Source organism: Anabrus simplex, chromosome 14 (assembly GCF_040414725.1).
Source record: "Anabrus simplex isolate iqAnaSimp1 chromosome 14, ASM4041472v1, whole genome shotgun sequence".
Classification (NCBI taxonomy): domain Eukaryota; kingdom Metazoa; phylum Arthropoda; class Insecta; order Orthoptera; family Tettigoniidae; genus Anabrus; species Anabrus simplex.
In genome coordinates this window covers 78,376,192-78,491,836 of record NC_090278.1, presented here as the reverse complement: position 1 = coordinate 78,491,836, position 115,645 = coordinate 78,376,192, and the positions used below count along the sequence as shown (strand labels likewise).

Genomic DNA, 115,645 nt, shown 5'->3' with positions numbered 1-115,645 from the left:
AGATGTTGAATATTATATACATGAAAGAGTTTAGAAAATCATATTTAAGAAATCACATAAATATGTTTTTTTACTGGATTCTGAGAAAACAGTGACACTCCTTAAGAAGAAACTTACCTTGTTGTCATCCTCTCCCTGGCTTCATTTTCAGTTATAAATTATTCAGTTTGCCCTTTGCTGACTTACCTGTTTGTATGCAGGAAATATACAACAGCAGTTCCTGCAAAATGCTGATAAACTTGTTAATACTTTGGGGGGAGATCTTATCCCTTCCTAGTAACAGACCTGAATTCTATCAATTTCTCAGACAAAAATATAAAGTGTATTTTTGGGACAAGTTGTATAGCCTTGTTTCAGCATATTAACAGCTTGCAATATCTTTATAACAGAGGTGAACCATTATATTGAAGCCAGTAGAAATCTAGATTAAGAAATTTATAGGTGCCTAACTTAGCTAAACATAGATGATAAAAGTCAGGATATGAGAAAAATAAAGAGCGTGTGTGAGAAATTCAGACATGAACCGCACGGTTAGAAAACACGATGGCCTTTCTACTACAGTGTTGAGAGATGCAGTGAAAATGGCATGTAATATTCACCTGTGAGAGCTGTACCGGGAAGGTCCCTTGATGGCAAGCACCGCAGAAGATGAAGTGATACTGAAACTTTAACTCACATCTTGAGTTCTTGTGCCTTCAGTGAAGCTCTTGGAAACACCATACATCACATCAGGCTTCCCATCATGCAATTGCTCCATGGGAAAGAATTTTAGGTGCATGAGAAGTCCATGCTGGAGCAAATGGCAGCACGAGAAGGATAGACATGATCGCCACTTACCCAATATGTTTTCTTCAACTTCATTCCTATTTTCATGAATATTCTCTAGTTTCTCTGTTTTACAGTTAAAATGTGTCCACCGCATATGAACAGGTCAACTTACCATGACAAATATTCACACCAGCTTTACAATGGGAATATTCCACAACAATATCGCCAACTTTTATCAAGTCTGAACAGAGAACGTATTTAAAGGTAGGCTCTTGAAATTGGATTTTTCAATAAATTTTTTATCAGCCATGTTTTCATCAATCAAACATTTTTTATTGAATTTTTGACTATTTGTGTAATTTTTAAGAGGTCTTTTCAGTTATTTAAACTAGCTGAAAATGGCCCTGAATTTGTTGAAACCTGTTCCGAAAATGTATATATGACTAAATTCAACATTAAATTTTAGTTTCTAGTTTAAGTTGTATTGGAAAGTTCGACCTGTAAATTAAAATTCACTTATGATTTAAAATTGGAGAATTGTTATTCAGTAACAGAGCTGGCCCTGTGGTGTACGGGTAGCGTACCTGCCTCACATTTGGTTGCCCCAGGTTCGATTCCTGGACAGGTCAGCGATATTTACCTTGATCTGAGGGCTGATTCGAAGTCCACTCAGCCTATGTGATTACAGTTGAGGATCTGTCTGACAGTGAAATTGTGGCCCTGGTCTAGACAGCCAAAAGGATTCGTAGTACCGATCACACACCACCTCGTTATCTACAGGTCTTCAGGCTGTTGCACCATGGGGTTGGTTAGGGAAGTCCCTACGGAACCATCATAAAATGTATTGTCTGCAATTCAAGGGGGAAAAGTATGTGTATTAGACTCGACAGTAAGTTGTAAAAGAAACTACCAACCAGTAGGCAGAAAAAAGTAATTCCACCTACCTGCCGTATTACATGCATAAATACAAGCTGGACAACATAGAAGGCAATAGCGCTGATATCTTAAGCATCGGTATCAAGGAGTTCATCAACTAGGGGCTTAAAGTGCTCAGAGTTTCTCTTTTGATTCTCAGGTGTCACTTGTGTTCATCAGACTGAGATCATGGACTTGAAATTTATTTCCTTTTTAATGAATTTGTTTTAGTGTAATCTTTGTGTGAAGCAGCCTTCAAGTGGAGGAAGATTTTGAAAATAAAATTGGATATTGCTCAGCCTGTGGGCTTGGCCAATTATTATTATCCTTTGTAGCATCAAATTAGAATTACTAAGTGAATACCGAGATATTCGAACCATTGGTTTCAGTTTAGGAGGGAAATACGTAAACAGAGATGTTTATGTTTGTCCCAACACATTCCTCTTCATATTCACACTACACACCATACTACCAGCCACCACAGAAGCACATATTAGTACTATTGAACCAGCTAAGTTTAGGTTGAAGGAAGAATCCCACCTTCCAATATTCATATGTTTTTACTGCTAGTCTATGTAGTTTTAAAACATATTCCAGATTAAAATCTAGTTACATTATTTTAAAAAGTACACGTTTTGTTCCTAATGTGGAATATCTTCAGCTAAAAAAGGGGGTACAAAAATTGGCAAAAATGAAATAAAAACACTTATTATAATAATAGTGATGATGATAATGATGAGATAAAATGTTCCTTCATGTTGAACCAATACACTCAACAGAGATGTTTGTGTTTGTCCCCTCGTTTATCTCAAACTTGAATGCTGACTTGTTGAGTGTTTTGGCTCAACATAAAGGAACATTTTATCTCATTATTATCACCATCATCTTTATAAGTGTAAACCCCAGATATTGAATTTATATATAATATTTACATTATATTTCTCTGAATTATATCAAAAGTTATCCATGCACACATATAATCTCCTTCAACTTATCTGCAATATTTTGTGTGCTCTTAGAGCACAACATTCAAGACAAGTTGACACTTTTTGTTGTCTATTATAAAGTGGGCAATCACAGGCAGATATGGGTCTTGTCTGATGTCCATGTATCTGTTGTTAACACAGCATAGTGCTGTAGGGAACAGCAAATTTCATTGCATCCATTTAAATAAGGAAGAACCGTTCACACTTTACTACAAGTGCTCGCTCAATGAAGATCTGGAGTTTGGTACTTACAGAATGAACAAACAAAATGTTGGGCACCTAACAACCAGTGTATTAACTTTAACCCTTTTGAATTAAATGCCTCCAGAAATCAGCACTGTTAAGTACTATGATTTACAGCATCTTCTACAATTTTTGCTGCCTATTCACCATGAATTTTATCACACTCTCGAGCATGGTCTACAAATATGAAATGAAAACACTTATTATAATAATAGTGCTGCAGTGGCGTCTTCTTCGACAACTGTGGAAGACAATGATGGTGATGTTATGGAATACTTCTGTGATTCAGATTAATAATCATTCATACATAACATTTAAAGTATCATACTTATCATTGACACTTAACATTTTTTAAATAATAAATTTTATAATTTTGTGCCAATAAAAACATATGTAACAAGTTGTTTTGTTTAATCCTTAACCTTAGCCCAAACCTAAAGTTCTTCAAAGGGAAAAGGGGTGCAAGTGACTGAGTTGGAAGTAAATGTGTCCAAGTGATTGCAGGCTTGCACGAAAAACTTGTGGTAAGGGTAATAACAATTATTGCTTAGACTTCATATAAAGATGCATGACACTATATAGATAAAATTTATATTAATAATGTTTTGTTTAATGTCCACAAGAATTTACAATGGGATCCAAATATTGCAGATCCTTTTTTCAAAAGTATATTTTTGGTAGTTATACCCCTTTGCTTTTAACCCGCTCATTTGACTGTCATCTACCAGTGGAATTACATCGCCCACACAGTGTAAATTTTACCTGTTTTCTTCTCTCATCCCTCTCGAAAAGCTGCAGGACATCCGGTTTCCTTTTTGACATCATTCACAGAAAGATCATGTGATATTTCACTCCATTTGTTATGAGATACCTTGACTCAAGTCCCTAACTACTTTGCAAGCTCCACCAAAAACCACCTTGACAAATGAAGTAGACAAATGCAAATTCTTTGTGTGACACTATAGGAGCCTCCAATCACATTTGAGTACAAAAGTCCCGTACTAGTTGCAATAAATTTGCACTGAATGGAATGGTGGTAGAGCACGCAGACGTACGGTCCCTCACAGAGGATGGTTTCCCATTTTCACACCAGGTAAATGCTGGGGCTGTACCTTAATTAAGGCCACGTCCACTTCCTTCCCACTCCTAGGCCTTTCGTATCCCATCGTCGCCATAAGACCTATCTGTGTCAGAGTGACATAAAAAAAATAGTAATAGCGAGGACATGCTCGCTGTGAATGTTTTAAATATACTGTATCATTAAATCGCATTCCTCATTTCACATGACCCATTTTCTTCCTTCACCTTTGTGCTTGTATACCATTTCCTGTTAAGTTCACAGTAAAAGCATTCTGATAAATAAGCAGTGTTATTGGATGAGAAACTTCATTCATCGTAGTTCTTTCATGGCGGGTAGTGCGAATGAGACGGGCAAGCTTACGGTATATAAGTCATCATAGCTATGCATGTTTGAAAACAGAAGTTTCCCATAGTACAATTCAAAATATAGGATTATTTTATTATTTATTTATCAGTGGCAGAACTATACAATATGTTGAAGGGGCTTTCCGAAAAGATCAAAGCTCCACCTCGCACCAAATATGCATAAATCCCACAATAAACATAAGATTCACATTTACATACTTTCATATTTATAAACAGGGTGTTCAGAATCAATGTGAACTAGGTATATGAGCATTGGAGGATTGGTCGTACTGATAAATAATGATTTGAAAAACGAATTTGATATCTTGCGCCATTTTCATTTTACCAGGTGCTGAATTTAGCCAATCAGATTGCTTTGCAGGCAAATTCAAATTGGCTTTATGCAGTAGTGTTGCTAAATCTGCAGGTGGGCTTGGACCGGCTTGAGGGTCTTGAGGAATTAGCATCAAACACAAACATACTATGGGTTTCAGCTGATGACACCGTAGTGTAGTGTGAAAGTGCCATTCTGTCAGCTCAGAGGTTCGTGCTCAAACCCGTCCCATGGCGAAGTTTAGTTTCTTCGATTGACGGTCTTAGGCCACGTGCAGATTAAACAACACTGCCACACAAGCCTATTTGAATTTTCCTGCAAAGCTAACTTACGCTGCTAATAGAATGACAACAGCACGATATATCAATTTTTTTTCTAATAATTATTGTGTGTTAGTATGACCAACCCACTAATGCTAATATTGTTTCCAACCAATCTGTATTTTCCGCTGATAATTTCTAGTATGGATATGGCACACTATCAATATCACACTCACATGAACTCGTATGTTCCTAAAGCATAATTTTAAAAAGTAGCTGTAGGCCTACTTATATCGTCGCCGTAAGACCTATGTATTGGAGCGATGCAAAGCAAAATAGCAAAAGAAAAAGAACCTACTTATACTAATTTTGCCCCTAGAGAATGTACTGTGGTGTAACGTATAAAGGCGTGCGTGTGCACTGGACTATGAGTGAGGAAGAAAGCTTTTGGATTCTACTGCTCAGTACATCATTGCAGTCAGAGGGTTGAACTGTAAAGCGAGTGTTGTCCCGCTACCACCGTTTTACTGCTGGAACTACTCCGAAATTCATTCAACTCAGTCGGTAGTGCAACCGGAGGATTGCTGTAATCGCATTCTCCGATTCAGTCAACAGGAGGGCAGTTCCTGATAGAAGCAGAAAACTATTGATAATAATTGCCATTGATATTGTCCAATATAATGAGGTTTGGTATCGATAGCAATCAATAATTTTTACAAATTGGCAAAAATGTAGTTATGCCAGAAAATAGAATATTTGAGTAGCATGTTTCCAAAAAGTACTAAATTACTCTGGAAGATTTTTCAGTATTAAGGAAAATCTCTGTGTAAGTAATAACATCATCATAATTTTTTGGTGACATTTTATCCATGTAGGTTACGATTTAAATTTTGTGAAGGTGCATTTCACTTTAATGTATATCGTATACAAAATACACTATTAGCTGTTTTAAATACTGCTTCAGATGGATTTATTACATTTTGACCTTTATAATGAAGTACCTTTTGGCATAAACTGAAATGGATATATTATTTTTGAAAGGAATTTATTCACAATAGTTAACAAAGTTGATTGGGTGTCCCATGTATTTTCATCTGAACATCATCTTCATTATCACATATACATAGTATGTCGCTGAGCCTATTTAATAAGTCTTATCAGTTTATAGCCAACGGCTGTAGCATGTTGAAACACCAGATCCCGTGAGATCTCTGAAGGTAAGCAACATTGGGTGTGGTCAAGATTTGAATGGGTTGCCACGCGCTGTTTGTGGGGGTTAAGGGAATGGAGGAGCGGAAAGGAAAGGAACTGGCCACCCTACCGTATGTAAATTCTGGCTCAGGCACACCTCTGCGGAGGTTCGGACCTGCCTTTGGGCAGAATATACCCTTACCTTAAAAAGCAACAGACATTTAGAAGGGATCTTCGTCAACATAGTCAATGTTCTCCTCTTCCTCACAATCGGTCCCTCCTTTACATGTAACACTTAATCAGCCCTTGTAGAAGGCATCCACCTGCGAATAAATACCCTTTTTTCCTAAAAGGTTTCTAACATTATTAATCTTGGCATCAGATATATGGTTCCTCTTCTTTACTTGCCTCAGTTGTAGAACAATGTTCTTAACCTTCCTGTATTTAGTTTTTAGAATGCTGTGCTGGATTCCTGTGTTACCTGCATAGAACTGTTGAACAGTAACAAAATTGCATTCTTAATGATTGAAACTGATTACTTTGGCATCAGAAATACTAAAACCCTTGTCATTTTTCAGGAAGGTTTTGAAGACTCCTTCCATGTTTACACAATCACTTTTCTTTGTGAGCGAAGTGTACCTACAGGTGATAAAATTTCAACATACTCTTTTGGATGAAGTACTTGATTTTTCTTCCTTAGTTGCCTTTCTACTAAACTGAAGGCTCTGTCAGCTGGCAAGTATGAGTGTCCTCTCACAGGAAATATCCACTTGAAATCTATACTGGCTTTTGCACAGAATTTAATGAACATAAACAACATTCCATAGTTCTTGTTCTGTCCAGTGCAACTGTCACGGAATATGCATAAGGAACTCAAAAGTTTTGCTAAGAGGTGCTTCAAAACGTTCTACCAATACACGCTACAACTTTATATTTTATCAACTTCATTATGTTGCACATTTTTTATATACTGTATTATTTTTTCATTGTGTGTTTATTTTCATAACATTCTTTTAACTTTAATTATGTAGCTTTTAATATGTTCACTGAAGATGGCTCTAAAATGAGCTCAAACATGTCTGATTGAATTATTCCAGCTAAGGCGGATATACATTGTATTGAATAGGAGGACATAATAAATATTTTTTCCTTTGTAAATTGAGGAAATGCCACATGCAAGAAATAATCTCATTTGATCCTCGACCGGGCGAGTTGGCCATGTAGCTATGAGCTTGCATCTGGGAGATAGTGAGTTTGAATCCCACTGTCGGCAGCCCTGAAGATGAATTTCCATGGTTTCCCATTTTCACACCAGGCAAATGCTGGGGCTGTACCTTAAGTAAGGCCACAGCTGCCTCCTTCCCACTCCTAGCCCTTTCCTACCCCATCGTTGCCATAAGACGTGTCGGTGCGACATAAAGCCACCAGCAAAAAAATTAATTCATCCTCGCCCATATTCTGACTCCAACCAGTGGTAGAAATGTATGTTTTCCTTATTCAGTACTCCATTCGCATCATGTATCACAACAGCAAATATGTAATATCACATTTGACGAGAATAGTAAGCTTCTCCAATTTCAATTTCAGGAAGTGGTTGGATTTGCATTAAGTCGAATACAGTGGTTACACTCCCAGCTGGCCAAAGGTTCAGCTTCTTAAAGAAAACACTACTCTTTCTTCTGTAAACTAAATATTTCACACACCGAGCTCGATAGCTGCAGTCGCTTAATTGCGGCCAGTATCCAGTATTGGGGAGATCGTAGGTTCGAACCCCACTATCGGCAGCCCTGAAAATGGTTTTCCGTGGTTTCCCATTTTCACACCAGGCAAATGCTGGGGCTGTACCTTAATTAAGGCCACGGCCTATTTCCTTCCCACTCCTAGCCCTATCCTGTCCCATCGTCGCCATAAGACCTATCTGAGTCGGTGCGACGTAAAGCAACTAGCAAAAAAGAAAATATATATTTCACAGTACATTATCTTTTCTCCTCCTGGCTATTTGCTAGTTTCTTCCAGTTTTTAACTTTACACATGCACTACAAATATCAATCCCTTTTAGAACCAAATCCTAGATTGAACTGATGAGTAAAAACATGCCAGTACAGTACATACCATATTTACATTCACTGTCATAATATTTTTCTTTGTAAAGTTCTCACATTTTTTAATGCATAGGTGGGAAGGCAAATAGAACCTTCTAGGAGCATTGTTTCTACCATAATGTTTCTCTTTACATTTAAACTGTTTTATATGTTCTACAATTCTGCTTTTTCTTTTAATTTGGGTCTGGCTCAGCCTAAATTCTCCCCTTTTTTCCATACTTCTTCATCTGGTTTAGACGTCTGCTGAGCTGGTAGTTCAGTCTTCCTGCAATTTATGGAAAGTATGCTCATAAAGGAAGTTTTACATACCTGAATAGGACCACATATTACCTGAACAAAGAATGTTGTGCTGTATGTTTTAATTCTCTGAGCTGTATCATTATTTACCCATTGTCTCTGGACGTTATTGACAGAAACATGTTGCTGAATAAATTTAGTTTGATCTGGAGCAGTAGTCAGTTTCCAGCACTCCTCATGAAAGGTGTGCATTTCATCCTGAGTCATTGTACCTGCTTTACAAAAGTAATTGTCTAAGTGATGACATGCTATACTACAGCCTTTATTTTTGACTTTCCACTTTGTCTTCTTACAAATATTCTTTTTCCACTGAGCATGATCCCTCCCATCTTTCTTCTAGAATGTCCTGATGGTGTCTCACTGCAGAAGTCCCAGTTATCATCACTAAATTCACTCTGTCCACCAGATATAATTTTAACAGTACTACCTAGACTTCTGAAACTTAATAGCATGTATATCGGTAAAATCTACTTGTTTACATAAAATGAAGACGAAATCATTAAAAAATACGAACCACTGACAATGCTGCAACTGCACTATTACCAACAATAATGAACAAAACAAGTTAAGGATAACAGTATCTACAGTGCTGCCAAATGAATGTATAGGGTCTGAATTTTCCCTCATCCAGAACTCTGTCTGATCCTGTACAGCTATGTATTTATTAAAAATACCTGAAATGTTTAACGTACCCACAAAGACGCACACGAGATGCTGTCAGCTGGTACAATTATTTATTCATATCTATTTACAAGTAAACATGCACATAACCTTAATCACAGTATCTCAAACAAAACACTTCACTCCGAGAACATCAACAAAGCCACCATTTTGACAAGAGCCAATCACTGCACATGGAGATTACAACCTTGAAACACAGTTGGAACAGATCACTACCAACTTCAATATGCAAACTGCAACTACTGCATGTCAACCCGAGATATATATATTCTTGCTACACCATGACTACTGAACAATAACATGCTAATTAATAACTTGTTGTAACCAGTAAACTCTCTTCCAATAACTCTCTGTCACCATCAAGATTGTCTCCTTATATATGACCTGGCCAGGCTTCCAGAAAGATACATTACAAAAAAACTACCTTCATTAAAATTCTAGAGCGCCTAATACGTAGATTATAATGTACAGATTATTCTCCAATGTTCTCGTCACCTATTATCATTTTGGAAGTTACAGTGTGTTTCACAATTATGGATTGCAAATTATGTATACAGGTAAGAATGGACTATATATACATTCTTGCATTAATTGAACATATAAAAATGTCTATGCACAACACATGTTTCATGACATAACCTCACACACAATACGATCATATTGTAATAATAATACAAATACTAACTGGATGTAACAAGTCATAGCCATACATACAAGTAATAATAATAATAATAATAATAATAATAATAATAATAATAATAATAATAATAATAATAATAATTGGAGCTTGATATTTGCATTAGTTACCCATGGGTGAGAGAATATTGTTTTCAAGTTACCGTATATCTGTTTACGACACTTGTGTCAATATCCCCCCTATAACTTGAAACAATTTCCACACTCTGTCACACTCTCTTGGTCCTCAATATTTAACCACACACAGACTACCTCACTCACAGCCTTCCCGTTGGCACTGTCGAAGTCCACAGTTCGCAGCCCAGCGGTTCCATCGGGGACCACCACCTTCCCAGGGTGGGTCTGCTAGGTCTGGTTGACGGTGTCTTCTTTCCTGGTGATGGTTATCCACAGGTCTTTGTGTGGCATTCGAAGCTCCGCTGGCTTTCCCCTTGTTTGTACCTTAGTGTTCTGTCAGGTGACACCCTCGTTTGTTGGTTGCCGGTTCGGACCCCATTGGTTCTCCGTTTCCTAGAGGGGTCCCCGCTGGCTGTATCATTGCCATCGCCCCCTCCAACTCCTGGGACATTGTCTGAGCCTCCACATAGTTCTGCTCCATGCTGAACATCCTCCGTGGACAGTTCACGGTGCCGTAAAGCTTACTGCGGCTGTTGAGCGCCTCTCTCTTGGTGTCATACAGGTACAGCCCATTCACCATCACGTCGTCTGGTTGCTCGGTCTCGGCGTCAAATACCCACGGCTATCCATTGGTGCGCTGAGTCCTCTCCTGCAGCTGGACTTGGTAGTCGGCTCTTGGTTGGTGGGCACTGCCGTGCCAGCCGAATTCTCCCACAACTTCCTCGTAGGTCGAGCATGGCTGCGAGCAGCGTTCCACTTCCATCTCCTGCCCATGAAGTCCAGTGATCAGGAATTGGCTTCCACTTCTGATGTCAATCCGGTCTTGAGCTGGGCCTCGAATTTCCCCTTGAGTTTTCCAAACTGGGCCTCGATGTTCCCCTCGAGTTTTCCAAACTGGGCCTCAATGTTCTCCTCGAGCTTTCCAACCTGGGCCTCAATGTTTTTAGCCTGGGTCTGAATGAAGGAAATTAACTGTTTAAATATCACCATGGTCCTCTGGTTGTTCTTAATTTTTGAGTCCAATTGATTCTAAGAGTCCTATCACACGGTCGTCAGTTAATGTATCCATAAAGGTGCACATGAGATGCTGTCAGTTGATACAATTATTTATTCATATCTATTTTGCATAACCTTAATCACAGTATCTCAAACAAAACACTTCACTTCAAGAATATCAACAAAGCCGCCATTTTGACAAAAGCCAATCGCTGAACATGAAGATTACAACCTTGAAACACAGTTGAAACAGATCACTACCAACTTCAATATGGAGACTGCAACTACTGCATGTCAACCCCAGATATATATATTCTTGCTACACTGTAACTCTACTGAACAATAACTCACTAACCAATAACTCGTCATAACCAATAAATCTCTTCCAATAACTCTCTGTCACCATCAAGATTGTCTCCTTATATATGTCCTGGTCAGGATTTCAGAAAGATACATTACAAAAAAATTACCTTTGTGAAAATTCTAGAGTAGGTACCTAATACATAGATTATAATGTACAGAATATTCTCCATCATTCTCGTCACCTATTACTATTCTGGAAGTTACAGTGTATTTCACAATTATGGATTACAAATTATATATACAGGTAAGAATGAATTAAATGCAGGTTCTTACATTAATTGAACTGATAGTCTATGTACAGCACATGTTTCATGCCATAACCTCACACTCAGTATGATATCATAGAAATAATACAAATACTAACTGGGTGTAAGACTTCATAGCCATACATACAAATAATAATAATAATAATAATAATAATAATAATAATAATAATAATAATAATAATAATAATAATAATAATAATAATAATAATTCAAGCTCAATATTTGAATTAGTTACCCATGGCTGAGAGCATATTGTTTTCAAGTTATATCTGTTCACCACACTTGCGTCTAGTAAATACCCGTGAACAGCTGATATAGTCCTTTCTGACATAAAACCCAGGCAACATATTGAATTCAAATGGGATAAAGTACTTTTTGTCATAAAACTGGATACAGTATTCTTTGGAACAATTGATTACTTGGATATAGTACATAATGGAACAAAATTAAATTTTACACTATTAATTTCAGTGGGATATAGAACTTTCTGGTCCAAACCAACATCAAAATCTGAATCAGTTAACTGCTTATTACATGAGGACAAAACTACAACAATAATGTTGTAAAGTGGATATAGTACCTTTTTGGAAACAAGCTTCTCATTCATTAAACACAGTCCAAAAAAAAAAAAAAAGTAGAAAGTACAACTGTTACATGCCATGTTATTAGTGAAAGGCATATTGAAATAACTCGCAGAGAAAGAGATCCAAAAAGATACAGCCTCTTAATTAGTATTTCAAACAATATTTCAAGTCATAAGCGATACATTTCATTGTGGTCCATACTGACGAAAGATCAAAAACAAAGAGAGGGAAAGGAATGTCCACCTACTGAATACCAGTTAAATAAGGTCTAATTACTGTATTTTTATAAAATATTGGGACTAGTTTCGATCCTGTTATTTGGGTCATCTTTGGCCTTAATCACAAGATGGTAAAAAAATTGTTACATGCAATGCAATCACCAATACTACACTCAAATTGGCAGTCTTAAACTTGTATATATAATATGCTTATGAGCACATGAGAGTCGTAGTTGAGCTGTACCTGTTTACATATACATCTGGAGTTAAATGGGGTAACTTATCCTCATTGGGGTAAAGTCTTAGAGTAAAACAGTACATTAGAATGAAAATACAATCCCAATTAAAAAAGAACATTAAAATAACATTAAAAGGTTCTTCCAGTATTACGTAGGAATTACAATGTCTTTTGATACGTTGATAAGACTTTAGTGTTGATATTAGGTGTTTGGCTGGAGCCGCGGTGTAGCGATAGCATGCCAGCCTCTTACCTGGAGGACCTAGGTTCAATTCCTGGCCAGGTCAGAGATTTTTACCTGGATCTGAGGGCTGCTTTGAGGTCCACTCAGCCTATGTAATTACAATCGAGGAGCTATCTGACAGTGAGATGGTAGCCCTGTTCTAGAAAGCCAAGAATAATTGCTGAGAGGATTCATCGTGCTGACCATATGACACCTCATAATTTGCAGGCCTTCGGGCTGAGCAACGGTCGCTTGGAAGGCCATCACCCTTCAGGGCTGTTGCGCCATGTGGCTTGGTCATTCTTATTAGGCGTTTGACTAATAAGTTGTGGATGTATTGTTCCACAAATTATGTTTAGTAGATAAGGCATACTGCTAGCAATTTACTGTGTTATTCAAAGGGGACATTCACAGTCTGAATGAGTAAGTGGCCTTCCCCATTTAACTCCAGATAGATATCTAAAATACTACAATATAATTACAAATGACTTGTGGTCATAAGCATAGTATATATATAAATAAATCTAAGACATGCCAATTTCAGTGCATTATTAGTGATTGTATTGCATGTAACATGATGTTTTTTTCCATCTTGTGATTAAGGCTGAAGATAATCCAAATAACAGGGTCAAAACTGGTCCCAGCATTTAATAAAGATAATTAGACTTCTCTAGCACGCAAGCTGTGAGAGAGTATCTCATTTGGAGCTCTTAATATTGTCCGCTAATGCTTGGAGCGCTGTGCCAGCATACAGCGAGTCACCTGGTGACAAACGAGCCTACCACTACAGCTCCAACTGTAAAATATTCTTAACCGGGCGAGTTGGCCATACGGTTAGAGGCATGTGGCTGTGAGTTTGCATCCGGGAGATAGTGGGTTCGAATCCCACTGTCGGCAGCCCTGAAGATGGTTTTCTGTGGTTTCCCATTTTCACACCAGGCAAATGCTGGGGCTGTACCTTAATTAAGGCCACGGCTGCTTCCTTCCAACTCCTAGGCCTTTCCTATCCCATCATCTCCATAATACCTGTGTGTGTCGGTGCGACGTAAAGCCACTAGAAAAAAATTCTTAAATTCAAACCCTCATTATTATAGAAGTCTTCCTTGTGGACAGTCGAAATTTTCTTCTGAAGACGTGGAGCTAAGTTCTCTGTGAAACGTGAAGAGTTTCCTTGACACAACATAAGCCCAAAATCCCACGTCATGTCTACAAGTACAGACAATGAAACTATCAATGTTAATATAATTAGACTTTATTTAACTGGTATTGAACCTTCTTTTCCCCATCTTTGTTAGTAAAGTTGTAAAAGAAAGTGGTATTTTACTGTTGGGTAGCTACCATTTGCTCTTGATGTCCACATATCATTATGTAATAATACTCAAAAAATCATCATCAGCTAACTTGTTCTTTAGTGAAGATCTTTTTACCAAGAATATTTGTTTACGTATCTTTCTTCTTTCTTAATGTGTTTTCCGTCCAGGGTTGGTTTCTCCCACGGACTCAGTGAGGGATCCCACCTCCCAGTGTCCTGGAGCATGAGGATTTATGTCAGGGATACAACTGTTGAGAAGGACCAGTCCCTTGCTCAGGCAGCCTCACCTGCTATGCTGAACAGGGGCCTTGTGCAGGAATGGAAATAATGGAAGAGACAGACAAGGAAAAGGGAAGGAAGCAACCGTGGCCTTAAGTTAGGTACCATCCTGGCATTTGAGTGGAGGTGTAGTGGGAAAACCATGGAAAACCACTTCGAGGATGGCTGAGGTGGGAATTGAATCCTCCCTTCTACTCAGTTGTTCTCCCGAGGATAAGTGGAGATCCAATCCTTGTACAAAAATTTCAGATATCGTGGCAAAGCCCAGAATCGAACCCGGGCCTCCGGGGATTAAAGTATCTTTACTAGGTAATTTATGCTTTGGTTCTAGTAGACTCACAAACCTCTGAAATTTTTCATTCGCAACAATTCCAAATGGCTAAAAATCAGATGCAGTCATACATATTAACGCTTTATCAATCAATCAATACTGATCTGCATTTAGGGCAGTCACCCAGGTGGCAGATTCCCTATCTGTTTTAATCTTCAAAACTGTTAATTCACTCTCTTTTAACATACTTTGGTGCATTATCGTTGTTTTAGATGTTATTGTATAATGTTTTACGTAATCATTTTTCAGCATTTTGACCTATAATTTATAAGATTAGAATGTCTCTATTTGTATTATTTTTAAGATTGATATAGGCTGATGATGCCCGTAAGGAAGGTGAAACATGTACCTTTGACTTTTATGTATTATGTATAAAAAAAATTTGACCATATGAAATAGTGGATCATATTGTATTGTATTGAACAGGTGGACTTATAATATTGTAATAATATTTGAGACATACATACCACATAGTCGAGCAGCTCTTCTTTTTTCTCTCAATTCTTCCCAACCCAAACATTGCAACATTTCTGTAACGCTACTCTTTTGTCAGAAATCACCCAGAACAAATCGAGCTGCTTTTCTTTGGATTTTTTCCAGTTCCAGTTCTTGAATCAGGTAATCCTGGTGAGGGTCCCATACACTGGAACCATACTCTAGTTGGGGTCTTACCAGAGACTTATATGCCCTCTCCTTTACATCCTTACTACAACCCCTAAACACCCTCATAACCATGTGCAGAGATCTGTACCCTTTATTTACAATCCCATTTATGTGATTACCCCAATGAAGATCTTTCCTTATACTAACACCTAGATACTTACAATGATCCCCAAAAGGAACTTTCACCCCATCAACGCAGTAATTAAAACTGAGAGGACTTTTCCTATTTGTGAAACTCACAACCTGACTTTTAACCCCGTTTATCATCATACCATTGCCTGCTGTCCATCTCACAACATTTTCAAGGTCACGCTGCAGTTGCTCACAATCTTGTAACTTATTTATCACTCTAACATCATCCGCAAAAAGCCTTACCTCCGATTCCACTCCTTTACTCATATCATTTATATATATAAGAAAACATAAAGGTCCAATAATACTGCCTTGAGGAATTCCCCTCTTAATTATTACAGGGTCAGATAAAGCTTCACCTACCCTAATTCTCTGAGATCTATTTCCTAGAAATATATCAACCCATTCAGTCACTCTTTTGTCTAGTCCAATTGCACTCATTTTTGCCAGTAGTCTCCCATGATCCACCCTATCAAATGCTTTAGACAGGTCAATCGCGATACAGTCCATTTGACCTCCAGAATCCAAGATATCTGCTATATCTTGCTGGAATCCTACAAGTTGAGCTTCAGTGGAATAACCTTTCCTAAAACCGAATTGTCTTCTATCGAACCAGTTATTAATTTCGCAAACATGTCTACTGTAATATAATCAGAAAGAATGCCTTCCCAAAGCTTACATACAATGCATGTCAAACTTACTGGTCTGTAATTTTCAGCTTTATGTCTATCACCCTTTCCTTTATACACAGGGGCTACTATAGCAACTCTCCATTCATCTGGTATAGCTCCTCCGACCAAACAATAATCAAATAAGTACTTCAGATATGGTACTATATCCCAACCCATTGTCTTTAGTATATCCCCAGAAATCTGATCAATTCCAGCCGCTTTTCGAGTTTTCAACTTTTGTATCTTATTGTAAATGTCATTGTTATCATATGTAAATTTTATTACTTCTTTGGCCTTAGTCTCCTCCTCTATCTCGACATTTTCCTTGTAACCAACAATCTTTACATACTGCTGACTGAATACTTCTGCCTTTTGAAGATCCTCACATACACACTCCCCTTGTTCATTAATTATTCCTGGAATGTCCTTCTTGGAACCTGTTTCTGCCTTAAAATACCTATACATACCCTTCCATCTTTCACTAAAATTCGTATGACTGCCAATTATGCTTGCCATCATGTTATCCTTAGCTGCCTTCTTTGCTAAGATTCAATCTAGCTCATATTTCATTTTATTGGAATCTGCGTAATATTGTTGCGGACTAAAATACTTTTTAAGAGGAGAAGGTCACATTGAGTATTTAATATCTAATTGTGAGCTCTTTGATATGGTTCATTAGGTTAGAGGTACTGCAACAGGTTTTATATTGTTTTCCACATTCAACAATAGTTAACTTTTATCATCACTACGCCTAAAACACTTCCAAACGTTAGATACTGTATCTTCCTTTTGAGCATAATGTGAAATCCATGCTTTTAACGGGTATATTATTAATAAAACAGTAAGTAAATTTGTATCTTCGCCCTGAGGTAGTGTATCCCTTTTCAGCCCCCTCCCCAACCCAATTGAGGTTGTACCATTTTGACCACCTACCAGCACTCCTTTCATTCTTAAATTTGTGGCAATATCGCGAATCGAACCCGGGTCCACGAGGACGGTAGCTAATAGTGTTAACCGTTACGCTACAAAACAGTGAAACAGCTGTACAGTTCCTGTTAATGTGAAAAATAAACCAGTGGGGGGGGGGGGGGAAGAAATCCGTCGTTGTCTGTCCCCTCTGCCCATAATGGGTAATTGGCTGTTCATGTAAAATTATAGCAATTACACTATAGACGTGTATTTGATTATAGTATTATAGTGTTAGCACTATCGATACTTTTCCGCCTGTACTTCGTACTCTTTTGGTCACAACCTGTCGTCAATCTGTTATTGTTATGCCTGACAATAATTAACATTAACCGAAACGACCACGCAGAGATACTGCGAGTTGTGACTTTGTTAAAAGGAGTCGATGTGCAGTATTACGCTGTGTCAAGAAATACGCTGTGTTATTCTCTCCGTACGAACTCTTAGTGCCGTTGGGATTTCGATTTCTGTCTGTTCATAATAGTCTAGATTACAGACGTATCAAAAGGTATGTAACAGTACGAAGATTATGAATTAGTATTGATATTCCAGCAACCTTAACATGCCGTGTATAGAACAACTCAACATGTAGGAGATTACTGCAAGTTCTTTACGTTCAAAACTAGGATAATACGTTCGCTTTCGAGCTGGACGTTTTACTACCATTGATCATATGTTAATTTCGAGAACTTTCTTGTCATACGAGGAAGGAAAGCCGCTCAGTTCAACTTTTCACCTGTGTTCGTAAGTCATTTAAACCATGAATTTGTAACATTGGTGGAAATATGTCAAACGGTGTACTTCTTATAATTTAGTAAGAGGCTTTCTTTTCTTCACGTTGCGTAATGTCGAATAAATTGTCGTTGCATGTCCATGTCACGAGGAGTGGTGTTAAGCTCCAGGAATTACTGTAGTACTACTAGTAGTAGTAGTAGTAGTAGTAGTAGTAGTTAAGTAGCGAAAATCTTTGTACTATTATTGCCAGAGAAGTTACAAAATCCCTTTCTGTTCGGACTCGTAACGAAAACAAATACTGGCACTAATTAATATTAAGACTATGTAACACTGAATGTCTAGAAAAATAAATTCAATCTTAAAAACTACAATATCATCGAAGTGCAAAAACATCGAACAGGATTATGTTAGAACTATGTTAGGCAGTGATGTGAGGTTTAAGCGGCGGCTTTGAACTGGATTCCCATTTCATTATAAGGACTATTTTAAAGTATTAATGAATAATGCTTTTACGTGTGCATAAGTGGGCAATATACGGTATATTCTCACAAATGTTTTATATAACACCTATGTACGAAGGGCGTTCTGTATTGATTTACACTTTACTTTTTCTACCCAAATGAAATACATTACACATCAGTTGTTACGTCCACCTTCTCAACATAATCTCCTGGTAGGCCCCTAACTGTATGCACGTTTGCCATCAATGTGTCAGTCTCTCCAGACCTTCCTGAAACCCTACTTTCAGAGATCTGCATACCCATAGCTTGACACCTGTATCCAGCTCTGCAAAATCCACAAAACGGCGACCACGCAGAGGTTTCTTCACGTTCCCAAACAGGTGATAATTCCTGTCTGACATTTCTTGATCATGGCATTGCAAAAGTTATCTGCACACGTCCACACACCTCTGATTTTCGTCTGCAGACACAGTCTAGGCACCCACATGGATGATACTTTCCCCAACTGTAAGTGACCATGCATGATTCGCTGCAGGGTGTTTCAACTAATTCTCGTGGCTGCCTCCATTTCCGTAACTGTGATGCATTTGTTTCCTTGGATGGCCTGTTCGACCCAGGCAATGTTGGCTGGTGTTGACACTGTCACATTCCTTCCAGAACTGGTTCCCTTGTCCACGGATGTGCGCCCTGTTTTCCAACCTTCTACCCAGTTGTGAACTGTTTTCTGTGACGGCGCATGTTCTCCACAGACTGCCACAAGGGCCGACGATTTTCTGCAATGGTCATGCCTTCCTTCCTTAGGAACCAAGTCGTATAGCTCTGCTTTCCATGTTGTCTGCTCATACACTGACAGTGTTGTTATGAAATGGCTATGACAAGTGCACTTGTTTGCCCCTGTACGTGTGCTGCTACCAAACGGTGGAACAAGACACTAGTTAAACGTTACCACCTTCAAAAATGAAATGTGAAGCATATTCAGATGTGCAAAAAATAAAGTGTAAAACAATATAGTACGCCCCTCGTACACATGTACATAGGCCTAATCGTTTTGACAGTAGACCCACTATAACAACTCTTAAGATTGGGCTACTGGTATAAGTTCCCAGCAAGACATTTCAATATGACATTGAAGGATTATTCAGACGACAACAAAAGTAGATTGTATGCAACAATCAACACACCTGTTTTCTTCATATCATAATTAGCTATATGTAGCTGCTTGTATGTATCGGTAACACATTTGCTTTTTTTTTTTTTTTTTTTTACGTTGCATTGAGACAGATAGGTCTTATGCTGATTACCTAACAAAATTCATTAAAACTCGGCCATATACACCCAAAAGACATTTGGATACTCTGTCATCTAGTATGACTAGAGTGAAATAGAACATCAAAATTGACAAGTAGCCCAGCCAGATGGCATCAGATTAAATGTCTCCATACAGTAGGTGGTAAGGTAAGGGTGTATTCTGCCCGATGGCAGGTCCGAACCTCCGCAGAGGTTTGCCTGAACCCGAGTTTACGTACAGTAGGGTGGCATAGTAGGTGAGGCCATACAATAATAATAGTTATTATTATTATTACCATACCATTACTATTATTATTGGCTGTATATTAGCAAATTTTCACAAGCACTTATCACAAGATTCATGCTGAACATAGGAAGGCATTTAAAACTTGTGGACTAGAGACAATCCCAGTGGAAAAATTAAAAAGTACATTTGGCACCCCCACTCCTAGTTCCTCATTTCCCAGCCATGTTTTATAATATAAGCAATGTACTTTACAGATGTTGATATTTTCGAATCCATTACCTAAGATATGCAAAGCTTTGTTCATTTTCCTGTACTTTTGATGAAGCCAAGTTCGTTACAACTTACATTCCTGAACAGTCATTTTCAACAAGCTGGGCTTAGTAGCGCAGGTTACAGAGCACGGTCCTACTGATCTCCAGTTGGCGGGTTTGATCTTGGCTCAGGTTGCTCGATTATGTCAGCCTCATGTCAGTAGATTTCACGGAACTCCTGCGGGATAAAATTCTGATACCTTGGTACCTTCAAAAGCGGTATAAGCAGTGAGTGGGCAGTAGAACCAATATTATTATTTTCAGCAATGCAAATAGTAAAACCAAATGTTAATCATGAATGGCAAACACTTTTCTGATCAGTTACGACTGGCAGTACGAGAAATAATCCTGGTTTTGAAACACTGTCAGAAAGAAGGTCTGAAAACTAGTTTAGGCTTATGGTTTTCCTTATTTCCTGGCAGAGAACATGTTCTCGTTTTTACTAAAATTATACTCTTGTAGCCCTGGACTGAATAAAATTAATTTACCGTACTTGCCTTTCTTAAGCCATCGAGTCAGATTGTTGCTTCACATCCCCTTTGAATTTCATACCCACTAGATAGGTGTTACGCAGGTAGCACTAATTTGGTACTGTACTGGGAAATGATCAGAGATCTGGGCATGAGAATCTTCACTCAGGGGTGGACGGCCCTTATGGAGCAAGTACAGAGAGGCTTATGCAGAGCAAAATAATAGTTGGGCTTAAAACTTAATTTATTCATTACCATGAATTTATGGGCAATGTTTCCTATTATTCCTGCTCCTTTTGAAGAAATATTTGTTTCGTTGGTAAATTATTTAAACATTAAAGCAAGTTATTTTATGAAATTTTTGCAATGTTTCAATAAATAAAGTCATATTGATGTTTGCCTGAATTAATAACATGGTATCCGCAAAAGATTGTCTTTATCTTGATGTTTTGAATTTTTTTTAAAGTCGCCGTAAATAAATTGAAATGAGTGTCCTTCGCTTGAAGATCAATATGCATTGGTCATTAATAAAAAAACATTTTTCTTGTTTTGATTCCTGGCAAACCTAGCATGCCTTGTGGCGTAGTGTGACCCGTTAATACTGAAATATCCTTGGTCATTCTGTCAGAGACTTGGCAATTGATCGATTAAAACATGTTCTAATTCACTTTCACGAATTTTGAAGACTAGTCAAGTATTGCAAGCATTTTGACAAGTAAACTTGTGATGTTGTGAATATGACAAAATTTTAATCATGTTCAGCATCTTAAGAACAAACATTAATGGCTCCTCGAACAAGTGCAATTGTATTTTGAATAAGTAATATCTTCCTTCCTAACTTCTTGTCTTGATGATGAATACTTGTACTCCTTGTATTAACTGTGCTTTCTCTTTCTAGATTGCTGAAAATTATGGAGGAAACAATCTTTGTGAAATGTGAACCAGAGTGGCCAGCAGATACAGAGGAGGCCAACAGCTATGTAAGTGAAATTTTAATTTGTCTGTTGTGGTATAATGAGTTCAGTAACCCTTCTGAACTGCACATACAAAATTTTCTCTTGTGTAATTTACAACAGGATCAAAAACACTGTGTAACTATAATATGAATGGATGAAAACCATAACGGTATAAGTGACATTTTTTAAAAAATGAGTTAAGTGCAGGATGTAACTCCGGGAGGATGTATCCTTTCACCAGCAAAGAGATACAAGTGATAGCAGTAATATTCTGCGCTCTAGTGATGGGTGGTATAACTACAAATAGCATGCTTTATATGAAAGTTGAAGATATTTGAATGCCTTTTTCTCTGAATGACCAAAATGCTACTTATACCGTTATGGTTTTCATCCATTCATATGGAGAATACCATGTTCATTGTCTTTATCATTACTGAATAAAATTTCACCAACTGAATTTGCAACAAAATATCCAGTGTTTTCTCCCCTGTTATGGGCTGCTGAGTGGAGAGGCTGATGCTCTGCTAATATAGAACAATGGCTCTATTAATTAGACCCTCCCCTATGGGTAGGGACAGTAGCGTGCATCCACAGTATCCTCTGCCTGTCTTAAGAGGTAATTTGAAAGTAACCATAGAGGATCTCAATATGAGACCACTGGGTGAGTTTGGCCATTCGGTTAGGGCCGTGCAGCTGTGATCTTGTATCCAGGAGATAGTGGGTTCGAACCCGACTGTCGGCAGCCCTGAAGATGGTTTTCTGTTATTTTCCCATTTTTACACCAATCAAATGCTGGGGCTGTACCTTAATTATGGCCATGGCTGCTTCCTTCCCATTCCTAGGCGTTTCCTATCCCATCATCACCATAAGACCCATCTGTGTCGGTGTGATGTAAAGCAACTAGCAAAAATAAATACCATGAGACCGTGATTTGACAACGTTGCCGGTAGGTGAGTCTGATATTCCTTCTACTTACTCATGCCACTCTCCTTGCTTTCATTTTGTGTCCAACCTCCCTTGGTCAACTTTTTTCTCTTCTTTGTATGCAATAAATTTCATTGCTAGGCCCATATTGAAGGATATGACTTACTTTTACAAATTTTAATTTATTCTTCCATCTAAGCAATACATAGTTTATATCCTCAGATAGTACCAGTTTCGGCTGTTCATTGCAGCCATCCTCAGCTATTTACCATGAATTATTAGGGAACAGTATCATTAAAATCATGCCTTTGCTGGCAGGACCTAGTGTTACAGTGCACTATGTCTTCTGGTATGGGCTAAAGCAATTTTGTTACTTTCATTGACCTGTCTCTGTCTTATCCTTGGCTTTGACAATATGAAAGTGACTGAGGTATGAGCGATGCTAGTAATGCCATTCCTTCTGCAGCCAGTCCCTGCTATCAATGGTGTGAAAATGTTGCTTATAGGGTCGGTTGGTGCATAGATTTCAGTGGGCTCGACAGACTGATATGTAATAGCAACTTCTGGCTCGGTGAGGAAAGCAACGGGAAACTACCTCACTCCTCATTTCCCTAGTACGCCTCTTCAGTGATGCCTAGGCCATCTATGACAGCTGATGGCAGAGCAGTTGAGGATCCAACCAGCCTTAGGGCTGAAGACTGAACATACATACATCATTAAAATCAAATAGGGTTAAATCCCATAAGTTAAAATTATAAAATACAATACACATACATACCGTATACACATTTAAAAAGTTCAAACTTTTAACACTTAGAGTAATGGTCCTGACGATTTGTGTTCCAAAATGAGACTATAGTTGGTTACGGAATTCATGTAACTTGATATTTAAAGATAATTCAGTGTAACTGCATTCTCTTCTGACCCCAACTGTATTAGATTTACCTAGGAAATCTATTAATGTCATACCCTTCGTTGCCCTTCACTTTCTCTGCCGCCACCTTCATTCTTTGAAGGATTAGATCTCTTCCTTTTCTTCTTTTTCTGCTGCTTGTCACACACCTGTGCGCTTGCAGATTTCACTGCGTTGCACATGGAGATTTGGTCCTATTTTACAGCTGCATGCTCTTCCTGACTCCAACCCTATGTGGAGGAATTTAATCACTATAGCGTGTTTCTGTGGTTGTTGGTAGGGTGGTGTGTTGAAAAGAAGAATGTTGAGAAATACTTAAAATACACAGTCCCCAAGCCAGAAGAATTAATCAGACGCAGTCGAAATTTCGGACCTGGCCGGGTATTGAACCCGGGTCCCTCTGAATGGAAGACCTCCATGTTGACCATTCAGGCAAAGAATCTCTTCCTTTTTCCTTTTGATTAGTGTAAAGAGATGATGGTCCCCCACTTGTGCTTTGTTCTAAAACAACGATCATCACTGCCACCTGAAATAGTGGCCAACATACACATAAACTGAAAATGACCAAAGTTGTGACTGATTGGTGCCCTTTTAACAAATCACAATTCATGCAGTATATACTTGCTACATTTCTTGTCCTAGTAGAGCATTCTGTTCCCCCCCAACCTAGTTTGATGTAAACTAAGTTTTGTGGAGTAGACCAACTACTCTATGGCTGTGAACTCACTTTTGTGTATCAAAGCAACACACTCCTATGACAATACATACATAATAGATAGCTCTCTAAGGGCTAGGCATAATTACTCGCCATTTTGGTTCTTAGGCTACCTGCACTCCATTGGTAAAACAGGTGTCAGTCCAAACCTGACAAATCCATGTTTTGTACTGTTCTCTACACCAGCAAGCAAGTGCAAAGCTAGCATAATCTTCTCTTTTTAACTCCAATTTATCAAGTGTATGGCTTTTACACAGACAGCAGTTTAACAATAACAAAGTTGATAATTTACCTTTTTATATCTAACCTACATTTTCCCTGGATTTATACTATTACCAGCAAGATATTTACCATTATTATTTATACATAGGTGAGTGTGTCGCTGACTATCCACCACATTGCCATTGAATGAAATAAGGGCAGTCTGGTATTTTGCTGTTTAATGTGACAACACCTCATTTGGAGGGTCTGGAAGCATGGAAAGTTGGCATTACAAAGTTAGCCTGTTAATCACAGGCTTATCCTGCCATATATATCCGATATTCCAATATTGCTACAAAATTCAAGGCCTAAGATAAATGTCAGAATGATAAATTTAGTGCGATGTTGCAATCTCTCCTCATGGGGGCCTCGTACTATGAATGCTGTATTATGCAGACTTAGTACACTTTGGAATTCTGTAACAAATGAATGCATCACTTGATATGATAAATTATTCTTTTCTTTCCAAGTATAACACGTATGTGTGACATTGTGGCGAATACAAGTATAATTTGTGAATAACTGGGCGAGTTGGCTGTGCTGTTAATAATAATTATTTATAATAATCATATATGATAATAATATATATACAGTAGAACCCCGCTTAACCGAACTTCGCTTAACCAAAACTTGGCTTAACCAAAATGCTCTGGCAAAATTGTATTTTAATATTTTGTTTTTACCCTCTCGTTCTTAGCCGTCGATATTAGTAATTCTCTTGCTATACGTGCTGAGAGCTACTAGGCAAACCCTATTTTTTTATTATGACTTATGCCAGAATGCATGTGTAGCATAAAACAAAACAGTTTCTTGCCCTCTAGTTCATTCCATGATGCATTTCTTCTTGAACAAGCAGGAATTATTATTACTGTGTTATTATTATTATTATTATTATTATTATTATTATTATTATTATTATTATTACTGTATTATTCATCATCAATATTATGCAGACGACTCCAACTTCGACAATAGCAGTTCTGTGTTGCAGCAGATGATGGATTTAATGCACTGGAGGTGAGATTGATTTCGAATTTTTATTAAAATACAGTACCATACACTTTAATTACACTACTGTAATAACATAACTGTATACAGTATTCAGTACAGAAGTAACAAAAAATGTTTCATTATTTCAGATTGCTTTGCGCTTTGTTGAACAAAGCAATGAATTCACACCAGCTGATGTATTGTTGATTAAACGATGGTGTAATGTAGCTGCATGACAGCGCTGCACCAAGAAAATTCAGAAAAAAGTCACTGATTTTATACAATGAGTGACATTATGTGAATATTTTAATGTTAATATACAGTGTGCACCTTTGCTTAACAGAGTTTATGCTTTTTTTATTTTGACATTTAACTTTAGAAAATATTTGCCATGTGTCATCCGAAAAAAATGTGTCATCCGAAAAAAATGTGTCAACCGATAAACGGATAAATGGGTTCTACTGTAATCTGATATAATAATAATAATAATGAATGATAGAATAGAAAAGAGCCGACTAGGTTTGGGCACATAAAGCGAATGAGCGACCAAAGAATGCAAAAAAAAAAGTGATGGAAATGCAAATACAAGGAAGGAGAGGCTGTGGACGACCATGATTGAGATGGAAGGATACCATCCAATGCAGCATTATAGAAAAAAACCTGGACTGGGACACAGTGTTGGAGGAGGAGTGGTGGAAAGACCGAAGAAAGTGGAGAGGAACCATATTTGCCCCTACCCGGCTACAGCTGGATAAAGGGAAATGATGATGATGATGATGATGATGATGATGAATAATTTAATAGTTTGCATTGACTGTTAGTATAGTTTTGACTGAAATGTATTTGTTAACTCATAGTATTCTTACAATCAAGTGTTAAGATAAATTATTATGAGAATATCAGGATCCCGACAATCTGTGATTTTAGGGAAATGGATTTGTCTAAGGATGCCCACAAAAAGGGCAAAACGTTTCCCAATTGATTGTAATGTATAAATCTTAAGCATTCTTATGAATGTAATGCATTGAAAAGGTTGACCATATAATAAACTTGATTTGTTTTAACTTAATAGACCTATCTGTGTTGGTGCGACATAAAACAAATTTGTAATAACATAATAATTTGTGAGTAAGTATTGGTGAACATTTGAAATTTATAATATTTTGTCTTGAAAATTCACCAAGTTATACTAAAGTTTTCTTGAATTGACTTTCTAATGTATCTTTCATTTGTCCTTTTGCTGGGCGATGTCATGAAAATCTAGCAGCGCCTAGTAGTGGGAAGGAAACAGCCATGGTCTTAATTAAGGTACAGCCCCAGCATTTGCCTGGTATGAAAATGGGAAACCATCTGTCCCCACCTGCTATGGTTTTCAGGATTTTGTAGCATAGTGATTGCAGTGAAAGACTGGTTAAGAATGGCTTGAACTAGAGAAGGATTACAAGTAAGAGTAACTTTATTCTTGTTCTAGAACTCTTAGAAAAAAATCCAAGCAATTGGTATTCTGCAGCAGAGTTGTTACAGTAGCACACCATTATTTTTAAAAAAATAACACACACAAATATAACTCTCTTGTCCTTGCATGTACTAATGTAAGCGATGCATTTGAAGAGAAGCAGTTTGGAAAAACTGAAGTTTGATTGTATGACCTGTTACTCTGTACTATAAGAAGCAAAATAGAACTAACTATATAGACAAGCTACTTGTGGTCTCAACATGCAAGTTTCTAAGGACAGTAATATCAGGATTACAAACACATTCACATTGACGAAACGTGATATTGCAAACTCTCAAGAGCCAGAAGCCTATATGCAGAGCCAAAACAAATAGGTCTTTAAATTAGGGTGGTCATAATTTTTCAGACTATTTCCCTTATGAAGTATTTCATAAGTACTTAATCAAGCTTTTCTCACAAATATTATTATAAGTACTGATAATTTGTTCAAGCATACCACAAACAGACACAACAATAATGACTCAAAAGTATTCAAACAAGCCTAAAATATTGCTGGCAGAGTATAACAGAGCCTGCATGAAAGGTAAGAAAGAAGAAGTAGCCGAGCACCGCAGGCCGGAACCAAGTATGTCTACTGCTCCAGCCTAGCCTAGGAGGCAGATGCGCCCGAAGACACTCAAGAAGACGTATGCAAATCGATGAAGATTAGGTTCAAACCCATTCAAAGTCTGATATGCAGGGTTTGACTCTATAGCTCAGCAACTCTGCCTGATACATGTCAAATTGTCTTGCATAAAAGTATTGTATTTGCAACATACCATCACAGTACCTACAGTAGTGTATGTTTGAAAAATAAAAATAGCTTCCATGGATGCCTTGCGAATATCATTCTATGCTATCCTCTGTAGGGGCTGCTTGGCCGAGGCGGTAAAGGCGTGCTCGGTTTGCCCGGAAGGACGTGGGTTCGAATCCCCGCCAGGAAGTCGTAAAATTTAAGAAACGAGATTTCCACTTCCGGAGATGCATATGGCCCTGAGGTTCACTCAGCCTACACCAAAAATGAGTACCAGGTTAGTTCCTGGGGGCAAAGGCGGTCGGGCGTAGAGCTAACCACTCTACCCCATCACGTGCCGAGGTTAACAATGGTGGAAGCCTTTACCTTCCACTCCTCCAAGGGCCTTCATGGCCTGTACGGAGGTGACTTTGCTTTGCTTTGCTTTGCTATCCTCTGTGATCACTTCAGAAGGTTCCTCTTCACCCTGTAGACATATAATTTGGTGAGCTTTTTAGTATCCGGTTTATGTGAACTGACGGCTAATCACTCAATAAAAATTTCAGTCCCATTTTTACAAGACTTGGAAGTGTCCGCTTATATGTCAGAGATTGAAAGTCTACATTTATTTTAAAAACAAAATATTTTTAATGTGTCTGTATAATCTTCTCAGATCTTTTAATTTGTGTAATAGTTATGTCCATTCATTTAATATATTTTTTACTGGACAATTCACTTCATATTTACTGTACAGTTTCAATTTTTTTAAATAACTTTTTGAGTTTGCTGTTTAGCTTTCACTTCTGGAGTTGATTATTGCAAATGTTTCTATCTGGATTTTTTAAATAACTAGTAAAGTATAGTGTTTGCTAGTGCATGCAAAATAAAGTTGTTTGTAAAAAAAATATCATTGTACAATACTTGTGAAGCATACTATTATAATACACCATCTTGCCTATCTGTTTTAGTAACAGAAGATATCTCAATACTTCTGCACCACCACTGCTGAATTCTGTTGTTTTTGTCAGCTGTCTACTTAAGCTCTATAGTATGTAGCCTTCTGGGTATAGATAGTTGCCCCCAGATCCCTCCTTATTTGATTTTATCAAACACGATGCTATCTTCCTGAAAACAATTGTTTATTATTGCTCACCCTGGTGATGTACTGAAAATTCACCCAGATTTATATTTTGTTTTTTTCAGAATTTATAAGATTTACCCAGTTCATTTATCCCCATAAATCATTGTACTTTTCAGGGAATTAATTCCTGTGGTGATGATATCTGATTGGTATTTTCCTATGTTGTAAAGTATATTTCAATTTCAGGGTTTGGCTTTGAAAGCTGAACGTGATGACACAGGAGATATTAAAATAGAGCCAGAGGATATGGCTTCATTGCTTCCAAAAGTTGAAAGAGAATTATCACCTAGATGGTGTGAAGGTGACAGAAGGGTAAGATTTAATTTTTATACTCCAACAGAATATTATTATTGCTGATCTTTGGGTCATCAGTCCATTGACCGGTTTGATTCAGCTCTCCATACCGCCTTATCCTGTGCTTACCTTTTCATTTCTAAAGAAGTTTCATCCATGACTTTCTCGGTCATTCACATTTTTTTCAGCCATTGATATTATTGCCACTTTTCTAGTTTGTGAGATTCATCCGTAATAACATTTAGTCCATGTGAGTTCGCCCAGATCAATTGGAAATGTGAATTAAAATTCTGTTAAATTTCTGGCGATGTTGGACTTTTTACCATTGCAGCAAGTTGGTAGTGCATTTTGGCCATCAAGCCAATTACTCCTGCAACTTTTCTACAGACTGAATACTGGGTGAGTTGGCCATGCGGTTAGGGGCACGCAACTGTGATCTTGCATCCGGCAGATAGTGGATTCGAGCCCCACTGTTGGCAGCCCTGAAGGTAGTTTTCCATGTTTTCCCATTTTCACACCAGGCAAATGCTGGGGCTGTACCTTAATATAGACCAAAGCCACTTCCTTCCCACTCCTAGGCCCTTCCTATCCCATCGTCGCCATATGACCTATTTGTGTTGGTGCGACGTGAAACAAATTGTAAAAAAAATATGAATATGTTCATTCCATAAAAAATTCTTGTCTCTAATCAATCATAGAAATCTTGTAAATTTAACTCATATGTATAAAAATATTATGAACTGAAATACTATCAGGAAATGTAATTTTGTAATGTATTTTATGGAGGATGATGAAGACTGAGTTTTTTCTATATTTAACTAATGATTATTATGCATAGCTACTTATAGATGAGTTGAATATTATCTCTGATAAAAGCAATAATTTCTTATATGTTGTTTGCAGTGTAGAATATATTATTATCATCTGCAAAGATATTTTTCTTTATCTTACTGAGTGAATTGGCCGTGCTGTTAGGCCCGCGTAGGTGTGAGCTTCTATTAGGAGATAGTGGGTATGAAACCCACTGTTGGCAGTCCTGAAGGTAGTTTTCCATGGTTTCCCATTTTCACAACTGGCAAATGGGCTGTACCTTCATTAAGGCCAGGGCTGTTTCCTTCCAACTCCTAACCTTTTTTTATCCCATCTTGGCCATAAGATGTATTTTTGTCAGTGTGCTGTAAAGCAAATTGCAGAAAAAAGAAAAGAAAAAAAAGTATTTTTCCTGTAAGTTTTAAAAGAGAAAAAATATTGGGCCTAGGACTGAACCTTGAGGAACATCCCATATGACATTTAGTTGCTTACTTTCATATTCATTTACACTAACATACTATGTTCTGTTTTCCAAATAACTAGAGAACCATTCCAATGCAATACCACAGTTTCCATTGTTTTCTAATTTCTCCAATAATAATTCACTTTGTTGCAAGCTTTCTTTAGGTCAACAAAAAGTCTAGATGCAAATGTATCTGCATCTGAAGCTTGTTCCTGTACAGTTACAATGTTGACTACTCCATTTACTGTCGATGAGCCCTGTCTAAATCCCTATTGATTATCGTAGAATTTTTTAGTGTTCAACGTATAATGCTTCTTACACAGATTTCGATAATTTTTGCAATACGTGTTGTTATGGAGATTGGTCAATAGTTACTAGGTTTTGATTTTATCACCAGTCTTAAAAACTGGTATCACCCTAGCCAGTTTGCATAGATTAGGGAAAGCTCCTGTTGTAAAACAAAGGTCAATTGGACTATTGATAGTGTTTGTATACTTCATAAATCTATCACTTGTGAGACCATGTTTTGTAATGTTTTTCTTCTTCTCGAGAGTTTGGATTACATCTATGACTCCCTTAGGAGTTACTGCAGTAAAGAAGAATGAACTTGGTTTATGTTGAGTAATAGTGGACTTTTTTGGAGCTTAGAGTAATATTTCGCGAGGATATTTGTTGAGTGTACACTAATGAAATAATAATTTAACCCTACAATGCTAAGTTTGAATTGAAATAACTGCTTGAAAAATACTGCAAATGGCATCACATGGTGGAGAATGTGATGAGGCTGCCTTACTGCACTCAGACACAAGATATGGCTTGTGTTGGTGGACATGCTACGGAATGGCTGTGTAATGTTTTTTCCATGGTTGAGTCAGACAGTAGTTTTGTGCCCAAGTGTTATTTACTATTGAAGTGGAGTGTAGTTAGGAAGTGAATCTCGGTTTTAAAATAATCTGCATTATCTTTTGTGTTTTTGGAGTGATATGAACCATTTGAATTATATCTGCATTGTACATTGTCCTTTTTTGGTCATTATATGATTGTATCTTTTTTGCTACAGTATGCATTTATGTGCGCAACAAAGATTCTTGTGTACAATTCTGTTGTAGTTCCAACCTTACTCTACGGATCTGAATCCTGGACATGCTACAGTCGACACCTTAAGAAGCTGGAACAGTATCATCAACGTTGCTTGAGGAGAATACTGCAAATAACTTGGCAAGACAGGCGCACAAATATCAGCGTTCTTGAAGAGGCACACACCACCAGTATAGAATTGATGGTTTTAAGACGCCAGCTACGATGGACAGGCCACGTAGTTCGCATGCCCAATAATCGCATTCCCAAACAAGTGTTTTACTCTGAGCTATCAGTAGGTAAACGCTGTGTAGGCGGTCAGAGGAAGCGATTTAAAGATGTAATCAAGGCTAACTTGAAGAGATGTAACATTGATGTTGATAACTGGGAGAGCTTAGCGCTTGACCGTTCATCCTGGAGATCACTAGTCCACTATGGCACACAGTCTTTTGAAGAAAACCGCCGACGTACAGCGAATGACAAGAGACAACGTAGGAAAGAAAAAGAAGTGCTGAGAAGACATAGAAATAACATGACTGCTCCACCTGGGAGTACCTGTCATCACTGTGGCAAATTGTGTAACTCCCGCATTGGACTGTATAGTCACCTCCGAACACATAGATGAAGAGACATCCTACCTGGAAGACAAACCTACTTGATTACGAGTGTTTGCTATCATCATCTTATGTGCACATGGGAGAAATATGTTAGTTTCTATATTTCTGTGAGTAGAATATGGAAAATAATATTTTATAGCCCTGTGTTCTAAGTGTTCTGCTGAAATGGTTTAAATGCATGTTGTAAGCTACGGTTAATATGTCAGTTATGATCAGGAAGCGCAGAGTGATAATTCAACAAAGCTCCATTCTCTGCTTTAGCAAATTTGATGGAAAATTTTATTCTCTACATCAAAACTCCTTCAGGGAGTGAGGATGAGTTCTCTGACAACAGTAATGATGATTTGGATTTCCAATCCAGAATTATTGCCGGAGGACATTTTTTCAGTCAAGCATGAGAGTGATGAAGAGAAGAGTGGCGGGTGAAAGAAGTGTAATTCAGACAAATCATATTTCTCCATCTTTATCCCATCAAGCTGTGCCTTCTGTGTCAAATTGACATGCAGCGACAGTTCATACAAGGAAAAGACCTTTGTTATGGCGCAGAGGATCCTATCAGTTCTAATGCAAATAAACAGTTCAGTGGTAGTGATTCTCTTCCCTCTTCAGTGACTGACCTATGCACGTCATGTAAGTTCATTAGTTACTACTTTACAAATGATCCATTAACTGTAGAACTGCTGACCATCTTCCTGGAAGACTGCACTATTTCTTCGGGTGCGATCATCTTTCTGAGAGACGGTGTCTTTCTTCTACCATAGGTTAAAAATTTGACTCCAGATGGCTCTAATATAGATACCTGCTCAACACTGATAATTTTATCTTCAGTTTCAAAAATCTTTGAAAAACAAGTAAAGGTCTGGAGAAGTTTATTTAGCAGTAGAATTGAAGGTACTTTCATGTGGACCGAGCTTGATAGCTGCAGTCGCTTAAGTGCAGCCAGTATTCGGGAGATAGTAGGTTCGAAACCCACTGTCGGCAGCCCTGAAGATGGTTTTCCATGGTTTCCCATTTTCACATCAGGCAAATGCTGAGGCTGTACCTTAATTAAGGCCACGGCCACTTCCTTCCCACTCCTAGCCCCTTCCTGTCCCATCGTTGTCATAAGACCTATCTGTGTCGGTGCGACGTAAAGCCCCTAGCAAAAAAAGAAACAGAAATTATTCCTGAAAGTAGTGCAGGTGATATTATTGACAGTACATCAATATTTCAGTGAAGGGGTAAGCGTTAAATGGACTGACATAGAACGACATGAAAGTAATTATCCAGGTTAAGATGTACCATTTGCCGTTCATGACCCTGGGCCAATGCCTTCTGAATCGTAGCCCATTATCATCCTTGTATCACTGAAAACCTTCAATGTGTTAGGGCAATGTTAAACAAGTAGCAAAAAATTTTTATTTTATTTTCATAAGAAGTCACCTTCACAGAAGTGTCAACTATTACGGATTGTCCATAATTATTATGGATTTCACCTCACTATTATGGCATTATGGCCAAAGGGGAAATTATTACGGAAAAGTGTCATTATCACCAAAAAATCTAAGAAGGAAAGGAGAGAAGGAAGCATTACTGCTGAACCCTCCTCGTTTTAGTGTTTGACAGTTGGAAATGATACTCATTCTATCATTACTTTCTTTTGCTACCCGTGAGCATTGTAAATTTAATTGTGAATGAGGGAGCTCTACTTTGCTCTTTTCTAAGTAATGTTCTGAATAATTTTATATTTGCAACATTAAGTATACCTGACAGAAACTCTCCCATTAGAGTTATTAGTATTGATATGAAAAACCAGACCATTCAGACTGACATTAAGTACATCCACACTTATGGTTCAAAGGACAAAAATGTCATCACAGGGCAAAGATGCTTCAAAAGAAACCTACACTGAAAAGTAGCTGCTGGGTATGAAATAAACTACAAAGAATGTTTTATGACAGAACTAACTGGTAATGTGCAAATTGTATTGTGTTAATATGAAATACTTTATAATAGATTGCTGTCAGAAAGGGCAAAAGAGGTGTCATTAACGAGAAGGTAGTAGCATGCTTTTGATTTAACTTGAATATTTTCTGAAGGTGGGTATGGAGGAGATTACTGATAACCTACTTCAAAGATTGGCACCTCTACCTTCAGATTTCGTTTCTCATAGTGACTGCATTTCTCACCCTAATATATTCATTATGAATCACTGTATTCTCAGGATGGTTGTTTTTTGTGAAAAATATATATATTTTCTTATTATTCTGAAATATTCAGTCATTCAACCTGGATTCCTTTTATATCTGCTGCTTTTGTGTAGGACTGTAAATCAATAATACTATTTGATCCAACATGGTTTCTATTAGGCACATAAATAAGCATATGATGTAGGTAGATTTAGCAGCTGAAGGAGTTAGGATGAGAATTGTCTCAGTCTGTTCACCATGCAAGGCTGCAGATGAGGATGAAGTTGACAAGTTTTATGAAGCACTGTGTGACATCGTAGTTGGGATAGCATAGCACTAATGGGCAATTTTGATATCATCATCATCATCATTATTTCTTTGCTCCAGCAAGCCAGGTGCGGTTGTGTACGAGCCCCCTCCAGTTTGTCCTATCCATCCACAGATGCTGCTCATATATGTGACACCAGTTCACATCTCTAATTTCAAGATCCTGCAATATCTGTTTTCCCAAATATAATAAGGTCTTCCCCTTGGTCTCTTCCCAGGAACATTGTGGTCAAAGTATGTTCGAGGAGTCTTGCAAGGCTCCATTCTTTTCATGTGACCATACCATTGCAATCTCTTTACTTCTAGAGTCTCCAGCAAGCTTCTTTCCAATCCAAGCTGTTGCCGGATATCCACATTCCTTCTTTTCGATGTCAGTATTAAAAATAGAACTGAAGGAGGTGAGAAGGTGATGGGTAAATGTGGGAAAAATGCGGAAGTTCATAAGAACAGGAAGAGTTTACTGGACTTCTTTGCTAGTATGGAATTAGCAGTTACGAATACATTCCTGATGCATAAGCATATTCTGTGCTATACATGAGAAGACAGAGACACCAGATCCATAATAGAGTATACCATAAACAAGTTTGAATTCAGGAAATCTGTTAAGAATATGGGGTAATCCAGTGTTTTTTCAATGATACACTAATCTATAGTGAGCTAAGTATCTCAGACACTGAATGGGGAAAGAGAAATCTGTCTGCAATGGAATAAGGGTAGGGAAACTCTAGGACAGGAAATTGGGTGGAAGTACATACTTTAGTGATTAAAAGACTTCTTTCAATTAAAAAAAAATAGTTTTAAAGAGTCGTTATAAAATTGTCAAAAAATTTAATCTGTGCTATAGTTATGTCCATCTAATTTCATATATTTTACACGGGGCAGTTAACCAGCTTCATGTATATTGTACAGTTACAGTGATTCCTGTATTCTTGTTTTGTTTTTTTTTCTTTTTTAGTTTGATGTTAACATTGTTTGTTAGCTTTTATTTATGGAGCTGATTATTGAAAATATTTATATCTGAACTTTTTAAATAACCTGCAGAACATGGTGTTTTAAAGGGTATGCAAAATAGAATTGTTTGTAAAAAATTCACTGTGCAATACTTCTGAAGCATTCTGTTGTAATACACCATTCCCATAATGACAGAATATATTTCAACATCCATACTGCTACACTACCACTACTGAATTCTGTTGTTCTTGTCAGCTGTCTACTTAGGCTGTGCAATATGTAGCCTTCCGTGTAAACATAGCTGCCCCCAGATTGATCCTTACCGGGCGAGTTGGCCGTGCGCGTAGAGGTGCGCGGCTGTGAGCTTGCATCCGGGAGATAGCAGGTTCGAGTCCCACTATCGGCAGCCCTGAAAATGGTTTTCCGTGGTTTCACATTTTTCACTCCAGGCAAATGCTGGGGCTGTACCTTAATTAAGGCCATGGCCGCTTCCATCCAACTTCTAGGCCTTTCCTATCCCATTGTCGCCATAAGACCTATCTGTGTCGGTGCGACGTAAAGCCCCTAGCAAAAAAAAAAAAGAGAGATTGATCCTTACTCAATTTTATTATACATAACACTATCTATTCAAAAACAATTGTTTATTATTCTTGCCTTGGTGATGTGCTGAAGACTCACCCAAATGACATATGTTTTTGCTGGAAGTTGTAAGATTCACCCAATAGATTTGTACCCATAAATCATACTTTTCAGTGAATTCAGTGGTGATTATGATATCTGTATGTTTCAATTTCAGGGATTGCCTTTCGAAGTTGATCATGATTACACAGGAGATATTAAAATAAAGCAGGAGGATACGGCTACATTGCTCCCAAAAGTTGAAAGAGAATCATCACCTTCTGAATGGTGTGAGCATAACGGAAGGGTAAGATTTAAATTTTATACTGTAACATAAAATTTTGAGTATTTGTTATGGTTGTTTGTGTGATCAGTCCATTGACTGGTTTGACGCAGCTTATCCTGTGCTTAGCTTTTCATTTCCACGGTGTTTCATCCGCAACTTTCTCGGCCACTGCCATTTTTATGTCCAATGATATTTGCCCATTTTTTTAGTTTATGTCTGATTCGTCCATAATAATCTCTAGTCTGTGCATGTTTGCCCAGAACAGGACGTTTCATCCAATCTTTCTCATTGACTGACAAATCTTCACTCATTTTATCCTGTTTATCCATTTCTTTAAATTTTTCATTAATAATATAAATTGTTATTGGAGATGTAAATTAAAGTTCTGTTAAATTTCAAGTCCATAGTTAACGTTTCTAACACCCGAACAAGTTAGTCATGTGGTTAGGATCCCTTAGCTGTGAACTTACATTCGGGAGATTGTAGATTTGAATCCCACCATTGGAAGCCCTAAAGATGTTTTTCCATAGTTCCCCATTTTCACACCAGGTAAATGCTGAGACTGTACCTTATTTAAGGCTGTAGTCATTACCTTTCGAATCGTAGTAATTTCCCTTTCTTTGCTGCTGGAATCTTAAGTGTGTTGGTGCAACGTTACACAACTATTAAAAATATAACTTTTTAACACAATGACTGTCCACTCATGGACAATTCTTTTTCCTACTAGTTTGCAGCCATCTTTTTAGGGTATAATCTATGTAGCCAAGTCCATTTCTACCCTTTGATAAATAAGGCCTTCACATATTCACCATATTATTTGAAATATTTTGTGCCATTACGGACAGACTACACAATTAGAAAGGTGAACAAAACAGACAAAAATATTCAAGGGGACATGGATGTCAGAATATGGCCAAAATGGTTATTTTTCTAATTTATAACCAATCATAATCATTTTTATTTCCCCTTGTCCAGTTCCTGCCGGTTGGGGTCTTGATGGCACTTGCCTGCTGTTGTCTCTCCTTCCACCACTTCTCTTTAGTAATTGTATTCTAGTCCAGTCTTCTTTTTCTTATACTGTTTTTGACAGAGTCCATCCATATTGCTCTGGGTCCTCTCTTGTCCTCTTTCCTTTTATCTTAACCTCCAACACTTGTTTTGGTGTCCTACCCTCTTCCATCCTTATAACATGTCCAAACCATCTCAATTTATTCATCTTCATCCTATCACTCAGTTTTTCTACCCCTGTCTCTTTTCTGACCTTAACATTTCTTGCTCTGTCTTTCCTTGTCTTCCCTACCATACTCCTCAGGAACTTCTTCTCACTGGCCTGAATTTTATTCTCATTTTTTGCTATCAAAGTCCAAGTCTCTGATGCGTACATTAATATAGGGGTATAGTACATCTTGTACATTATCTCTTTACATTTCATAGGAACTTCTCTGTTTTGCACCAGGTTCTAGCCATTAGAGGAGAGATTTTTGCTGAGACTGTGTGTTAGAAGGGTGGCATCCTACATCACAGAATTTACTGAACTCAGATAATTGTATACAATCCTCAGATCCATGGGTTTAATGGAGTTCCAGTTCATATGACAGTCATGGGACTTCTTGGAAACAAACTAGGTGAAAGAAATAGAATTTGATGGGAGCTATGAATGTTAATGGAACTTACGGAAGAAAGTAGGACTGGCTGGGTCAATTAAGAGGATGCGTCTGTATTTGCTAGGAGTTAATGATATTTGGACAAGGCAAATAATGAGGAAGAGATAAAAGATTTAACCCTTACCCCTCAAATTAAAATTCTCTCTGTTGTCTCTACTACTTGTATTTTAAATGTAAATTTCTATCTTATATGACTGGTATATATCTTTCCACGATTTTGGCTATAGCACTTCCTCTGAAATGATGTATTTAGGCTATAGACATTTACAACAAGCTATACTGGAGCAAATAAATGCAATATGTGCAGTTTAAAACAAATTATGTTTCGTTAGTAATTTCACTGAACAAATTATTGGTAAAAACCAATTGAAAAACTCTAATTCATTCTCTGGTTTCATACCTTGCATCAGTTTGTAGCCTGAAACCACTCTAAACAGCGATTTCTTGAAATCGGGATCTGTTGATTTATAATTGCGCCAGCCATCAGCATCAGCTACATGTTGGGTTACGGTACACAAGCCGACCATTGCCAGTTCACTTGTAGACACTGTCAGATGCTGTTAGATATATTCTTTAGGGTACAAGGAAGGAGTAGAGGTGCGAAAATACTGGGGTTTTGTACAATTACCTGATATGTACAACATTGAAGTACACTATACGACTAGGAGAGCACATGGCGACCATGTTTGTTTACCATCACTTAAGCTTTCGTGTGCGTGAGCGGACTGGATACAGTTGATGGCTACATTGCCATCTAAATAATAGATTTTTGACTGACTGTCAAATAGTATCTGGATTTTAGAACATTCTACGCTGAACCAAAAGATGGCAGTACAGTATAGCATTGTGTATTTTGTCAGCTAAGAGACGGCAGATGAGCAGTGGGCAATACAATGTCATGTTGGGCCTCTCCCGACGGATGAGGGTTAAAATGTTCTAAACAGGTGTTAAGAAGAGAAAGGCAGTTTTGGGGTAGGACTGTTAATCTTATTATTATTATTATTAATCGATACGGCCACCTGTGGGCCACGTTTACACAATCTTCCTTCTGTCACGCAGACTGATACCCTTCTCTTTACACTCTCGCCAAAGATTCTTGAGTCTTTGACTTCTTCTTGCTCGTTCTTCCACCGAGATGTTCCGTGGCTTCGCATGTTGCTCTTCAGACGCATCCCTCAATCCCGCAACCTTCTTCCTAAATGATGTCCTTTCTTTTATATCCTCCTCCTTGATACCTATTTCTGCCAAGTCATTGTGCACGTGTGTAAGCCATCCCGGTTGTTTTTTCCACCTTTCCTGCAGAAGTAGTATTCTGTTGGTCAATCTCTCAGGGTTCATTCTTTTGATATGTCCATAAAACGTCAGTCTCCTTTTTCTCATCACAGTCGTGATTCTTTCTACTGTCTTGTAGAGCTCCAAATTCGATCTTAACCGGAATGTGTTTGGGTCACTCGTCGACTTTCTAGGGCCTAAGATTTTTCGCAAGAATCTTCTTTCTCTTTTTTCAAGGACTGGGTCAGCCATCCTCGTCAAGGTTTCTGCTCCATAAAGGCACTCTGTTCTAACCACTGTGCAATAATGTTTTAACTTGGCCTGAATTGAGAGAGACTTGGACTTATAGGTGTCATGACATAGTCTGAATGCCAGCTCCATCCTTCTCACCCTCTCCTTTAATCCCTCCTTTTCATCTCCATTGGGGGTGAGTATTTCTCCCAGGTATTTAAATTTTTGCACACGCTGGATATCCCCATACAATGTAACAAGTCTGTCCGTGTCGCCTTTTTTTATAGAATCCATGAATGCTGTTTTCTCGAAAGAGATTCTTAACCCTGTTTTGACTGCAACATTTTGTAGTTCTTCGACTTGTTTCTTGGCTGTTTGACGGTTGTCTGTAATAAGAACGACATCGTCTGCGAAGGCAAGGCAATCCAACATCATCGCATTTTTTCCACAACCTATCTTTACCCCATTCTCCATTCCATTTTCAGTCATTCTCAGCCTCCATTCCCTAATAACTTTTTCTAAAATGCAATTAAAGAGTAGTGGAGAAAGGCTGTCTCCTTGCCTCAAACCCGTTTTTATCTCAAATGGATTTGAGAGTTCGCCCATAAATTTGACTTGAGAAAAAGTGTTTGTAAGAGATTGCCGAATTATGGCCAGAGATTTCTCATCCACTCCAAACTCCTGCAGAACGTTCATGAGCACTCCACGATCTATGGAATCATATGCCTTTTTGAAATCAACGAAGGTTATGATTGTCCTCTTCTGATTTCTCATAGATCATATTTTTATAAGTGATTTTAGAATATAAATCTGCTCAGCACATGAACGCCCTTTCCTGAACCCTGCCTGGTATTCACCAATTTGTTTATCTAGATGGACTGTTAATCTATTTATATAAATAAAATCATAACGACCATGTGTCCGTACATTTTCATAGAGTTTCAGGTGTAATAATGACCCTCTGCATATTTGTTACCTTTAGTTTCCTGGAAAGTCCTCATTTTTACCCCCCTCTCCCCAAAGCATAGTTGCAGCACAATCTGCCAGTCAAACTAGAATATTAAAACTTGGCTAACTTATATATCTTAGCCTGTAAGCAATGGAAAGCTTCCAGGATCTTTAAATATTTCACATTTTATCCCTGAAAGATATCGAAATATTGAAGCAATTTTAATGTCGGTGCAGACATTCATTTCGAGGTATATTGTGGCTAAACGGTAATTCGTATCAGAAAACGGATTACACAATCACAGTTCAATTTGGAGTGATCTAGAACTTTGGTCCTATGACGTTTTGTCATATCTCTATTCCTTATACATTAGATTTGTCTCTATTTCTTGATTGTATGTACATTTTTCACTTTGTACACATATAATTCATTGTTTGAATTACTTAAAAAAAATAGAATCATCTAATTCTACACGAACATCGGCCTACCCAATATCCAATATGAGCCAAATTCTATGTTTCTAGCTGTCATATAAGTACCAAAGACTAATGCACTGTGAGAAAACCTTACCCAAATTTCACCCTTTTCAATGTTTTTCAATCTAACCCATAAATAGATGAGATAGGAAAAAATATCATAAAACCAGCGTCTTATGGTACAATCCATTTGTTGATATGATGTATAATTTAGCAAATTTAGCAGCGGTTAATCTGTAAATGAATGTTTGCAATATTGTAAACTTGCATGTACTGCATATGTCGATCTATGTTCATTGAAGTCGATTTATAGCGATGTAGAAAGGGTGTGTCTGCCATTATAATTAATATTTTTCAAATCGATAGTGACTCTCAGCAGGAGGGCGTCTGCTATTGTAATCATTACTCTCCACATCAACTTTGGTTAGCAGTAGGAATGGGATCCTTCTCCAACTCCTGTATAACTGGCATTAGTAAGGAGGGACTACCATTGTAATGAATAATTCCCTTCTTGATTTGACTGGCAGAAGTCAAGGGAGCATGTAATTTTGTTCAAAGCTCCCCTAACCAATTGTGTTGGGGGGTAGGCAAGTGTGCCTACCATTATAAACAAATTTACCCATCTAAAATATGACTGGCTTTAGGCATAGTGGCCTGCTCTCATAATGGAAACTCACCAACTCTGGTGTGACTGACATTAAGAAGAGGGACCTGTCATTATAATAACAGCACAACTCAATTTTGACTGGCAGTAGAGAAGGTGCCTGCCATTATAATAAAAACTCGTCAACTCTAATCTGTCTGGAAGTAGGAAAGGGGGCCTGCCATTGTAACGAAAACTCGCCAAATCGATTGTGACCATGCAGTAGGTAATGGGACGTGCCATTATCATCACAACTCCACAAGTCACACTTTACATTAGAAACAATGTATGGCAACCTCCCCCAGGTGTTTCTGGATAATGCTAAGAGACATGCAATTTTAAAATATCCTATTCAGTGCATCTTGAGTAACTTACTTCAATACCCGTATACAATGTAGAATACCCTAGCGAAGCACGGGTACATTTGCTAGTTAGAAATATTATTGCATGCAACATAGATTCTGTTTTGCACATAAATGAGCATTTGAAGTGGATAGATTCGGCAGTAGGATGAATTAGGACAAGAACTGTCTCAGTCTATTCACCTTGTGAGTGCTCAGATTAGGACAAAGTTCATGCGTTTTATAAAGCAAAGAGTGACATAATAGTTAGGTCCAGCAGGAAGGATAGGATAGTGCTAATGGACAATTTGAACGTGAGGTATGGAAATAGAACTGAACGATATGAGATGGTGATGGACATCTGTCGGTATGATCTGGAAGCTTATAAGAAGTGGAAGCATTTACTGGACTTCTGTGCTAGTATGGGATTAGGAGTTACGAATACATTCTTCAAGCATAAGGCTGTTCACTGCTGCACATGGGGTAATAGGGACACCATTTTCGTAAAACTACCGTATTTCATTTTTTTCTCAGAATCTCCTGAAAAATCGAGGGTCGTCTTGCATTTGCAACCTAACAGTAATGAACACCACTGGCATCTACCACAAAAACCACGCTGCTGCTTTTACCCTCCGCACGCATGTGCACAAAACTCGTTGAAAATCAACATCCGCCTCTTTATTATACATCACTAGCCGTGGCAATCAGTTGTACAGTGCCTCTGTATAATATCATTGGATCTCAGGAAATAGTGAAAAGAGAATGAAATTCTGTTAACCTCCCAAAAGCGTTTCTCAAATCCACAGAATGGCATCAAGACATTCGAGTGTTCTAATTCTTAAAAGGGCCACGGCTACTCAGTGGCAGAGTTATAACACGTCTACTGTACCTGATGCTTAGTAAAATGAAGTTTTATAGACAGCAGGAATATTTTCATGATGGATCGTCGTATTGTAAATATGTGTGGAACAGGTAATTTTCAACAGGTTCTTGTCGATATTATGATGCCAATTTTAAGTTAGTGGCTATTAAACATGTGGAAATAAAGAACAATTGTATAGCAGCAAGAAAATATGGTATAGGCCTAACTAAAGCCAATATTCAGTGTTAGCATGAAGATAAAGATAGCTTAAAAATATGTACTGTGCAAAAAATGCATTCAGTGGCCTGCAGTGAGGACAGTTTATATAAAAATTAAAGGTGAAATTTTGAGGTACGTGTGCAAAAAGTGCAGGGGCAGAATGGCTATACCATGGCAGAATAAACACGTTCGTTGACCTTCAACATCCGCATTTTTATTTGGCCTATACATCACTAGCCGCTGAAGTGAGCTGAACCCGGCAAGCGAGATATGCATGTAGCAGCAGTCTGACACTGAGTAAATGTTACAGTTTTATAGACAGCAGAAATATTTTCCTGATGGATCGTCGTTTTGTAGAAACACGTGGACCAGGTATTGCCGGCAAATTTTGATTGGGTTCTCTTTGATATTATAATGCCAATTTTAAGTTAATGGTTATTAAACCTATGGAAATAAAGAATAATTTTGCAGCTGAAAAAAGTATGGCATAACTAAAGCCAATGTTTGGCATTGGCGTGAACACAAAGATAGTCTAAAATTGCGTACTGTACAAGAAAGGAATTCATACGATTTTATAAAGCACTTATAAGCCTGATTTATTTTTGGAGGAATAATAATAATAATAATCATATGGCCTCAGCTACCGTGTGCAGACATTTCGATTTGACGCCATCTGGCTGTCTGCTCATCAATTTCGACGTTCCGTTTTACTCTAGGTCCGCTAGATGGCAGACAGAGTAAACCGGATCTCTCTTGGGCGTCTATGGCTGAGATTTAATTAATTTTGTCGGGTAAATACCAAATGTATCACCAGAGATCTTTTACATGCCGACATCGTACGACATGGAGTGTCGAATGGACTTTTTTCCGCCCTTCAAAAATCCGACTACCTCTGCCGGGTTAGAACCCGCTATCTTGGGATTCGGAGGCCGACACTCTACCACGGATCCACAGAGGCAGCTTTTTTGGAGGAAAAAGTAGGGGACATCTTGCATTCGGTGTCCTCTTGGATTTGGAGAAATGTGGTATATCATAACTGGCTTTGAATTCAGGAAATCTATTAAGAATGTGAGGTATTCCATGGATTTTACATTGATACAGACCACAACCTAAACTAGGTATACTGAACTAATTATCTCTAGGCCTACGATAGAAAAAGTGAAATCTCTCTTCAGTTGAATAAGGGTTAATGTTTGGAAAATTCTTAACAACATTGGTTTGACAAAAAATACAACCGGCAAAAACAATACTTACTTGCCATTATTTGAATTAAATAAATATTTCTGCTCACAAAATTCACATACAGATGAATGAACTGAAAAGGAAACAGTCAACAGACTACATGCAAAAAGAAAACCCGATGGAGAAGATTTTTTTTTTTCGACATGTAACTCTTAATGATGTCAGAAAAGCAATCCATGAAATAAAGTCAGGAGCCACTGGATGCGACAGAATAAATTTGACATTAATTAAAAGGCCCTCTGAAATTGCTCTCCCAACAATTATGCATATAATAAATACCTCACTCATGACAGGAATCTTTCCCAATATATGGAAAAATGCCATAATATGACCAATAAGAAAAATCAATAATCCAACAAAACCCAAAGACTTTCAACCAATTTGCATTCTTCCTTGTCTTAGTAAAATATTAAGAAAAGTGGTTGTTCACAGTCAGATAACAAATGACCTGAACAAACACAATTTACTCAACAAATACCAATCATGATTTAGACCTAACCACAGCACTAGTAAAAGTTACAAATAACATTCAAGTAGAAATGGACAATGGACAAATAACTATCCTTATACTTTTAGACCTAAGTAAAGCATTTGACTCTCTGAACAGGGGAATATTATTAGCCAAACTACAAGCACAAAAATTTTCTTGAAGCATACTGATGTGACTGCACTCTTATTTAATCGGGTGGTAGCAGTGTGTGTCAGTAGATACAAAAGGATCACTCTGGTAACAAACTGAATTTGGCAAAGTTCAGAGCAGTTTTGTAACGCCACTACTATATTCACTGTACTTGAATGACCTACCAGAATATATCAAAACTTGTAAATACCATTTCTGCGCAGATGGCATTCAACTATATATACACAAAGCATGTTTTTTAAGTAAGGTCCGTTTTGTTGTAGACACTAGTAGTTCGCGCACATATTGCAACGAGGATGTGTGTCGTGTACCGGCATGCCTCGGGAACAACTGTGCTCAGTTTCAGCTCTGTAGCTAACCTGTACGGTTCTGTTCTGTGCTTTGAAAATGTTTAAGACTATCAACTCGCCCGCCGCGTGTGAGGTTCGGTCAGTGATACGGTTTTGTCAGCAAGGAACCTGTTTGCTGCAGAAATTCAGCAACAGATTTGCGAAGTGTACGGTGATACTGTTATGAGTGAAAGCAAAGTGCGTAAGTGGGTACGACAATTCAAAGATGGCCGTAACAACATCCATGATGAGGACCGCTCCAGTCGCCCTTCTTTGATTATAGATGATTTGGTGGCTTTAGTTGAAGCGAAGATTCGTGATAACAGGCGCTTCACAATAACAGGTCTCTCAAACGAATTTCCTGACGTGTCGAGATCAGTGCTTTACAACATTGTTTTTTAACACCTAAAGTTTAGGAAACTGTGCTCCCGTTGGGTCCCGAAACTCCTAACAGAGGACCACAAAAACCAAAGATTAGAGTGTGCGATTAAGTTCTTGACTCGTTATGACGAAGAAGGTGACTGCTTCTTGAGTCAGATCGTAACTGGAGACGAAACATGGGTTTCGCATATCATGCCTGAATCGAACCAGCATGGAATGGAGACACACACACTCGCCTGTAAAGGTGAAGGCCAAACAGACTCTGTCCCAGTGCAAAATCATGGCGTCTGTGTTTTGGGATAGGCATGGTGTTTTGTTGGTCGATTTCATGCAACGAGGAACCACTACCAATGCAGAAGCAAACTGCCAAACGCTGAGAAAGCTACACAGAGCGATTCAAAAGAAAAGACAGGGCATGCCGACAAAGGGAATTGTCCTTCTCCATGACAATGCAAGACCTCACACTGCAGGTCAGATCCGCAATTTATTGGACAGTTTTGGCTGGGAAGTTTTAGACCACCCACCCTACAGTCCTGATATTGCGCCGAGCAATTGCCATCTGTTCTTCCATCTCAAACATCACCTCAGTGGCAACCATTACAATGATGATGACGACATGAAAACAGCACTGAACTCTTGGTTATTGGAGCAGACGGCAAGTTTCTATGAAGAGGGTATTTTAAAATTGGTTACGAGGTATGATAAGTGTTTGAACAAACTTGGCAGCTGAGTCGAAAAATAGAGTGACGTATGTACTTTCTGAAAATGTATTTACTTTTTTGAAATAACCTTTCGTTGTGTACTTATTTTCAAACGGACCTTACTTAAAAAACACACCTCGTACATACAAACCTGAAAGGCATCCAGCTAGTCATTAACAAACTAAATAATCACCTAGAAAATGTAAAAGACTGGACTAAAATTAATTCTCTTAAAGTCAGTCCTTCAAATAGCAAGCAATCATAATAGGATCCAAAAATAATCACACCAAGTGAAAAGTGTTAAAATTGCTCCAATCCTATTCCATGCAACACCAATACAAATAAACAAAACTGTAAAGAACCTTGGCCTCAGTTTTGATAAGTACTTAAACTGGATGGAGCACACAATGAAAACTTGCCAATGAGTATTCTTTTCCTTGTACTCCTTTCAAAGTTGCAGGATCTCCTTCCACTAAATATGAGGAAGTTAATTACTGAAAGCTTAATTTCACCCATCTTTGATTATGGTGACGTAATATGCAACAACCTAAGCACCACACTTAACGCTAAAACTTCAGCGGGAGTATAATACATGCATCCATTTTAATATGCTCAGGTATTGTTATATATCACCCTGTCCTGAACACCTGTTGAGGCAGAGAAGAAACCTTCACTCGGGTTTGCTTGTCCACAACATCTTCCATACAGACACACCAAGTTATCTAATGTTTATCTAATGTTTATCAAATGCTTGTCATCCCCAAACAGTATACCTACATAGTCAGAAACTTTTTCCTGGCTAACTTCCAAATTTACCGCACGAAAGGTTACGGAAACTCATTCATACCTGCAGCCACATGCTCCCGGAATTTCTTTCCGACTGTAATTAGAGACATACATAGTAGAAATGTTGACGCAAGTGTAATAGACTAAGGTAACTTGTAAACAATATTCTTTAACCCATGGATAAATAATGCAAGTATTGAGCTCAAATTATTATTATTATTATTATTATTATTATTATTATTATTATTATTATTATTATTATTATTATTATTATTATTATTATTATTATTATCATCATCACTTGTAAGGTATGGGTATGCAGTGTTTACATCCACTCATTAGTATTATTACTTACTTACATACAGACGATTGTATTATTTGTGAGGCTGTGCCATGAAACATGTGCTGTATATATATATTAATATGAGTTTAATTATTGTAAGAACACATAATTAATAGTATATAATTTATTATTACCTGGTGTGTAATCCACTACAGTATTGTGCAACACACCGTAATATCCAGAACACGCTATGTACGACGAGAACTATGTAGAACCTTCCTTACATCGTAACTATACTATTGGACACTCTAGAATTTACAAGAAGATATGTTGTGTCAAATTTTTCTAGAAGCCTGGCCAGGCAACATACATAAGGAGGCAGTCTTGATGGTGGAGTTGAGTTATTGTTTAACAGTTGTTGTTTTGATTACACTTGTGAGGTAGTTGTGTTAGCGAGTGCTTGAAGTATGTGAATTGGTTTTGTTGCGTTGGTAGTTGACATGCATTGGTTGCAGTCTTCTCATTCTTTGTGATAGGCAGTTGTTCACAATGGTGGTTAATTGATGTGTGTGTGGCAAATGTATAACAGTTTGTAATAAAGTTAGGGTATACAACTGACATCATTTTGTGTGCGTCTTTGTGGATACATCAGTGTATTTAAAAAGAGGTTTTGTAAATGGTAGATAGACTAAAGAATTTGGTATGTAATGTAATATTTCTTTATAGTAAATCTCAAAAATTTACCTTTCATTTATAACTGTTATTTAAGTTTAATTTCATAATTATATGTTATTAGGAACCTTAAGACTCTGTAGTTTGTGCAATGTAGCACATATAAGATAGTTTGGTTTAACAGCAAGCTTCATAGCCTGAGCCATGCCATATAAAATAAGTCAAGAAGTAAACAAATAAATAAATAAATAAATAAATAAATAAATAAATAAATAAATAAGAAATGAGGGCATCCAGGACAAGGAAATTAGAATGAAGTACATGGATATGATTAGCAAAATATTCCAAAGTATAGACAAAAGCAGTTTCAGGATATAGAAAGAGAATGAATGGGTGGAATAAGGGTTGTTGATATATAAACAGCACGGGAATGCTTAAAAAATGCTGTATGTAAGGATAACTAAAAGCGAATGTCTTTGTGGAATAATGCAGTGAGGGCATCTTGTAAAGCTAAAGAATAATGTAATCAAATCGATGAAGATTGTGTATGAAACCACTCGTTCTCCTGAATGCAAGAGTTGGGCTCCACAGCTGTGGCACAGCCACTTCGCTTCATGCATATTGTGTTAGCTGACCTAAAAGTATTAAATTTTGCAACATACCAGTACAATACCTATAGTAGGTTCTATTGTTCTATTGTTTCCATGGATACCTTGCAAATATCATTCTATCCCTTTCAGACCTAAAAGAAAACTGGCAGTGTGAATTTTTGTTTGTATGTCAAAAACTGACTAAAATGCTGTTAAATATATGCATTTTTAGTTTATTCTACAGAATAAAAATTAACATCTGAAAAAAGCACGTGCACAATTGTGTGTGTCAGGACTTACTTCACTACTTACAAAAAAGAAAAATTACCTCAATGCATGTGAATATACATATGTACATGATCAAATGTTCTATTTTACAGTGGGGAATAATTTAAAACAAGTAAATCTTCATTCAAACACAAGTAAACATTACATTTTCTACATTGAGAAGGAGTTTTGCTATTACTGCCCTTTTGGCACAGCAGCTTGTCGTCAGACCTGAAAGAAATCTGGAGGTGTCAAAACGTCAAAAACGTACTAAAATACTCTCAAATACATGTTTTTACAGTTTATTTTACAAAATAAGAACTATCGGCTGAAAAACAGAACCCACACAAATGTGCGTGTCAGGACTTCATTTCTCTACTTGCAAAAAATAAAAAATTAAAAAATTCAACTCAGTGAATGTGAATATGCACATGTACATGATCAAATGTTCTATTTTACAGTGTGGAACAATTTTAAACAATTAAAATCTTATACATTACATTTCTCACGTAGAGTATGAGTTTTTCTTTCACAGTCCTTTTTGTGACAGCACCAGCACTCCTGCATGCATTGCCTGTAAGGAAACCTAGCCTGCACATATGTGCATATCAACATTCAAAACCTCATGGTATTACGTACGATGTTGTAAGTTCACAATTTACATTTGCTTCACAATCTACACACTTCATTGATTATATTCTGATATTCAGTAAAGCTTCTAGATTAATATGAATGCAATAAATAAATGCTTACTTTAGGCATAACTGCTTCCCGCCATATTGCTAATGAACTGTATTTTTGAACTTTTCTTCCTGCCGCCTGGTGGTCAACTACAAAATAAAAACAGCTGAAGTACATGCTATATGTCCCGCACAAGCACTGCAGTCTGGTCTAGCACCAAGAAAACGTCAAATAAGCTCAGACATAAATAAAATACGAACCCTCACAATTGTGCGTACACGGTCTGAAAGGGCTATACTATCCTGTATAATCGCTTTGCAAGGTTCCCTTTCATCCAGTACACATATCGTTTTGGTGCGCTTTCCGTATTTATGTGATCCGGTTTATGTGAAATGAGGTTTAATCACTAAATAACTTCTCTCCCTCATTTACAAGACTTGAAAGTGTCTGGATGTATTTCAGAGATTGAAAGACTGTTCATTTTAAAAAATAGTTCTTGGATTCGATATAATTGTTTCAAAATTTAAAATTGCCTGGTAGTTATGTCAATCTCATTAAATATATTTTATACAGGACAACTCACCAGCTTCATATTTATTGCACAGTTTCATAGATACTCAATTCCTTTTTGAGTTTTCTGTTTAGCTTTTACTTATGAAGTTAATTATTGCAAAAGTTTCTGTTTGAACATTTTAAAGAAACTGTGGACCATAGTATTTTCTGGGATGTGCAAAATAAATTGTTTGAAAAAATGTTGGTACACAATAATGCTGAAGCATTTTATTATAATACACCATTACCCCTAACTGTTTTAGTAACAAAATATTTCAACCTACATACTGCTGCACCACCACTGCTGAGTTCTGTTTTTCCTGTCAGCTGTCTACTTAGGCTATGTAGTATGTAGCCTTCCAGATATACGAGGACGGTTTGAAAAGTTCTCAGAGTCACCGCTAGATGTCAGTGCTAGAGCAACGAGGTTCCCGCGCAATAATCGCACATCCTTTGTGAGTGAACACGTGGCGTGTCAGTGCTCTAGCATCAGGAGTGTGGTAGTGCTGACTCTTTGTTGTTGTTCCCGCGTAGTGATTTGTGACAATGGAAAAAACTGAGATTCGAGCAGTGATTGAATACTTTGTAAAGAAAGGTATGAAAGCAAAGGAAAGTCATGCCGACTTTCAGAACATACTGGGGGACTCTGCTCCTTCATTTTCAACTGTTGCCAAGTGGACCAGTGAATTTAAATTTGGTCGGGAGAGCTTGGATGATAATCCGCGTAGTGGACGGCCAAGTGTAACGACCCCAGAATTTATCGCAAAAGTGCATAAAATGGTCATGGAGGATCGTCGATTGAAAGTGTGGGAGATTGCTGAAGCTGTAGCGATGTCTTCTGAACGGGTATATTATATTTTGACCAAAGAATTGGGTATGAAAAAATTATCCGCAAGATGGGTGCTGCGGCTCTTGACATTGGACAATAAACGCACCAGACTGGAAATGTCCGAACAAAGTCTGGCCCGTTTTCAGTGCAACCAACAAGATTTTTTGCGCTGGTTTGTGACTATAGATGAAACTTGGGTCCACTACTATACCCCAGAGACACAACAGCAGTCAAAGTAGTGGAAAGATGCTGATTCACCACCATCAAAGAAAGGAAAGGCAGTGCGTTCGGCCGGAAAGGTCAAGGTCTCAGTTTTCTGGGATGCAAAAGGCATTCTGCTGATATATTATCTTCCCACTGGCCAAACAATTACGGGGCATTACTATGCAAACCTACTAGACCAACTACAGGAAACGATATGCGAAACAAGGGCTGGTTTGGCAAGGAAAAGTCATCTTTCATTAGGACAACGCTCCGCCGCACACAAGTGTTATTGCCATGCAAAACTTCATGAACTGGGGTACGAATTGTTGACACATCCACCTTATTCACCTGATTCGGCACCATCAGACTTTCAACTATTCCCCAAGCTGAAAATTTTCCTTGGTGGACGGAGATTTTCTACAAGGGAAGAACTGACAGCCGAATTGGAGACGTATTTTGCAGGCCTGGAGGAATCTCATTTTCGAGATGGGATCAAGGCATTGGAACATCGCTGGACCAAATGCATTAGTCTACAGGGAGACTATGTTGAAAAATAAAAGCAGTACCACCGAGGTAAGATACTTAATTCTAGTACATTCCGAGAACTTTTCAAACAACCTACGTACATAGGTGCTCCCAGATCGATTCTTACAGGATTTTTTCATACATAATGCTATCTACCTGAAAACAGTTATTTGTTATTACTTGCCCTAGTGATGTGCTGAAGACTGCTCCAAATTTGTATTTTATATTTTGCAGTTATAATATTCACCCAATCACTTTATCTCTGTAAATCATACTTTTTGTGAATGAATGCCTATGGTGATGATATCTGGTAGGTATATTACTTTATTTCAATTTCAGGGATTACCTTTGAATGCTGAATATGATGACTCAGAAGATATGAAAATACAACCTGAGGTTATGGCTACATTGCTTCCAAAAGTTGAAAAAGAATCATCACTTTCTGGATGGTGTGAAGGTTACAGAAGGGTAAGACTTAATTTTTATACTGTAACAATGTTTTTATTGTTGTTCGGGTCATCAGTCCATTGAACAGTTTCATGCAACTTTTCATAGCACCTTCTTCTGTCCTTACCTTTCATATCTAAAGACATTTCGTCCACAACTCTCTTGGTTACAGACTTGTTTTCATCCACCAGAATTAGGACCACTTCTCTAGTTTATGTCAGATTTGTGCACAATATTTATTACATGTGAGTTCATCCAGAATAGGACATTTATCCATTGTTTCTCACTGACTGACAATAAATCCATTCATTATGTCGACTTCAAAATTACTCATTTTATCCTATTTGTCTATTTCTTTTTATTTTACATTTGTAATATAAATTATTGATGCAAATGTGAATTAAAACTCTGTTAAAATTCAAGTGCGTGCTTAATTTTTTTTGAACCCAAGCAAGTTGGCAGTGTGATTAGGCCTTTAATGCTGTGCAGTGTCTCATTTACTCTTGTTGATGTTTTGACAGACACGCTTAATATGTTCATTCCAAGATGAATTGTGGTCACTGATCAATCATGAAATCTTATGAATGTAACTTTATGTACAGAAATACCATTAACTATCAGAATACGTAATTTTGGAATGTATTTTATGGAAGATGATCAAAACTTATATTTCTGTATTTAGCAAAAGCTTATTTAATCATAACCATTTAGAGATTAGTTGAATATCATCGTACATAAAAGTAATGATTCCTTGTATGTTGTTTGCTGTGTAGAATATATTTATATCATCAGCAAAGAGCATATTTTTCTCCTAAAGTTAAAAAAAAACAGAAATGTAATATATAGACAAGAAACAAAAAAGGGTCTAAGACTGAACCTTGAGGGACACTGCAAAAAATATTCAGTTCCTTATTTTCACATTCATTTACACAAACATAGTGTGTTCTGTTCTCTATGAGATGGAACCTGGAAGAAGGAAAAATTCTGTTAAAATTGTGGAGAGACTTGAAGAGTAAATCATATAACTTTTAGAAGATTGATGACTACAAAATCAATCTTGGTCCACATTTGTCAAAAGTTAGTCATATAAGTTTCAACAAACTTCCACTACTTACTATTTGTGTTTAATTCCATTAAGAATATAAACCAAAGAACATTTTAACAATGTTTACACATCATAACAAAAAATATGCAAGAAGTTTAACAAGAAAATTGCACATACATTACATACATACATACATTATCATTATAGACTGTTGTGCCTTTCAGCGTTCAGTCCGCAAGCCTCTGTGAATTTAATAAACGTCGCCACAATCCTCGATTTGCAACTAGTGTTGTGGCCTCATTTAGTTTTATACCTCTTATCTTTAAAACGTTAGAAACCGAGTCTAACCATCGTCGTCTTGGTCTACCTCGACTTCTCTTACCCTCCATAGCAGAGTCCATTATTCTCCTAGGTAACCTATCCTCCTTCATTCGCCTCACATGACCCCACCACCGAAGCCGGTTTATGCTTACAGCTTCATCCATCGAGTTCATTCCTAAATTAGCCTTTATCTTCTCATTCCGAGTACCATCCTGCCATTGTTCCCACCTGTTTGTACCAGCAATCATTCTTGCTACTTTCATGTCTGTTACTTCTAATTTATGAATAAGATATCCTGAGTCCACCCAGCTTTCGCTCCCGTAAAGCAAAGTTGGTCTGAAAACAGACCGATGTAAAGATAGTTTCGTCTGGGAGCTCACTTCCTTCTTACAGAATACTGTTGATCGCAACTGCGAGCTCACTGCATTAGCTTTACAACACCTTGATTCGATCTCACTTACTATATTACTATCCTGGGAGAGCACACAACCTAAATACTTGAAATTATTGACCTGTTCTAGCTTTCTATCACCAATCTGGCATTCAATTCTGTTGAATTTCTTACCTACTGACATCAATTTAGTCTTCGAGAGGCTAATTTTCATACCATACTCATTGCACCTGTTTTCTAGTTCCCAGATATTAGACTGTAGGCTTTTGGCACAATCTGCCATTAGGACCAAATCGTCAGCATAGGCCAGACTGCTTACTACATTTCCACCTAACTGAATCCCTCCCTGCCATTTTATACCTTTCAGCAGATGATCCATGTAAACTACGAACAGGAAAGGTGAAAGATTACAGTCTTGTCTAACCCCTGTAAGTATCCTGAACCAAGAACTCATTCTACCATCAATTCTCACTGAAGCCCAATTGTCAACATAAATGCCTTTGATTGCTTTTAATAATCTACCTTTAATTCCATAGTCCCCCCAGTATGGCGAACATCTTTTCCCTCGGTACCCTGTCATAAGCTTTCTCTAGATCTACAAAACATAAACACAGCTACCTATTCCTCTCGTAGCATTTTTCAATTACCTGGCGCATACTGAAAATCTGATCCTGACAGCCTCTCTGTGGTCTGAAACCACACTGGTTTTCATCCAGCTTCCTCTCAACGACTGATCACACCCTCCCTTCCAAGATGCCAGTGAATACTTTGCTTGGTATACTAATCAATGAGATACGTCGATAGTTGTTGCAATCCTTCCTGTTCTCTTGCTTATAGATAGGTACAATTACTGCTTTTGCCCAATCTGAAGGTACCTTACCAACACTCCATGCTAATTTTACTACTCTATGAAGCCATTTCATCCGTGCCTTCCCACTATACTTCACCATTTCAGGTCTAATTTCATCTATTCCTGCTGCCTTATGACAATGGAGTTTATTTACCATCCTTTCCACTTCCTCAAGCATAATTTCACCAACATCATTTTCCTCCTCCCCATTTGCTTGGCTGTTCACAACACCACCAGGATGATTTCCTTTTACATTGAGAAGATGTTCAAAATATTCTCTCCAGCAATTCCCTGGGATCTATTATGAGTTCACCTGAATTACTCAAAACACTGTTCATTTCCTTTTTCCCTCCCTTCCTAAGATTCTTTATTACTGTCCAGAAAGGTTTCCCTGCTGCTTGACCTAACCTTACCAGGTTGTTACCAAAATCTTCCCAGGACTTCTTTTTGGATTCAACAACTATTTGTTTCGCTCTGTTTCTTTCATCTACGTACAACTCCCTGTCTGCCTCGGCCCTTGTTTGGAGCCATTTCTGATAAGCCTTCTTTTTACGTTTACAGGCTGCTCTCACTTCATCATTCCACCAAGAAAATTGCACTGACAACTATAATTTTCTAAAGAAACTTTCTCACACAAGTGTTTTAAATTTTTATATGTAAATGTTCCAAAAGTTTTGCTGATGATGGCCCATAGACCAAAACATGTCTACATTTTAGATAATTATGTATTAATTTTAAAGTTTGCTGGCATTGTGTATTGAACAAGTTGGATTAAATTCTACTTTTTAACTAGAACTAGCCGATATGGACCAAAAGGTAATTTTCGTTACATGTTAACATATGGAGTATGTAGCCTTTTCGGTAAACATAGCTGCCCTTAGATTGATTCTTATGTGATTTCATCGTACATAACACTATCTATTTGAAAACAATTGTGTATTTGTTTATTTGGTGATATGCCGAAGACTCACCTAAATGACATATTTTGTTTTTGCTATAAGTTATAAGATTCACCCAAGTGATTTATACCTGTAAATTGTTGTACTTTTCAGTGAATGAATGCCTATGGTGATTATGATATCTGGTAGGTATTTTCCCATGTTGTAAAATATATTTCAATTTCAGGGATTGCCTTTTGAAGTTGATCATGATTACACGGGAGATATTAAAATAAAGCAGGAGGATATGGCTACGTTGCTTCCAGAAGTTGAAAGGGAATCATCACTTTTTAAGTGGTGTGAACATAATGGGAGGGTAAGATTTAATTTGTACACTGTAACAGAATGTTTGTTTTGACAAGTTTGGGGCAGCCCTCCATACCACCTTTTCCTGTACTTACCTGTTCATTTCTATGGATGTTTTGTCCACGATTTTCTCTGTCACTGCCATTTTTGTGTTCACGGATATTCAGGCCTCTTTTCTAGTTTATGTACGATTCATCCACAATAACATCTAGTCCGTGCATGTGCTCAGAAAAGGACATTTCATCCTGTTTATCCATTTCTTTTTATTTGTCATAATAATATAAATAGTTCTTGGAGATGTAAATTAAAATTCTGTTAAATTTCAAGTGCATACTTTACTTTTTAACACCAAACAAGTAAGCCATACGGTTATGATCTCATAGCTGTGAGCTTGCATTCAGAAGATTGTGGGTTTGAATTCCACCATCGAAAGCCGTAAAGATGTTTTTCCATGTTTCCCCATTTTAACACCAGATAAATGTTGGGGCTGTATCTTAATAATAAGGCTGCAGAAACCAAGAAATCAGGTCATTTCCTGTTCTTGCACTGCCGAAAATCTTCAGTGTGTTGATGCAACATTACACAACTATGAGAAATATAACTTTTTAACACAATGACTGTCCAGCCATGGACAATTCTTTTTCCTGCTTATTTTCAGCCATCTCTTTAAAGTGCAATCATTGTAGCCTAGTCCATTTGAACCCTTCAATAAATTAGTCCTTCTTATGTTCACCATATTATTTTAAATCTATTATGCAATTATAGAAAGATTACACAATTAAATAGTGAACAAAAGTAATTCAAGGGGATGTGGATGTCAGAATATGGCCAAAATTATTATTTTTCAGGAACTGAAATATATATTACATTCCCATGAAATACTTTTAAATCAATTTATGGTAAATCATTTGCAAATGAATGAATACCGTCACAAGTTTTCTTTCTTCCTGTAAGTTTGATATTTTATCAACTAAGGTATATTTAACTCCCAAAGCATTCCTGATAAGCTGGACTGAGTGGCTCAGACGGTTGAGACACTGGCCTTCTGACCCCAACCTGGCAGGTTCGATCCTGGCTCAGTCCGCTGGTATTTGAAGGTGCTCAGATATGTCAGCCTCGTGTCGGTAGATTTACTGGCACGTAAAAGAAATTATTCAAGACTAAATTCCGGCACCTCGGCATCTCTGAAAACCATAAAAGTTGTTAGTGGGACGTAAAGGAAATAACATTATTATTATAAAAGAAAATTATTAAGTAACAAACTAGTATTGTCCCAGACCAATTTAGTGATAGTTGTGTTTCAAGTTGAAACACTACTTAATCAGTGTGGAATTTGAAGATGCCTGTAGAATTTTAGAAGTTGAAAGTTTACCATTTGAGTAATCCAATAATGTGTGAACAATTCAAACCTGATAAGAGGTTATTGAACTCAAGAATAATACAGATCCTTGTGTTGAGAGATAACTTTAATCAATGTGCACCCTTATTTTTGTAGGATGAAGAACAACTCCCACTTCAGATGAATGACAGGAATGCAAAGTCTACTAACATGTAAGTGTTTCTTAAGTAGAGCCATCTTCTTTCTTAGCATTTTGCTGATGATCTGGGTTTGGAAATAATGTAGACTAAGCTTAGTTTTACATCTGCATGCCCTTCCTGACACCAATCTATTATGTGCTCCTGTGTACTATGGAATCTTGTGTGTGAATGATGATACATACAGAGGTGATCGTAAACACCCAGCTGTCAGACTAGAGGAATTAACCAAACTTGGTTAATGTTCTTGACCCAGACGGAAATTGTCCCCGGGGTTCTCTGAACTGGCAGCCACTGTGGTGACCTCTTAGCCAAGGAACCAGCTGGTCATAACTTACATAAGTTATAATACACATTTTGTGGCTAGTTGATGTACATATGTTTATCTGATGATGCTTGTTGTTTTAAGGGGCCTAACATTGAAGGTCATTGGCCCCAGATGTTTATCTACACTTTCTGTAATAAACAGGTGTACATATGTGCTTTTAGAACTTCAGTACTCCTAAATGCTGTTTATCTTTTCTCCTGTAAATGTAGTGGGTTCTTTTTTATAGTTATTGACATGATATGTGCTTATGGGTTTCTGCCATGTCAAGAAAACGAGGTGGAACTCTTTACGTTTCACAGAGGACTTTGCTCTGTGTCTTCAGAAGAAATTCTCGACTGTTCACGAGGAAGACTTCTTTAATAATGAAGGTTTGAAATTAAGAATGCTTCATCATTGGAGCTGTAGTGGGCTTGTTAATCGTCAGGTGCCTCGCTGTATGCTGGATTTATGTAGATAGTTCTCTTCCCTGTCCTTTCTATATTGTTATTTCGTTTTGGTCTTTTCCAAATTCATACTTTTGTCATCACCTGATGGTTCATTCCAAGCTATGTATTGTGTGTCATACTTTCATAACATGTGTACACTGGTTATGCCCCTCTCTGCTCTCACACTGTCTCACATCATTATCATCCTCTGGTCTTCCCCACATACTTCCTTTCCAGTCTTCAGCTCTCTTCTATTCTATTCTGTTCTGTCCTGTGTTTTTGTTGCATTTTATTTTATTAGTTTCTATTTATTTCTTCTACCACATTCATCCCTGATTCGTCTGATGTCCTTTGTGTTACTTCTCGCTCAACACACGGTGTGATAGAACTTCTCAATTGGAGCTTAATGTTATCGTCAACTCCCGCTTGGTGCGCTGTTCCATCATATAGCGAGCCACCTCGTGAATGAGCATACCACTACAGCTCCAACAGAATTGCATTCTTAAATTCAAACCCTCATGATTGGAGAAGTCTTCCTCGCAAACAGTCGAGATATTCTTCTGAAGATACGGAGCAGAGTTCTCTGTGAAACATGAAGAGTTTCACCTTGTTTCCTTGACACAGCATAAGCCAAAAAGCCCATATCATTTCTACAAGTACGGGCCGTGAAAAAAATCAAAGTTAACAGTTACATTATAGGTTATAATTAGTATTTGATACAGCGAAAAATCTTTTAAGTTACAGTAACTAATTTGACACTGAAAAGTATGGCTTCTGTCACACACACGCGCGCCTTATAGTCACCCAGTTAAATTAATAAATTCCATTCTATGTCCGTATTGAACCAAGATTACAACTTTTATTATAATTTGGATCCACCTTATTCAATACATAAAGACTGTTGTTTAGATGAAATTACAACATATATTTCAATCAGAACTAGTTTTGACGGCCTTTTTGCGTCATCATCAGCTGAGATAGGTTCTTGGAAAAATTGGCAATCACATAAGTTTATCTACGTCAAATTGAACACAATTTAAAACCATATTAACAACCTAAAACTGTGTTACAATTAAACTGTTTCAAAGTCCATATTTTCTACAAGTCCGAGACTTGCGAGTCTTAAACCTTGAATTGATGAAAACATATGTAAACCGGTTTGCTCACTAATAAACTAACGTGGATTTAAAAGAACAACAACTTAAAAATAAAATAGTCTTGAAGAAACATTAGCTTAATTTAACATACCTCTTAAAATGTGACGTAGAATTGTATTAAAATAATTCAATAAAATCTTCAGAGTTGCTTTAATGGAGCAATCCTAGTGAGGTGGAAACGAGCAGTCGGTCCTTTAAGATGTTAATAAGTACAACGTTCCCAGTTCAATGCGGACCTGAAATAATAGGAATCTTATAAACTATCGCTTAACTGAAGAGGCAAAGTATAAAATTACGTCTTATAACGTAAACGGTATAGTCGCCAGACACAAAATTTGGAAATAGCAGAGAAAAATAGTAGTGATTGTGATAGTGCAGTGTGATCAATTATAAAACGACATAGTCTAGGTTCCAGTGGAGCAATGTGATTGAAATGTTTTCAGGTCCAATAAATCGTCGATCGGAGCAAACAAGAAACTGTTCTAAGTTGGACTCATTCTGTAATTTGTAATATACACCCAGCTAAACCAACCTTACTACTGGCAAAGGAAAGAAAGACATAAAGGTTCTGATGAAAAGTAAACAAATAGATTTGTAAGATGGAGATTATTTCACTGACAGTAAATGGTCATTGAGCATACTCATAAATGAATGTTTGTGAAGGATGCATGGGCAGTGACAATATAAATTTGGTCATCAGCAATCAAGTAACCTGGTTGTCCTAGTTCTCCTTAAAGCTGAGAGATGTACCCACCATTCCTGCTCAAGCACCAAAAATGAAGTATAATGTTCCAATATCCTTATGATTAGTTGAAAAAAAGTCACCTTCTTGGGATCATAAAATTTATTTTAGTACCAGTGGTGTGTTAGAGTCCCCACTCATTAATTTAGCAACAGAAAACTATTGGCAGAACTTCCCATCTACCTCAGAAATGATATACCGTAGTACAAAAAAGCACCACTCAAATGTACAGGCCCTGAAGAAAAACAAAGGAATATTCCTCATAATAAGTAAGGAAAAGCTTAACTAAAATTGGGCAAAACTACATCAAATGTGGATGGAACTCAAATGATTCTAAGGATTCATGCAGGAAAATAAAAATATTAAATAGCTATCTGCAAAAGAGCGTAAAAGTTTAAAAAGAAAAGATAACTGCTAGGCCATACTAAAGCAAGATACAGTACGGACATAAGAACGGATCAGTAATAAAATATAAATTTAGAGTAAAAGAAAAAGGCTTAAGGTAAATTAAATCCTTTTACTTCATTGTGTACCAAACTATGATATATTCCACTCAACCGCACAACAAACATTCAAAATCAGACATTTCACAGAATCATAGTGCCATGTAGAAGTGTACCAAAATGCAAAAGTCACTCAATATAATAATACCCGTGATTATTCCATAGATTGGCCAAATTACGCTTACAGTGGCTTGCAGACTAGACACATACAAAAACATGACCAACACATCCACCACAATGTGTCAAGTAATACAGCTTTGATGAAATATACCATATAGGCATTTACAATGCAGACTCTAGGAGACCGTCAGCTGGCCCAGTCATAAGATATCGATGAAATGCCTAACGGAAGTTCCAAAATACAAGGCACCCAAATAATGGAGATGTCAGTCACATAAACCACTTTGGAGTAGACCGTATCATGCTACAACACTGAAGTGATACACATTAATCAGGTGGGGACCAAAGTAAGAAAAAACATCATATAATGCGACGAGATGTTGAAAATATGATAAAACCTAATCAGGGTGAAATAATATGAATATACCATCAAGGCAAAATGCTCAGCCAAACGGTAACCATAGTAAGGAAGATACTACCGCAAAGGTAGGGTAAAAGACAGAATTAATCAAGATAAAGCAGACATAGTGTCACATATTTACCAATTATAATTAACCCGATGAGCAGTACTGCCGTCACCGGTGAGTTGGCCATGGGGTTAGGGGCGCGCAGGTGTGAGCTTGCATCCGGGAGATAGTGGGTTCGAATCCCACTCAGCAGCTCTGAAGATGGTTTTCCATGGTTTCCCATTTTCACACCAGGCAAATGCTGGGGCTGTACCTTAAATAAGGCCCTGGCCGCTTCGTTCCAACTCCTAGGCCTTTCCTATCCCATCATCGCCATTTGACCTATCTATGTCGGTGCGATGTAAAGCCACTAGCAAAAAAGAAAAATACTGCATCTATTTATGTTCTCTAATCTTTCTGCGATTTCGTTTACTTTTTCCTCGTTAAGTACATGGTTGATAAACTTAACTATAACAGGTATTTTATTGGTCCCGTATTGACATGTATAAGTTTATTAAAGAAACTATTTAAAATAGTTTATGTTAGGTACACCTTTCAGAGCGACACCATCGGATGACACAATATGCCCTAGAAATGACATGGAAGGCTTAGCAAAAGCAACCTTGGACAACTTCACCATTAACCCTGCCTTACGAAGGCAACTCAGGACCTCTTTCAGATGATCTAGATTTTCTTCAAAGGTCTCAGAAAATACGACATCATCAAGATAATGGTATAGTTACTCAAATTTGATGTCGGAGAAGACCCTGTCTAGCAGTCTCGTAAGCACAGCTGCTCCCGTGGGGAGCCCGAAAGGCACGCGGTTGTACTCATACAAGTTCCAATCCATGGCAAAAGCTGTCAGATGTTTAGATTCTTCAGCTAGAGGGATCTGATTATACGCCTGATTGAGGTCTAAGATGGTGAAGAATTTAGCTTTCCGAAACCATGAAAAACAAGAGTGAAGGTCGGGAAGTGGCACAGATTCTAACACCACCTTCCGATTTAAAGCCCTATAGTCAATCACAGGCCTGAAGCCACCTTGGGGTTTTGGAACTAGAAAAATAGGTGATGAATATGCCGACTTAGAGGCGTGAATAATACCGTCTTTTAACATTTGATCTATAATTTCCTTCAGAGCCTTCATTTTAGGTGGAGGTAACCTATAAGGAGGAAATCAGACAGGAATCGAATCCGTAACTTCAATCTTGTATTCAATAAGGTCAGTAACACCAAGAGTATCGGAGAAAACTTCTGGAAACGACTGACACAACTTACGAATACTATCAGCCTGCTCCTCAGGTAGATGTCTAAGGTCTAACAACATCTCATCCTGGGTAGGCGAAACAGATGAACATGACACAGAACTACATTTAAGTAAGGGGATTTTGAAATTACTAGCAAATTTGAAAGTGCACGACTTGCTCTGAATGTCGAGCACTAGACCGGTGTGAGACATGAAATCCGCTCCCAATATAATGGGGCAAGACAAGTGCTTAGCCACAAACAGTTTAACTTTCCAAGTAAATTTAGCAATTCTAATTTTGGCATACAGAAAACCTAAAATTTCTGACGGAGAAGTGTTAGCCGAAATGCATTGAACCGAAGGTGAACAAAAATCAGAAAATTTACAAACAGATTTTAATTTGGAATACCATTCAGCCGAAATGGAACAAACACTGCCTGAGTCTAATAGAGCAGTTACAGGTTCATTATTCAATTCAATTTTGAGAAATGGTACGGGTGCGGGGGAATCCGCCGCAATCCTAAGACATTCTTTAGGGCATTAAAATATGGGGTTGGAAGACTTCCTACCATGTTCCGAGCCTGAGATTTTGGCTGGTTTACTTGGGGCTGAGCCTCAGAAAGATGAGTTAGCCGACTCAGCCAAAGCCACTAGTCACTTTTGATTATTGGTGGAAGTTGCACCCGAAGTTGAGCAGGAGGGAGTGCTATTAGAATTCGGGCAATTCTTGGCCTCGAGATGACCCTGCTCCATTCTTTGCCCCGTTGTATTTGATCAAAGGGCACTTGTTCCGGAGATAGTCTGCAGACCCACAAACATAACATTTGCTGTTACAATGGTTCGGCGAGGTGGAGGCCGAAGATTACTTGAAGAAGGAGGGGGCTCCCTCGCGACACGTAGTGTGTCAGCATATCTAACTCCCTCGGCTGAAACAGCCATAGCTTCAAATTCGGCAAACGTCTGTGGACGTGACGCAAAACACAAGTATGACCTATAGGATGGTGAAATTCCTTCCACAATGGCCTGTACAATTTGATCTTCAGGGAAATGTAGAGCAAATACTCTAGTATAGAACTTACTTCTCAACTTCAACTACGGTTATTTTATCAAGAGTTCCCCCGATAAATACATATAAGAAAATCTTGTATTTCTTCAATTTATCTTCAAGATCAACAAAATGTACACGTCTCCAACATGAAGAACCTTATCGCCGTTTTTAATTCGTCATTTGAACACTGACTTGTTGAATTTTTAACCAACATGAATGAACTTTATCTCATCATCATTATCATATGTTTTAATCTTCGAGCCATTTTATCATATCTTTTAGCTTTTGTATCATCATAACATCAATGTATTTTAATTGTCTTGCCATTTTATCAAATTTTAGCTGAAGATGTTCCATAATCGGAACGAAACATGTACTAGAGATTATATGGTTTATATTATGTAATTAATAAGCCTATTATATAGAAATTGATAAGTATTGGAAGGTGGGAACCTACTCATAACTTAACCTTAGTAGAACTTAATGTCTTGGATGAAGTCGGCAAGATTTTCATCCAGACGCTGTACACGGCTTAAGTACTTTTGTATTAGAGAGGACCTTGCCCTAGCCGGAATGAAGTTTGCCAGAAGGTGTGCATGAAAATCTTCAATAGTTGATTGTTCAGCAATTGCTCTTACTATTTTGTCAGAGAGGACACCAATGGAATAAGGATAAATAATCTGCAGAATTTGACATGGTGAAAGAGAATATACAAGGGCGTGATCTTGGAACTCAACTGAAAAACCTTAGGAATGAAATAACATCACTGGTGGAGTTAACAGAAAACTTAGAAATACCCATGAGCAACATTGCTAATGGGTGAGGCAAACTACTGAACCCGGGTGACATAGTAGGTAAAGGCCTAAGGGGCAGAGAAGCTGTTTCAGAGGGTGCATTATTCAACACAAATGGAGGGATGGATGTACGACGACCTGACTCGGTTTCCAGTGGGGCAGATGTTTGTTGAGTTGCCACGGATTTTCTACCTCCTTCACCCGTGGGAGAATCCTCCTCCTAACTATGTTTACCAGAGTGGGTTGGTCGGTTTTAGGGGTACTGCCCCAGTTAACAATAGGCTAACCTTACTGGACAATTTAGAAAGGTTTTCGAGAAGACCACTAGCCTCCTTCCCTTGAATGTCATTTAACTTAAGAGACAATAGATCAGTAATCCTATTGTAAAAATGGAACAATCTAGCTTGTACACGTTTAAGTTGATTAGGTGATGGATCACCCCCTTCAAAAAAAATAACTACAGATGCTAGCTCAGTAGCATTATCAGTGATCGTGGAGAGAGCATCGTCAATATCTTTCTTCCCCAAGATGGGGATACCAATCGGCAAATCAAGAGAATCTTTAAGTTTAGTGGTATCGGCCGCAACCGTGCCTCCAGATTGAACCTTTCTAATAGTTAATTCATAAATTAATTCCTCTTGCGCAAATAGCCGGGATGGAGGACATTGCGAGGTCCGGACATGATGACAAAAGATTGGCAAATTTAGAAAATAAGAAAGAAAATTCCAGCAACGGAGAAAATTGTTAGAGTTCAAAACAAAAGCAATGTTTAGCCGTCAAAAGGGGCAAAATTGAGACCCATTCAATCATGCTCTGCTACCACTTGTTATGGAATTATCCGTGGAAGGCAGAGGTGAAAGAAGGTGCGGGCTGGAATGGGTCTAACTACAAGGCCGAAAGATTAATTAAAATTTAAATAAAGGTTATATTTTCAATAGACAACAAGATTTAACAAATTTTCACTAGGTGAAATAACAATGAAAATTCAAGTACAATAATAAGTTTACAAGCGAAAACACAAGTTAAGGGGTCTTTACAAATTCTGGGCTTCGAGCCCCAAGTTTAATATTCCTGAGCTCTCAACTCATAACCACAAATTACCAAAGGGCAGGAAACCCCTCATTCAAGGAGCACTTGCTCCCTCCCAACTTTTAACCTCAAACCTCCCAGAGGCACTTTTCAAACACAAGAAAGAGCTGAGCCGCTCTCAATTTTCCAAGCCTATTAAAGGCAATACCAGACTATTACACAAATTGCCATCAAGGCACCACTTACATCAAATGAAACGGGGGTATCTCGTACCCAACCTACTGGGCCTTAGAGGAAAGAACAGATTAATTAAATGGCCCAAAATACCAAGATAAATGGAGGCGCTGCTTGCACTCCTACATGAAACCGTATAAAACCTAAGGGGCACTAGGCCGGTGATACAGGGGCTATTCCCAAACTAGGGAGGTGACTCGTATGAGAAAATTTTAATACATTAAGAGAAGAAAATCGGTTATGAAAACGTAGTCACCTCAAGTCAAAATGAAGGGGAGCTCGAGAGGGTAAAGCACTCTCTATCTCCGATTTACAGTTAAAGTAATAAGAAACTTTTACATAAGCCAGCACTAAGTTACATTTTTCGAAAGGTAGGTTACATTGAAAAAGTTTTGGACCTTCCCCGAGGGTTATACTGCTGAGCTAGCAAGAATTAAAGATGTTAAAAGGCCATTACCTTGTAGAAGAGCTGCTGGCGGGTGAAAGAGGCGCTTTCTGCCTCCTGCTATACTTCCATACACTAAGCTAGATGTTATACAAGTGGCCGAGAGCCAGGAAAATCAGCAGTTTTTATACTCTCGGGGAAGATTTGAGACCTTTCATGAATGATTAAGACACACCCACAGACGTTTATTGGATTGATTACAGTTACACATCAACAATGGGGAAGAAAGACGCCATTGGCTAAAAATTAATGACAGAAATTTACGATTGGCTAATTTAAAAATTGGTGGAAAGAAAGATTAATATTGCCAACCCACAAATGAAAGAACAACATTTAGTAAAGAACAAACTTATGAATACAAAATATCTTCAAGAAAAGTTCTTTCACTTCGCACCAGGGTGCATGATCATAATTTTTGGTAGAGACATTTGTGAGAGAATGTCCACACTTCTTGATAATTAGTAAACAAAAACAATTCGAAATTAACTCAGTGATATCTGATAAACGGTTGAATTAATTCAGTTTTAAAGTTCAGAGTTTCAGCTGTACAGGAGTACTTTAAGGCGGAAAATTCAAATGTGCGGCGTATAGGTGTACCAACCGGTACAAGTTTCTTTAATAAGTACACAGTTTTCAACACCTCTTATCGAGTAAAGAACCAGTTCCTCTCAATTTGTTTATGAGTTTCTACACGGTCTCTCTGTGTGAGGGTTTACATGTGGAAATTGTGTAACAAATCACATACAACTTCCCTGTAAGGCTCTGTTTTCACCATAATTATCGTACATAAATACCCATTCCTCTACCATTTATACATGTGGGGGCATTATCAGAATTATATCCCGAAGTAACACTTCACAACTCGAGAACAGTTGGTGGGACAGATCAACACTTAATACACCTTCTAAGCATGGACCTGAACTGTAAATTGCGGGCATTCCCGTGTTGTCGCTGCGCTGTGTAACTGGAAGTGATGAGTCAACAGGAGGCAGATAAATTGGGTGCGCCTGCCGGCTAACCGATGAGTGAAAGTCATTGTAGAAAAAGTCAATGGTACAAGAGTGGACCTATTGCCATTTCATGACAGCATGACAATTTACCTGGTGTAAAATTCCAAGTACAGAAAGAATGCAAAGAGTTCATAACATTACCTAAATATATGTGAAATTGAGAATAAATATAGACAGAGAAACAATTGTATCTCACTAATTTCTGATGTACAGTTTATTTTTATTTATTTTCTATAGACATTCTTTGTATATATATATATATATATGCTTTTGACGTGATATAAATCAAATCTCACTTCCTGCTTAACCCGGCAGAAGACCTAGTTCGATAGCTGCAATCGCTTAAGCACGGCCAGTATCCAGTATTCGGGAGATAGTGGGTTCGAGCCCCACTGTCGGCAATCCTGAAGATGGTTTCCATGGTTTCCCATTTTCACACATGGTGAATACTGGGACTGTACCCTAATTAAGGCCATGGCCACTTTCTTCCCACTCCTAGCCTATCCCATTTTCACCATAAGACCTGTCTGTGCCGGTGCAACGTAATGCCAATTGTTAACCCCTTGACTACCAATTTGATTTGCTGCACCATAACACTGAATACTTATTTAAAATGGAGGCTCTAATACAGAATGTACCATGCGACAAAGAACATGACATAAATCATACAATTCACTACATATATCATTGAAATCTTTTGAACATGTTTAAAAATGTTTAGATATACCTGGAAATCAGTACGAAGCGTACAAACGGTATTGTCTTGCTAAATAAAGGAGTTACAATAATACTCCTCTTCGACCAGTACATCTTTGCGCAGGACTTTTTACTTGTAACATAATAATACATAGCGCAAAATAAGCCTTCAGTTTATTATTGCATGTGTCGAACCACTTATCATCATAAAGTTTATTTTCATAATCTGGCTTTTCTAAGCACTGTTTAGCGTATCTGTTCATTTCTGTTGTAATCATAGTCCAGAATTAGTCGTCAGAACACACGCTAGAACGTCTTATCACTGAAGGTCTCTCCCCCAAATTACGAGTAAGTACAGCACTGAGAGATGATACATTACTAAATTTACAAAAACCTGGTACATTGTCTTCATCCTTCCAATTCCAGTCACTTTCAACTGATTGTGTTCCAGCATCAACATTGTGTCTTTGCGATGTGGATGGCTGAGCTACATCTAACACTTTGTCGGAGTCTACATCACTTTCCGACGTAGATTCATTTTTTTTCGTGAACAATAAATTCCTCTTCATCGCCTTCAGATTCACATGACACTTCACTCTCACCACTTTCGCATAAATAATTACTTATATCAAGCTGAGTCAAATTTTATTGCTGTGCACGGCCATCTTGGCATGGAACTACCATAGTGGAAGACATCCCACCTCATTTTCAAAGATTTCAGCGATTTAAATGCTTAGATGTGGATATTCTTTTAGTAGGAAATCTTAGAAAGTATACAGAATAGCACGCAAGTGCCATCTATGAGTGACATGCCGAACTATGAGCTCAAACAAGCGGGAAATTTCATCATGTCTGAGAGACACGGTTCAGCTGTTTGGTCTCGGCGGAGGACCACGTCTCCGAGACGATGTTAGTCGTCAAGTGGTTAAAAAATAACCCGGCAGTTGTATTGCGGTGTATGAGGTACCCTTTAAAAGAATGCACTGTAACCTACGTTTAATGAACAACAACAAAATTATGAGTGCTTCTTACTGTCACTTGGAAATTTAGGAATTGACACAAAAATGAAAACAAACTCATTGTAATGGATTAACAATGTCTAATAAACAGTAACACAATTTACGCAAGGGAAAATACGGTTCGTTCTTCTTCTTCTCTCACGACTCGATTACATACATCCATACATAAGGATACACCACATGTCATGTACCTATAATGAGATTTTCAGTCCTTACCTCGTGGGCGCTAGTGGCAGCATTGAATTTTTATCTTTTTTGCTACTGGCTCTCCAGCGTTGGGTGCCCTCGAGCTGTTTCACTTCACATTACTGGTTAATTCTCGTGGTACATTTGTCAATTGTTGTCTTATCTGTATCTAGGCTTTTATGAGCTGTGGGGAAAGATTAATCAATTCCTCCTTACAGCCTCTTCCCCTACAATTTACCTCTAATATAATCTTTGCATTGATTGTTGCAACATACAATATTTAGAATGGGAGGCCATCTTATGCTGTTTCTTGCAGCTTTGCATGTTGCATATAGCTCATCATCAGTGTCTGCAGCCCATTTAGTTAGTTGTAGAAAGTGTTCATTCCCACTTCAGCCTTCTGTAATGTAGACACATCAATACTGGTATCATGATGCATTGTGAATAACAATAAAATGGTTTTACCCTTATTAAATAGGAGCATTTACCAATTTGCATATTTTATTAGGTTATGTGCTTTCACCTCCCATGCGAACCATGTGACCTAGCCGCAGTGGGGAGGCTTGCATGTCCCAATGAAGCAGATAGCCAAGACGCAAGTGCAACCATATCGGATGGGTATCTGTTGAGAGACCAGAATAACAAATGGTTAATCGAAAGGGGGTGGCAGCCTTTTGAAAGTTACAAGGGCGGCAGTCTAGATGATTGACTGATATGGCCTTGTAATAATACTCAACATGGCTTAGCTGTGTTGATAGTGCTACACAGCTGAAAGCAACAAGAAACTACAGCCGTAACTAACTCCCGAGGACGTGCAGCTCTCTCTGTATGAATGATGTACTGATGATGGCTTCCTCCCGGGTAAAATATTCCGGAGGTAAACTAGTCCCCAATTCGGATCTCCAGGTGGGAATTACACGAGAAGTGGTGATCATCAGGAAGATGGATACTGACGTTCTGCGAGTCAGAGCATGGAATGTTAGAAGTTCGAATTGTTGTGGTAGGTTAGATAATCTGAAAAGGGAGATGGACAGACTAAAGTTAGGTGTAGTTGGTATAAGTGAAGTACGTTGGCAGGAAGAATAGGATTTTTGGTCAGGCGACTACAGAATTATCAATACAAAATCAAGCAGGTGAAATGCAGGAGTTGGTTTAATAATGAATAAGAAAATAGGGCAGCGGGTAAGCTACTATGACCAGCATAGTGAAAGAATTATTGTCGTCAAGATAGACACCAAACCAATGCCCACCACAATAGTGCCTACTAGTTCAGCAGATGATGAGGAAATCGAAAGAATATATGAAGAGATAGAATATTTAATACAATATGTAAAAGGTGACGAGACACTGGAATGCAGTGGTAGGCAAAGGAAAAGAAGGTAATACTGTAGAAGAATTAGAATTGCGACAAAGGAACGAAAGAGGAAGTAGGCTGGTTGAATTCTGCACTGATCGTAATTTAGTCCTTGCCAATACTTGGTTCAAACACCACAAATGACGGCTGTGTACGTGGACGAGACCTGGACACACTGGAAGGGATCAAAAAGACTTCATTATGATTAGGCAGAGATTCAGAAACCAGATGTTGGATTGCAAAACTTTCCCAGGAGCAGATGCGGACTCTGAACACAATGAAATGCCATCTGAAGTTGAAGAAATTGAAGAAAGGAACGCAAGGAGATGTTATCTAGACTGGTTGAAAGAAAAAAGTGTGATGGATTGTTTCAAAGAACATGTTGCACAAGGACTAAATGAAGAGGCTGAAGGAAATACAATATAGGAAGAGTGGATTGTCATGAAAAATGAAGTCAGTAGGGCTGCTGAAGAAATATTAGAAAGGAAGAAAATATCAACTAAGAATCAGTGGATAACTCAGGAGATACTAGACCTGATTGATGAACAACAAAAATACATGAATGCTAGAAATGAAGAGGGCAGAAAAGCATACAGGCGATTAAAGAATGAAGTGCTAGGTAGGTAAGGAAGAATGGCTGAAGGAGAAGTGCAATGATGTCGAAGGTTGTATGGTCCTAGGAAAAGTAGATGCTGCATACAGGAAAATCAAGGAAACCTTTGAAGAAGGGAAATCCAGGTGTATGAATATTAAGAGCTCAGATGGAAAGCCACTTCTAGGGAAAGAAGACAAAGCAGAAAGATGGCAGGAACATATCCAACAGATATATCAAGGTAGAGATGTAGATGATTTGGTTCTGGAAAGAGAAGAGGCTGTTGATGCTGATGAAATTGGAGTGAGGTCAAAGTTTGACAAAGCTGTTAGAGACCTAAATAGGAACAATGCACCTGGAATTGATGATATTCCCTCTGAATTACTGACTCCCTTGGGAGAAACCAGCATGACAAGGTTATTCTATTTAGTGTGTAAGATGTATGAGACAGAAGAAGTGCCATCCGATTTTTGGCAGAATGTTGTTACACCTATTCCCAAGAAAGCCGGTGCTGACATGTGTGAAAACTACTGCACCATTAGTTTAGAATCTTATGCCTGCAAAATTTTAACATGTATTATTTACAGAAGAATGGAAAGACAAGTTGAAACTGAGTTGGGAGAAGATCAGTTTGGCTTCAGAAGAAATGTAGGAACACGTAATGCAATCCTGACTTTACGTCTGATCTTACAGCATCAAATTAAGAAGGACAAGCCCACATACATGGCGTTCATAGATCTACAAAAGGCATTCGATAATGTTGATTGGACCAAGCTTTTTAAGATTGAAGGTGATTGGGATCAGATGCCGAGAATGAATTATCTACAATCTGTATAAAAGTCAGTCTGCAGTGATAAGAATTGAGGGCTTTGAAAAGGAAGCAGCAATCCAGAAAGGAGTGAGGCAAGGCTGCATTTTATCCCCCTTCTTTTCAATGTTTACATAGAACAGGCAGTAAAGGAAATCAAAGAGGAAATTAAAACCTTGAGATTTGCCGATGATATTGTTATTTTATCTGAGACTGCAGAAGATCTTGAGTAGTTGCTGAATGGTATGGGCAAAGTCTTGGGTAAGGAGTACAAGATGAAAATACTTAAGTCCAAAACAAAAGTAATGGTGTGCAGTCAAATAAAGGCAGGCGTTGCAGGAAATGTTAGATTAGGAAATGAAGTCTTAAAAGAAGTAGATGAATATTGTTACTTGATTAGTAAAACAAGTAACGATAGCAGAAGTAAGGAGGACATAAAATGCAGACTAGCACAAGCAAGGAAGAGCTTTCTTAAGAAAAAAATATGCTCAGTTCAAACATTGATATAGGAATTAGAAAGATATTTCTGAAAACTTTCATCTGGAGCATGCCATTGTATGGAAATGAAACATGGATGATAACTAGCTGAAAAAGAAAGAGAAGCCTTTGAAATGTGGTGTTACAGAAGAATGCTGAAGGTGAGATGGATAAATCGAATCACAAATGAAGACATGCTGAATCAAATAGGTGAGAGAAGATCAATTTGGCTAAATTTGACAAGAAAAAGCGATAGAATGATAGGACACATCTTAAGACACCCAGGACTTGTTCAGTTGGTTTTTGAAGGAAGTGTAGGTGGTAAGAACGGTAAGGGTAGACCAAGGTAAGAATATGACAAACAGATTAGAGCAAATGTAGAATGCAATAGTTACATAGAAATGAAAAGGTTAGCACAGGATAGGTTGGCATGGACAGCTGCATCAAACCAGTCTAGGGACCGATGACTCAAACAAAAACAACAACAACATGCTTTTATTTCAAAATTCCTATTCTGACCTAATATAGCTTTGTAAAATTCATTAAAAGCTTACCTAGCATGGTCCTGTTTTCCAGACATGAGTGGCGTAAGCAGTTTTTGCCAGTATTAATGGATATAACTCCCTTTTAACAATGTTAGTTTGTAACTTGATGTTTTATTCCACTTGATATATATATTTTATACAAATAGGACTGTTTTTGACCTATGACTCAGTCATCTTCAGCTATTCATTTAAACACGTTAAACTAAAATAAGGACACAATCATTATCCCTAGAACTGGCAATGTTAAATCCTGTGGTGTCACCCATATTTGACAGTATTTACGGTGGTAAGAACGGTAAGGGTAGACCAAGGTAAGAATATGACAAACAGATTAGAGCAAATGTAGAATGCAATAGTTACATAGAAATGAAAAGGTTAGCACAGGATAGGTTGGCATGGACAGCTGCATCAAACCAGTCTAGGGACCGATGACTCAAACAAAAACAACAACAACATGCTTTTATTTCAAAATTCCCATTCTGACCTAATATAGCTTTGTAAAATTCATTAAAAGCTTACCTAGCATGGTCCTGTTTTCCAGACATGAGTGGCGTAAGCAGTTTTTGCCAGTATTAATGGATATAACTCCCTTTTAACAATGTTAGTTTGTAACTTGATGTTTTATTCCACTTGATATATATATTTTATACAAATAGGACTGTTTTTGACCTATGACTCAGTCATCTTCAGCTATTCATTTAAACACGTTAAACTAAAATAAGGACACAATCATTATCCCTAGAACTGGCAATGTTAAATCCTGTGGTGTCACCCATATTTGACAGTATTTACTTGTCTACGTAAAATACAAAATATTCGTAAGTTATGAAATAAATCTATATATCTATGTAAAGCTAATACACTGTGGATTGTCGTGGTGACACACCATTGCATAAATATTTTGTCTAGAAAAATGTATAGTCTGTTCAATAAGTGTAATTCCTAAATTCAAAATAATAATAATACAACTTTCGATCATATGTACACAAAACTGGTACATGTCACAAACAGATATGTACAGATTGTCAATAATGTATCTTCAATGCACTGGCGAAGGTTTCATTACTCTGAGAGGTATATTCTTGAAAATATTAGGGAAAACAAATTGCCATGCAATCATTTGGAAGCATTACTGAAGACCACGATATGATAGGTTGCTTTATGTGAGGATATCATTACTTTCACTTTGCAATATATGCGAAGAAGTAGCTGGTAACATTCCAAATTTGACTCTGAATCTGTGAGTTCATTCTCAATAACCTCAATGGATGATCCCAAAAGAGGAACTTCCTCCTGGCCATGTCACAGATTGGGTGAATTGGAGAGCATTGAATAGACTGCGCTCTTGTGTTATGCGGTGTAGGGTAAACCAGAAGAAATAAGGTTTCGAAGTGGACAGTACCTTGTGTATATGTGGAGAAGAGCAGACCACAGCCGATTTGCTGCAGTGTAGTTCATGCCCATTCAGCTGCACAACAGAAGACCTGGTTAAAGCGAGGCCAAATGCACTTGATGTTGCAAGGTTTTGGGCTCGCATAGTTTAATGTGGCTCTTCGCCATTGAAGTATTTATATTATGTTTTATGTTTTTACCTTATCTTTAATTTTAAGCTTATGTATGCTTCTGACACAATATAAATAAATAAATACCTCAAATTCAAATGCATCACTTTCATCTTCTAACAAATTTTGCACTACTTCGTTACTAATTTACTGTAATGAAGTGAAGATGCCATATTTAGACACACACTCTACTAAAAATGCATATAATCCATCAAACATTGATGTATGTGTATATACAGAAGTAAATAACTTGCACCGAATGGAAGACTATGAAATAAAATGAAATAGAGTAGCAGAGCAGAGCTAGTTAAGGTTTGTTTACAAACACTACAGAAATGGCACGGAGACCGTTTGTCGGAGAACTGCACTCATTTATTTTGGTATAATTGCGCTCAAAGAGGTTGTATTGATAAATGAAACTAAACTCATGGCTGCTATGGATATCGAGAATGACAAGAAGTAGACTGCTATGACATCTTTGAAGAAACGCGGAAATTACAAGAAGAAATATGAACATGTCGAATAATTACAGTGCCTTTTATTATAATTGTTTAGCTTCATTATCTGTATTGATGATTCTAATAATTGCTAATATAAAGATATGAACTTTCCACCTAATCAATACATTTATCTTTTATAAGGTACTTAAAACACCTTTACATAACAGTCCCGGTTTCGACCCTATTTGTGGGTCATCTTCAGCTGCTAAAGAACCTTCGTCTTAATAAAAACAACACACAATATTGAAACATTACTTATCCTAATTATGAATGACTAATGCTAAATTACAATGATGTGTTGTGGTAATAAAAAATGCTTCAAAGAGTTGTTTGAATGTCAGAAATGTTCACCAGTTTGTTATGACACTGATCTTGATGTTCACTCATATACTCATTTATTCAAACTAGTGTTGCAATGTTGACACACTTATTTTAAATTACAATCATCTTAATGTTGAGTTAATAAAACATTACTTACCCTAAATGTGAATGACTAATGCTAAAATACAATAATGTGTTGTGATAAAAAAATATGCTTGAAAGAATGGCTTTGAAAGTCTAATATGTTCACCAGTTCGTTAAGACACTGTTCTTGATGTTTTTAAATTAAAAACATCTTAATGTTGAGTTATATGGTACGAGTACTGTATTTTATAAAGTCCGCGTCAGTAGGAGATGTCTGTTGATAAGCTTGTATGATTGAAAACAAAATCAGTACCTTTATTTCTTATAAGGTACTTAAAAAACACTTTTACATAACTTTTCTGGTTTCTATCCTATTTGTGGGTCATCTTCAGCTGCTGAAGAACCTTCGTCTTAATAGAAAATAAAAGTTAATAATAATAAATAAGAACAAATGGATCACGTCAGTTAAGTCGGATATGGAACAACTAGGTATCCCACTGGGACAAACTCATGACCGAATACTGTTCCGTCAAGCCATCTGACATGGTGTTTTCACAATGTCCCTTACAAGTAAGAAGATTACATGAACTAAGTGGACAGAACAGAGAAAGCTGGCTCATAGTCAGCAAATGAAGGAGTATTGGAAGAAGAAGAAAGCAACAACTTTACTGAAGAGTAGATATGAGCCTCGAGGTCCTCAGTGGGCCTAAACGACAAAGAAGAAGAAGATATCATAAAAACTTAAAAGCTTGTCGTGTGTTTTTAACAGCAAATTTAAAATCTTCTTAAGCTTAGCTCAGGGTCGAGTTGTTGGGTTTGATGTTCCATTAACTAAGCTGTGAATGTTCCACTTTAAAAGGGTGAACTGGTGAACATTTTAGACTTTCAAAACTATTCTTTCAAGCATATTTATTACCATAACTCATCATTGTAATTTAGCATTAGTCATTCACAATTAGGATAAGTAGTGTTTTAATATTATGTGTTGTTTTTGTTACGGAGTATAGTGGATGTGCAGAGGTGAAAGAAGGTGCGGGGGTGAACAGGTCTCAAACTACGAAATTAAAGTTAAGATAAAATTTAACAAGGTTATATTTTCTTTTCAAGATTAAGAAATAACAAATAGAACAGGTACTCAGTAGCCAAAACACAATTCGAAAATGTACAATTACAGTGATTACAGGATTTGGGCTCCGAGAGCCAGACACACAATTCTTGAGCTATAAGCCCAACCTTACAAAATATAGAATTCAACAAAGGGGCAGGAGACCCCTATCATGCCCAGGAGCACTTGCTTCCAATTACACAGTAAAGCCTCCTCGAGGCGCGCAGAAAACAAAATATTAGAAAGAGCAACCTGCTCTTAAGTTCGAGCCTATCAAAGGCCACACCAAACTCCACTTTCAAGTTGTCCTCCAAGGACATGAAAACAGGGGTAAAAATACCCAACCTACTGAGGCCTATTAAGTAAAGAAAACAGGTCAATTACATGGCCTCTAAAATACCAACTTGAGAGGAGGCGTTCTAGCACTCCTAATACACTTTATATAAAACCTACTTGGCACTAGGCCGTTACTGCAAGGGCTAATCCCATACTAGAGAGGTGACTTATAGAAGAAGACAATTTACATTACATTAAGGAAGAAATGGTTGAGAAAATAAGTTCACCTCAACGCAATATGAGTGGGAGCTCGAGAGGGTTAAGCACTCTCTATCCCAATATGTAGTTTAAAAGATAGAATTGATACTAGGTGTTTTTACATTTTAGGGGAAAAGTTACATGGTAGAAGGGCTTCGGACCTGCCCCAAGAGTTAAACTGCTGAGCTAGCAAGAAAAGAAGTTATTAAACGGCCATTACCTGGTGGCTGAACTGCTGCCCGAAGAAAGAGGCGCTTCCCGCCCCCTGCTACGTACTTTACACACTGATAGATGTTACCGAAGTGGCGCGGAGACCCGAAAATCAGCAGTTTATATACCCTCGGGGAAAGTTCGAGGCGTTTCAGGAATGAGAACACCCGCCCACAATCATTTTATTGGCTAACCACGAAAACCCCTACACAAGATGAAAAAGAAACACATTATTGGTGGAAAATTAATTACAGAAATTCCTCATTGGTTAAATTCAAAACCGGCGGAAAGAAAGGGTTAATATTGCCAACTTAATCAATAACTGAAAGAAATTTAACAAAGAACAAACTTATGAACACAAAATTTCTCCAAAAACATAGTTCTTTCACTTCACACTAGGGTGCACAATTGTAGTTCTTCAGTAGTGCCATCTGGAAGAGAATGTCCACACTTCTTACTACAGGCAAAACAAAAATACATCGAAAACGACCCAGTTCAGAAACTTCAAAATTTACAAGTAGTGACATCTTCTGAGAAACTTGAAAATTAACACAGTAGATAAAGTTCAGACTTCCTCCAGTAGAGGAATTTCAACTGGCGCAATGTTTGAATTAGCGGAGCGGAGGTGTACTGCCCGGTACAGTTTCTATTAAGACAAAGGTTCTTCAGCAGCTGAAGATGACCCATAAATAGTGTAGAAACCAGTACTGTTATGTAAAGGTGTTTTAAGTACTTTATAAGAAATAAAGATATTGATTAAGTAGAAAGTTCCTATCTTTATATTTGTGATTCTTTTAATTACAATGCCACTACAGCACGGATCAAAGTGTCAAATATTCGACAGTTGCTAGTTCTAGGGTTAAATAAAATGGGGTCTCTAAACCCTAAAAAGCAACTTGCAAAAAATATATGTATATTACATTCCCCTGAAATACTTTTAAGTTGACTTACGGTAAATCATTTGAAAATGAATGAATACCGTCACAAGTTTTCTTGCTTCCTGCGAGTTTGATATTTCTTCTGCTTCCTTTCTGAAAGAGAAAGAAATTATATATATCAGCTCCTGGATCTAAAGCTTAATTTTAGGCAGCACTGAATGTGTTAAGAGTTATCTCAAGAAATTGACTACCTTCCAAGTGATTATTGTTGTCTTATCCATTGCAGGGTGAACCAGAATGAGGCTCAGAAACAAGGAAGCACTGGTTACTCAAAGGATCTAGGAGAATCTTCTTTCCAACAAGTTGGTACAAATGCTCATAATTACATCACCCCAAGAGATGGTTTATGTATTGAAACTTCTGGAACAATGAAAGACATGCACCATGCAGGTGAAAGTCAGTCCTCATTAGGTCAAGATTTCAAATCTGAGGGGTGGATATTTCCTAACACTGACCAAGCGACATATTCCTGCAATACATTAGAAATGGGTCACAGTTCTTACAGACATGAATATAACGACAATACAGAATGTAAGGAAGATTATTTTCAAGACGGTGATGGGGTATTTCAGAATGAACGAGATGAATCCCATGTGGCTGAATCTCATTCTGAGCATCCACCACAGACAACTTCCTTGACCTCGCATGTGGAAAAACATGCCTGTATGACGTGTGGCAAGACATTTACTAGCATTCCCACTCTCCAAATTCATCTTCTAACTCATGGGAATTCCGAACTTTATTATTGTGGTTTCTGTGACAAGACTTTTGACATGGTACCTTCTCTCACACAGCACCTTCTGACACATGCTGGCGACAAGGTAGTTACCTGTACAATATGCGAAAAAGTCTGTTCGGGCAGACTGGATCATGAAATTCACATGGAAACACATGCTAATGGTGCACATTACATTTGTTCGTATTGTGGAAAAGCATATCAAAAATTCTTTAATCTTCTGTGTCATATTTCTACTACTCATCCAAAGGACAGAAGATACACCTGCAAAATTTGCGGAAAACGATTCTCTAAATTTAGATCGCTAGAGTTTCATTCAATGATGCACACCGGTGAGAAAAGTTATTATTGTACCACCTGTGGGAGCAAATTCGTTCGGAGAGCTGCCTTAGTAAGACATTTGGCTATTCATGGACGAGTTAATCCTCATGATTCCACGCATAGTGGAGTGGTTATTTCTGAACCGTTATCTGTTCATAGTCATGAATCATCAGATACTAAAGGGAAGGGTCTATATTGTACATTCTGTTCAAAGGTATTTAGGAGCCAATATACCTTGAATCTACATATGTTAACGCACAAAGGTGGAAAACTGCACATATGTAGGTGGTGCGGAGAGGCCTTCCGCATACCTTCAGATCTCCGAATCCATTTGTTGACCCACACAAATGAGAAACCATTTCTTTGTGTCGCCTGTGAATTGCCTTTTTCACTACGGTCTAGACTTCAAGCTCATTTATATACCCACATTGAGTAAAGATTTCTTCACGTATGACGCTTATAGTTGCACCCACCATGGAACTTGAGCCCTAATTGGCCCTGGCCTATCAAGCGACCCTCGCTAGTGTGAAGGCATGCAGAATATTGTCATGTGATTGGCATAATGAATTCTCATGACTGTCAGTTTTGGATTTCTAGAGCAAGGCTGTTGTTTTTCATTGAGAATGCCTGAATTATTCGTTATTATGTAGGCTGAGTAGACCTCAAACCAGCCTTAATATCCAGATGAAAAGATCTGGGTGAGAATCAAACCTGTACCTCACGGTTAGAGACAGGCTCATTGACCCTACCACATGGAGTCAGCCAACTTTCAAACACTTGTAGCAAGAAATACAAATTCAATGTTGATGGTTTCCATCTTGCTGGAATAATAAAGCAAATTAAGTTTCTCACATATATTTACAATATGGACATTTATGATCTGGGTTCCTTTATTTTCTATACGTTTCATGTTCTTTTTGGGAGTTTAGCTGCAATTGCGCATATTACTTTACAAGTAATGTTAGTTTTATCTTTTACAGGCTCAGATATACTTACTATGCATAGTTTTAACAGTTAACTGACTTTGCATGCTGAGGTTTAGTCCTTGGTAGCAACTTCTTGATATTTCATGACCAAGTATTGCAGCTCCTCATCCTTACTGGAATATTAACCAGTTGAAACAAGAATGCAGAACCTACACAGAAGTGTCTAACAGTTTTGAGCTGCCTTTAGGAAATATGATGCCTTTAAAAAAACATGTTCCTACCATACACATATCTGTGGACAGAGTCTGAAAGGGATCTTTTTTCTGCTTTCTTAAGTAGAAATGTATTGGACAGTTGCGAAATGTGATAATCACTTGCAATTTTACGGATAGTTATACTCCGTGCTAGTCATTGCTTCTCCTCCAATCAGACATCACTTAAATAAACCCCTACACTAAAGACTCTAAGCAGTAAATCTTTCTCTTGCTGTAGATGTATGTAATAGTTGTATTTATTCATGGAATATGATGGCCAATTACAATGCAGTTAACTGATAAATTTCAGTTATTTACAACTTGTATCTATTTATTGCTTTTCCCAATTGCAAAATGCTGGCCCCTCTTTGTATTGTGCTTTCAGTCTGATGTGTCTGTGGATTTTCTAGAAGGTGAAACTAGAATGTTTGCATTCTGGCCATACCTCGAAGGTATTGGAACCTCATCACCAGGTATATAAAAGCAGGCCCATTCCAAACAAGAACAATGTATGTTGTTGAGTGTGTTGTTGGAGTAGTGACTCTTGATAGAGTATACCGTAAAGAAATTTGGGTAGATGCTCCACCTAATCAACACTTCAATATAAAAGAAATGTTTATTTCATATCGTTAGACCAGTTTCAGTACCTGTGGTACCATCTTCAGTAACAGACATGAAACAATTTTAAAGAATAAATTAGCAATAATATGAAAAAAGCCTTCAAATTTTCTACGTATACAAAAATCATTAAGTAATCCCATCTATCCGGAAACTCAGTCTAATGAAACACAATTAAAAACATCACAAGGACATTAGAGGTACAACATGCACGTTATTTAGAGGGATGTACAGTACTAATACACCTATTTAACAAAGTTCATGATTCCTGCATTGTAAAAAGTTGTGAGGTAGGACTTTAAACAGAGATGCTCACGCTGAGCGTCCTGTCCTACGGGCGCCCAGCAGTGTAAGTGGGCAGACAGGCAGGCGATGAGCGTATCCTTTTCAACTAGAGTGATGTGGCTACGTCACAGGCCGTGAAGTTTGGGCGAAGTTCTCCCAGTCCCTTTTAATCACTGCAGCAATACCAGAGTTTGAAATTAAGGCAGAAAATAATGAAGTAAAGAGGGCAGAAATCCACATCATTTTCAGTTTACATTGTAAGAAGTTATCTATGCTCATTGCAGTTTATATATAATGACTGGATACAGTAAAGATAGGTCTACGCTCTCAAATATTTTATAATGTACGTAATGAATTACAATTTTCACTATTACATTTTAGAAGGTGCTTTAGAAATAATTTGTAATACGTACCTGCCAATTTTAAAAAGAAATCTAGAAGATCGTAAAGCAGAAATATTTTTACAACACGCACATGCGTCGCAATGTCTTGAGACAGTGAAAAAGGACAGCAAGAGGGGAGATTACAAACAATATTAATACAAGTCAAATACATATTATGATCACCTCTGAAATTAAATACTTACACAAAGTTACATCTTCACAAGTGCTCATTTGTTTTCACTTAACACTGGGAACAGTTCACACAGTACACTGAAAAAATGAAATGTCATATGGCTTTTAATGCCGGGATATCCCAGGACGGGTTCAGCTCGCCAGGTGCAGGTCTTTCTATTTGACGCCCGTAGGCGATCTGCGCGTCGTGATGACAATGAAATGATGATGAAGAAAACACATACACCCAGCCCCCGTGCCATTGGAATTAACTAATTAAGGTTAAAATCCCCGACCCAGCCGGGAATCGAACCCGGGACCCTCTGAACCGAAGGCCAGTACACTGACCGTTCCGCCAACAAGTCGGACAGTGTTTTTCTGCACTTTAAACTTGAATGTCACCATCAAAATTAAACTAAACATGTACACATATTTACAAAATTCTGTCATGTTCACAGTATGCAGGCTATTATCCACCACAGGTTGGAGAGGACAGATGGAGATGAGTTGCTTTCTTTGCTTACTTCAGAAATTCTGCAGGAAAACTACTTCAGTAACATGGACCTACTTCTGGTTTTCGAAACAGAAATAGAATCCAGAATTTCATTTGACACTGAGGACCTGAACTGATTTTGGTTCTTTCTCACCAAGCTGAACACACGTTCACACTCAGCATTGCTGTGCGGTAGAGTCAGAACAGAAACATTAGCCTGGATATCCTATCATACTTAGGAACACCATCAGCTCCAAGAATGTTTATCAAGCGAGCCCATTTGGTGCCATCTGTCAGATTTTCACTCTCAACAGTAGCACAGTCATCAATCTGAAGAGCTACAAATTGGATCTTAAGCACATTCATTGCATCCCTAACCGACTCAGTGTCCTCCCTCGGCAGCAATGGTGGAAATCTTTCTATAAAAAATTGTACAGAAGAAAACTGGGCATCTTCAGTTTTTGAAACATTGCAACCTTTGCATGTTTCAGTATGTCATCATTGAGAGGGAACTTTTTAAGAATATAACAACATGCTGTGCAGAAGTAAGCCTAGCAGATGAAATGAATGTTGATTTATCTCTATCATTAAGTTTCTTCACCAAGTTCATTGTCTCAGCATCAATGGCTCTCTGATTCTCAATAGAGTGGTATGGAACATTTAATAAAATGCGAACTTTTGATCACTTTTGGTTTAACTAATCTGGAAAGCAGCTGCTTTAACAGGTTCATCATTAGTTCTAGTAGTTTATGAATGTGAGGGGAAGCACTTTGAGGTGTAGAATTGAGATTCTCAAATAAATGATTTGACAGCATACAGGAAAGCACAGTATGCCTCATTTAAGCCTGATGACAAAAACATTTTAAAAATTTGTTTACAATTTTGAATAATGTTCTTATTCTTTAGCAAAGGCACAGGAGTGTCAGATTTTGAGACACGTGCAAATCTTTTGGGAGCGACCAATTCTGACAATTACATAAACTCAACTTCATGGTCCGTATCACACCTTAACAGATTCACAACTAAATATTTTTCATTTTTCACCTTATCGATACATTAGTTGCTTAAGGCAACTTATTGGTTCAAAGTGGTACATGTTTCGTATATGATTAACATCTTCAGCCACATAATACTGTTTAGATGAAAATGCATATATTGAGGAAGTATCAATGCTCTAAGCATGAAAAATGCATGTATTGAGAAAGTATCAATGCTTTTTCATCTAAACAGTGTTATGTGGCTAAAGATGTTAATAATATATTAAACATGTACCACTTTTAACCAATAAATTGCCTTAAGCAACTAATGTATTGACAAGGTGGAAAATAAAAAAATACTTAGTTGTGAATCAATTCTGACGACTCAGTAGCTTTCCTCTTTTCATGGTCTCTGGAACTACCAGGCTCAGCTTTTGGGACCATAAATTATTTTAAGCTAGTAGTTGATGCACACTGAGCATTTGAAAAAACCAAGTAGTGGATCCCATTGCTCGAACAGCCTCTGCAGACACCTTCCTAATGATGGTATCTTGTTCAAACATGTTTCAGTGTCCTTCATTTCCTTGTGAAGCTTTTAGAATTTCTTAAGGCATTCCTTCCTCTTACAACTCTTTTCTAAAGAACAGGTGATTTCGACTAATAGTTCATCAACTTTAACAGGCAAACTGCTTGCATCTTCCTCAGCAGCCAAGTTAATCAAATGGCAAGAGCAACCAGTATGGGGATATATGACTGTGTTTCCCTTAAAACAGCAGCAACTCCATTCTTCTTTCCAATAATGACTGCAGCATTGTCGGAACAGAGTGCTACACAATTTTGAATTGGTATTTTGTAACACACTAACTGTGAAATTACCAATATTACATCCTGTTGAATCACCCAGCAAGGCTGGAACAGGCAACACTGAGCTATCTTTTCCTGCTTTGCCATAAAATAGGTGACGATAATTGGGTAAATCTTAGCATTACTATTATTGCTCCCATCCGTAGCTAAAGAAAATGATACGCTTTCACGTTGCATGTAGTCGAGTTCACTTTCCGAATCCGTAGCCATTTCTTTCAAAATGTGTGTGGTTTGCATATGACCACAGCCAAATTCTTTTGCAATTTCTGAACCTGGAAACATTTTGCTAAATACAGCACCAGCATGATCAGCAGCAGCTAACAGGATATTATGTTCAATTAAAAATTAAGTGAACAAGTATTCCTTTCTTACTATATTAAGGTCGGCTCCAGAAGAGATAAAGAAAAGAATTAATTTTCTGACTGCCATCTTTAAATTTTGTATTGGAGACATGTTTAACAGATTTAATGTGATTTACTAATTCTGTTCTTCCTCCATGAGAAATGTTTATATCATCACATGGAACAGAATGCGAATGTTCCACCTTTCTGTGATTGTATAAAACAAGGAAATTCAGCAGAATATGCACCCCTTGTCGTATATATAAACGTTTTCTTTATTACACTTCACTTCCTCCCAAGAGAAAAACATAGTGATGTCAAAGAAGATACAAAGAATTCACACAAAGAGAAAATAAAGGTATCATTAATCCTCCACATCCTCCCCACCCTGGTCGATCTCCAATGGTAAGACCAGCTGTACCGGTCGGGTGATCTCCGTTTCATCGCTGAGTTGGAGGACGAGAGTCCTCGCTTTCCCGTCACGGCCAGGTCTCACTCCAGTGATGCGAGCTCGTTGCCATATGTGACGTGGATGCAGATCGTCTTGAAGCAGGACGACATCCCCCTTCCGGCACTTCGTCGATCTTCTGTCTGGTTGCCGCACCTCGTGGAAACTTCTTAGGGCGAGAAGGTACTCCTTCTTCCACCTCTTCCAGAAGTCATCTTGCATTTTTGCCCTTAGTCTTGCTTCTTTTCTCAGATCTGTGTAGATGCTAGTTTCTGGACCGTTGGGTAATGTTGTTAATAGTCCCCCATTTGTGAAGTGGTTTGGTGTCAGTATGTTGGGAACCGAAGGGGAGAGCATTTCATAGAATTTCTATGTACAACTGATCTTGAGATCATGAACATAGGTGATACCCCTACCTTCATCAGTAACAGGAGTGAGGGGATCATAGATCTTACCCTGGGGTCCTTGGGAATCATACAGGAATTTAAAGACTGAAAAGTTTCTTTGGAGCCTTCCTTGTCAGACCATAGACACATTGCGTTTCATATAGAGGGCTCCTTCGAGATCCCATCTTATAGAAACCCTAGACTAACCAATTGGATGTCTTTCAGGGAGGACGTGAGGAGGGGACTGGAAGGAGGACCCTCAAATATAATTAAGAACAAAGAGGAGCTGGAGCTCAGTGAGAGTTTTCTCACACAGACACTGGTTACCTCTTATGAATTAAACTGCCCAGTCGTTAAGGCAAAAAGAGTAACAGGAAGCTTCAAGTGGAACAGTTATCTTGAACACCTGAGGAGAAACATACGAAGGCTCGGGAATAAATACAGGCAACTTCAGGATCAAGAAAGCCTAGATTCTTATAAAGAATCACAAAGAAGGTACAAGTCAGAAGTCAAAAAGGCTCCTAGGAAATCTTGGAGACAGTTTCGTGACTCCATCGAAAGTCAACATGAAGCGGCAAGGCTGGGCTCATTGGAGTCGCCTTCGGGTGGATATACATCCACAGAGAGGGGGACCCTGAACTTATTGCTTGATGCCCACTTTCCAGGTTCAGCAGTCACGAGTAGTGAAGTAGAATCGAGCGGATCCTTCAGACCTGATAGAAGTGGCTGGAAGGAAGCCGCAGAGATTGTTACCCCAAGAAGGGTGAAGTGGGCATTAGAATCTTTTGCCCCTTACAAAAGCCCAGGAATGGATGGGATCTTCCCAGCACTTCTTCAGGAAGCGGATGTGATCCTTATACCATACCTGGTCAGAATGTTTAGAGCCTGTCTCACTATGGGGTACGTGTACGCCTTGTGGCGTCAGGCGAAGGTAGTGTATATACCCAAACCTGGAAGGTCTTCATATACTAGACCTAAGGATTATAGACCCATTAGTCTAACGTCTTTTCTTCTTAAGACCTTGGAAAGACTGGTGGATAGACATATCAGGGAGAAAGTATTAAAAGACTTTCCCCTGCATCCTCATCAACATGCATATCAACCAGGGAAGTCGGTTGAGACGGCACTACACCAGCTAGTTTCTAGGCTGGAGAGTGCCCTGGATCAGCAACAACTTTCTATAGTCGTATTCCTAGATATAGAAGGGGCCTTTAACTACACATCTTTGGGCTCCATAGAACTTAGTCTAGAGAGAAGAGGAGTGAGCAGGATGCTCATAAAATGGATTATGGCCTCACTGCAGGGCCGTCAAGTTCTGTTTACCCTCAACGCAGTAATGTTGAGAGCTAATATAGACAGGGTTGTTCACAGCAAGGAGTATTATCACCAACATTGTGGTGTCTGGTAGTGGATAAACTACTTACCAGGTTAAATGTTGGAGGAATTTACGCCCAAGGCTATGCAGATGACAGTAGCCTGATGGCGGTGGGAAATTTCCCTAGTACGGTTTCAGAGCTCGTGCAGAGCTCCCTACATAGGGTGAAAAGATGGTGCCATGACACGGACTTGTCGGATAATCCCAACAAGACAGAGCTTGTGGTATTTACCAGGAGGAGAAGGCTAGACGGACTGTCAGAGCCTTTCCTATTTGGGAAAAAATTAGTTAAGACAACCTCAGTTAAGTACCTAGGGGTAATCCTTGAGGCAAGACTGAGTTGGAAGAAACATATAGACCATAAGGTGGATAAAGTTCGCAAGATTATGTGGGCCTGTCGCAGGGCCGTTGGAAAGACTTGGGGCCTAGGACCTAAGGTGGTCCAGTGGCTCTATATTTCTATTGTACGGCCCACGATCACCTATGCATCTTTAGTCTGGTGGCCAAGTTCGGAGAGTAAAACTGTGACCACCAAGTTAAACAGTGTCCAAAGACTTGCGTTTCTAGGAATAACAGGGGCACTGGATACTACACCATTATGTGCAATGGAGGCCATCCTAGGTCTTCCCCCCTTACATTTATATGTTAAGGAAATAGAGGGAATGAGTGCCTACCACCTTTGGTCACTCGGAGGATGGTCCTTCAAGAATCCGAATAGAGGTCATGCCTCTATTCTTGCAAGGCTTCACCAGACCTGCCCTACGACAATGATGATTGGGGACCTGATGAAGCCTAGTTTTAATTTGAATTATAAGTTTACAGTGGTGATACCCACAAGGGAGGAGTGGGCCACGGATGCTGGGGCCCGTCTTAGGTCTGCGGGTTGTACATGGTACACAGATGGCTCGTGGACAGAGACGGGCACAGGCGCTGGGGTCTCGGGGCTAAGACAAGGCTCGCCCTTCCTATGGGTAAATACGCTACTGTTTTCCAGGCCAAAGTATACACAATACTGGCCTGTGCTGTATATATATACAGTATATGGAATATGCCTAGATATAGAAGATGCATTACTATTTGCAGCGATAGCCAGGCAGCGTTAAAAGCACCATGTGCAGTTAAAACAACATCAAAAATGGTATGCGAATGCCAAAGGATGTTAGATCAGCTGTGTGAACTTAGCTCAGTTACCCTATTATGGGTCCCTGGGCACACAGGTATCAGTGGAAATGAAGAAGCCAACAAACTAGCGAAACAAGGCTCAAAATGTCCTTTCATAGGACCAGAGCCCTTCCTGGGAGTGTCACTCCGAAGCATGAAACTGGTAATATCCCAGTGGACAAACCAGTCTCACTTAGACATTTGGAAGAGGTTAACTATAGCAAGGCAGGCACGTGAACTTATCAAAGGGCCTAGCCAAAGTTATAAAAAGGTCCTGATAAATTTGAATAGGACCAGAATGCAAATGGTAGTTGGACTGTTGACAGGCCACAATACCTTACAGAGACACCTACACATCATGAAAATCAGTCAGGATCGAATGTGTAGAAGATGTGGTAGGGAGGAGGAGACCTCTGCGCATGTGTTATGTCAGTGTGAGGCTCTTGCAAGCACTAGACATCGATACCTTGGCTCACATTTTGTGAGCCTGGAAGACATCAGGATTACCAACATCCGGACACTGGTATCCTTTATAGGAGCACTAGGGCTGGACTAGGCAAACCCGTTTAAGGGACACACAGGGTCTTCACAGACCTATGTGTGGAGCCCTGCGAAGGCAGGGTTCACCCATTCTTTATCTATCTATCTATCTATCTATCTATCTATCTATCAGTACATTGGGACCGTCTTATGTAATTGGTCTGCTGTTGATGGCGGCTTCTATTTCTGCCAGTATTGTTCTCAGAGTTTCCTCGTCCACTTGAGACTTGCCCAACACTTTTCTCAAGCATCGTTTTGTTGTGCTCACCATTCGTTCCCACCATATGTCGTATATGTAAACAAGTTCTTTCTTTATTGCACTTCACTTCCTTCCAAGAGAAAAACATAGTGATATCAAAGAAGATACAAAGAATTCACACAAAGAGAAAATAAAGGTATCGTTAATCCTCCACACCCCTAAAAGATTGATAATATCATTTCTTAGTTGAACTCGTTTCAGAACTACTGCCAATGTTACACCCACACACAAACAAAGCCTTTCAGCTGCTACGAAGCATGACACAGTTACTAAAGTTGTTATATATAAATTCCCAGCCTGCTACTTTTCACTGATTTCTTTTCTTCAAAATCACTGCTTCCTGCTTGTTTGGGAACATCTCAGTGAATGAAGTAGCAGTTGAGGTCGAACAGGTGACAAAAGCACAGTGATATTGATAATGTGATTATTGATACATTTACCAGTCAAATTTCAAACACTGCATCTCGTATTACCAGCTACTATTGAAAGTCAAACAAATCCAATTTGAACAGAGAAAGTGAAAAGAAGCGCGTATATTCAAAATCCGTACAATAACGTTCATCCATACAACCATAAAACACACTCAAAATCCGTACATTTTACCGGGGGAAAAAAAAAAACAGAATACTTGGCAGGTGTGGTTATATAATATGGAGTTACGGTGGATAAGCTGTGGCTTGCGGTTGTTTGGGTTAAAATATCTGATAAACTCACCAACAATTCAATTATGCTTACGGGAATAACATCAGTTAGGAAATTTATTTGAAGACATACTGTACATCTATTTGGTAGATATATTCACATTGTTGTTGGACTTTAATCTTGGATAGTAATATCTATGCCCTCACCCATGATGACACTCCCTCTCGCCATTTAGAGGCTAGCTATCATCATCAGACGCCTATTAAATTTTAAATACTGTTTTCAGAAATTCAGTGAACAGAGAAAGTCACACAAGACTATAACACTGTGCAAAATCAAGCAGTAATCTTACTGAATTCTGTAATTATATTACTTTTTGCTTCATGAATATCAGGAATTTTACATTTAAAAAAAATTTAAATGCTGAAATTACCATCCAAGAAATTGTGAATCGTAGCTTGTATGCTTAACCCTGAAGCACGTGCCAAATCTTAGGATTCAAACACGCACGCGGGGTCTTAAACACCCCAGCATTTAAAACAACATATTTCAAAAATTATCATAGTGATTTGGATTTCTGCAATTTATTGACATAAAACAACTCTTTGGCTAATCTTCTATCACTACTTTATTACACAATTGATCAATGGACATCAGTACAAAGCATAATTTGATATACGCATTTTTCCAGATGGATTTTCCTAAGCTTACAATAATTACACACCGAGCTTGATAGCTGCAGTCGCTTAAGTGTGGCCAGTATCCAGTAATCAGGAGATAGTGGGTTCGAGCCCCACTGTCGGCAGCCTTGAAGATGGTTTTCCGTGGTTTCCCATTTTCACACCAGGCAAATGCTGGGGCTGTACCTTAATTAAGGGCACGGCCGCTTCCTTCCAACTCCTAGGCCTTTCCTATCCCATCATCGCCATGAGACCTATCTGTGTCGGTGCGACGTAAAGCAAATAGCAAAAAAAAATAATAATAATAATTACAGAAAAAACTGCTAAATTCTTTGAGAACATCATCTATTTTTTTTTTGTCTTAAGCAAAAGGAATAATAAATTGTAAAAACTGTAAAATTTCAACAAACACTTATTCGAGAAATTATTTTGAAATAACAGCAGAAAATGTGGCTTGTAAAATTCCTTCCCCCTTCCCTATGGCACTTAACGCCCTTGAAAGGGCTTTGGCCTGCCCAGCGACCGCAGCTCAGCCCGAAGACCTGCAGATTATCAGGGGCCGTGTGGTCAGCACGACGCATACTCTCAGCCGTTATTCTGGGCTTTTGAGACCGGAGCCGCCATCTCACCGTCAGATAGTTCCTCAATTCTAATCATGTAGGCTGAGTGGACCTCGAACCAGCCCTCAGGTCAAGAGAAAAATCTCTGACCTGGCCGGGAGTCGAACCCGGGGCCACTACACCACAGGGCCGGCGTAAAATTCTTTCAACAGACAGAAAATAGTGAGTCATTCAATGAGTGGAATGCAAAATATAAGGTTAACTGTCTGAAACACGTAGTTAACACTAAAAATATACAGTATCAATCAGCTGTAGCACTGACATAATTCATTAGGAAGTTCTGGGGGAGGTGGGAGGAGGGCACTTGCCTTTATCCGGAGTGCACCCTTCGCAATAAGTCAAGCTGTCTGCTTGTTGCAGTTGCACATGATGTCTGTGTTTTTTCATGTCTCTTTGCCGTGGACATTCTTCACAGCGACCAGAAATTCTCGTTTGCATTTTCTGTTGTTGTTCCCCTTCTACTCCACTAATGTGCTTCACAGAAGCTTTGAGCTGTATGGGCAGGCTTTCCAGAGATACTCGGGATGCTACATGCGGCCTGGTGAGTTGCATACCAAGCTCTTCCAGTAACACCTTTCTGGATGAAGTATTTTTCAGCCAAGCATTGTTCTTGTAAATGACAAAAGCATTTATGGCATCAACATCTAAATTATCCTCTTTAGCGTCACTGAAGTCACTGCCAAGTGAATCTTCATCACTATCAACGGAATCAATTAAACGTCTTATTCTGTCATCTTCTGTGGTGAAATCATGCATTTTCTTGTCAGATAAGATTCTCCCTATGGGAAACACAAAATTAAAATTAAACACATACAATATACCTAACGCACCTCTGTTGAAACGAACAAGGGCACATATCTTGTCAGTACACTGAAACAAAAAAAGGTGTTACGCAAGCACACGCGCGGGTTGTATTTCACCCCAGTCCAACTTTGAAAGTGTACCCTCCTTGACGACTGCGCAGGAACTTCCTGCACTTGGTTGAGCATTTGGAGGGGAAGATGCTAGGAAGGTACCTAAAAGAAGAAACAGCTGAAAAACAAATTGCACACTGCATCAAAGGACCTAACTTTGCTGGGGTGGATTTCACCCCGGCGTGTGTGTTTGAGGGTTAAACCCTGTACCTTTGTAGATTGTAACAACAACAAAAATTATGATATGTCAGTTTTCTTTGAATGAATAAATATAAGAAAATAAAACCGACTATATTTGTGCAGTATAAATCAAATTAGAATATCTTGAAAAGCACTTTATTTTAAATACTGTACCCTAATCAGCATTTCACTGAGTAGTGGAGGTGAGCGTCGTAATCACAATCAAACGGCATTGCTCCCTCCATTCCCTGCAAAGTCTGTCCGCTCTCTCGCTTCGCTGTGACGTATGCTTGTTACGTAAGCCGCCTGCATTTACGTCAGGTCAGCCCTGCTGCACTGGGCTAGCCTCAACAGGCACCCAGCTGAACACCTCTGACTTAATGTAAATTTATAACACATTAAAACTGCCAGATATTAATTGCTGTAAATAAGTGATTGAAAGTCTGAAGTTGTATACAACACCTTGAAAAAATGACATTGTTTCACTCACTGAAGATTTAAATTGAATGGGAGCAAGATATTGTTAAAAATTGTAGATAAATGATATTGAATACTCCCTCGTAAAATGTTACCTGAGTAGGTCTTTAATATGATAGCATATGTAACATAAAAAGTAGTTTAGTTCTGTTGAGGAGGAATATCATGCCCAGTAGTATTGTTGATGTATTATATTAAGGAGTGTCAGCCTTAGAATTCCAAATAAAAAGACGGGTGGAATCTAAAAATACAAAGAAAGAGAGGACATAGAGAAAAGATTGAAAAAATACTTACTTCCTCTTTGTTCATGTGCTGTGCCTGACGGTGTTGTGAGCTACGCTCTGGCTAACTGCCACAGATGGTTGCTCGCTGCTGTGTGGAGTGACAAGCGGGGGATTGTGTGACACATGGAGGGGAAGAGAGGGAGAGATAAGAAGGTCCAAGTCTTGTTGACTTCTGATATTTTGACTGATGAATCTGGTGTTATAAATTTTTTATTGACATTGTGATTTTAAAGTTAATTCACCACAAACATAGCAGAAACTATTTGCAGAAGTTTTACATGAACGATTGTGATCCATTTTACACCATTACAAAATTACTAGTACCACTCACAATACTTCCACAATCAGAACCAACCTAAAATTGTTCATTCCTTGGCTCACAATATAACAGTAACCCTGTTTCCCTTCCTTTAGTCTGCTAGAGCTGGATGTTATTATAAGCTATAAATATTACAGAAAATTGTTTTATCCATCTGGAAGAGTTTTTCAATTCTAACTTGAACCTAAAGGAAATTCCAGAGAAAAAAACATTTTATTTGACATTTCAATTCCTATCTTTAGGAATCATGTCTCAGATAACAAGAATTATTTTATAATCTCTTTAAATTCCCCTCTCAGCAGCAATCTTTCCTTACACATCCTTCAGCCCCACCTTTGACACCCCTTATCTCCTCCCCTACCCTCCCACCCCAATCCTTCTCCCCCCCCTCCCCAATCCTTCTCCCCTCCTCCCCTTCTCACCCTATCTACTTCTGTGTTTACCTTGCCTGCTTCCTCCAGCAAGTCAGTGCTTGTTCTAAATCAAACATTAGAGGTGTCTCATAAATAATTTTTCTTCTTTTTAATTTCTTTTCAGTATATTTATTCATTCTTAATTCTAGCTATCATTTCCATATTTACTTCTTTGCCTGAGGTCCTAAGTCAACTTAAAGACATCATATTATGACAAGAAGATTATAACCATAATTTTTGTTATTATATGTATTTTAATGTTATAATTATTCCTGCTACATTGTCTTTGTCTGGTATACATATGTTTTAGTTATCACATAATCTTTTTAATTTATTTGGCTGAAGATGGCCATTAAGTGGCTGAAACTAGTCCCAAGACTGATGTAATATTATTTACATGATATATCGTATTGAAAAAGTGGACCCTCTTGTCAATTTATTTCTTATAAGAACTGGATGTGACATACAATCCACACAGGCGCATAATAACGGTAATAAAACAGTAAATCACCATGAAGGGTAATACTCATTCAATCCTCATAAAGTAAAAGCTGTTTCCTATGGTACCTTAAATGAACAGAAATGATATATAATTGTGAAAAAGAACCTATTTCAAAGTGAGTCAATTTTTACACATTTTTATATGTTTTGCTAACTACAAATTGTAAGCTTATCAAACAAATGTGATGTGTAGGAACTTTTCTCAATGCAATATTTGTGATCAGTGCATACATATTACATAAATATAGTTATTCTTGTCCTTGTTGTGAAAACCTTGTTGAATAGTGTTATTCATCCTAACCCACTTTCCATTTAACCTATATGAAGTTGATAAAGGAATCAAGATCAATAGGAAGCAACCAAACGCCATTCATTATGTATACTACTCATCACATAAGACTACATGCTAAAAGGCTAATGGCTAATCCTCCTTCTAACTTGACTAGTTACATATTGAAGTCACGAGACATAACCATCAACAAACTAACCTCAATGTAAGTATCAGTAATGGAGGTTTTCTTACCCAAGTGAATGATGATAAATGATCAATCAAGGTATTCATATTTGAGTTGGTTTTCAAGCTTAATAAGGAATTAAGGAAATACACACACACTCTCTTATACTTGCTTATTGTTTTAAGGGGACTAACATCAAAGGTCATCGGCCCCACTCTCTCTCTCTCTCTCTCTCTCTCTCTCTCTCTCTCTCTCACTCACTCACTCACTCACCGTCACTCAATTTAATGTTATATATTTCTGCCTTTATTTTGATATAAGCATTACTATAGCCATATTCTTTCGTGTTTCCCTTGTGCAAACAATTCAGCTCCCTTCTTGAAATTTGCTATTATTTGTTGGACTGAAGAGAAACCATGCCTGGAATAATACACACAAGCAAATATATTACTTGTACATATGCCGTTTAAGTCAATAAGAACACTCTAAGGCTAAATGCGCAAACCATTCCAAAGTCGTGACAAGACTTCGTTATCAACCTAACTTAAACCTAACCTAATTTCCTTCCATTTAAACTTAACTGATCTTATTAGGAGGTAATGTTGCTTTCTTTCTGGAGGAGTGCTTGCAAATTTTTCTTGCTTAGATGCTCTAATCAAATTCTATACATAAGTATTGGGCAAAATAAGAACATAATTAATAAAATGCTGTGTTCATCATTTCACACCAATATCCTGCTACGGTAATGAAGTAAACCTTACAGCCAGCGACTCAACACCGAGTGTTGAGCGGTGGTAAATAACTCAATTCCCTAAGGGGACCAACGGCCTCAGGCGGATGAGTCCCTTTAGGTGGGATGATGGTCCCCAGGGTGGAGAAAATGCCATCTGAATTCACAAAGCACCGTCTGTTCTCCATGTTAGGAGCGGCAGCCTCCTATTGCTGGGCAGCAGCAGTGTAGGTAAATGTCTAAGGCAGACGAATACCTAAGTGTTAACGACAAGGACATTATTACTGCTCAGGAGAAGGCAACGGTAAACCACTCCTGTATTATTATCAAGAAAATTCTATGGAAACTCTCTCAGTTGTTTCAAATATGGTACCCATTGGTAGGATCCCCAGGCCAGTAAGTACTGAATATGCTACTGGGGAGGAGCAACGGTCACTTACAAGTAACCTTGGTTTGAATGACGTGAATGGGGTAAATCTTTTTGCAGGCCCACTTGCCGGTGTTGTCCCTGATGAAAGGATGGATTTGCGCTGTATGACAACCCATCATATCGCAACATGGAATGTTCGAGGAATGAGTAAAGAGAAACATGAAATTATTAAGAATGAAATGATCAGATTAAACCTTAATCTGCTTGGTATTAGTGAGTTGCATTGGGACAGGAAACAGCTTCCTCAAGTCGGATGACTTTACAGTTTATTATTCTGGAAATGATAACAGAAAGCAGAACAGTGTAACTTTCACTGTGAACAAGAAAACTGCAGCAACTGTGGAAAGTTACACAGTAGGCAGTGACCATATTTTAGCCACCCATTTACAAGGGAAACCACCCAATATCACTATTGTACAAGTCAATACTCCAACGTCAATGGTATCAGAGGATGAAATTGAATCCTTTTATTCTATATTAGAAGAAAATCTACATCAGATGCCTAAAAAGGATATAATTTATATCATGGGTGACCTCAATGTGAAAATAGGGGCACAAAAAGACCTTACCATCACTGGTGGCTTTGGTCTACGGGAACGTAACGGTGCTGGTGACTGACTGTTCCAGTTCTGCATGGAAAATCAGTTTAGAATAACGAACACCTGGTTCAAACAACCTAAACGTCGGCTGTATACCTAGACATCCCCTGATGGTGTATATCGCAACCAGATTGATTACATTTTATGTAGCCAATGCTGGAGTACCTCCACCCATTCTGCGAAAACCTGTCCTGGTGCAGACTGTGGCTCAGATCATCAACTACTTGCAGCAAAAATTAGAATTAAATTCTGAAAAATTAAGAAACTTGGTCCTCCAAAATGGTATGATGTCTCTAAGGTCCAAACTTCATACTCCATTGAGCTTAAGAACAGATTTGAATTGCTTGAGACTGATGAAAAGCATCCTGATGAGCTATGGCAAGAAATAGAGTCCATCATTACATCAACAGCACAAGAACACGTACCATACAAGAAACCAGAGAAGCGTCACAAATGGCTCTCTGCACGTACCATACAGATCGCAGATCAAAGGAGATCAGCTGAGGCTAATGGTAATAGATATCTTGTTAGACAGCTGAATGCGGATTTTCAACGAGCTGCAAGGAAAGACAAGGAAATACACTGGAGTCAGTAGTGCCACCAATTAGAAGAGGACACCCGGAACCTTTTCATGCTGGTAAAGAAAGTTCAAACTCCTTTTAGTGCTCATAAAGGAGCAATAAGATGCGGGGATGGGAAGATCTTGACTGCATAACAAAGTTTTAAGAACAGATATACAGTATACTGAACAGCTATATTCCCATAATGGTAAAGTTGTTCCACCATGTAGTGTTGAACCATATGAATTAGAACCAGATATCCTGGAGGAAGAAGTGGAATGGGTACTGAAACAGTTACCAGAAAATTAAGCTCCTGGTTTCGATTGTATCCCAGCTGAAATGCTAAAACATGTCCCTTTGGTAGCTATCACTGCATTCTGCCAGAAGATATGGCAAACTACCACCTGGCCAAGGGGATGGATAAGATCAATCTTGATCCTATTGCCTAAGCAAGGAGATGTCAGTGACTGCTCTAATTATCATACTGTAGCTTTGATTCCACACGCTAGCAAAGTTCTTCTAAAATTCATACAGAAATGTCTTGCACCCATCCTTGAAGCTCAGTTACCTGATGTTCAAGCTGGTTTCCGTCAAGGTCGTGGCACCCACGATCATATTGCTAATCTGTGGTGGATCATGGAGAAAGCAAGTGAATACCAGAAAACTATCTACATGTGTTTTATTGACTACAGAAAAGCCTTTGACTGTGTCAAGCATGACAGACTAAGGGAAGCCATGCTGGAATTGGGGTACCCTTACATCTGACTCATTCGATATGTTTGCTTTATACAGAACAAGAAGCAGCAGTTCACACACCATATGGCGACACTGAATGGTTTAAAATTGAAAAGGGTGTCCATCAAGGCTGCATTCTTTCACCATTCCTTTTCAATCTGTATGCAGAAATAATTATACATACATACATACATACATTATCATTATAGACTGTTATGCCTTTCAGCGTTCAGTCTGCAAGCCTCTAGGAATTTACTAAACGTCGCCACAATCCTTGATTTGCAACTAGTGTTGTGGCCTCATTTAGTTCTATACCTCTTATCTTTAAATCGTTAGAAACCGAGTCTAACCATCGTCGTCTTGGTCTACCTCTACTTCTCTTACCCTCCATAGCAGAGTCCATTATTCTCCTAGGTAACCTATCCTCCTCCATTAGCCTCACATGACTCCACCACTGAAGCCGGTTTATGCGTACAGCTTCATCCATTGAGTTCATTCCTAAATTAGCCTTTATCTCATTCCGAGTACCCTCCTGCCATTGTTCCCACCTGTTTGTACCAGCAATCATTCTTGCTACTTTCATGTCTGTTACTTCTAACTTATGAATAAGATATCCTGAGTCCACCCAGCTTTCGCTCCCGTAAAGCAAAGTTGGTCTGAAAACAGACCGATGTAAAGATAGTTTCGCCTGGGAGCTCACTTCCTTCTTACAGAATACTGTTGATCGCAGCTGCAAGCTCACTGCATTAGCTTTACTACACCTTGATTCAATCTCACTTACTATATTACCATCCTGGAAGAACGCACAACCTAAATACTTGAAATTATCGACCTGTTCTAGCTTTCTATCACCCATCAGACATTCAATTCTGTTGAATTTCTTACCTACTGACATCAATTTAGTCTTCGAGAGGCTAATTTTCATACCATACTCATTGCACCTATTTTCTAGTTCCCAGATATTACACTGTAGGCTTTTGGCACAATCTGCCATTAGGACCAAATCGACAGCATAGGCCAGACTGCTTACTACATTTCCACCTAACTGAATCCCTCCCTGCTATTTTATACCTTTCAGCAGATGATCCATCCATGTAAACTACGAACAGGAAAGGTGAAAGATTACAGCCTAGTCTAACCCCTGTAAGTACTCTGAACCAAGAACTCATTCTACCATCAATTCTCATTGAAGCCCAATTGTCAACATAAATGCCTTTGATTGCTTTTAATAATCTACCTTTAATTCCATAGTCCCCCAGTATGGCGAACATCTTTTTCCTCGGTACCCTGTCACAAGCTTTCTCTAGATCTACAAAACATAAACACAGCTGCCTATTCCTCTCGTAGTATTTTTCAATTACCTGGCGCATACTGAAAATCTGATCCTGACAGCCTCTCTGTGGTCTGAAACCACACTGGTTTTCATCCAGCTTCCTCTCAACGACGGATCGCACCCTCCCTTCCAAGATGGCAGTGAATACTTTGCCTGGTATACTAATCAATGAGATACCTCGATAGTTGTTGCAATCCTTCCTGTTCCCTTGCTTATAGATAGGTACAATTACTGCTTTTGCCCAATCTGAAGGTACCTTACCAATACTCCATGCTAATTTTACTACTCAATGAAGCCATTTCATCCCTGCCTTCCCACTATACTTCACCATTTCAGGTCTAATTTCATCTATTCCTGCTGCCTTATGACAATGGAGTTTATTTACCATCCTTTCCACTTCCTCAAGCATAATTTCACCAACATAATTTTCCTCCTCCCCATTTGCTTGGCTGTTCACAACACCGCCAGGATGATTTCCTTTTACATTGAGAAGATGTTCAAAATATTCTCTCCAGCGATTCCCTGGGATCTATTATGAGTTCACCTGAATTACTCAAAACACTGTTCATTTCCTTTTTCCCTCCCTTCCTAAGATTCTTTATTACTGTCCAGAAAGGTTTCCCTGCTGCTTGACCTAGCCTTTCCAAGTTGTTACCAAAATCTTCCCAGGACTTCTTTTTGGATTCAACAACTATTTGTTTCGCTCTGTTTCTTTCATCTACGTACAACTCCCTGTCTGCCTCGGCCCTTGTTTGGAGCCATTTCTGATAAGCCTTCTTTTTACGTTTACAGGCTGCTCTCACTTCATCATTCCACCAAGATGTTCGCCTTTTCCCATCTTTACACACAGTTGTTCCTAGGCATTATTATAAATAATTATGCGGAAGTTAAATTTAGAGGAACTCGACATTGGTGTGAAGACTGGCAGAAGAACTACACACAATTTGAGATATGCTGTAGATACAACCTTGCTGGCAGAAATAGGAGATCTAAAGCTTTTAATTTTCCGCCTCAATGATGAAAGTGAAAAACTGAGCTTCTATCTCAATATTAAAAAAACAAAGTTATAACTACAGATGAGTGTAGTACAGTTTGTCTAAATATAAATGGGGAGGAGATACAGAGTGTGCAGGATTTCATCTTCTTAGGAGCCAAAATCAGTCAAAGTGGAGATTGCGGTCCTGATATCAAAAGATGGATTTTGTTTGGATGTATCGCTATGATGACTATGTCCCCAATCTGGAAGATCAGATATATCAGTTTGGCTACCAAGTACAGATTAGTCAATGTTATTATATTCCCACTGTTCATGTATGTACACTGACTGACAGAGCAAATGCAACACCAAGAAGGAGTGGTTCGAAAGGGATGAAAGTTGGGGAAAAAACAGAGACGGCACGGACGAATAATTGATGTTTATTTCAAACCGATATGCAGGTTACACAATGCGCACGGCATCGACTCAGTAGGATGTAGGACCACCGCGAGCGGCGATGCACGCAGAAACACGTCGAGGTACAGAGTCAATAAGAGTGCGGATGGTGTCCTGAGGGATGGTTCTCCATTCTCTGTCAACCATTTGCCACAGTTTGTTGTCCGTACGAGGCTGGGGCAGAGTTTGCAAACGGCGTCCAATGAGATCCCACACGTGTTCGATTGGTGAGAGATCCGGAGAGTACGCTGGCCACGGAAGCATCTGTACACCTCGTAGAGCCTGTTGGGAGATGCGAGCAGTGTGTGGGCGGGCATTATCCTGCTGAAACAGAGCAATGGGCAGCCCCTGAAGGTACGGGAGTGCCACCGGCCGCAGCACATGCTGCACGTAGCGGTGGGCATTTAACGTGCCTTGAATACGCACTAGAGGTGACGTGGAATCATACGCAATAGCGCCCCAAACCATGATGCCGCGTTGTCTAGCGGTAAGGCGCTCCACAGTTACTGCCGGATTTGACCTTTCTCCACGCCGACGCCACACTCGTCTGCGGTGACTATCACTGACAGAACAGAAGCGTGACTCATCGGAGAACACGATGTTCCGCCATTCCCTCATCCAAGTCGCTCTAGCCCGGCACCATGCCAGGCGTGCACGTCTATGCTGTGGAGTCAATGGTAGTCTTCTGAGCGGACGCCGGGAGTGCAGGCCTCCTTCAACCAATCGACAGGAAATTGTTCTGGTCGATATTGGAACAGCCAGGGTGTCTTGCACATGCTGAAGAATGGCGGTTGACGTGGCGTGCGGGGCTGCCACCGCTTGGCGGCGGATGCGCCGATCCTCGCGTGCTGACGTCACTCGGGCTGCGCCTGGACCCCTCGCACGTGCCACATGTCCCTGCGCCAACCATCTTCGCCACAGGCGCTGCACTGTGGACACATCCCTATGGGTATCGGCTGCGATTTGACAAAGCGACCAACCTGCCCTTCTCAGCCCGATCACCATACCCCTCGTAAAGTCGTCTGTCTGCTGGAAATGCCTCCGTTGACGGCGGCCTGGCATTCTTAGCTATACACGTGTCCTGTGGCACACGACAACACGTTCTACAATGACTGTCGGCTGAGAAATCATGGTACGAAGTGGGCCATTCGCCAACGCCGTGTCCCATTTATCGTTCGCTACGTGCGCAGCACAGCGGCGCATTTCACATCATGAGCATACCTCAGTGACGTCAGTCTACCCTGCAATTGGCATAAAGTTCTGACCACTCCTTCTTGGTGTTGCATTTGCTCTGTCACTCAGTGTATGTGAAAGTTAGACACTGAAACAGGGAGACAAAAGGGAGATCGATGCTTCTGAGCTCTGGTGTTGGCGAAGAATCTTATGAATACCATGGAATGCAAAAATCACCAATAAGGCAGTTTTAGTGCGCATCAAGCCCCGTATGTCATTGGTTGGTAAGATTATGAAGCTGAGACTAGCTTACTTTGGCCTCGTTATGCGATCAGATGCATTGGAAAAAGCAATCATGCTAGGAATGATCAACAGTACAAGAAGCCCAAGTCACCAGAGGACTCACTGATTAGACACCATTAAAACAGACACAACCCTCACCCTGGAACAACTAAAGGAGGCAGTGTAGAAAAGGACAACTTGGAGAGCACTAATTCATAGAATTGCTGATGGTAAATGTAACTCTAGTAGTTTTAACAATACGGCAGTGGCAATACGTAATTGTTGCAAATCACGATATAAACCGTGACTGTATAGTGCGAATGTGCCAGATTAACAGTAACTGTAAGCCGTTGTATTGGCAAGTAAGGTCCCTAAATTGTATGGTTAGCAGCATTGAATCAAACCCAGCAGTTAGAAGATAATTAAAAATCAGTTGTACCCTTAGTGTATGGGATTATGTGCCAGGGAGGATATAGGGCAACACGTAAATACACAAGTGTTATCACTTGCGAAAATGGCCAGAAAATGGACTAGAATTCCCTGAAAATCATCGAGTCAAAGATTCACCCGATGTTTTGTTCTCTAAAACAGACTAATTTGGAACATACAAGAACAATTCAAATTCTACCTCACATTAGGAAGTGTTTATTCATCAACAAGTTTGTTCATGAACAACATTCTCGTATTGACAACATAAAATTAATGCCAATATATTTTTTACAAATGTTACTCCGGCAACATTGAGAACAAGTTAAATGTTCATAACATAGGCAATTATCAACTGTAGAAAATTGTTAATATGGTTAACGAAGTTTCAACGACAATCATACAAGTCAAGCAACATTGAATCAATATAATTAGCCAGATCTCAAAAGGTTTTTTAAAATAATTTTAAAGGATGTTCACCAGACGAGTTTCATCAATAAAATGTTAGACTTAGATAGATTTTAGACAATAAAGACATAATTTTATTGTTATATGACTTGTAAAATATTATAAGATTTGTCATTCAGGTTACAAGCATAATTTAATCCAATAGAATAGATTCATGATCTTACATAACCTTAAGTAAATGATAATTGGCTGATGATGCTCACGAAAAAGGAGCAAAACATATACCATATCAACAATTTAATAAATATGTAAGTTTTATTACGTTTTTATTGTACTGAATAGGTGGTATTTAACAAAATTGTAAGAAAATGTATCATATCCTAACAATCTACGGGGATCAAATATGGAAGCAATGATAATGAGAATGCTCCTCTTAGTGACTTCCTTACCGAGCTCGATAGCTGCAGTCGCTTAAGTGCGGCCAGTATCCAGTATTCGGGAGATAGTAGGTTCGAACCCCACTGTCGGCAGCCCTGAAAATGGTTTTCCGTGGTTTCCCATTTTCACACCAGGCAAATGCTGGGGCTGTACCTTAATTAAGGCCACGGCCGCTTCCTTCCCACTCCTAGCCCTTCCTTGTCCCATCGTCGCCATAAGACCTATCTGTGTCGGTGCGACGTAAAGCAACTAGCAAAAAAAAAAAGTGACTTCCTTAGGTGCTTTCTTCAAATTTATTTGAAACTGAAACTCATTACATTTAGGATGCCACACGATACCTAATGGTTTAATAGCTTCACACTTAGTGAGGTCACAAGGTGACAACTTTTTTCTATCCTCTACAGGGACATTGGCAAGAGCTTCTGGACAATTTGACGTCCACATTCTAAGATGAAAATGTGCACTATCAAGCACAGAAGAGATTTCTGATTGAAGCTCCTTAGCTTCTTCAACTGAACTAGTGCCTGTCAGCAGGTCATCAACATAAAAACAAGAGCGAATGATCTCTGATGCAGTGGGGTGAGATTCCTTGTGTTCATCAGCAAGTTGAACTAGACATCTCGTAGCAAGAAAAGGGGCGGAACATGTACTGTATGTGACAGTAGCAAGACGGTAGTCCTTGATTTCTTCATCAGTAGATTCACGCCAAACAATTTTCTGAAGATTTCTGTGGTCAGGATGAATTAGCACACATCTGTACATCTTAGCGCCAATGGCCGTAGCCATGTTAAAACACCGGATCCCATGAGATCTCCGAAGTTAAGCAACATTGGGCGTGGTCAGGAGTTGGATGGGTTGCCACGCGCTGTTGGTGGGGGGTAAGGGAATGGAGGAGCGGAAAGGAACTGGCCACCCTACCGCACGTAAACTCCGGCTCAGGAACACCTCTGCGGAGGTTCGGACCTGCCTTCGGGCAGAATAACGTTTACCTTACCTGTACATCTTAGCAATGTCAGCCGTAAGAGCAACAAAATAGGTTCTGAACCTTAAAACAATGGACAGCAAGTCAGGCTGAATAGTAGGACCAACCATTAACATAGAATTCAATGCTATCCCATTTGATGATTTACAACTTCCGTCAAAAACAACTCTCAGATTGGTTGTAGTGCTAGAATCCTTGAGCACACAATGATGGGGCATGTAAAAGCTTAAAGAGTTAGAGGTCTCTGGAGGTGTAATTTCCATGTGACCTATTTCACTGCATTCACGCATGAAATCTACATACCTCTCTTTCAAGTCTGGAAGCTTAGCAAATTTATTTTCCATCTGTTTGAGCCTTCTAACAGCATTATGCTTAGACTCAGCTACAGGTGGCACTTCAGCACGAATAGGAAGTTTGACAACAAACCTACCAGAATCATCTCTTTCAACACTATTCACAAAGTGTTCTTCACAAACCCTTTCTTTAGGAGTAAGAACTGGTTGATGAAGTTCTTCAAGCTCCCAAAACCTTTGGAATTTAGTGTCAATAGAATCGAGTTTGATAAGATTGGCACGACGAGTTTGGCATTATTTTTAATACACGACTCAGGGAAAGTGCCTGATAACATCCAACCAAATTCGGTATCTAATAAGGCGGGGACAACCCTTCTTATGCAAAATATTAGAAGACACGATTTCATAGTAGATATCAGAACCTAGCAAAATATCAATAGTAGGGGGCTGATTAAATGTCCTATCACTCAAAATAATATCATGAGGAATAACCCAATTAGAACAATCAATTTCCTGCACAAGAAGTGGACTTGTGATTGTGTTCACAACTGCACAGTTCAACTTCAATGTATAATCTGATACATTGGAGAATAAAACAAGGTTACATGTGGAAGTTACAGGAGACACATTCGCATTGCCTATACCAACAATAGGTAGAAGACAAACCCTTGTACGGATACCAAGCTTCTTGACAAAATCAGAAGTCACAAAGGTTAATTGACTCGCAGAGTCTAACAAAGCTTTAACTAGTACAATCTCTCCTGAGCTATCTTTTACTCCTAGACATGCTGTGCTCAGCAAAATATTAGAACCTAGTCCTGAAACAACCTTCATAGCAGTGGGTGAAACAATTGCAGAACTTGTAGCATTCATATTATTATTGTTATTATTGGGACTTGTTTGTTCCTTGTGAACCAATAAGTTGTGGGGCCCATTACACTGGGGGCACTTGTTTTGCTTACACTGTTTAGAAACATGGGAAGCAGAAAAATGAAGATAAGAAAGTTTATTTTCCCTCACAAACTTGCGGCGAGGATCAGTGTTTGCTTGTTTGAACTTTCTACAATCAGAAATGCTGTGATTATCAAGTTTGCAAGGAAGTGCTATTGTCGGTAATGTGGAGGACTTTTAGGTTGGATTTTAAGTCTCATTTTTGCTCAATAACAGGTTTCTTGCATTCTGTTAGCTCTAATGTTTGACATTTTCTTTCCAAGAAATCAATTAAATTATTTAGTGTGAGAATATCAGTGGAGACAAATTTGTTTTCCCATTCACTTCTATGGTTGGGCTTGATCTTATTTAGAATCAATTCCTGTAGCAAAATTCATGTAGTGGTACTTGACCCTCCAAATTTCAACAGCACTAAGGTTAGATTTTACTTGGTTTATCATTTTGCGGTATTCAACGGAAGATCCACTAGTACAATTATGCAGATTGAGCAAATGTTTTACGTGCTGTGAAACAATCAAGCATTTATTATTGTACCTTTCATCAATTATATTCCAAGCAACAGTGAAATTATCAGCACATATGGATAGGTTATCTAACAAATCCCTAGGTTCACCTTGAAGAGACAACAATAGGTAGTGTAGTCTTTGCACATTGTCAATTCGGTTATTGTTAATAACTAAGCTTTGAAAGGGTTCCTGAAACTCAAATCTCCTTTAAAAACAATTCAATGGGAGGGAACTTCAAGCTACAGTTGGACCAAGTAGAGTTATCAGAAATAATGGATGCATTGCTTGGACTTGTGGGTCTCTCAAATGACCAACGCAATTCTTGAATCCTACCAACTATTGTATAATATCTGTTTTCAAATTCATCATGCTCCCCAAAGTGAGTTTCACTAGATTTTGAATCTAATTCACATTCTAGATACTCCCTAACAATGCTAAATTCCTTCCAAATTTCTGGCAGCCTATTTTGCCTGGAAATTAGTTCATGATTGTTGATGTTATCTTGCTTCAAGTAATTTTCAAGGTGAGTTAATGATCTTTTAAGTAGACCATGTTTCTGAACAGCCTTTGCTTCAGATTCAAACACCATGATGAATAGTTTGGGTAATCAGTTATTGACAAGATAATAATAGAAATCAATCTTACAACTATGGTGACTATACAAACAATAAGCTCTATATTCAGTGCACTGCATTCACTTTGCATTGTTAGAATGAGTGACAGTCTTTGAATGGAACCAACAATGTAGGTAGATGCATAAAAACATGAAATAATGTATAATAAACCAAGCACGTTCTAAAATATGCAAAATATACAAAGCGGCCCAACATATTATTAGCACGAAATCTTATAATGCCCATGAGAAATCAAGACAAATCTGTTAATTCTATACATGGAAAGTGCTAGCAGTAGGGTTAGGATATTAGGCAGGATGTCCACCCTAGTCCAGATAGGAACAATAAAGACAAATGGAACAGACTTACAGTACATAGTGGTGCTGTATCATTAATCTTCACTAGGTACCACTGGAACCACTCCTTGACCGGAACCACATGCCCAAAGTGACTGGACAGTTCAAAGGATGACGTCTGCGATGTAATGTTCGCTGGAATCCAAATTCCAAGCAGCATTTAACATCTTGAACATCAGGGTATAAGATACAAGCTGGTGTAAACAGCTCACAAGAACAAATACGTTAGCACGTGGTAACATTCCACAGATTGTTAACGTGTGATATCAAAACAGTTCCAAAACAATGTAGATTTGTTGAAATCTCAATATGACGAATTCAAACATTCCCAGTAATTAGTCTTAAGCACGACATCCTGGTGATTTTATACAATAACTATTCACAATGCTTTTCGTGCCAAGTCCGTTGCTGTGTTCAAATGGCGGTTGCAGGCAGCAATTCATTATGATAACAATTTTATGGTGACTAGCACAAAGTTTCAAGGTTCACAATGATTCTCATCGCAGCCCGGTGGACCAAAATTTTATGTTGCGAACGACGAAACAACATATCAGCTGCACACAACAATGTTCAGTTCCATAGGCACAAAAATACAATTTTGAAACAAGTTAGATGGAGGACCAGACTGCCCCAAATGAGCAGACACAAACATATCACTCAGAAGGTGATTCAAGCATTTATTACACATGAATAAACACTGCATATTTACACATTATGTACACCAAGATTAGGAGGCACACACAAATCCGTGTACTGCTGCCTGTCGCCATGTTCAGTGTCTGTCTGTATAAAACAAAATGCAGCAGCACGGTGCCAACTGTAACAAATGAAATGTGGCAGGCGAGTACCAACACAAAAGCCTCAACAGCGTGACCCAGAAGTAAATGTTAGTTTCTCGTTCATTGATCTGTTAATTATTCTCATATTATGCTTAGTAACAAAATAATATCATGAAATACGATGCTGTACTTAGGGTCATCAACTGATACTGAACAGAAATCACTGTCATAACTTTGTTCCAAACGATGAGCAATTTGTCCAAGATCAAGTGCCATCCTAAACCTCTTTCTTTTCCATGCCACCGGTATGTCGGAATGTAAAGGCTCCTGCCTAAAGAGAATTTGCTTGTAAATATTATTTCTGGAAGATAGTAATCAATAATTACTCCAATAAATAAAAATCTGAAAAGTTACATTCGCTTACTTGAGAGCAATGTGGAAAGGAATACGTTACGCGATATGTCAGGAGGGTGTTACCGGTACTCCTCGTATTAAACAACAATCTGCCATCTGAAAGCAGCAACATTGCAGGCTTCATTCACCATAACAGCGCAAGCGATTCCCACCAAAAAAATATAGGTTAGACAACAATCCAAACACAGGGTGACCCAAAGCGATGTGAATGGAAGATGCAAAATAATGTCTTCGGGTCACCGGTGGGGCAATCGAAACTAGCAGTATGCCTCAATCCTTTACTTCAATAGGAACACTATGTTGCCATTAGTTATCAGAAATTTGTAACTAGGGCGGAGTTACTTACTTCGCAATTTTGGAAAGTTCGCTCTGGCGGATAAGAGTAACATGCTTCGGGACACATGGTGACATGAACCGCAAGGAACGTGTTAATTACCCATGCAATTACGGACTTTCAGGTCACTTGCTCTCTTGCTTAGATAAATGCTTTTAATCACGTTGGTGAATATGGACCTAAGGTAACATTAATGAATGACTCAGAGAGATGAGAGTAGAGTAAAGGAGGATGAGATGAAATTCCTAAGGAGTATAGTACATGAGACAAGGGGGAATAGAGTGAGAAATGAAGACATATGAAAAAGCTAAATGTGCAAAATGACAACCTGGAACAGAAGAGATTGAGGATGGATATAATGATGTTTGTGGATGATGATGTAATCTGAGGGGAATGATGACACAGATAGGTCTTACAGCGACAATGGGATAGGAAAGGCCTAGGAGTGGGAAGGAAGTGGCCATTGCCTTAATTAAGGCACAGCCCCAGCATTTGCCTGGTGTGAAAATGGGGAACAATGGAAAATCATCTTCAGGGCTGCCAACAGTGGGGTTTGAACCAACTATCTCCCGGATGCAAGCTCACAGCCGCGCGCCCCTAACCACATGGGCAACTTGCCCGATAACATTGGAACTGAATAAGGTCATGCCCAACAAGATCGTCAAGGTTTCTGCTGCAGATGTCATTATAGGTAAGTAATATCCCTTGTACATTGCTTCTGCAGCCTTCATTGGTACATTTTTATTTCACATTAATCCCCATACCTGGTAATAAAAAGCACTCCTACATAAAGTGCCAACTCAAATGAATTGGTAAAAAGGTCAGGAAGAAGAGGAATTTTCCTAGATATGATAAGATTATAAACGGGAAAGAAGAAAGACTGGCAATACAAGCACTGGATAGACAAATGACAGGGAAGAGAGGATGAGGAAGACCAAGACTATGATGGGAAGAATGGCATAAGAAAACAGAACCTGGACTGGAACTCAGTACTGGATGAGGATGAAGTGGAAAGGAACCATATTTGCCCCCATCAGTTGTCGGCTGGATAAGGGGAAATGAGGATGATGATGATGGGGATCGGCTTGAACTTTGTGGAATTACATCTCGTTAATTGTGGTGTGATAGCGCTTACTATACCTGACAGGAAGGCAACGAATGCTAAACTAATTCAATCATAATGCTTTGTATGAGGGCGGATCAAATATAAACGGAAATTATTTTTTTTAATTTATTGCATCAACAAACAAATACGCATATAGAGGTCACTTTTCTACATATTGTCCTGCTTTCAAAACACATTTTTCTCCTTGGATTGGTAAGTTTTGATGCCATCCTGATAGAAAGAAGAGGGACGTGCGCAGAGCCACTAGCGCACAAACTCTTCTACACTTGCCTCATCATCGAACTGCTATCCTCTTAGGTATTGTCTGAGTGGTCCAAACAAATTATAGTCACAGGGCTATAAATCTGGACTGTATGGAGGGTGTTCCAGAGGTGTCTAGTGAATCTCCTCCAGGTTTTCCCATGTTAAAGTGGCAATATGTGGCCTTGCGTTGTCATGGAGAAGAAAGACATTTTGGATTGGTTCCTGGCTATGCTTGTTGTGATACACAGCTTGTGCTTCATACAAAAAGTGACAGTAATAGGCTGCATTAATTGTCCTTTATTCATGAAGAAGATTCACCAGAAAAATACCCGCAGAGTCCCAGAAAACGCTTGCAAGCACCTTTCCAACAGATGGGCATGTTCTGTGGCCTTGACCAGACCTGCTTCATCTCTTTGCCACCATTCCAGGTTTGCTTGTTCTGTCTCTGGGGTGTAATGATGTACCCAAGTTTCATCAGAAGTCACAATACGATGCAAGAAATCCTCTCCTTTCTCCTCCTAGCGACACAGGAGTCTCTGACAAACTTGCTGGCGTAAAGTTTGTTGTTGCTGATTGGACAACAATGAACATAGGTTAGAGGATTTTGAAGGTGCTCCTGGTATAAAGGTATGGCCTAATGAATCTGGAAACATAGGACAAGTAGCAGGACTTATGTTTGGTGAGGAATTTTTTCAGTATGTACCTGAAAAGACAAACTTACACTATGAGCAGAAATCACATTCTCATAACTTATCCCCTAAAACACTAAAGTGGATTAATGTCACTAGCAGGGAAATTAAAAAATTAATCCTCTGTGTATATTGATATGGCAGGTGAAGAAATCATGTCTGAAAGATTACTGGCCAACCGATCCCCTAATAAAAAGACCAATATTTCCGAAAACTATGAGCCGAAATAGATTTCAAGAAATACCCTGCATTTCAACAACTATTCAGGAAGGCCAATAGAAAAATACACAATAGTCCTTCAAAAGCTATTGAAGTTCTGACAGTTTATTTGTATGCATGCACTCCAGCTTAGAGGTAGTTAGAAAGTGGCCGGGAACAGGGCTGTGCATGGGGCGAACGGCACCCGGTCCGCAATGTGTTAAAATTATTATCTAATATTTATTCAACGGGTTCATGATACAGAAAATCTTCTAAGTCCTAGTGATATTTTGTGCTGAATCTTTTCTTTCAGATTTCCTCTAAATTATCAAGAAAACCAGATGGCTTGAACAAATTCATTTCAAGGAGTCAGTCATGAACCGACAAAATTGCGTGAGTCACACGTCACGCAGTTTCCTCAAAAATGTTATGAAGTTAAGTCTAACGTAAACATGGTTTGCATAAAGAATCGACATTTGTTCGTCCATTATTGGAATATGCAAACAGTGTTTGGGATCCTCACCAAGAATACCTAATAAAAGAACTAGATGGTGAGCAGCAAGGTTGGTAACAGGGGATTTCAGGAGAAAGAGTAGTGTATCAGAAATGTTAAAGGAACTTGGGTGGGAAACTTTAAGTAAGAGAAGGGAGAAAACTAGACTTATAGGATTATATAGAGCATATACAGGAGAAGAAGCATGGGGAGATATCCGTGAGAGGCTTTGGTTGCAAAATAATTATATTGGTAGAACTGACCACAAGTACAAAATTAGAAGGAATTTTAGCAGAAGCGATTGGGGTAAATGCCTACACGCACATTTTCAAAATGTGGCACCAAACGAACCATACTTAAGTAACTTTTTTCTTTTAATTCTTTGTTGCATCCTTTAAGTAGCCTCATTATGACATGTAATGATCTGTATGCTTTCCCAACAATGTCATCAACATGACCCTTCCAGTGCAAATTACCTTCAAATCTCACACCTAAGTATTTGCACTTGCCATCTTTTGGGATAACTACCTCATCCAAAGTATATTCAAATTCAGTTTGAAAGCTCCTGTTTGTAAATGTTGTAACAGTTGATTTGCCTCCATTAATCTTCATATTATTTTCTTCAACCCATTCTTGGATACTGTCAAGGTCCCTTTGTAATTCTGAACAATCCTCAATGTTATTTATTTCCCTATAATGAATTATGTCATCTGCATACAATCTTATTTTCGATGTTATATGGTTCCCTAAATCAATTGAGTATATTAAGAAAAGTAACGGACCGATTATACTACCCTGTGCAATTCCCTTCCAGACTTTCTCTTCCTGTGATATATTATTTCCTAATTTGACTTTCTGAACCCTTTAATTTAGAAATGTTCTTATCCAACGTATAACCCTTACGTCCAATCCTATTCCCTCCAATTTCTTTAATAATATTCCATGTTCCACTCTATCAAAGCCTTTGGAAAGATCTATGGCTATGCAATCTAACTGGCCTCCTGAATCTAACTGATCTGATATGTCCTGCTGAAATCCCACCAGTTGTGCCTCGCAAGAAAATTTCTTTCTAAATCCATACTGGCTCCTCATGAACCAATTTTTATCATCACATATCCCTCTGATGTACTTTGCTATTAAACTCTCCAGTATTTTACAAACTATACTTGTCAGGCTGATTGGTCTGTAGTTCTCTGGTTTCCTTTTATCACCCTTTCCTTTATAAATTGGTAATATTATAGATTCCTTCCATTCCTTTGGTATCACACTATTATTTATGACATAGTCAAAGAGAAATTTTAAATAAGGCACTATATACCACCCCATTGTCTTTAATACCTCCCCAGTAATTTGATCACTTCCTGCTGCTTTTCCTTGCTGAAGCAGTTGGATTTCTCTGAAAATATCTTCATTTGTGAATGAGAAGCTTCTTGTTTCCCTCTGTGTCTCTCCCTCTCTATCTTCTGTTACGGTTTCCAAGTCCTGACAATCTTCTACTGAATCTCGGAATTCCCTACTAAAGAGGTTTGCTTTCTCAGTATCTGTTAAATAGTGTTCACCCCTTCTGCCACCATTGTAGGAATTTGGATTCCTTTTCCTTTTTGATTCCTAATACACTGACTGACAGAGCAAATGCAACACCAAGAAGGAGTGGTCAGAACTTTATGCCAATTGCAGGGTCGACTGACGTCACTGAGGTATGCTCATGATGTGAAATGCGCCGCTGTGCTGCGCACGTAGCGAACGATAAATGGGACACGGCGTTGGTGAACGGCCCACTTCGTACCGTGATTTCTCAGCCGACAGTCATTGTAGAACGTGTTGTCGTGTGCCACAGGACACGTGTATAGCTAAGAATGCCAGGCCGCCGTCAACGGAGGCATTTCCAGCAGACAGACGACTTTACGAGGGGTATGGTGATCGGGCTGAGAAGGGCAGGTTGGTCGCTTCGTCAAACCGCAGCCGATACCCATAGGGATGTGTCCACGGTGCAGCGCCTGTGGCGAAGATGGTTGGCGCAGGGACATGTGGCACGTGTGAGGGGTCCAGGCGCAGCCCAAGTGACGTCAGCACGCGAGGATCGGCGCATCCGCCGCCAAGCGGTGGCAGCCCCGCACGCCACGTCAACCGCCATTCTTCAGCATGTGCAAGACACCCTGGCTGTTCCAATATCGACCAGAACAATTTCCCGTCGATTGGTTGAAGGAGGCCTGCACTCCCGGCGTCCGCTCAGAAGACTACCATTGACTCCACAGCATAGACGTGCACGCCTGGCATGGTGCCGGGCTAGAGCGACTTGGATGAGGGAATGGCGGAACGTCGTGTTCTCCGATGAGTCACGCTTCTGTTCTATCAGTGATAGTCACCGCAGACGAGTGTGGCGTCGGCGTGGAGAAAGTTCAAATCCGGCAGCAACTGTGGAGCGCCCTACCGCTAGACAACGCGGCATCATGGTTTGGGGCGCTATTGCGTATGATTCCACGTCACCTCTAGTGCGTATTCAAGGCACGTTAAATGCCCACTGCTACGTGCAGCATGTGCTGCGGCCGGTGGCACTCCCGTACCTTCAGGGGCTGCCCAATGCTCTGTTTCAGCAGGATAATGCCCGCCCACACACTGCTCGCATCTCCCAACAGGCTCTACGAGGTGTACAGATGCTTCCGTGGCCAGCGTACTCTCCGGATCTCTCACCAATCGAACACGTGTGGGATCTCATTGGCCGCCGTTTGCAAACTCTGCCCCAGCCTCGTACGGACGACCAACTGTGGCAAATGGTTGACAGAGAATGGAGAACCATCCCTCAGGACACCATCCGCACTCTTATTGACTCTGTACCTCGACGTGTTTCTGCGTGCATCGCCGCTCGCGGTGGTCCTACATCCTACTGAGTCGATGCCGTGCACATTGTGTAACCTGCATATCGGTTTGAAATAAACATCAATTATTCGTCCGTGCCGTCTCTGTTTTTTCCCCAACTTTCATCCCTTTCGAACCACTCCTTCTTGGTGTTGCATTTGCTCTGTCAGTCAGCGTATATGTGTACAGCTTTTTCCATTTCCCTTTGTGGTCATTACCCTCTTGAAGAATGCCATTCATATAATTCTCTTTTGCTTCCTTTTTCACTCTATTCAGTTCCCTCATCAGCTGTTTTCTAGTTTCTCTATTCTCCCTACCTTCTTTGATTTTCCTGTTTACTATTCTACATTTTCTTTTTAATTTTCTTATTTCCCTTGTGTAATAAACAGGGTCTGAGGTCATTTTACCCTTCTTAACAGGTACAAATCTCTTCTCTCCTTCCCAAATGATTCCTTTAAATTTAGCCCAAAGTGTATCCACATTATTCCCTTCACTTATCCAACAACTGAATTGTGATTTAAGGTAAGTCCCAAATTCATCAACTTTAGTTTTTCTGTATAATTTCTTGTCTTTTGTGACCCTCTTATTAAGTATTTTTGGTACGAGTCCTACATCCATAGACAGATATAATCTCTAATGTGTAGATGAAATAGGTTTACTGAGAGGAGCACAAGGTGCTATACCTCTTTCCTTTTAGGAATTAAAAAACAAATCTATCCAACTTCTGTACGAGATCAGATAGTCGCTGTAGTCCTAAAGATGAGTTGTCAAATTCTGAATCACCTTTAGGTGTTGTTTTATATTATATTATTATATTTTTAATATTGCAATTATAATGTTTATTATTACTGTCTATTGAAGCCATAATATTCTTGTTGTCACTTGTGTCTTTTATAAGTTGCACTTTTACAGGCCACTGTTAATATTTTTAAGTACAGATAATTGTTATGTGTCCTTTGTCTATTATTGTCCAATTAACCCTAGAAATGCTGCAGGTTTTTCTGTCAAATGCTATGATTGTTTTCCTCAATATATACCATGAAAATAAAACCATGCCTGTAATATCACATTTATCCTAATAAATCCATATTATACACCAATAAATGATAAAATACTGATCTACATGAAGATAACAGAAATAACAAAAAACTGGTCACAATTTCTATCGTAAAATAAAATTATAAAAATTTGAACAAAGGAAATTGTTGAAATATTTTGATCTAACAATGGAATATCTGATTAATAATTTATTACTGAAACATGGTATTCTGAAACACACAAGTATGTTCTTACATATTACCCCACAGTATCCCACTTTTCATTTCAAATGCTAAGTATAGCACAATGTTTTAACAAAAGGTATTTTGAGTTCTCTTCCCATAATGAGCACTGCATTACAGGGAGCCAAGTTCATAGGCCCAGAGTGGCAAGAGTGATGAACGGGAAATGGTACAACTTATCTGGATAATTACTTTCTTGCCGTTCTATGTCAGTCCAGTTCACACTTGCACCTTCACTGGTTTCTTTAAATATTGATGCAATAACATTGCCTATACCGACTTGAACCTCATTCTGGTTATCAGAATTTCCCATTACTTCCAAGGCACCTTCGCTGTCACTTTCACAACTTTCAGGAATAATTTCCTCATCAGAATGAACACAATAATCACTATCACCATCGGTACTGTCACTAAGATCTCCGAAAGTCAAGTGCTCAATATCAGATTCATCAACAAAGTGAGCTGCCATCTTGATTCTAACAGCATATTAAAGTTTTTTCACTTACACAGCTAAATAAACTTCTCCAGACTATTGCTTGTTTTTCAAAAAGACTTTCGAAAGTCAATATATATCAGTATTTAGCTGATATCTATATTCGTGTCATCTGGTGTCCAAATATAAACCTACAGTGGAAGAGAAACACTGGCTCTCAGAAAGACAATCGCACTTGATGAAACAGTGCACGGTCCTCCAGAAAAACACTGCGCAGTTCTAGGGTTACAACATCCTGGGTTTGCATCTTTCCCTATCAGGAGGGACTTCTCCTATCATACTTGCATACAACAAGACTGCTAGATGTCCTCCCCAAGATTTCCACCAATAC

General features: G+C 38.6%; 1 protein-coding gene across 1 annotated transcript; it reads left to right on the top strand.

Moving 5' to 3' along the window:
• The first annotated feature begins 17,673 nt into the window (after positions 1–17,673).
• Positions 17,674–80,749, top strand: LOC136885403 (zinc finger protein 140). Its single transcript, XM_068230331.1, has 8 exons — positions 17,674–17,765; positions 21,667–21,748; positions 29,083–29,208; positions 36,400–36,528; positions 52,186–52,314; positions 56,026–56,154; positions 57,640–57,695; positions 78,365–80,749. The coding sequence occupies exons 2-8, from the start codon at positions 21,680–21,682 to the stop codon at positions 79,629–79,631; spliced, it is 1,905 nt and encodes a 634-aa protein (XP_068086432.1). The 5' UTR covers positions 17,674–17,765; positions 21,667–21,679; the 3' UTR covers positions 79,632–80,749.
• The last annotated feature ends 34,896 nt before the right edge of the window (positions 80,750–115,645 follow it).

What these genes read in the sequence shown, in the direction of transcription:
- LOC136885403 (XM_068230331.1), top strand. Translation starts at nt 21,680, where the DNA reads ATGGAGGAAACAATCTTTGTGAAATGTGAACCAGAGTGGCCAGCAGAT. An exon ending in CAGAGGAGGCCAACAGCTAT is followed by an intron (nt 21,749 to 29,082) that starts GTAAGTGAAATT and finishes TTTCAATTTCAG; the next exon opens with GGTTTGGCTTTGAAAGCTGA. An exon ending in AATGCAAAGTCTACTAACAT is followed by an intron (nt 57,696 to 78,364) that starts GTAAGTGTTTCT and finishes TATCCATTGCAG; the next exon opens with GGTGAACCAGAATGAGGCTC.